Here is a 144,179-nt window from a genome sequence, read left to right on the forward strand (position 1 = left end):
GTTAAGTTCAGGTTTACTCCATTCTGTGTACCCTATTCACCCAAAGGGGAAAACCTCTCCCGTAATGGCGAAAATTTATTTTGAAGGTTACAGGGACTGTGATTTACCACTTCAACTGCATTTTTTCTGAAGCTTCTCTCTCCAACAAATCCATTCCAGTCAAAACAGCCATCATCAGTTATGCAGTAAATGAGGGCAGAGGCAAGACCTGAACCCAGGACTTCTGAACCCAGGACTTCCGTCTCTAGAGCCTATGTGCTGATTCCCTAGAACATTTCAATTCTTTTTTCCTTTTGGAGACGTACTGAGGACTAAATCCTGGGGTGCTTTACCATTAAGCCACATCTCCAATCCTTTTTACTTTTATATTTTTGAGACAGGGGCTCACCAAGTTGCTGAGGCTAGTCTCGAACTTGCGATCCTCCTGCCTCAGCCTCCTGAGTGGCTGGGATTACAGGCGTGTGCCACATCAGACTAGAGAACTTCTAATAGTGAGAAGATGTGCTTCCTGCCATGGAGAGGCCCATCTGTGCCCCATCTCACTCCTGATTAGTCAATGACATAACCTTCTGCTGGACAGCTATGTATAACCAAGGACGGATTGGCGCTGCCGTCCAGGCTCCCGCTGCCTCACGCCAGCCCTTCGATCCTTCATTTTTCACAGAACCAGCAGCCAAGACCAGGCCCGGCCCAGCCCCAGGCACTGCCCAGTGTGTCTGTTCCCAAGCAGGTCCCCAACAGAACGAACGGGCAGATGTTCACTACTGGGAAACACGAAAACAGCAGACAGATGTAGTTCCACTCGCAAGACCCTGGGGTCATTCCAGCCCCCCCCAGTTTAAAAATAAATAAAAGCAGAAGAGAGCAAATGCCAAGGAGCTTGCATTGTTCAGCCTGGAAATGGAAACTAGGACCAGGGGTGTGGCCTAGGGGCAGAGTTCCCACCCAGCAGGTGTGAGGCCTTGGATCTGAGCCCCAGCCCTTCAAAAGGAAACCGACATTGACACAGACAAATTAGAATAGAACCAGCAAATAGCAGAGGAGGGCTCTGGGCTGCAGGTGTAGCTCAGGTCCAGACCTGCCTAGCATGCAGGAGGGCGGGATCCATCTCCAGCACCTCCCGCTGCTGGCCCACAAGGTGGTGCAGGTCGAGTCTGAGTATTTCTAACCATTGGAAGTGAGTGGGGGAGGGAGGGACTGGCCTCCAATGATCAGCAATGAGCTTGCGTTCTGTAAGAGCACCCTTAGCCTTGGGTGGCAAGGCAGCAGGGTCCCTGGGCCCAGAGTTAGAAGTCCTCCTGGACTGGGGGCAGAGTCCTGGACTCTGCACTCGGGTCACCCAGATTGCTTTGAACCCTGGGCTTCTTCAGAGAAATTGACTACAGATGTGTCCTGGGGTGTTCCCAGCCTTGGAGAGGATGGAGAGTCAGGCTCCTGATGACCCGGTGACCCAGTGAGCTCCTAGCACGTGCCAAGTACTTTCCATACAGTTTTCAAGTCTCCATGCCAGACTGGACCGACTGGTCATTCTTTGCTCAGAGACACTGGTGTTCACAAGAGAAGCCATGTGCCCAGTGAGAGCCAGACTAAGAGCTCTGGGTGGGACGGGCAGGAAGATTTTCAGCGGTCCCCTGGTATCCACAGGATATTAATTTTTTTCTTTTTTGGTACTGGGGATTGAACCCAGGGAGTCTCTACCACTGAGCCACATCCCTAGCCCTTTTGCTTTTATTGGGAGACTGGATCTGACTAATTGCTGAGGCTGTCCTTGAACTTGAGATACTCCTGTGTCGGCCTCCTGGGTCTGGGATTACAGGCGTGTGCCACCACACTCAGCCCTCATTTTATCTTTTAATTTTGAGCCTGATATAAGAGGTTGAGCCTGGTATAAGGGACTGAGCCAGGCACTTTACCACTGAGCTACAGCCCTGCTCCGAGGAATAGAATACGCAGGAGGATGTCAACCTGGGCCCTGGGGAGGAGCCTAACACACCTGGCAGGCTGGGCTTCCTGCCCCTTGGGAGACACTGTCATGTAGGAAGCTCAGCCCTCCTGAGACCACCAGGCTGAGAAGGAGGCCCTGGTGGGCATCAGGCCACATACAGAAGAGGACCAGAGGGCGCTGAGGTACATACCAGCCACTCAGGAGGCTGAGGCAGGAGGAACACAGGTTGGAGGTCAGCCTTAGCAACTTAGCAAAACCCTGTCTCAAAAAATAAATAAATAAATAAATAAGGACTGGGGATGCAGCTCAGTCATAAAGCACCCCTGGGTTCACCTCATACCAAAAAGAGACCTCCTGAGGGGAGGTCCTACTCGTGGGAGCAGAGACATTGTTCCTGATGTGCCTCTCAAATTCCCGAGCCAGGAACACCGAGCAACAGTTCCAGATCTACACAGCCCAGCTCAGGTGTGTCCTACGGCCCTGGACAGCTGGAACATCCCAAGTCCTAATCTAAGCCAAAGTCCCATCTTGGCCTCAAAGAACTGGTGGGGCTGGGCCGGTGTCTAGGAGGTACAGATGCAGAGTGCTCACCCAGCCCTGCGAGGTCCTGGGCTTTGGTCCCAGTTCTACAAAAATCCATAAAACAAAACCAGGCGCCAGGTGGATCTTAACAACTGGATCCCACACTTCCTACTGAGAAGCCTCTAATCCCTCTAGGTGTTTCCGTTACTCTTGGAACAAATTCGAGCCCTTTCCCATGGTCTCAGAGGCCATGCACCGCCCAGGGACAAAAGTAGCTCCAGAATATGCCAGGCCTTTCTTGCCTGGGGCTCCTCTTCTTCCCGCCAGCCTTGCCTGGAGAGGGTGGGTCACTTACCAGGTTGAGATGACTTCCTAGGTCCACTAGGGCCTCCTGCCTGACCCTGGGCTTTTCTTTTTTCTGTCCTAGTTCATGAGCCGGTTTTGACCACCTCTGGCCCCAGCTCTGGGAACACGGCAGGTGCCGAAATCCAGGTGCCTGGGCCTCAGCAGATGCTCACTGAGTGAATGCAGCTGCGCTGATAGGGACTCTCAGTGTGCTCCTGAGAGGCAGGGGCTGGTGTGGGTGGAGAGGAGACAAGGTAAAGGGTATTTCCAGGGGATCTGCTCAGCAAACTTGCTTAAGAAGATTGTTAACAAATATGAGCTGGGGCCTGAAGCCAGAGAGCAGCTTTGACCACCAGCCCTCGGAAGGCCGATTTTTCATGTCTGAAGCCGCAGAGGGTGAAAGGAGATTTGGGAGCAAGAAATGGGGGTCAAAGCATGGATTCCTATCATCATGGCTGCCACCACCTAGAGTCTTTCAGTGTCAGGGTTCTTCCTACAGGGGCATTTCCTAGGCAACACTGAGCCCCAGACAGCACTAGGGCCCTTTATCCTAAAAAAAGCATCGTCTAAGGAACAATGACATTTTAAAGAATGTTAGATAACAGTCAGGCATGGTGGTACATGCCTGTAATCCTAGAAACTGGGGAGGGTGAAGCAGGAGGATTGCAAGTTGGAGGCCAGCCTCAACACTTGAATTAAGCAAGACCACAGCAACATGTTAAGACCTTGTTTAAAAATAAAAAATAAAAAGGACTGGGGATAAAGCTCAGTGGTAAAGGGCCTCTGAGCTAAATCCTCCATACAAATAAAAATGGGTCAGATAACAGTTTTAAGTGGTGGCTCTTTTGGACTAATTTATACTCTAGGCCCTAACACACTAGACTGAAAATCAAAATGTAGTAACCCATACTATACTCAAACAAAAATTAAGCTGATATAGGATCTTTGTAGGAATCAGGATAGAAAGAAGACAAAACTTGAATTCCCAAAGAGTCCATTTCAATGGCATGACAAGTTTTTTTTTTTTTTTTTTAAGATGGACACAACACAATGCCTTTATTTATTTATTTATTTATTTATTTATTTTATGTGGTGCTGAGAATCGAACCCGGGTCCTGCCGGTGCAAAGTGGGCGCTCTACCTCTGAGACACAATCCTAGCCCCACATGACAAATTTTAATCCTTATCTTTTTTGTGCAATCAAAAATTTAATAAGAGGGATGTAGATGTTGCTTTGTTGGACAGTGCTTTCCTGGCATGCATGAAACCGTGGGGTCAATCCCTGCTTAAAAAAGAAAAATTACTAGCAAAAATACTATTTTTTTTAAATGTGTACTGTAGATGGATCCTAGCGATGCTTTACTAATGAGCCACATCCTCAGCTCTTTTTATTTATAATTTATTTATTTATTTATTAAAATAAATGACACAGGCTTTGTGCCACCTGAGTTTTTTTTTTTAATATTTATTTTTTAGTTTTTCGGCAGACACAACATCTTTGTTTGTATGTGGTGCTGAGGATTGAACCCGGGCTGCACCCATGCCAGGGGAGCGTGCTACTGCTTGAGCCACATCCCCAGCCCTCTTTTTATTTTTTATTTTGAGACAGGGTCTCACTAACTTCCCCAGGCTGGCCTTGAACCTGCTATCCTCCTGGCTCAGCCTCCCAAATTGCTGGGATTATAGGCTTGTGCCATTGTGCCAGACCAGCAAACTACTCTTTTTACTATTTTTTACTATTTACTTATTTTAACTAGATTAACTTCTTGCTTCATGAAGCCCTATAGGATGAAAGAAAACTAAGTCCAGTATTTAAAATATGTTTCACTTGATTCTAAATGTAAAGATAATTTAAAATTAAAAAGAATTTCTGAAAAATCAGTCTGTTTAGAATCATAAAAAATTGAACACATGTATATGGAACACATTTAAATGAGCATGTAAATAATTAAATTATTATTAAGTTTAATTTTTTTTCTTTTGGGTACTAGGGATTGAACTCAGGGGCACTCGACCACTGAGCCACATCCCCAGTCCTGTTTTGTATTTTATTAGAGACAGGGTCTTACTGAGTTGTTTAGTGCTAAATTGCTGAGGCTGGCTTTGAACTTGCGTTCTTCCAGAATGCTAGGCAAGCATTCTAGAACTGAGCCACACCCTGGGTCCACCTCCCTGTCTGTACCTGTGTTTTGGAGACTGTAATTGGCCCTCTCCCAGCCCATTTCTTGAGAAGAATTCCCATTTTAAGCTGCCCTCCTTTGTGAATGGTGGTCAGAGGATAGGGGAAAATTTTTTATTTCTCATTTATTTCTGGATTTCTCTTTCTCTTTCTTTTTTTGGTGATTCTGGGGGTTGAATCCAGCACCTTCAGCATGCTAGGCAGGCGCTCTACCACTGAGCTGCACCCGTTCCCCATGGTACCTTGGTTTATAAAAGAACGAAATTTTGGTATTGCCAAATGTGTTTATCTTCTTTATGTTTTTCTTTTTTTTTTCTTTTTTTGGTTTTTAAAAGGTGGCTTTGCTGGTATGAGGTTGTGGCTCAGTGGTACAGCGCTTGCCTAGCTCATGTGAGGCTCTGGGTTCCATCCTCAGCACCACATGAAAGAAATAAAGGGGAACTGGGGTTGTGGCTCAGGGGTGGAGCACTCGCCTAGCATGTGCAAGGCCCGGGTTCAATTCTCAGCACCATATAAAAATAAAAAAAATTAAAAATAAAGGTATTTTAATTAAAAAAGAAAAAGAAATACAGGTATTGTGTGTCCAATTACAGTAACAATAAATGCTAAAAAAGGTGGTTTTGCTAATCCAAAGTTATAAACAGATTGTTATATTTTATCTAATACATTTATAATTTTAGTCTGTTTAGGTTTCTAATGCATAGAGAACTTACTGATGTACACAGTAGGAAGAAATTCCATCTAAATTCAGTTTTTCTCAAATGGATCCCCCAACACCATTTATTAAATGGTTCATTTCTCCACTCACGAAGTGCTTCCTCTATCTTACACTAATTGCTATATATGTGCAGGGTTGTCTCTGGCTTCTGGTCTATTCCAGTTTGGTACCTGTTCCTAACCTACAGCAGCTCTCATTTACCATTGCTTTATAAATATTTACATATGGAATATAGCTCCTTCGTTGTTTCAATTTTTTTTCAGAATTGTCCTGATTGTGCTTTTTCCCTTTCATGTGAAGCAGCTCGTTAAATTCTATGCAAAATGATCTTGGGGTTTTGGCTGAGAGTACGCTGAAATCACACATTAATTTTGGGAGAGCTGGCATTGAATATTACATTGGAATTTTCCGCCCACCGGCAGGTGCTCAAGGGCATTCTCTGACGGTCTTTGGTAAAGTTTCTCAGTTTTCTCTTCTGAGGTTTTCCAAGTTCTGGTTGGGCTCTTCAGTGGACCAAACTCTTTACAAGTTTAAAGTCTGTCCTAACCCCTTGCTCCCACACCCTTTCAGAGGCCTCTGCAGGCCCTTCTGCTTACACGATTGTTACAGATTGCTTACTTTTTCCAGCTGTTCCCAAGTTACATCCTGTGTGTTTCCACATGTGTCAGGAGAAGTCTGAAGGGCCAGGCTGGGGTTTCAAGTCCTGCTTGGGGGGGGGGAGAACAAGGTTGGGCGAGGATCTAGGAAGATGGGAAGAGCAAGGGGTGCTTGGACCCCAGCCCGGGGAGGAAGGAGCCTGTCCTTAGTCCCTGGGAGGTGGCCTGTCTGGAGGGAGGGCATCTGCAGGCCCAGGGCTGGGGGAAGGGTGGCTAAAAGCTCCCTTCTTGGGAAAAGGATGGGCAGCAGCCAGCTCCTCCATCCTGTGCCTTCATGTGTGTGTGTGTGTGTGTGTGTGTGTGTGTGTGTGTGTGTGTGTACGCGCATGCATGTTCTGCACACGTGGCATCCCTGGGGCATTCTGTTTCTAGCGGCTTCTCATGTTTTCCAAGCGAGTGGCCTGGGTTCAGAACCCAACTCAGCCACTTCCTGCCCTGCAACCCAGTGTCCCCGAATGACACCTCCTCTGAGCATCAGGGCTGAGAAATTCTCTGTCCCACAGACTGTGAGCTCCAGGGGAGGTGGGTGAGAACTCTTGCACATGGCTGCACTCCAATAGGCACGTGACTCATGGAAGGTCTAAACAGAATTCATACATCCATCCTGCTGGGGAGGGGTGTGCCCTCTGTGCAGAGAACATTCCAGCCTGAAGGACAAAAGGGACCCAGAGCCTCAGTGGGAAAGGGCTTGGCCTGTTTGGGCTCCAGAAAGAAGCTGGAGGCCTGGGGTGTTGCTCAGTGGGGCGCTTGCAGCCTGAGGCCTGGTTAATCCCGGCACTGCCCCAGACAAAACAAACAGGACACAACAGGGTCAAACACAAGAGGTAGGAGCCAGTGACAGAGAGGGACCTGCTCTTTTAACAGGCTGCTCTCCTGAGGACAAGAGGTGGAGGGGAGGAGGCTCTCCCAGCTGCCCTGGAGAGAGACACTGGGGCCTATGGGCCTCCCAGGCCCCTTCGCACCTCATGGGGACAATCTGAGCTCAAAGCATATCACTCTCTCTGGCATCCTCACTGTCGCCCATACCTGATGGTTACCAAGACAGAAGAAGAGAGTACATTGTAGGTATTATAGCCAGAGAAACAGAGAAATGACCTACTCCTTTTAAAGACAGGTAGAGTCAGGCCGGGCTTGGTGACCCACACCCGTAACCCCAGAGACTTGGGTGGCCAACACCTCAATTGTCGTGTAGGCCACCGTGTTTGTGGTACCTAGTTACAACAGTCCTAGTAAACTAATACCCTCTGGAAGGAGAGGAAAGCCTGTGTGAGCCCCCCCCCCCATGCAGACCTGAAGCTTCCTAGAGGAGGTGATGGTGAATGGGGCACTGAAGGATGGTAGGAGTTCACCAGGTGGGGAAGTCAGAACATTCCAGGCAGCAGGAAGAACACATGTAAAAGCCAGCAGAGGCTGTTTTTTGGACCTCTTTGAATTTCCTGCCTGCCCTGCCCAAGCATCTGAGATCCAGAAACTCTTTTGCTCTGAGATAATGGAAAGATGACATTGACCAGGGAGCCCCTTGGGCCCAGGCCATGAGATGCATCATTCTCACGGGTAGGGGGTGCACACAAGCCTGCCCATGAAGCCCAGCTGGCTGTGGGGGTGCTGGCTAGGTGGGTGCAGGCAGGAGGAAGCTCCAGCTGTTCCTCAGGGTCCAAAGCCTCTTCCTAGTGAGGCTAGGGTGGGCTGCTCTGGGCTGGCTGGGGCTTTCTTGTGGTTCCAAAGGATGCACAGCACCCTGGAAGGACACTCAGACACAAGTGGCTCTCGATACAAGTACTTTATTTTAATTACAATAATGCCACACAAAACTACAGTAGCACGAAACATAATACAAAAAATAGATTCCCACCTCCAAACCCCACACCCATGTGCCCACAGAGAAGCAAGCCCGAGGCTCCCCTGGTCTTGGGAGTGCAGCTGCCCATCTCCCCTTGGCCTTGACACTGTGGAGGGGCAATGGGAGTGGGGACACTGCCTCTGCGTGGGCCTGGACTTCTCCCCCTGCCCCGCACATCCTGACGGGGAGTGCCATCTCCATTCCCTCTGGCTAGACTCCAGCCCAAGATACTTCTGTCTGGCTGGTGGTGCTGACAGTTTCCTGGACCACCCTTCCCTGGGGAAGGCAGGAGGGTGGGGCAGCGGAGGCACAGGGAGGCGCAGGGACGGAAAAGGCTTACCTCCCAGGTGGCTGGCTCTAGCTCCTTCCCTGGTTCCTTCTTTTTTTTCTTCCAAAGAGCTCTCAGGCCTTGAACTTGTTTGTGAGGAACAGGGGCCTCACCTGGAGTCCACTCACAAGCCTCCTGCTGACCCGAGCTGTCTGTGCCTCTTGGACAAGGCTTCCTCGGTAAGGGGCATGCCATGGGGCAGGGCCTGGTCTCTCCACAGGAGCTGCTGTGCGGCTGCAGTTGGGTCCACCTACCTGGTGGAGCCTGAGCATCTGCTGTTGGGAGGAGCTGTGGCCTCTAGGAAGGGGTGACCTTCTTGGTCTCTTGACTTCATGGGCCAGACTGCGCTGAGGAACCCTTCCCTTAGCCTCCTGTCTAAGGAGGGGAGCCTGTCCAGCTGCAGGGGCCGTCCTGATCTAAACCAGGGGGCCTTGATGGCTGGAGCGCAGGGTGAGGGCAGCAGCATCTACCTTCTACTACCCAGGGCCACAGTCCTGCAGGCCAGAGCTCCTGGGGGCTGACGGGTGGCCCTGTGAGCATCAGGAGTGGGAGTATGGCCTTGGGTTCCAATCAGGACACTTGGGGGCTCCACTGAGGAGGCCAGGAGCCGCTGGGGCAGGGGTCATCTCCTCAGCACTGCCCAGGCCGCAGCCTCAGATAAGGCACTAGAGAACTGGTCTGGAAGCTGACCAGGATGGGGGCTGAGGACGGAGCTCAGGGGAGGATCTGGACCCTTCTGGAGACAAGAACGGCAGTCTCTTTCCTCCTTCCCTTGGGGGAGAGGGATCCTGCAAGGCAGAGCCCAGAATGGCTGGGGTGGGGGGTTGCTACAGAGAAGCAACACGTCCCACGGGGTGACCCGAAGAGGAAGGGCCAAAAGAGAAGGTCTATGGGCAGCTGTGTGCATCTGGTGCTGGAGGGCCCTGTGCTCCAGATTCAGGGCGCTTGGGTGCCCTCAGACTATGCTGGGGACCCTGACCTGGCTTCATCTGCCATAGCCATGAGTCCCTGCTGTGAATGTGGGGCTGAGATCTTCCTTGTTGGGGTTTCCATGGTTGAACTCTGGGGGCAGGGGCAGCAAGCTGAGAGCAGCTGGCCATGAACTGGACCTCTGCCTGGCTCCCACATTTCCTGTCTGTGGGTGGCCATGCAGTAGTCACCACAGTCAGAGGATTTGTTTAGTGGCCTGGGGCAGGTGTGTATGTGTCCCTGCCTCAGCCCAGCCTTGCAGTGAGGGGGTAAATCAGTGGGGCTTCCTTGTCCACAGGTTATTTAGGAAAAAAAAAGAAAACATAATAAATATAACAATCCTTCATGCAAAAAAAAAGTGTTTTAAATGCATTTTTCCCTGAAGATTTCCAGTGTATTCCACAATGTTTAAAATATAGTTCCCCCAAAAAATTTATCTTAAAGCATTTGACACAGTGGTAATTGTGGTCTATGTGGTGCTGGATGTGGGCGAGGGGGCTGTGTCCCCTGGCCCTTGTCGCTGTGGGGACCAGGCCTGGTGAGCCACCAGCCCGATACCCAAATGCCCGCTGGAGCTGGTGCACGCTGGGATGCCGGTCTGCACAGGGGAGCAACTCGGGTATGTGAAGGACCCCCACCTGGCCCAGTGCTGGCTGCAAACCCTGCAGTTCGGGAAGGGTCCCTGGGCGGCCAAGGGGCTGGAAGGAGGGGTGGACTCGGCAGCCTCCCCTCGGGGCTCGTCCTCAGCCCCTTCCTCTCCTCCGTCTTGGCTCTCTGTGCTCTGCCCTTTACCAGACTTCACATTTGTGACGAGGGTTCATGGGTGACCCAAGGGGGCAGTGGAAGTGTTCTGAGAACTCTTTGGAATTGGAGAGGGAGCCGATGACCCTGAAGCGGGAGGGGATGTGGGGGTTGGTGATGAGGCCTTCGTGGGAGCTCTCGGGCGTACAGACAGAGCACCAGACCTTTGAGGGAACAAGGGGGAGAAGCTGGGGTCACTGTGCAGGGGTGGAATGAGCCCTCGCCTGGTGCTCACACCCCAAGGAGTCAGGAAGGCCCGTGGGTGGGTCGGAGGGGAGGCTGGTGTGCGCCCGTGCCCCTCTCTGACGCAGGTGTCACCGAGCTGTGTCTCTTCAGCCAGAGCTGGGTCTCTGTCTGATGCCAACGTACCAGGCTGGGATTCTGCCCAAACTCTACTTTACAAATCTTGGATTTAGTCCAGATCTCATCTTTCCTGGGCAGGGCACTCTCTCGAGAAGCAGCTCTGGGAATCAACTGAAGGCCAACTCAAGTGCCGACCTGGTGGGTCTTGATTTCTTTCTCCCCTGGTTATGGGGACCGAACCCAGGATTGCTCTCTCACTGAGCTACATCCCAACCCTTTTCATTTTCTATTTTGAGATAGGGTCTTGCCAAGTTGCTGAGGCTGACCTCGAACTTGTGATCCTCCTGTCTCAGCTTCCCAAGGAGCTGGGATTATAGGCATGCATTACCGTGTCTGGCTATGTTAAGAAGTTTCTAGAACCCCAGAACCAGGAGGGGCCTACTCCACCACATACAGGATACTAGTATTTTTTCTTGGCCCTTCCTTGAATCTCTCTAATGACAGGAAGCTCACCTCCTCACAGGGTAATGACCTGAAGATGGTCTGATGAGTCAGGGAGCTGGTGATCGGAGGGGACCTGTACCTGTTCCCCTAATGAACTCACCTGTGCAAACCCCAGGAAGAAGAGCTGGTCATTGGTGAGACCCAGCATGGGCAAGGTCTGCTCCTCCCCATTCTTCTTTACCCAATTCTGGTAAGCCTGGGAGGAGAGAAGGCCAAAGGTTGAGGGCAGCCAAGACACAGGGGCGAGGGGCTAGTGTGCAGGCCCGGGCTGGTTTCTGGGGTCTGGGCCTCGGCTCAGCCTGGAGGATCCCTCCTCTTTCTCTGCTCCCTCCCTAAAGGGGAGTAAAATTGACCCCAAGGCCTAAAACGCCATACAATGCCGATGGCTCTCCAATGTGCACTTTGGCACCAGCCTCTTCCCTGATCTGGATATTCAACTGCCTTAGCAGGACACCCAAGGTCACATCCAACTCAGCATGGCAAAGAAGGAATAAGTCACACACACACGTACCCTCACCAAACCTGCCACCATACGATGGCAGCACCACCCTCCTAGTTACTCAGGCTCAAAACCCAGAGTGCCCCCCAACTCTTCCAGCCAAGTCAAACACCCCAAATCTGACCCTCCTCACCCTTCCCCCTGTTCCACAGGGCCTCTTGCCTGGTTAACCACACAACAGCTTCCAACGGGTCGCCCTGACTCAGAGGAACCAAGGACACAAGCCTGGTCCCCTCCTCATGTGGCAAACCATCTAGGGTGGGTGTTGGCAGACCTCCTCTGTGAGGGCCGGAGTAGATGTTCCAGCTTTGGGGCTACCAGTCCCTGTTGAACTATCCTCCTCTGCGTTCAGAGTGCAAAAGTAGCCACAGGCAACCTGTGGACACAGTGTGGCCAGGTCCCCCAAACCTACAGGGACAGGCTGGGGCTGGATTTGCCCACGGGTTGCGGGCTTGCAGACCTGCCTTAAAGAAGGATTTATATCATTTCTCCTGTTTGACCCTGTAGTGGCTCCCATTGTCACCAGAATAGAACCAAGCTCCTTTCTCAGTGACAGAGGCCCTTGCTTTCTATTCCTTCCACCACCCCCTGCCCCTGGCCCTTTTTCCTTGGTGAGTTGCCAGGCTGCCTCTCGGGCTGGGACCTGTATGAGAGTCACTTGCTTTCACCTCTGGCCACCTGAGGGTGCAGGTCAGGGGCTCAGAGCCAAGCCAATGAGCTCAGATGGTGGCCACTTACTCTAGACTAGGATCAGAACCCAGAACTGGCTCTGTGCTCAGTGTCCAACTGGACTCTGCTGCCCTACCTGGCAGTGGGTTCCCCCTCAAAGGTAAGAAGGGGCCAGTTCTGCAGGTGGACCCCACCCTGGCTCTCTCCCGGGTCTCTCAGGCAGGTGGTCTCCGAGCAGAAGGCCTTGGGCACCCGCGTCAGGCTCTGCATGCACAGTCATTGCTCTCGTCCTCCCCACCCCCACCGACAGATGAGGAAACTGAGGCACATCACTCCTGCAGTTTGCCAGGCATCTCTACGCTGACCTACTGATGAGGCATCTGGACAGATGTGGACCTGGACAGGTGCACAGGGGGAGCAGACCCACCCGATAGGCCGCCTTGAGGCCCCCGTTGTCTGCGATGTTCTCCCCAAGGGTGTGGCGGCCGTTCACAGGTTCCCCGTTCACGCTGTAGCTGCTATACTGCTCCACCATGCACTCCGTCTACTGCTTGAAGGCCTCCACCGAGGAGTTCTTCCACCAGGGCCGGAGGTTCCCGTCCTTGTCATACTCCCGCCCTGTGGTCAGAGCGCAGGAGTGGCACCGTGGGACCTGTCCCTGCTATTGCTCTTCTTCCCTCCCAGTGACAAGTGGGTTCCTCTGTCTGACCCCCACCCTCCAGCCTGCACAGGGACAGGATGCCCATCAGAGGGCCAGAGGACGGGCCAGACCGAGTGGGAGAGGGTGGGGGAAAGTGGCCAGGCAGGTGGCCGAGTGGCTGTGCAAAGGCTTGAGGCGCGGGGTGGATCTCCACTGGCCAAGAGCCTCAGATCCCAAGGAATGGAGGCCAGCAAGGGGCCAGTGGAGTTGACAGAATCAGAAGCACATGACAGGCCTGGTCTCCAGGGTCTCTGCCACTTCCTTCTTGTCCCCAAGAGGGGGCAGTTGAGGAAGACCCTGGACATTAGCTGCTGAGGAGGGTGTGACTTCCACATCTCTGATTCCCACTTTGCACCGAGCACCCAGCACCCTGCAGAAGGTGCTCGCGATAGTCTTCACACGATCCTCTCCACCCCCACCTGGATCTGTTGCACCCATTTTGCAGATAAGGAGGCTTGGAGAATGACGTAACTTGCCGAGTTGAGAGCATTTGGCAAGCGGCTGAGCCAGGGTTTAGACTCTGGTCCTTCTCTCCAAAGCTAAGTCCCAGGGAGCAGAGGCAGCGGGGCTAAGAAGCTGATGGGCTCTATCTGGAGGGACCCCAAGGAACCTGTATGTTGATCATCAAAAGCGTGAGTCATCTCATGGCCCACAACGACACCAATGCCACCAAAGTTTAAGGCCCTGGAGGGAGAAACGCAAAGTGAGAACAAGGCCTCTGGCTCCTGCCCTGTCATGTGGCCCTCACTTCTTGGGCCTGAGATGTAGCAGAGTCTCTCGGGGCTCTGTGGGACACAGCCCTGGAGACAGTGAGAGGCTGGGCAGTCTAAGGGAGCCAGCTGTGCCCTGTGGGTGATATGCACGTGCTGGACACTCTAGAGGATCACTGTCCCCTCTCACAGACTAGCAGTTAAGCTTTAAAGCAAATGGAGCCTGGGAATGGGCCAGCACCTCTTCCCAAGCTCCACACGGTCATCCCAGGAGTCCAGCTTCTAAGACAGCGCCCTCACCCGCCAACTCCCTGGCTGTGACTGCTCTAAGCCACTGTCACAGCAGTATTTCCCACATGGGGCTCTTGACTGCACAACTGTGCCATGTTTCCTGGTTGCAGGAGCTTTCGGCCCCAGAGACCCCTGGAGGGAAGGCAGGGGACGGGGGATGCTGCGCTCTGCACCCACGACGCTGCAATTCTAGGCCACCTGTCCACCGGGGCGCAGATGGCTCAGTAAGATGGCTGTCAGGGTCAGCTGCAGACACAGGGCTGGCTAAGGGGCGGGGAACCCATCGGGGCACCAGTACCAGAGATGGCCTACTTGGGCGAGGAGCGGGTGTAGAAGGGCGCCTGCAGGATCCCAGCTGGAAACACGATCTCATTCTTGGTAGGCAAGTAGTAAGCATTCACCATGGGCGGGGTCATGCTCCACCTGCAAGCAACAGGTGCGAGAGAGCCCAGGCGGTGGGCGGAGTGGAACTCCAGTGGGTTCTCCTTGACCCCGGGCCCAAGTCAGCACAAGGACATCGGGCAGCACTGTTTCTGAGGGGGAAACTAGAAAACACCTGAATGTCTATAATCAGAGATGTCACCTCAGAGGATGCCACATCGAGGCGCTCACAGACAGCAAGAGGGACCATCAGATATTGAACTGAGGTTATTTTTGAGGCTTGAAATGTGTCTAGAAACTGTTCTAAGGTGTGGTCTGTGGACAGTCCCCAAGATCCTCTGGTTTATGATGTCAAAACTATCTTCATTATAACATTGAGACACTTTGCCTCTGCCACGTGTTGAGATGTGCATCATGGTACAAAAGCAACTGTGGATGACACTGCTGCCACCTAGGCAGGGAGCCAGGCAAGTCCTAGCGGCCACCTCTCCTTCCCCAGAAGGTGCTCCAACCAAAACAAACCAGCCAGTCATTTTCATTGACAACACCCAGGAAAAAGTAGCCTAACTATTAATTCCATTAAATCTCGGCCCCCAAGTACCAGTCTTTAATATCCCGTGTGACCAATGGGGATATACCCACGTGGTGCTTCAGGCCTCTCTCATCCTCTTCGGATGACTGACCAGCCATGGAATTTTGGACTTGGGCAACTAGGCAGACATGTTCTTGAAAATGAAAAGGGAAGCTTAGCACCTCAGGGGAAAAATTCACATTTTGTCATTTATTACCAATGATAAAAATCTGAGGTTTCAAAAAAACTAAAGTTTTAAAGAAAAATTAAAATTTTGGAAAACTTGTATTGACCATCATGAATTTGATAGTACTTTAAGACTTTTCTCAGGAGGTCAACTATGATGTTAACTAATGTGAAAAAAAAATTTTGGCTGCAGCATATGAGAGTGAAAAATCTGTAAATCTTAGTGGAACCACAATTTTTTTTTCTTTTCTGTTTTTTTTTCATACTGGGGACTGAACCCAGGGTGTGTAACCACTGAGCCACATCCTCAGCCCTTTTTAATATAGTATTTAGAGACAGGATCTTGCTGAGTTGCTTAGGGCCTTGCTAAGTTGCTGAGGCTGGCTTTGAACTCATGATCCCTCTGACTCAGCCTCCTTAGCTGCTATGATTGCAGGCGTGTGCTACCATGCCTGGCAAAACGCTATTTTCCAAAGGACCAATGCATGAGGCCATGATTATGTAAAAAATCCAAAAAGTGCAAGACAGATCAATGATTTTAGTGTACAGGGTATGAAAAGTTCATGGATAAGTTTTCAGATTTTTTATATTGTATTTTTTTTGTGGGGGGGCAAGGAGGCTAATGGGGATTGAACTCAGGGCACATGACCACTGAGCCTCAGCCCACCTCTATATTGTATTGTATTTAGAGACAGGGTCTCACTGAGTTGCTTAGTACCTCACTTTTGCTGAGGCTGGCTTTGAACTTCTGCCCATGCCTCCTGAGCCACTGGGATTACAGGTGTGCACCACCACGACTGGTTCAGATTTTCCACACTGCATTAATCTTTCCTTCCTTGGGGACTGAACCCAGGGGTGCTCTATCACTGGGCTTCATCCCTTGCCCTTATTTTTTACTTTGCTAAATTGCCTAGGCTGGCAATTCAGGCCTTCTGCCTCAGCCACCTGCGTAGCTTGGGTTGTAGATGAATACTGCTGTGTCTGGCTAGAAGACAAGTTTAAGTGAAAAATTTTAATCTAAAATTTAAAAAGCCAGGTAAATTGGCAGTAGTGTCTGTGCCATATTCTGAAGGTGAAGGCCCACCTACCTTCTTGTTTGTTAGGGGGACCCTGGTTGACAATGGAAAACTTGGAGGAAAAGGATGTTTGAACCTCCATTGCCCACAAGAGGGCGCCAGAGGCAAAGAGGACTCATTCTGACTTTTGGTAAGATTTATCCTGTTTCAGGAGTGGAGGGACTAGTACCCGGCTGACTACATCTAACTTTCCTGGGGAGACCATTTTAAAAAGAAGGGTCTTTCTCCAGATTATTCTGACTTAAGATCTGGGGTAGAAGTTAGGCTATGGCCAGGTGCAGTGGTGCCTAAGTGTAATCCAGCAATTTGGGAGGTAGAGGCAGGAGGATCACATGTTCAAGGCCAACTTCAGCAACCTAGTGAGGCTCTCAGCAACTTAGTCAAACCCTGTCTCAAGATAAAAAATAAAACAGGGCTGGGAATTTAGCCCAGTGATGAAGCCCTTCTGGGTTCAATCCCTAGGAACTCCCTACCCCCGCTGCAAAAGCCCCCACAACCAAACACCACCATAACAACAACAACAACAACAACAAAAAAAAAACATCAGGAGGCAACCCCCACACCCACACCCACACTTTTGGCAGTGCTGGGGAGGGAACCCAGGGTCTCAAGTACTAGGCTGTACTCTACCACTGAGCTACACCCTCATCCTAGGAGACTATTTTTGAAACTGCTCCCTAAGGGACACTGATGCACAGTGGGATTTGCAGTGTGCTCATGTGCTTGGTTATCAGCGCCCATCTAGAACCTTCCCCAGCTCTCAGGGAGACAGTGGGAGAAACCACCGCTCCTGTTTGTGAGGAGTTATGGGACATTCACCCATGCGGAGGGCCTCCTCTCAGGGCCTGGCTCTCCCCAGTTCCCACACTGGATTGCTTCAATGACCCCAGAACCAGTTCCCTTCCCTTCTACTTCGAAGATAATGAAATGAAGGCCCTGAATGCGGAGGCCATGAAGCTGGGATGTGGTGCCAGGCCTTCACTCTGCCAACAGGCTGGGCGCTGCGGCACAGACTGGGGCCAGGATGGGCTCTACTCTGGCTTTTTTTGCAGAGGGTTCTGGGGATTGAACTCAGAGGCACTCGACCACTGGGCCACATCCCCAGTCCTCTTTTGTATTTTATTTAGAAACAGGGTCTCACTGAGTTGCTTAGTGCCTCTCCGTTGCTGAGGCTGGCTTTGAACTTGCGATCCTCTTGCCTCAGCCTCTTGAGCTGCTGGGATTACAGACATGGGCCACCGCACCCAGCGGCTTTTGGTTTCTTAATTTGAAAAGAGGGCCTCTGTGACAGTCACACCTGGCACCTGACAGTGGGTGGGGAAGGCAAGCTCAGCGGGGTGCATCCCTATGGTGGGGAACCAAGGCCTTCCTGGCCGGGCCTGAGGGACTCACTGGTCTCTGTTGGGGGCTTTCCTGAGCTGGTCAGCGGTGACCCTCCATGAGAAGTTGAAAAATCGCATGGCGTTCTCGAAGTAGAGGTCTGGAACTGCCGTGTACTGAAAAAAGAAGCAGAGACACAGGATGGGAGCACGCCCAGAGGAAACTCAGAAACTCAGACCCCTCGAGGTGAAGGGATGGGTCGGCAGGCCCAGGGCCAGAGTGTGGGCTCGGAGCTGCAGGCTCCGCCCCTCTGGAGGCCTCTAACCTGCTGGGCCCAGCAACAACTGTCTCCTTCAGGCGCCTGACAGTGTCACAGTGCTGCAGGATGCCCCGGCAGTGGTTCCCTTGGGCAAAAAGTATCTCCATCACTGTCCTGCAGGACTGTGACGATGGGTGTGTTCTCTGTGTGTTCTATACCCACCCTGGCCAATATGGTAGACTCTGGTGACAGGTGGCTACCGAGCATCTCAAATGTGCTAGTGTAATTAAATTTTAATTAACTTAAGTTTTGATGAATTAAATAGACCCCATGGCTGGTAGCTAACAAATTGGACAGCACAGATTTAATGAACCACGCTGGAATCTAGCTCTGAAATGTCAGGGGACAGGTGTTATCACACCCCTATCCCTGGGCAAGGCCTCTCAGCTCCTGACAGGTGCAAAGCCCTCCCCCAGGTCCACTCTGGATCTTTACGGTGTACCCAAGGGCTTCGATAAAACACTGGGCCCTCAGGGGCAGGCCCCTTCCTGTGGGCCCTGCCTGAGCTATCTCCAGGAGACTCTGGGTCTCGCACCATGATGACCGTGGGGTGTCTGAAATTATTCTCAAGAAACATGGCTGTGGAATGAGTCTCCTATTCTCAGAAGTAATTTTAATAGTCTTAGGTTTTAAATAGAACCATGATGAGAGGTTATTATAATTTCAAAAATGCCTGAATTTCAGAAATTTCACTCATGAGAAGATAGGAAACTATCATTTGGGGCAAAATCACAACCCACTTAAAGGGGTGATGTGCCGAAGGTTCTGGCAGCAGGGAGGCAGCAATCCCCCTCTGCCTCAGTGGAGTGTCACCGTGCATTTGGGATGGCTGCCTCCTCGTTCCCATCCCCATCTCAAGGTCAAAATTTGAGGTCCAAGTTTTCTCTGAGGAGGTTGGGGTACAACCCTGAAGACAGATGGCCGCTCTGGAGCAGGAATGGGGGTGTGAGGGGCTTCACATTTCTACCCACCTCGTGGTGTTTTAGGGCCATGATGCTGGCCAGCTGACCCCAGCCCTATGGGCTCTGGGCTCAGTCAGGGTCAGGTGGTGCTGCACCTTTTAGGATCTGCTTCCCCAAGACCTTTTTTTTAAAAAAAAATTTTTTAGTTGTAGATGGACATAATATCTTTATTTATTTATTTATTTATTTAATGTGGTTCTGAGGATTGAACCCAGGGCCTCACGTGTGTGAGGCAAGCACTCTGCCACTGAGCCAACCCCAGCCCCCCTGCCCCCCATTTTATGTAGTGCTTGGGTTGAACCAGTTGGAGTCATGATGCGAGGCCAGCGTTCTCCCACTGAGCTAATCCCCTGATGGCTGTCATGATGCCAGGTCAGCCTCCCTGCCTCCAGAAGCCCTGGGCGTCCCGCCCACCTTGGCCCCTCCCCAAGTGGGCACTTGGGATGGCAGGGCGTAAGCCACTCACGTCGTTGAACACTTTGTCCAGTTCCTTGGGGTCCATAATGAAGTTGGGGTAGCCTATCATGTTGTAGATGGCGTCCGCCTAGATGGGAGGGACACAGAACTGAGCACCTGCGATGCTGGCCAGCTGGCCCCAGCTCTGTGGGCTCTGGGCTCAGGGTCAGGTCAAGGGGTGGGGGATCAGGCACCTCCCCACTTAGGACTTTCACATCTCTTTTTGGAAACATTCCCTCCTTGCCTAACTTATCTTTTAAAAAAATATTTATTTATTTTTTTTAGGTGGACACAATATCTTTTTTTTTTTTACTTTTATGTGGTGCTGAGGATCGAACCCAGTGCCTCACACAGGCGAGGCGAGTGCTCTACCGCTGAGCCACCACCCCAGCCCCCAGTTAATCTTTTGGGTTTCTGATTAAATGTTGCTTCCCCAAGAGAAGCTGCTATGGTCCAAATGTGTCCCCAAAGTTCAATGGTTGGAACCTTTGGCAGGTGATGAGGTTCTGAGGCTCCATCCCCTACCGCTGGGGAACTGGGAGCTGTGGAGGGAGCGGGCACCACAGTGGCTTGGTCCACCTCTCTTGCGCGTGCTCTCCTGCCTGTCCACCCTCAGCCAAGAGATGTGTGACACTAGGATTCAGGCTTTGCCCCCAGCCTACTACAATGGTCACAAGGCAGGACAGCATCCATGCGTGCCCAGGGGACAGGCTGGTCTCTCCTAGCCCTGCTCTCTCTCTCTGCTGCTCTCGCCAGGTGCAGGAAGCCTGGGTGCCCGAGCCCCTGGGCGGCCTTACCTTCTCCTTGGCTGACTTCTGGGTGTCCTCATCCATTCACTTCAGCGTGCTCAGGCTCTCCTCAAAGGCCTTCTTGATCTCCAGGATTATCTCGCTGGCCTGAGGAGACAGATGTTGCACCCTCAGCTCTGGAGACTGTCCCCCTGGATGCAACCAGTGCCCCAGGCAGGATGACACTGGACCCGAGGTCAAACTGAGCCCACGCTCAAGGCCTCGGGTTCTGCAGAGCGGGCTAAGAGGGTGGCCACGGCTGTGCTTCCAGACCATGTTCCTAACATGGACATCCCGTGAGACAAGACGGGCTTTCCGCGCACTGGTCTCTGTGGTTGAATGAGCTTGGATGTGCCGTGGGGAAGCAGAAAGGTTCACAGCAGGACTTTTCGGAGCCTTTAGCATGGTGGAATGCTCGTTTGGAGCCATCCAGAAGACATGGCCTCTCCCAGGCTGATGGGATCCTTTTTGATGGAATAGAGCTTTAACACCCAGAGAACTTGATCTGAGGAGCACTCAGAAAGGCCACACTCATGCGCAAATGGCAGCTGTTGAGGGTGACGATGCACGGGCAGACCCAGGGGCCAAAGATAGAAGATGGAAGGATTCTGGGGAAGGGGAAGGCAAGAGCTGTGGGGTTGGGGCCAGACAGACCTGGATTCAGATTCTGCCTCAGCAGATGTGATAAACAATTGCTGCCATTGACTGTAGCTTATTTTGGGCCAGGTGTTCTTTACGTGTCGCATCTCATTTTGTTATGGCCAGGCTTTGTGGGCAATGACCACACAGACTTCATTTTGCCCTGAGACTCCACATCATGTAAGAAACGCTTCTCCCATGGAAAAGCTCCGCCTCTGCACCCATCAGCGAGCGGTTGCCTAGCATAGCATGTTAGGCGACACAGATGGCAATTCTTATACAACGTAAAAGTGTCCTCTCTTCAGTTCCCATTTTTCTTGGACAATCTACCCTGTCAGAGGTGGACTGTCTAGATGTTAGTAGCCATTCTTTAACTTGTCCTTGACTAGGGACGTTTTGGCCCACCCTCTTTACTGCTTATGATTTTAGATCTTATGATGTTTGTTTATGGTTTTGAGTCATAGCAACAGCCACTTATGCGTTAATATGGTTTTGGACTACAAAAGGTGTGCTCGAACCCTGGGAGGGGGGGTGGAAGGGTGTGGACTAGCAGCCTGGCCCTTGGCCTGTCTCTTGCTTTAAGATCCACTTGGTGATTTATTGCAATCTCACCTTAACAATTTAACACCCCTCTGCAGAAGGGACAGCCCTACTTTCATGTCCCAGGTGAGGGGAGAACACCGCTCAAGTCACCCAGCCAAGTGACAGAGCCAGAATCTGAGCTGGGGGCTGGCTGTCTCCCCAGCACTCAGACATGATGATCCTGTACCTGCCCGAATAATTCTGTCACCCTCAGAGTAAGAAAAATGTCACTTCCAGGTCAACATTACCTGGTGGGGTCCTTCACAGCCCCAGGAGGTGGAGATGGCTGTGGTAGCCTGTGGGGTCACTGGGAAGATCAAATTAAATAACACAAACTGGCCTGGCCCTCAACCACGGAAGTCATTTAGTAAGTCATTCCCTGCAGCCTGAGAAGACGGCCTCTGAGTTAAAGAAGGCCCCAGGATCCTGTGGCCTGGAACAGGAAAGGCCCAGGGCAGAGCAGAGTGTGGGCTGTCAGGCTGGCGGCGGGGTGGGGGGTGGTCCAGCAGATGTGATGCCCACTCTGTCCACAGGGGAGGTACTTACTATGTTCTTGCTGTCCTCGGCGAAGGTCGCTTTGACAAATGTGGGGCCCAGGGCAAAGCCCAGGTTGTTTTCCGTGTCACTCATGCAAAACTTCCAGCGAGGAAGGCAGGTCTGGAAAACACGAGCACAGAGGGTCACTGGGCCCAGTCCTCCTTCTCCCAAGGCCTGGCTGGGAGGTGGCGCCATAGGAGGCCTGTGCTTTCCCCCAGAACTCCAGGGAGACAGACCTCTTCTGGCTGCAGAAGTTATTTTAGTCCACAGACACCCCTCATGGCCACCATCTACTGTCTCCTGAGTACCAGCCTCTGTGCTTGGCAGTTCACGAAGGTCTGCCACTGAGCACCCCTAGCAGGCAGGGATGGGCCACTGGACAGACAGGAAGCAGAAATTCAGTAAGGGCAGTCACTGGTCCAGTAGGTGACAGTGGGTAGGGGTGCCACAGGGATGGGAACTCTGACATGCCTGGTCCTCCATCCGGGTCTCCCGCCAACTCCACCTGGTCCTGCCTCCTGGAGGACACAAGGAATCTTGGAGGCGCAGAACCTCGGGAAGCTGCCCGTCCACCTGAGCAATGGCAACCTTCCCAGAAGGCCAGGGGCCCAGCCCCATTTACAGCCTCCTAGAGAGAGAAGGCCACAGTGACATCACAAAACTTCAATGTCGGCTTTTTTTGTTAATGTGCTAAGGATGCCAGGCAAGCGCCTCACCACTGAGCCGCATGCCCACCCAAACCCCAGCTCTTTCCTTATATTTTATTTTGAGATAGGGTCTCTCAATGCTCATTGCCCAGAATGGCCTTGAACTTGCAATCCTCCTGCCTCAGCCTCCCCAGCAGCTTGGATCACAGGTGTGTCACTGCGCCGGGCTTAAGTTGGTTCTTCCTCAGTCTCACCCACAAGCAGTGCTAGCCCACAGGACACCTCAGTATGAACCAGAAATGGTCCTTGAGCTGCAGCTCCCCAGAGCATGGGCTGATAAAGAGCACCGGGAGGGTTTCAGCCTCGCTGTCCCCCTGCCCGGCCATCCCTCCATGGACAGTGTGTATGACCAGGTGTGATGACCCTGCTTATGGAAACCAGTCCGGCTGCAGGGTCCTCTTAACCCTGAGGAACAGGCGTGACAACCAGCTCGGGGCAGCCTGCTTCACACCAGCCCTACTGTGAACAACCCAAATGCCCATCGGCAGACAGATGGATAAACAAAATGTGGTGTTTTTCTACAGCGACATACCACTTGGCAGCACGGAGCACCAGCTACTCAGAGATGCCACAACATGACGAATTCCACAGACTCACTGAGACAGGCGGCCAGGCAGACAGTGTAGGACTCGGCTGCCCATCTGTAGCACCTCGAGGAGACGCAGGAAGGGGCCCGAGGGCATGCTGGGTAACTGGGTCCACGGAAACCTTGTTTGTCCTGACCAGGCTGGTGGTCACACACACGACTTCATTGTCACAAATCAACCAACTGTATCCTTCACCCACACTCTATGCACATGTGTGTGCATATTGTTTTTAAGTGCTGGGGGTTGAACCCAGGGCATCACACATGCTAGGCGGGCTTGCTTTCTTTTTTTCTTAGTGGGGTGCTATGGATGGAACCCAGGGCCACCCTAACACCACACTAAACTAGTCTATGTCTCAAATTTTTATTTTGAGACAGGGTCTCCCTGGAATTACCAGAGTGTGCCACCATGGCCAGGAATACTGAATACTCTATTGTATGTAAATTATGACTTAAAACATTTTTTTTCTAGTCAAGAAGGAAGGGAAGGCCATTCGAGTCTAAGTGTAGCCCCTGGATTCTGCTTAGCTGTCCCAACCTGTGTCCGTTTCAATGGCTGCTTTCTGCTCCCCTCTCCCTCCTGCCCGCCGCCCTGCCAGCCACTGGGCAGCCCACAGCTGGACACAGACTTGGCCTGGATATGCTGAGGCCAAGCACATACTGGGTCACAGCTAGGGAGTCTCCAACTTTGAGGCTGGGCAGAGGCTCTGACGGCTGGATCACGGGCAGATTCTTATTGTCTTCTGCCCGGTGTCTCTGGAGAAGCCCATTCACTTTACACACACGCATTTGTGTCCTGAGTGACTCCCCTGCTCGGGGACTGTGCCAGGTCTCAGGAATTTAGAGCTGAATCAACAGCGGGCCTGCCCTTGAGGACTCTGTGGAAATGCCCAGAATATCCAGCAGGAGACAGAGGTGCAGTAATGATGTCAACAGCCGTGACAGCACTGAGCGCCTGAGAGCCCAGGGTGTGCAGCCCGCATGCCTAGAATGCTCGAGGGAGACTAAGGGAGAGGAACGAGGCACAGAGAGGTTAAGACACTGGCCCAAAGGGAGCACCCAGGGAGTAAGTGCTGCGGTGGGCTTGAGCCCAGAGAGTCTGGCTCCAGTGATTTCCCGCAAAAAGGCCACTCTGACTGCCTACGACAAAGGTTTTGGAATGAGGAGAAAACTCTTTGAAACAAGAAAGGGTCAGGCAGGTTCATCTGACGTGGGGGCCACCTCCGGGCAGAAAAGGAGGGCCAATAGGCCCCTGAGGAGGCTGTGCGACGTGTAGCCTCTTCACCATAACCCGAGGAGCACCAGCAGGGAGTGGAGAGGGGTCCCTCCTCCCCACCAAGATCTGCGGATTGTAGGCAGGTAGCACGAGGACAGCCGGCCAGGCGTGCAGCAGAAGCTTCCGCCTTTGGAACCGACTTTACGGCCCGAAGAAACGGAGCCCAGGGATCACCTTTTCACAGACGGGAAGACCAAGTCCCTGCCCCATTTAAGTGACCCGCCCAAGGCTGTGTGGTAAGAAGCAGAACCTCCCATTCAAATCTCTGCCCAGCCTCCCCTGCTCTGCAGCCAGGGCACTCCCAGCCATTCTCTGAGCCTTAGGTACATGAGGGCAGGTCAGCCCTGGCACCTCCCAGGCAGGCAGGGCTCCTGGGCACAGATCCATCCCACCCATCTTGGTATTCCCACACTGGGCTTGAGGCCTGGCCCACGGTGACAGTGCAGGAGTAACTGTTTGTTGGATGCGTAAATGAGATGGGAGGCCTCATTCTTGGCATCAGAATTCTTGGCATCAGCTTCCCAGGCGAGAGGGAGGGAGGGAGAGAGGCCTGGAAGCCTCTTACAAAAGGAGCCGCAGAGGTTTGGGGGCACTTAAGATGGGTGGAGCCTACTGGATCTGGGGCCTGGGACTCCTGCTCCCTGAGAGAACCTGGATCTGGACTGGGTTCCCCTGACTACAAACAGGGAGGATAAGAATCAGGGAACCCTCGTGAGCAGGTGTTTGATGTGTTTGATGCTTCTGGGGAAGAAGTCCCCACCTTTAGAGTCACAGTTACATAAGGAGAGCGCTGACATCTCCACGGGGAAGCAGCTGGAGGCATAGAATAGAAACTACCTTCTCTGCAAACCAGCTGAGTTGCTAAGACTCCTCTTTGTGCTTTGGCTTGGCATAACCACCTCCTTCCAGAGCCTCTGCCCACCCTGGGGGCCTAAGTCCCCATCAGTGTTCCCATGACCCCAGATGGACCCTCAGTGGCCTCTTCATTCTCCTCCTAGACTCAACCCTCGTAAGTGCCTGAGGGTACAGTGGTCTTACCAGCCCCAGGGCAGAGCACACAGTAGGTGCTCAGCATGAACCCAGGAATCACTGTCGCAGCTCACCTTCTTGGTCCCATACATGACTTCCATAAATTCTCGTCAGCGTCCTGAAAGCGCTGGTCGAGGAAGGAGCTCATTTTCCGCACCAGATTCCAGATCATGTAGTTGTTCACCAGGCTGGGGAAGAGGATGCTGGCTCAGAAATGCCTGGGGCTCCCAAACAGCCTCACCCCGGCCTCCTTCCTAGCCTACCTGGGGCTCGGTTGGTGGCTGCCTTCCAAGCACATGGAATGTAACTCTCCGAGGAATGCCTGGTGCTCCGCCTAGAACCCCCCAGTGTCTGGTGCAATCACTTGCATACCAGCAGTGCTCAATACATGCTGCTGCTTAGCTGCTTTGTGTCTGAAGCTGTGAAGCCACTGCCTAGAGACTTGCCTGGTGGTGTATGCAACAGTGGGGAGGAGGCTGCCATTCCCTGCTGAAGGCCAGACAGGAAGTAGAGGCCTTAGAGCAGCAGGGGCAGGAAAGGAAGCTCTGGCCAGCCAGGTTTCATGAAGACAATTCCCATGTTCCACCCACAGGGCACAGGGAACCTATCTGTGGCTGACCAACTGACCATGCTGAGTCAAGTTTGCAAAGATGTTACCTTAGTACAAAGATGTTCGCTATATTCAACATCTAGCCTCAACCGGAATCACCCTGAAAGTCTGACTACGGGGGAGGGTATGGCAAAGATTGCATGTACAGTTGATGGAATACAATGCAAGTATAAAAATGATCCTCACAGAGGGTTTGGGATGGCACTGGGAAATATTCATAATGAAAGTCAAGGCAAGGCTTGGAGCGGTGGTGCATGTCAGTAATCCCAGTGGCTCGGGAGGCTAAGGCAGGAGGACAGTGAGTTCAAAGCCAGCCTCAGCAACAGCAAGGCCCTAAGCAACTCAGTGAGACCCTGTCTCTAAATAAAATACAAAAAGTTTGGGGATATGGCTCGGTGGTTAAGTGCCCCTGGGTTTAATCCTCAGTACTCCTACTACTAAAATAAAAATGAAAAGTCAAGGGAAAAGTAGATTATCCATCTAGTCACATTAAGGAGAAAGAAGAACTATGGATTGGAATCCTCTCTTCCCTCACACCTTCTCTCCCTGATATGCACACACACAAACACCCCCCAAAATGATCAAGAGTAGTATTTTGAATAATTTTACATTTTTCCTATTTTCTGTATTTTTCAACATTTCTATAAGCCTTTGAAATAAAAAAATAAAATAAAATAAAAAACCCTTAAGTATTAACCAAAAAATTATGGGTGGTATTGGCAGCGTCCCATTCCATGCCAGGAACGTGTTAAAACATGAATCAATTTGTGTGATTCTCATGAATCACCTGCTTGGCAGGTGCTATCTGCATCTCCACTTTATGGGTGACAGTATGACCCCAACAAAGGACAAGGGACATGCCCACAGCTACACAGCTGGCTGAGGGCAGCAGGATTTGAAGCTGCCCAGGGGACCAGCAACCTCTGCTGCCTCTCGGGGAAGCCCACCAGGGTGCGGCGCCCTGTGTCCGGCCGCCCTGCCCCTCCTGCCCCTCCTGCCCAGCAGGGCTGCCGGCCTCACCATCTGTCCATGGAGTTGATGAGGGCGGAGACCTGCTCCAGGTAGTCCTTGTCATAGACCACGATGGGCTCCGATGCGTTGATCTCCACGGGGTGGAAGATGGCGTTGAGGAAGGGCATCCAGTTGATGGCCGGTGCCAAGGTCTGCAAGGGAAGGGGACAGCGTGAGGCTGGAGGGTGGCTTCTCCTCAGCCCCGTCTTTGGGTGTCCCTCGGAAGGTGTCATTGTGCCTCTGCCCTGGGACCATGGTGCAGATGGAGCTCCAGGCAGAGGCTGGCTGGCTAGTGAGCGCTGCTGTGGACAGCGTCCCCAGGAGCCAGAGGCAAACCACATCTGAAGCGGAACCAGGGTGGAATGAGAGGCTGCAGCAGCAGCAGGCACATCAGCCACCACCATCACTATGCCCTTCCCATGCGGCATGTGCCACTGCCCAACTGACCAAGCAGTGGCCACAATTATCCCCATTTATAGAGGAAGACATGGAGCCTCAGACCCCTAACAATTAAGAATCAGGAGATAGGCTAGGTAGCTTTCCTGGTGTAGCTTTCTTGCTTATGAGCTGTGCAACCTTTGATAAGTTAATGTGCCCATCTGTGCCTCAGCACCTCATGTGAAAAACAGGGATCATCATGACAATGAGTCCCGTATATCTGGTAACTGGGAGGGTCACACACAGAAGCCAGCACTGTCCCACTCAACAAGGGTGTCAGCAGCAGCAGTCTGCTGCAGAGGATCCAACATTCAGGAGGGCCAGTGTTGTGGGGTAAACTGTAGTCCACTGGTTAGGCTGCCGAGGGGGGAGCTGGGACAGCAAAGTCGGTGATGACTGCAGCAAGAAGGGAGAAGCCTGCAGCTCAGCCCTGCACACACCAGGCCCACGGCTCTTTGTGCTTGTTTGTTTTGGGGAGTTATTGGGGTCTGAACTCAGGGCCACTTTACCACTGAGCCACACCCCCAGCCCTTTTTATTTTGAGGCAGCTAAGTTGCTTGGGGCCTCACTAAGTTGCTGAGGCTGGCCTTGAACTCTTGTTCCTCCTGCCTCAGCCTCCCAAGCCTCTGGGATTATAGTAGGCATGCACCATCATGCCCAGCGGCAGCTCTGTTTTTTTTTTAAGTATTTTTTTAGGTGGACATGATGCCTTTATTTTTATTTATTTATCTTTATGTGGTGCTGAGGATTGAATCCAGTGCCTAACCTGCATTAGGAGAGCGCTCCACCACTGAACCACAACCTCAGCCCCAGCAGCTCTGTTTTAAGGACCTAAAATGAGAACCTGTACCCAGGGCTTTCCAAAGAGACACTTGGCTTTTCATAACTATCAGCTCCCAACAGATCTCACTTTCCCTTTGGCACCCCAAGGTGCCCTGCTCAGAGGTGTCTCCCCCAACATCTCCACATCACGGCCAGCATCTCCTGCAGCAGCAGCCTCCAGCCATGCGAGCTATCCCTCTTGAGGTTGCAGATTTTTGTTATGAAGTCCTACAACATTTTAAAAATAAATTGTGGTAAAATATGCTGCACATTTGTAATCCCAGAAACCCAGGAGGCTGAGGCAGGAGGATCTCAAATCAAGGCCAGCCTCAGCAACCTAGCAGGACCCTGTCTCAAAATGAAAAATAAAAAGGGCTGGGGATTTGGCTCACCCAGCTGCAGATGACTTTTGCAAGACTGTGCTTTCCACTTCCGACCCCTACCTGTCTCTGAGTCCGACGCTGGCCCGAGCGGCCCGGCTTAAGTGCAAACACATAGAGATTCGGGCTTCAATGCTGGCGTGTGTCCCTTGGTGTCACTTCCTCAAGCAGAGCTGCGCAATGTGTCTGCTCTGGCCCTGTATTCCCCACACGTTCAGTTATTTTTAGTGTGTAGTTTTACAGAACACGAGGCTTTGGGCTGCATATCTAGTCTTTTAGCAAAGATACCTCTACATGTCAATCACTTGGATGGGCACCTGAATTAGCCAGCAAATCCAGAAATTACGATCATCGCTTAAGACCTTCCAAAAGTGGCCCTGGGCCTGTCAGATTTCAAACTCCATTCTCTATTCTCTTGAAAGGGCAAAATGTAAGACAAATACGGGAAGTGAGAAATGCATTCCCTTCATACAGAAAAACCGTACCCACAAAGCCACCTAAGATCCATCCCCGCCTGCTGGGAGAGGCAGTCAGTCACAAGACCCCCAATTCACAGAGGCTGAGTTTGCTGATCAGGGAAGGTGACTTTCCTGAGGTTATATGGTTTACTGTGGGGGTTAAATAAAACTCAAGGCACTCGTCTCTGGGTGTATTTGGCGGGGTGCTGGGGATTGAACTCAGGGCCTTGAGCAGGCTAAGCACAGGCTTTACCACTGGGCTCCACCACAAGGCCATTGTTCCTGGGTTTATTTTTTTATTTTTTATTTTTTTGGGGGGTTGTAGATGGACATAATACCTTCCTCTATTTATATGTGGTGCTGAGACTTGAACCCAGTGCCTCACACATGCAAGGCAAGCGCTCTACCACTGAGCCACAACCCCAGCCCCTGCTCCTGGGTTTAAGTGGACATCTAATCCATTGGGGAACAAACATCTCAAAGGACAGATGAGGCTGGGGACAGGGCGGGGGCAGCTCCCAAAGGCGGTATGGTGCTGGTACAAGTCATCGACCAGTTCTCATTAGGGGGCTGACTGGCGTCATCCCTGGGTGAATGTTCCCACCAACACCGATGGCAAACCCCCATGAGGCTGGGAAGAGAAGCGCACAGTGGGCCCCGAGCCGGCAGGTGACAGCACAGCCCCTTGACATGAGCTGGGTGACATGAGCTGGTGACATTGAGCTGGGCGTGAGGAGGCCTATATCAGAGTCCCCAGCAGGAACCAGCTCTGGGCACTGTCTATCCTTTCCCTAAGATGGGGTCAGTGACCCTGCCCCCAGAGCTGACTGCCACAGGCCTCTCAGCCTGGCCTCCCCCGTGGCCCGGAGCCTCCCCTCTCCCTGGCAGGAGACCCTCAGGCCAATCTCTACATTTCTGTGGCCACAGAATTCAGAGGTGTGTGATGAGACCTTCAAACTGGGTCCCACAATCAGGGTCACCTGAATGCATGGCCTGGTGGCAAAGACCCTGGGAAAGTGGGTTAGTTTACCGAATGTCACCAGTTACAGGGCTCACGAGAGCTTTATGAACTGAGGTGGCGGATCCCTGGTGCAGGGTGAGGCATCAGGTGTGGAAAACCCTACTACTCATCACAAACCTGCTCGTTCTGGGAGAGCAGAGTACTGACAGGGCAATTCTCACAACTCGGAGATAAAGAGGCTTGTGCTGACAGCAGGACGTCCACATTTCAGTGTCTTGCTTTAGTGAACTCCTGAGACGCAGGTGCCGAGATCCATCTCCATGGATGTGGAAGTTTTGTTTGTTTGTTTGTTTGGTTGGTGCTGGCGAATTAAACTCAGGGTGCTCGACCACTGAGCCACACCCCCAGCCCTATTTTGTATTTTCTTTAGAGACAGGGTCTCACTGAGTTGCTTAGCACCTTGCTTTTTGCTGAGGCTGGCTTTGAACTCACTATCCTCCTGCCTCAGCCTCCCGAGCCACTGGGATTACAGGTGCGCCTGGCTAATGCAGCAGTTTTAATGGACTAGGACACGTGGTACTCAGAGAATGGACATCAATCTGGCGTGGCCAGCAGGTTCTGCCCCGGGGCAGCATCTCCCCATTGCTTTCGCTCTCTTGTTTCATGGAAGAAAGGAAAGGTCATAACTTCAGCAGGGGCTGAAGACCACACAGTGCCTGCTGGGGGCCTGGAGTCAGAAGGCCCCCTAGAGGCAGGCCCAAGAGCTGCTTCCCATGCCCACAGCCTAGGAGGACCGCTGCGCACCAACCAACTCAGGCCTGAGGAGTGGGAAAGATGAGGGTGCTTTTGGGCTTCATTTTTATAGGAGAAATGGCAGAGGATGGGGCCGAGGCCCAAACAGCCTGTGGGACGGGAGGTCCTAGAAAAGAATGAGAAGGCCCCCCTCCACCCCTAGAGCAGCAGAAGGTGGTCTGACTCATGGCTCTGGATCCGAACTCCACTTGGGGCTAGCCTGGAACACCATTCTGTTCCAGCAGGTCTAGCCTTGAACCATATGTAAGCCTGGAGTCCCTCTCCTCGATTCATCTTGAGTAGGAGAAGAAAACAAATCTCCAGCTACCAGAGAAGAAGACACTCTGTCCCAGGGTGAAATGATTCAAGTTAATTTAGTGATAGGGACCTGAGAAATATCACTGATCACAAAAGCACAGCACTACTGATATTGACTTCTGGGATGCTACTTTTCGATGGCGCATGCCAGTTTACAAAACAAAATCTCATCTTCTGCGTCACGTTATGTCCTCATAACCCGCGAGCAGGCCAGGCAGGTTTCGGGGGCGTCCAGGACTTCTCTAAATGTTAGCCTGTGTGTTTTTTTCATGCACACATGTCCATTTTTCCTGGGTGACAGTCCGTAGTTTTTGAGCTGTTCTCAAAAGACTCCATGACTTAAGAGTTAAGAGCCCCTGTCCCTGGTGAAGGCAGGGGCAGTGTCTCATTTGTCTCTGTTCCGGCACAGAACAGGTGTGAGCAGATGAGCAAGGGCTTTTTACCTGGAAGGAAACCAAGGCTCAGGGTGGGCTCCTCATCTGCCAAGGCCACATGGCTCAAGGTGTGACCTTCTGACTCCAGGCCCCCAGCAGGCACTGTGTGGTCTTCAGCCCCTGCTGAAGTTATGACCTTTCCTTTCTTCCATGAAACAAGAGAGCGAAAGCAATGGGGAGATGCTGCCCCGGGGCAGAACCTGCTGGCCACGCCAGATTGATGTCCATTCTCTGAGTACCACGTCAGAGCCGTGAGGCGAGCGCTCAGGCCGGGCCCCCTGCACCTGGGGGGCGAACTGCATCTCCTTCCACCTCCCGGCCTTAGAGCGGAAAAACAGTGCCAGATGGTGCCCCACACAGGCTGCCGATCTCCATAACAACCCGTGCAAACCACTCACCCTGCCACCAACCTCCCTGGGAACCCGAGGGGCAGCTGTGCCACCAGAAGGCTGGGGTTTCTTGCCTCAGCCCAGGTCTTTGCATGGGCTGCACCTGTGCCTGAGAGACCCCATCCCCCGCAGCCCTCAGGATAAAGTGCGTCTCAAAGTCCAAGATCTGCTGCATCGGGGGCCAGGTGGTGCCCTAACCCCCGGGCCCAGCAGCCTCCCAGCTGGACCATGTAGTGCAGGTATCTAGTCAGCCAGGGACTCAACACTCCCAAACTGCTGCCCATTAGGCCAGGGTGGAGCAGGGCTGGCTGTAGCCCTGTGCCTGGGGCCAGAGGGACACACACTTCACCCAGGAAACCCAATGGAAGCACGACTTCCAGAATGAAGCCCACGAGGCCATGCACACACCAACGTCCCTGCAGGGCAGGTGTACACTCAGCTTCCCCAGCCCTTCCCCACCGGGCCTCAGCGCCCTGCTTCTCTCGCCCACAGCACTAGGAAGGGAGACTGGGATTGTTTCTTAGTGTCCCCACCAGACCAGAAGCACAGGAAAGCGGGGCCCAAGTGGCCCCTGATACATCTGTCAGATGGAGGAGGAAAAAAGGGCAGGAACTTCCTCTTCGAAGGAAGAGGGAAAGGATGGGAGAGAAGCCAGGAGAAGACTGACCGGCAGTGGAACCCACCGCAGGTGCAGGGTCCGCCCCAGCAGAACAGCAAGGGCCACCAGGCGCTCCTGCCTGAGGGCAAGGAACAGGGAGATCTGTGGGACCACTCTGCTCATTCCTCGGAGACCTCCAGGGCCCAGGACAAGCGGGTCAGCAACAGCACACGGGACAGAAAGAAGGAAGCAGTAGGAAGTCCACCCCAGGCCCTGGAGGCCTGAGCAGCCACCAGGGGGCAGCCTCGGCAAGGCTGACCTACGGAGGGGACAGCAGGTCTCCGGTGAGTCACACCAGTTTCACAGAAAGTACAGGTCTGACTCTCAGTTACGCCTCTGGATATTGCCTAGGGACATGGTCAAAAGCTGAGCCAAGCCTGAGTCCCAGGGCCAGCACCCCTGCCCTCAGGAGCCTCCGGGCCCTGACCATGTCTCTTCATCTCCTGTTCAGCAAAGGGAGAAGCAACATTGGAATCCACACCCCACCTTTACTCAGTGCTCGGTGCTGGATGACTGGGAGCTGCTAGGGAAATGCTGTCACACGAAGCAGCCCGGCGAGGGAAGAAGCCTGGCTCTGGAGTCCCTTTGCACTCTGTGGCCACCAGCATGTAATCTTACTTGTCTGAGCCCCAGTCTATCTGTAACCTGGGCATAAACACCTCCTTCCAAGGGTGGCTTTAAGGTCATGATGAAGTGGGTATGACCCCTCCCCTGAAGAGCCCTGTCCGACTCTGTGTACTCCAGTGGCCCTGCCCCTGCAGTAGCTGGCACACAGGGTACCTGCAGCTCGGCGGCTGTCACTTTGTGGTAAATGAGCTCCTCATCCCGATGCTTCTCCTGGGGGATGGTGATATTGGCCAGCGCTGTCTCAAAGTCCAGGATCTGCTGCATCTGGGGCCATATGGCGTCCTCATCTCCCCGGCCCAACAGCTTCCCCAGCTGGACCATGTAGTTCAGGTATCCCAGCAGCACCTGTGGGACCCAGCACCCCAAAACTGTCTGTCAGTGGTTGCCACCTGCCGCCCAGTGGGCCAGGTGAGGCCGGCCCAGCTGCGGCCCTGTGCACGGGGCCCAGGAAACATGCTGGAAAACAGCTCTGGAGAGGATTCTGGCGCTGTGTGTATTCACTGGTGTCCGTGGCGCTCCTGGTAAAGCCCACCGCCTCTGGGCACACATAGGTCCCTGAGGCTGGCCCCTGCTGCTCTGGCCCTGCCTTCACGGGTCGTCCTCAGCCATCTTCCTGTTCTGGAAATGCACCTTTTCTGAACCACCCTCTGCCACCACATCCCTAGAGCTGAATCAAGTCCTTTCTCGGCTCCCTCTGCCCTGATCACAATGTATACAGTTGGCATCTAGTTGGGTGGTCAGTTAAGTAATGTCTCTCTCTCCTACTGGACCTCGAGCCCCGTGGATAGGCGAGTGAACCTCAGGTGGGCCAGGCAGGGGAAGGGAGAGCTGTGAGGGGTTGGAGGTGATCTGGTTGTGGCTCTGGATCTCCCCACTTACTGGCTGTGTGACTTTGAACAGGTCACTTCTGTCTCTGAGACTTATTTCTTCCTCTGTATAGGGCAAGGTAAAACGAATATCCATTTGACAGATAAAGCAAATGATGTTCAGAGAGGCTGAGTGAATTTGGGGTGACTGGGAGCGTTAGAGGTGAGGTATATAAAAGGTCTGAGACCCTCAAATGGTGGGGGCTGCTACTGCACCTCTCTACAATGGGGACAAATGACACCTAACCCCTGCTGTTTGTGCCCACAGTGCCTGCATATGAACTAGCGAGCCTGGGGGCATCCCTCCCCTGACTGGGCTGCCTGTTGCCCATCAGGAAAGTGATACCCCTGTGTTCCCCCAGCTTCTAAGACCTGCCCAGGTATGCTGTGGGGGACACGGTGGGAGAACCCCTGCAAAGTCCCACTCACCTTCTCGTTTTCAGTCTTGTTCAGGTAGTAATCTCTGGAGGGCAAGCCCAGGCCAGACTGGTCCACCTAAAGAGGGAGGCAGAGTGAGAGGAAGGCCCTGCTGCAGGCTTGTGTGTCTACTGCGGCCTCTGCCTGCCCCAGGACTTCTCACACCAGGCACTGAGGACCAGCTCAGGTCCGAGCAGGAGCACAAGCCGGTAGCCGAAGTCACAGATGGGATCACTCAGTGATAAGACAGACACGTTCCTGTCCACCTGTGGGGTCAGCTGCAGAGACCTGGGCCCTTCTGAGGGCTGGACAGAGCCTCCTTCCTCTTCAAACACCCCTTGGTCTCAGCAATGCACTCTACTTCTCTAAACCCTTCCCAAGTGACGAGAAGCCAACACAGGTGACTTAACCTTAACCCAAGTTACTTAACCTTTCTGATCCCCAGGTTCCTCGCCCAGAAAGTTAGGGATAACACCTAACCTTCGGAGCTAGAATGAGGATTCAAGAGGACAGTGTCAGTACAGGGTTTTTGAGAGTGGGGCAGGCAGAGGAGGGTCACTTCCTGATGGCTACCATTGGAACCTTCTGGCCACACCTTGACTCAACCTGGGTAGCTGCTATTATAGTTCATTAGGATGAAAAGGAAAGTGTAGCTCAGTGAGGGTGACGCTTGTAAAGGTCACACAGTGAGTGAGTGGCGCAGTTGGGCTGAGAACTAAGCCTTTATGACCCCTAATCGGCTCTCCTGGGTGTGCTGATCCTCAGCCTTGGGCAGGCTCTGGTGGGAGAGATGGACCAAAAGCATTCCAAGCAGCACCACAGAGCCAGAGGCTAAGTGAGGGGACAAAGAGGTGGCTACAGCTGTGCCCAGGAGTTGATATCACTTGTCATTTCTGTGGCCCATGATGAGCTACCCACCGAGATGGCTAGTTTGCCCTCTCATAGTCTCTTGCCTGTAAAAATCTCACTGCTTGGGGCTGCCAGAAATAACCCCGGCTTAGAAACCAGAGCCTGCTGCCACGGCCCAGGGCAGGTCTCCCTCCACCCGAGGAGGCCACACCCTTTGCTTCCCTGGCCCAGGCCTGCTCACCTGGATCACATTGCTATTGGAGTTCTTAGAGTCTGCACTGACATAGACGGAGAAGAAGGGTGAGGTTCGGTAGTGGGCAGTGACCACCTGCAGGTTGTCCTGGAAGTTGTCCTTGGCCCAGGGACTTGTGATATTCCAGCCTCCAAGCTGGGAGAAGGCAGAGCAGATAGGGAGGGGAAGGTGGTAAGGAGCCTGTGTGCAAATTCTGGTTCTGCAGCTGACTTGCTCTGTGACCCTGGAGCAGTCATCTGACCTCTGGGAGCGTCCAGAGCAAATGAAAGGGCTTCTGACCTGTGACCTGGAGACCCACGGAGGGAGCAAAGACTCATCCTTAACAAATGAGCTGTGAATCCCAGAGACTTTGCCCCCTGTGCTGTTCATTTGTTGGACAATCAATCACACGAACGTGATTACTATTAAGACATAAATCCAATTGTGACTACGGGAAATAAGGCTCTGTATTTTGAAAAAGGCTGATAAGCTAGGGTCTACCTTGGTCTCTCTCCAAGTTGGGACTTAAAAGAAATTCTCTTTGGTCCTCCAGGATTGGCACACACTGGCACATGGGGCCTGTGCCAGAGAGGAGGGACTGGGAGAGTCCCCATGCCTGCAGCAATACCTTCCCCGAACTGAGATAGGATGGCGAGCCCTTGAGCAAGCAAAGGGTGGCCAGAAAAGCCGCAGCCATCTCTGTCTGTGCCAGGCAGCCTGGCCGGAGGGAAGATTTCTCCTGGGCTCAGGAGCAAGGCGAGGCCTCCAGCCAGCAGGTCTGGCTCTGTTGCTGGCCTAAGACTCCCTGTTGGTTTCTCTGGAATAACACACACCTCTCGCACACTCAACCCACCTCCTGAGGAAAGGGAAGTGGCAATCCAGAGGAAGAGATTCCCAGTGAATATCGTCCCCAAGGCCCACGCAGATGCACTGAGACACTTAGATGTCCTCAACAGATGCTGACACACAACCCCACACATTACAACAGACAGTCCCCCCACGCACAGACGTGCATGCACACGCAGTGGCAGACAGACAGGCTGCGTGTTCCAGCTGGGTGCGGAGGCTGGAGGTGTGGGCTGGCTGAGCACCAGTGGGCCTGAGAGCTGCAGCCAGAGGGGCAGGCAGGAGGCGCGGCAGGAGGGAGGCCAGAGTGTGTCCCAGGGACTCACCTTCTCAATTAGCTCCATCAAGGGCTTGGCCCTGAGCTCCTCGATCCTGTTTTCATTCATACATGTGCGGTAGTATACTTGGGCCTTCCTTTCTGCCTCACTCGAGCTGGCTGTGGAATTTTCTAGAAGGATAAGAGATAGCAGATATTGAATAAGCCCCCATTTACCTGCTGGGGATCCCCAGGCAAGTTCCTTTTGGAGCCTCGGTGCTCCCCACTGTGAAGCCGTCAGGGCAGCTGCTGTCAGGGAGCAGCCAGCCCCAGTGGGTATGAGTGCCCCCATCCTAGTTGGGTGCAGATCAGGAGGGCATGCCCTGTCTCTGCCCATCTGCTGATCAGGCCTGAGGACCTGTCCCTGGCATGGCAGCCCGGGCCCACCCAGCAAGACAGTCTGCATCCCTGCCAGCCAACATGTGGCAGGAACTCCCCTGCCTGGTGCTGGGACAGAGCCATGTCTCGGCTTCAGATCACAGCTCACCTTCCTTGTGAGAAACACTGGGGTTGAGTGAAGCCTGAAAGGCCTCATTCACTGTGAATTGACTTTCTGCTTCCTCCTCGGGGGGCCAGGCATAGTCAACAGACCTGCAGACGCCTCCAAGGGCTGTTTTCCCCGTCCCTCCCCAACTCAGGCCAGCAGCACCTCATCCTCTTTGGTTCCCAGACCCCCACCCACCCACCCACCCACCCGGAGACTCCCTTCCCATCCCCCCTGTCCTTAGCCCCTGGTCCAGAGCCGCCTGCTGAAGGCCACCCTCCTGTGTGAACACAGCACGGAAGGTCCCCATCTGTACCTGACGAGTTTGAGTACTCAGGTCCCCAGGACCTACTATGTGCTGGGGCTTCTGGGTCTGCATGTTTGTCTCAGAGCTCCACTCCAGACCACGTAAGATTCCTGGCCCCTGTGTCCATCTGTCCAGCTTGCTTCCACCCTGGGCTGGCCACTTGTCCTTCTCTCAGATTAGTTGCTCTCTGACTTAAAACCTCTTCCTTTGCTTTCTCCCAAGATCTCTCCAAACCCACATCCTCCATAGGCACCTTTCTCATGGGCCTCTATCAACCCATCCATCCATCCATCCATGGGACGCAGAGCAAAGGGTTGCTCTGTGCCAGGTACTGCGGGTACTCTGGGGCCAGACAACAATGTCCTCAACCCCAGGAGGCTTCGGCGTGGGACCCTGCTAAAACCCCACTTGCTTCCATACTTTCTCAGTCTATTTTTTTTACCCAGAACCTCTCCTATGTTGCTCCTTCCAGAACATTCTCAGCACTCTGGGCACAAAATTAAGACCTGCTCTCTATCCCCAAAGAGCTTATAGTCTAGCGGGGACATAGATGTGCCAAGGAAGGAACACAGCACACAAAAGTGCTTTAACACTGCAGAGGCTCTGGAACACAGAGAAGCACCCCCCTCTGCCTGGGGGTGGGGGGGCCTCCAGAGGAGGTTCTATTGGAGCTGGGTCTCAAAGAGAAACAAAGGCGGTCTCCAGGTAGAAACAGGGCAAAGGGCAATGGGTGGAGGGAGTGGACAGCGTGGGGCCAAGGAAGGAAGCAGGAAGGGCTTGCTGCTAGAAGGAAAGTGTGTGGCATTCGCTGGGTGCCAAGGGCACGAGTCACTTCCTGGCCAGTCTTTAATCAGCTTCTCCAGTTCTCAACCCAGAAGGCTCCCCATCCCTCCATTCTGGCATAAATAGCACCATGGTTATCACTGGTCAGAGGGCATCAAGCCCAGTCTAGCTGAGATCTGGGAGGTAGCCCCGGAAAGGGCACTCAGAGGGCTGGACTGAAGACAGGTCAGAGCCAAGAGAAGGCCCTGAATGAGAGATGGAGGTTAGGGGCTTGAACAATGAGGGGCAGCCCTGCCCAGGAGACCAAGGGCTGCTGCTGGGCTCTGGAGACACCTGTGTGAGGCTTTCTGGGGACAAAGGAGGGAAAGGGGGCCAAGCTAGGGTTGCTGCCACACCTCTGACTCAGGAAGCAGAGCATGGGGCGGCAGAGGGGAGTCCCTCACCCCAGTGGCCTCAGCTCTGTGGCAATGCTTTTCCCTTCCCAGCAGCTAGGCTCTTGGAAGGACAAGCAGGAGAACTGTCATCATTTGCCAGGCCCAGAAGCTGCACCTCACCATCCACATCTGGCTCCAGTCATGACCCTGAATGCCAGGGCCACTGTTAGGGGAGGTGCTCTGTGCACAGCTAGAGGGCCTGGCATCTCCCTCCTCCAGAGCCCAAGGCCACCCAGATAAGAGGCCCATGGAAGGCTCACCAGGAACAGCCTGGCTGTGCTAATCACAGCACATTATGAGTTCCAGCTTGAGGCTGCCTGTCCCTTCCTTCCCTAGCACTTGGAGGTCAACGACACTGCCTTCAAGCATGGCCTCCCTCTCTTTTTTGTTGAGAGGTTCCCCAACCAAGCTCAAAGTTCCTCCAGCAACCTGGGATCCTACTCACTGGCTTTCCCACAGCTGTGGGTTTTTGGTGGCCACCAGGCTGGGTGTGGAGATGCACAGATCTGTCCGAGGAAGCTGGCAGCCCAGTGGTGAACAGATGGCAACTAAAGTCACAAGAGTGTTTGATTCCACACAGCGGAGTATGAAGAGAAGGTGCCGGAAGCCATGAGAGGATGGTGGGAGAGGCCTGGGAAAGTGGCCAGAGGAAGCCCTGCTTGGGCAGGAGGAGGCTGACATGGAGCGGGAGTGGGGCTGTCTCGCCCCACATTGTGTCTTAGTCATCCCTGTGTCCCCAGAACCTGAACAGGCACAAAGTAGGCCTTCAGCAACATGTGCTCAAAGAAGGGAGCTCGGCGTCTGTGTTTAACAAGGCAGGATGTCACCTCAGGGGAGGAGGGTGATGGGGCTGGTGCCTCCCAGGATTTGCATGGAGAGGAAATGCAGGTGTGTGCTGTGCTGCGCCCTCTCCAGGGACACCATGCCTGGACCCCGCTTCAGCTCTGGCTGGGGCAGGAGCCCTGGTGGATCCTCTTCCCACCTCTGCTTCCTGGGGCCCCCGGATTCTCCCACCCCTCTCCTTCCTCACTCAAGAGCTCCAGGGACAAGTGCTGAAGCAAGATGGCTAGATGAAGGCCACTGGAGTAGATCAGGTGGGCCAAGATGGGGGCGTGGGCCAGCAGAGGAGGGGTGAGAGTGTCAGGAACGGTGCCAGGCTTCCTCAGCCTGGGCAAGCAACTGCCTTTACCAGAATGTGGAGCCCGGGAACCAGTGGTAAGTGAAGAGCGTCGGTCTGAAGTTCAGGTTCAGACACCTGGGGATCTCTACCACACCCCGAGTGGACCTCTGCCCTGGGCCTCAGCCACTGACTCGTGCGACCTCCAGTAAGTTACCCAACCTCTCACCTATTAATTGGGTGTGGTACTAGTAAGAGCCGCAGTGGGAACTGTTAGGATGAGATGTACACACACGGCCACACCCACACAGGGGTGGCTGGTCCCCAGAGAGGCTTAAGTGGCCTGGGTTCAAATTCCAGGAAGCCCAAGCCGCTGTGGGCTCTGCCCTCCCAGGCAGGCAACTCCCCTCCCCTCCCTGGGCCTAACCTTCTCCCTGTCTCCGAAATGTGAGGATGATGCTGAATCCCCATGGGCTGTCCACGAGATCTCAGTGCAGGGCCTGGCCTGCAGCAGGCACCAGGAATGGCAACAACACATGGTATCCTTATGTTTTTTTTCCCTGCAGAACAAGGCGCCTTCTTTATCAGCTCCCGCTTTCCCTGAGACTTTGGGGAAGTTTCTGGAACTCAGGGCCCCAAGAAGAAAGTATCCAGGCAGTTGGAAACTCTGTGGTCTGGTCTCAGGCTGCCAAACAATTTCTATGCCCTTGGGACCCCAGAGTAGCCCTGTCCCCAGAATGTGCCCCACACGGAGCCAGCATTTCAGAGACACAGCCTGTCACAGAGGGCAGGAGGATGAAACAGCAAATGCGGGAAACCTAAAAACAAAACCATGAGTGATGACACAGGGTGACCTGATTCGTTGCCAGATCAGTGACGTGGACACATCTCATGCTGCTGGAATAGCGTACATGTGTAGATTGGTGTTTGGGATAGAAGGAAGGAGGCTGAGAACTTTCCTTATGATCCCGGTATTGCTTGAATTGTTACAAGCTTGCATTACGTTTTTTTGTTATGCAAAATATATATATATATATATATATATGATATTGTAGATATTGTAGAGTAAACCTGGCAGTACCAGTTCAGGCCCTAAGAAGCCCTTGGAAGACTCAACAGAGGCAGTGGGTTGAAGGAGTCTTGAAGGGCCGGGTGGGGGCACTCTAGAGACTGGATCCAAGCACAGTGGGAAAGCCTCAGGCAAGGGCCAGGCTAAGGAGTGAGGGGCCTGTCTGTTGGCTTCCCCGATGATGTGAGGTCACACTTTTTTTTTGGGGGGGTACCTGGGACTGAACCCAGGGTTGCTTAACCACTGAGCCTCATCCCCAGCCCTTTTTATTTTTCATTTTGAGACAGGATCTCACTAAGTGGCTTAGGGCCTCGCTAAAGTGCTGAGGCTGGCCTCGAACTTGTGATCCTCCTGCTTTGGCTTCCCAAGTGGCTGGGATTACAGGCCTGCGCCCCTGTAACTGGTGAGGCCACACTCTTGTCTCCCCTAAGTCCACAAGGTAGTGCTTGTATGTCTCTTGGGGGAGAGGCAAGAGTGCAGTGAGGCGCCTGTGTTCTGAACAGCTGAGGTCGCACCCTCCAGCCAGCAGGCTGCAAGGAGGACACACCACAGTGGCCCCGGGCCTAGTTCAGCCCACCTGCTCCAGGTCTCTGGATTTCCTGAGGGGCCTGGGGTGAATTCACCCATGAAAGAAACACACGGCTTGCCCAAGCTCACTTGGCACATGGATGGTAGTTGCTGTCCTCTGGACCAGTGGACGCTATCCTTGCCGGCAATGCAAATATCTTTTCCTCTGTCCATCTAGAAAGAAGTCTGCTCCGGGTGACCTCAGAGGAGCCTGAGCACTCTCTTTTGTTCCAGTGTCCACTCAGGTAACAAGGCCCCAGGTATCGAGGCCCACAGGTGAGGGGCTGTTCTAGACTAATCCCCAGGAGTAACCCTGATGGGGACGGGACCCCAGGATGTGCCTTCCAAGCCTCTGGTCAGTGTGATGCGAAGGTGATCCCAGTACTGAGTCAGGCCTAGGCCAGGGCTTGGCTGGCCTGCAAAGCTTGGTCAAGCAGCCACTGCAGATGGGAACCGTGAGGCCGGAGGCTCTGCTCAGCCAAACTCTTGAGCAGCATCACTCAGGGCTTGTCGGTGGGGAATCTGACTTCAGGAGAGCCAGGAGACAAAGGACAGAAATTTTGAGGCCCCATAGCTGATCCCAGCTCTACCTTTTCCTGGGAAATACACTTCTTTTGTCTTTGTGAGTCTCGTCTGTAAAATGGGAATATACTGGTGCCTACTTGAATGTACCATGGGAATAAAATGAAGTAACCCAAGGCCTTGGTGGCGGGGACGTGCCTGTACTGTCTGCTGTGGAGCCAGGTCCGCATCAGTGCTTCCCTGAGAAATAAAATAAGCAGAGATTCTTTCCCTTACAGCATCCTGATTAATCACATGAGCTAGACGCCACTTCACAGGTGGAGAGCTGAGGCCTGAGAGGCTGGTAGCCCTCTGCAGTCACACAGCTTGTCAGGATGAAGTCCGGTTGTAACCCACCCCACCAAGAAGGGCGCCTATGCCCTGCTGAGCCCCCGGTGGGTGCCAGGCCCTGTGCGTGGCCCTCTGAACCACACGTGCCAGTCAGTGTCACAGCAGCCTCACTCCCGGTGGCACTGGCTCCTCCATTTCACAGAGACTGGAGCTACAGTGGAGAGAAGCAGGTCACTTGGCAACGGCCAAGATCGCAGGCCAAGGCCACCAGACTTGGCAGCTCTCTGGTCTGCCTCCTGATACCATCAGCCCCTGGCCCTGGGGTCAAGGGTTTGATGGCCTGGTGCCGGCTGTTCTGTGCCCGGCTCAGAGCAGCTTTCCATGTACAACGGGACTCTCAGGGACACGGTGATGTAAGGCTACGGCCCAGGCCTGGAGGCCACTCCTCATGAGCCCTGCCACCGTACAGGGAACAGGACAGGATGGATCCAATCTTGGCACAGGTCTAAGGTCCTCCCAGTAAGAATCAGCTCCAGGCCAGTGGGAGGCCAGTGCCCTTGACCACAAAGCAAAAGGAGTGGTTCTAGGCCTAATTGCCCATCTTTCTTCCTCCCCCCCTCGATGCTATCTGCCCCCCAGAGCACCAGCCCCACTCCATTCTGGAATGAAGGTATGTTCTTGGCAAAATTATTTCACATTTCTGAGCCTCAGTTTCCTCATCTGTAAAATGGGAACGATAATCCCTAAGTTCCAGGATGTTAATGAGAATTAAAGGGGCAGTAGATATAAACAGCCTAAAACATAACAGACACTCAAAAACTGCCAGTGTCCTTCCCACTCTCCTTCAGCCCTCAGTGTTCTGTGCTCCCTTCAACACAGTGACAAGGGAGCTATGTCTGTCCCTTATACCTGAGGAGAGGGCATGGGACAGGGGAAAGGGCACAGGACCAGGAATCAGGCCAACTATGAGCCTATCTTGAGGACCTCTCTGAACCTCAGTTTTTTCATCTATCAAATGAGGTGAACGATACCTCCCCAGCTTCCACCCTACAGGATAAAATGGGATGACAGTTCAAAAGCGTTCTGTGAACTGTACAGTCCTGTATGGGGATTAACGTGAGGAATGAGAGTACTACCACCGCAAAGAGCAACCACCACATGCAGACTGAGGAGAGCTCTTTACTCATATTTTCCCATTAAATTTTATAACCTGGAGGAGCGCAGTTGCCAGTGTGTCAATGAAAAATCAGGCTCCGGGACTGGCCCAGACCCCGCAGTGAGAGTCGGCACTGAACCCAGCCCACCTCGATACGTGTCTGGACCACCCACTGCTTCGTTATGGTCCTGCCAAGGCCCCGGCTGTGTCACTGGGCTCTGGGGAAGGGACTGTCCTGAGTTGTAGCCTTGAAACCACAGACATATTTGCCACTTGAGCTTCCAGTTCTGAAACAAAAGGCGGCATCCCCTTTGGAAGACACCTTTGGTGGCCTCAGATGGCCCGGGGCCATCTCAGGCTGGGACTTGGCCATATTGGCCTGCAGGTTCCTTCACTCCACGTTCAAGTACCACCCTGCTCCATCCCTGGGGGGCCAGCAGGAGGCTGTCGCTGCACTGGGTGCTGAGGGGCATCCCACCCAGGAAATGCCCGGGTCAAGGAGAAAGGACAGGCAGGTTTTACCTGGTGGCAGCTGTGCCCCAGCACGAGGCACGAGTGAGTCAAGGACTCCTTCACCTGTGTACATGTTCCCACCTTCACCAAGAGCCCCAGCTGCCTTGATTTCATAATTGTCAAATTAGAATCATTTCCTGTCTTGTAAGGAGATGACTGTCCTTTTGAGAAGACTTGTCCCCTCTCAGGTAGCTTCTTCATTTTACCTACCTTGGGTGTCTTGAGTGGTTTTCAAAAAGTTAATGAGTATTTGTCAAAGCCAATGTCTGTCCAGCATGGCTGCATGGATTGTTTTTTTCATAATCTGGCCCTTCCCAGCATTTAGGGTCCCAGGACAGGGGATAGCAGGGGGCAGCAGTAAAAGGTCCCTACTGCCAAGGGGTTTGAGTCAGGAGTGGGGTACAGCCTGGCGCTGCAACTCCCTCTGGGTTCCATGGGGCTGATGGGAATTCAACAACATGAACCAGAAATCCAGCTGCACACAAGGCAGGCGGGGAATTGGAATCTGAGGATGAAACCATCAACCCCAAAGTCAAAAGTACTTTGGAGAGTCTGTGAGGCCACGGAAGACCCTGCCTACATGGACAACTTAACTCTCCGATAAGCTGTTAGAACTTCCGTTGGGCCTTAAAGTCTGATGTGGTATGTCCAGCCTTGACTCCATTTGCTCACAGCTTTCAAAACTCAGTCAATGCTAGCCAAGGACGATGCTGCATCCTGAAGCCACAAAATAAAATGACCACAGCTATCAGCTCCTGTGTGCCTGGTATATGTCACAGATGAGCTGACGCATCACAGTGTGTTCTGTAGTGCTCAAAGCCCTGCATGATTGTAATCTCAACTACTTTGGAGGCTGAGGCAGGAGGATTGCAAATTTGAAGCCACCCTGGCCAATTTTGCAAGTACCCTGTTTCAAAACTTTGACAAAGCACCTGCCTAACATATGCAAGGCCCTGAGTTTTATTCCCAGCACCTCAAACAAAACAACTCTACAGTTTGGATGTTATTAATGCTGTTACACAAAGAAACTGAGACTAGAGACGAATAACTCACACAGCAGGGCCCCACAGCGAGTGACAGGGCAAAGCCCCTCCTGTGACCAGGCCTGGCTGGCAGGTGCAGTAGGTGGCGTCCCCTGCAGCCCATTCCTTAGTGTCCCCATTGGTGCTTACCCAGCAGGTACTTGATGATGGCTTTACTGTGTTCCCAGAGGTTGCTGAAGGTCCCCCAGTGTGAGTGGCCATCAGGCACGGTGTTGGCCTTGATCCAGCCCCCACAGAAATAGATGAAGAAGTCCTGGCAGGGGTCCACCGTGGGGTCCATGGAGTTCAAGATGGAGCTGGTCACTGAGACGCAGGCCTCGCTCAGGCACACTGGGGGTGTTCCTGGAGGGGTAAGGGAAAAAAGTCAGTGATGGGCAGGGAGGAGGGTTGGGGAGCCTAGGGCCCCAGCACACAAGCTCCACCCTTGCCCTGACTGAACAGACTAGGAACTGGATGGTCACTAGACCCCGAACAAGAAAGGGTTCAGCAGCTTCATTATCTTCTGGTTTGTGAAATAAGACTTCTGCCCATTGCCTAAAGTCCCTTCTGTGGCTTAAAAGAACCCAGAGCCCAGGTGCTTTTTTCTCTTTCTAGGGATTGAATCCAGGGTCTCTTCACCACTTTGAGACAGTTTTGCTAAACTGAGGGTGACTTCAAATGTCCTATTCTTTTACCTCAGCCTCCGACGTAATCTGGGATTACAGGAGGGCACCAGCACACCCAGGGGTGCTTTTCCCTTAATCAACCCTTCCTCCACAAAGATTCTCTAACTTCTTATTATTCCCTGATGCTTAACACACTTATCCACTCATTCACGCACTCAGCTACTCCACAAAATCAATACTGAGGCCCTTTGCTGAGTACAGAGTGTGTGCGAGGCAGAGAGACAGGAGGTAGTCCTTCCCTTTTCTGTTGGGGACACACATGTTACATAAGCAAAGTCAAAACACACCAGGAGAAACTGCCACTTATTTACAAAACTAAACTGAACGTTGACTAGGAGCCAACTGGGTGATGTGGATATATGGTACCAGGACTCAGGGACAGGGAAAGGACAGGGAGAAGCCATTCCCTCACCAGGCAGGAGAGCTGCTTGTCCCAATTGAGGGGGGGTTGGTGGCTGAACAACCCTAAACCAAAACAATAAATAAATAAACAGAAACAACCTGAGAGGCTGGTTTGCCAAAGGTGTGAGCAAGGGCCAGACCCTGCCTCAAGGCTGTCTGATGAGCTCTTGCAAAGGACCAATCTGGCAGGTACCCAGAGGCTCATGGCCTGCCCACAGGAGCCACCCAGGCCACAGGGGGGACTGCTTCCTGAACAGGCTGGGCACCAGGACCACCACCCACGTTCGCGGTCTTTCAACCCTTGCTCAGCGTCAGATGCGGGTGGGATATCCCTGAGGAAACTGAGGCTCTGAGAGAGCGACCAGATCAAGGTCATCCAGCCTCACAGGAGAGCTGAGAGCAGATGCTGGCCTGTTCTGGCCCAGCAGCCCCAAGGCCGTGTTTTCCTGCTGTCTGTCTCCTCTTTGGTGGCCATAGCAGAGGCTGAAGTGGCCTGATTGGCAGGATTGGTTCCTTCAACACACAGGGAGGCAGTGAGGCTGGGTAGCTTTGGAGACTGGTAGATCTGGGTTCAAAACTGGTGCAGAGACCTCCTGTACAACCCTGGGTTGGGGGCGCAGCTTGGCAGTATGCATCTGCCACCGAAGGCCCTGGGTCAACCCCCAGCACTGCCAACGAAAACCAAAAACAAAACCTCTGAGCCTCAGTTTTTCCAGGGTCCATTTCACAGTGATGACAGGAAGACCTCACATGATCCCATCACACAGGGTACATCAGACAGGTCTGAGCTTCCAGGCTGATCTTTAGAGAGGAGGAAAGACTGCAGCCTTCAGCTCACTCAGAAACAATACCAGCAGGGCTGAGGGTCTTGAGCAGGTCCCCCGGGGGCTTATCCACCTCAGCTGACAAACCCCAAGTCCTTCAGGTGGATGAAGGGCTCAGAGGAGTCACACCACAGCAAGAAAATCAGGGTGACTTAATTTTGAGATTAGGCAGTAATTAAAAATTACTGAGCTACTGTGCGTGAACCCAGAGCTCTTCTACGGCAGGACCGAAGCTGCCATTTTCAATATTTCCAGATGAGCTCATCAGGAGTTTCAGAGTTGCATGTCCCAGTCCCCAGCCACAGTGACGACAGGATTATTTATGGGGGAAGGCAGAAGAGAACTTGTGTGTGGCTTGACAAGGCCTATTCACTATTATGATAAAACTTCATATTTGGGAAAGAAAAAGAATACGTATTGTTGTTACAACCAAACCACAGGAAGTAAAGCTTGGCACGATCCTGGCTGGTGGAAAGACCCAGAAGGCAGACTGCTGAGGGGCTCAGGGTTGAAGACAAAAGCAGAAACCAGCACCTAGAGTCGGACCTGCAGGTGGTATCCTCAGCGGGCGCCTCCTCTGCAGACACTGCCCTGGGTTCCTGGCTGGGCCCGGGCAGTGACCTTTAGGTTATCTAACTATTCTAGGGTTTGACGATCTTTAAACAAATAGTCTTGGCCAAGCAGGTCTTAATGTATATTTGGTTAGTTAATTAATGGTTTCCCACCCTGTTCATCCAAGGCTTCCGTTCCTTAGGGAAACCTTTCCAGACCCTCTTCCCCTCTGGATCCCTAACTGCCTGGGTGTTTGCCATCTCAGCGTGGGCTGCGCTGGGTCACGACCATATCTCCCTGTCCACCTCCTGCACTAGAAATGAGCTTGAGGGTGGGTTAGGTATCTCCCTTGCTCCTCTATGTCCCCTTCTTGTCACTGTGCTTGGCATCCGGCAGCTCTTCAATACACATATGTGGAATGAACAAGTGACTGAATGAAAGTGCCTTGCCCAGCGCCTGTCACCACCTGCAGCAGGGCTCATATTTCTTCCCTTTAGGATGTGTGGTCAGCTGAGAAGCAGGAACCAGACCCACGTTGAAAGCGTTCATCTGGATAGTGCTATCAAAGATGGTTTGAAATATTTCCTGGGAGAACATAATTGTTTGTTTGGTGGCTGCTGTTTGCAAAGCACCTGAGAGTTTCTGGGAGGGAGGGCCTAGCAGGAGGGTGGACAGGAATGCACTTCACTGGCCAGACATCACTCACCGGTGGGTCTTGTAGAATCACCAGAGGATCTGCTTTGACTGGCCTGATGTTTGTGCATCCGTGGCCAATGTCAGCACCTACTGCTGTGTAAGGAGGTTACTGTCAACATCCGAGGTGGCCACTGCTTTCTCAGGTGGCCCAGGGTCACTGATCCTCTGACCGGCTCATTCCTCTCCCGGGTCTAGGCCAGGGAAAATCTGTCTGAGGCCCTGAGAGCCAGGAACACAAGGCAGAAGCAGGATTCTTCAGTGTGGGCCCCACTTGGCAGAATTGTTTTGGGTTTGATCACTAGGAGCTGACCCTGGGGGTTCCCTTTTGGTTCCTGGTGAAGAAACTTTCTGTACAGAAACTCCTAAGGATGGTCGCAGGCAACACTGGCTGGTGAATCTGCCCCACTCCCCGTGTCCTGGGCCATGAGCTGAGCAACGGGGCTGGCCAGGCTCCACACTGACTGGCCAGTTGTTCTGGACTGACTTCGGTGAGGACAAGGTAAGGTGGCAGCTTCAGGGTGAGGAAGATCTGCATGTGCCCTGTTGACAGAGAGGTGCATGCACACACTCGCAACTCACACCTGCACAGTCAGGTACACACACTCAGCAGAGAAAGGCTTAATCCTCCTACTCTGTGGTTCACTCCAACTCCAAGTTCCTAGGCCAACATGATGAAGATTTGGGCCTACTTTTTCTTCCAGTAGGTGCAGGATCTCTAAGAAAATTTCTTCTATTTGATTTACTGTTTGCATAGTTAAGTTATGCAGGCACGATTCCAGGCACATATGGTTAGAAGTCTGGAGATTAGTAATTAATGAATCAAACAGGCATTAAGCACCTGTTGGGCCAGGCACATTTGGTAAAAAGCCAATAAACCATTAAATAGTTAAATAATCAAGTGATTATTTCTTAAGTATTACACAGGCCCTTAGCTCAGTGCCTGACACAGAGTAAGCACCTGTCACGTTTGTGGAATGAATGAATGATATGGGTCCCATACAAGAGGGATGCAGGGGTGACTCAGATGAAGTCTCTGCCCTCTCCTCAGGCCCCCAAGGGCCCTCCTCACCCCAGCCCAATACGGCTACCTTCACAGGTCAGCAACTTCACAGTGGCAAAGGCTCAATACAGCCATGAACTCTCTGATGGGGTGAGTGACCAAGTTGGTGGATGGAACCCCTGGGGCTGCTCACCAGGTGGACCAGCAGAAAGCAGGATGTGGGGGTACAGGAGAGTGGGCCCTTGGCCTTGGTTGTAAACTGAATCCACCCTGTTGGGTTGTGTAAGGGCTGAGCAATGAGGCACTGACTGGATCTACGCAGCTGGACATGAGATCCAGCCTCGAACTCCTGACCGCAGGACCTGAGAGGCCCCATGGCATCACCATGTGGGATGGAACAGACATACCCACTTACAGAGCGGTGCAAAGGCCTTGGGTCACAGAGCTGAGCTCCTCTGGGGTCCTGGTGTGCTCCGGAGTGCATCCTGATTACAAAGCCGGTGGGCAGGACCTGGGCCCCAGAGCCCTCAGGAGCCAGCAGCCTGTGCACACTTCTCCACTCCACCTGACACTAGACCCCCACTGTCTGTGTAAGCTTGGCCAAGTTACTTGGTCTATGCCCATTTCCTCATACGGAAAAGGACCCAAAGCAACCACACCTTGCAGGGGTGCTCTGAGGGGGACAGGAGGTGACAGACTTAAATGACAGACGTTTGGCCCACAGGTGGTGTATAGTAAACAGAAGCCTTTGTTACTAGTCTGTTGGGACTGAGGATAGCAGGCAGTGGCAGCCTGTCTAACTGTCCCACGTCCTAACAACAGCAGTGCCCAGAACCAAGCTGAGAAAGTCCTCTCAGGCACCAGGTACTTCCTCAGAGCCATCTCCAAATTGGGCACTGCTTACCCATTTAAAGTAGAGAAGACGAAGGCTCTGGGAAGTGACGTGGCTTGTCCAACTGAGAACTTGCTGGTCCTTCTGGTTCCAAGACTTTCATACCATCCATGCCGCCCACCTCCCTGGGCTGAGATATGAGATACAGGACACATGAAGAGGTGTGATGGAGACTCAGACCCAACTGAAGTCCCACCTCTACACGTGAGGACATTGAGAGACCCACATATATCTATGCACATACAGATACTTTTTGAAAATGATATGAATTAATACTTACATGAAAGTTTAGGAAAGATTTTAACCATCATGGAACTTATTTGGTTTGTAGTTTTCATGGCAGGGGGTAGGAACCATCCGATCAGGCACATTTAAAGCTTCAACTCAGACACCACATCCATTCACATTCCAAAACACAGGACATGGGCTCTGCCCATTCAGAGAAACAGAAAGCCACATGTCTAAGGGCTGGATGCACAATAATCCCACAGGGGAGACAGTGGATAGTTGGGAATAGGAATACAACTTACCAGAGTTGGCTACCCATGACACTCTGTCTGTTTACCTTCAAGACCACAGCTGTGGGCCATGCCTGTGGACTTCCAAGCTAAGGAGATTACCACGGTACCTCGACCAGGAAGGATAACTCTTGACCTCTGGAGTCTTTACTGGTGAGATTCGGGCAGGTTTATTTCCATCTAATGTGTTTTGGTCCTTCACAATATCCTGAAAATTCAAATTTGTTTATATATATATATATACACACACACACACACACAAATATAGACAATATATAAAAGGTGGTCTCATTTAGTGTTCACCACAGTGCTAAAGGACAGCTCACACTGTCCTCACTATGAATCACCATGCATCAGGGGCCTTTCAGATGCACTCAGGTTGTTCAGGTCTCTGATGTTGAAGATTGTTTTACATGCCATTTTTGAGCATTTGGGCTTAACGTTGCAACTGTACCTCAGCAACACAGATACATGTGCAACAGGTATGTTCATTTTCACACCTAAGACCCAGGCTTTGTGAAGTTAGGATATGAGATGGCTTTGGGTTCTTACCAACCCAGTGGAAGAGGAAGTCAGAGAGAGTTCTTAGGGTTTCAGTATAGGCTGAATCATGAGAATATTTTGGCTTCATGTAATTATATTATTGGTAACTGGCTGCTTATGTAGAAATTTGTCAGAAAAGTTCAGCACTAGTAAACTCAAAAGCTTCAGGGGCTGGCTAAGTGGATCACATAAAACCTTTCCTGCTGGACAGAGAACCAAAAGTGAAATCATTGTGACTAATTTGAAAACATATTCAATTAGAGAGGAAAATGAAAGCTGGGTATGAAGGCACATGCTCGTTATCATAGCTATTCAGGAGGGTAATGGAAGAGGATTGTGAGTTTGAGGCCAGTACTGGCAACTTAAAATAAAATAAAATTAAAATAAAAGGGATGGGGATGTGGCTTATTAGGAAGAGTGCTTGCCTAACATGCCCAAGACCTTGGGTTCAATCCCAGTACTGCAGACAAACAAAAAATGAAAACAAGAACTGTTCTGTCAAATAAGACACACAGGCAAGTTTCAGTGCAGAGCTATCTACATCTCTGACCTGTGTCCTCAAAGATTTATTTGAGAATATTTCAGTGTGTGCCCTTCAGTATAGAAAAGGAGCATCGATTCTCAGAGGTCACTGTGCCAGGGTGCTGTAAAGTACTTCTAGTTTTACTTAAATGTACACTCTTCTTAGTATATCATTTAAGGCTCTTGGGCTCTCTGGGTTTTACAATCATTATATAAATTTGATGCCTAAGATATATAATTACATCAAAGTCAAATGTGGTGTTTCCTTTTTTGGGAGAAAGAAAATCCAAATTTCTTTCAACTCAGTGGAGGGCACTGACCTAATTCTAACCTTAGCCCAAAGGTCCAAGTTCATGTATGCAAGAAGAGTTCTGTACACATTTTCCCTATGGCCACATCTTTTACTCAAGCTCCATATCTGACTCACCAGATGCTGCCAGCTGGTATCCTATTGTAACACAGTAAACGCAGTATAACATAGTGGACAGCAAAGGTAACCTCTTCACAAACCTGTGCTTGTTTGGGTTGGGGTTGAAGATGCTAAGATCTACCAAACATGATTTGGTCACTTATTGTTATTGTGTTGCTGTTGTCTGAGGACATTTCTCTCTCTATGTGGAGAAATGAAACAATTAATATAAGCATCATTATTGTATGACCAGAGCAATGAATGAAAAAGGGATTGAGCTAGATTTCGTTCGGACAGTTAATACTGACTCACTAGAAAACATTGAACAGGTTTCCTAAACTTTCTGTGTCTTCGTTTGCCTACGTTTTAAATGTCCTCTCTTGATCTCAGGTTATATCAATCAGGTCCTAATTTTTCAATTCCTCCACAGACCCCTCACTGGGACATCTAACAGTATGTTTTGAGTGCTTCCTCAGGCCAGAAACTGTTCCAGGAACAATCAAATACATCCTGAAGGTGACTTTATGGTCTTCCCTCCCTCACACCAGCTTCTCTCTCTTAGAAATCCTCAGTGGTGGAATAAACATCCATATCCCAGGGCAGAAGCCTGTGGGAGCCCACCTCGGCCTCTCTCTCTCTCCCTCAGCCCTCTGGTCAATGATGACCAAACCCTTTCAAGTGCATTGTCACTATCTTTTTTTCTCTCAGCACTAGAGAGTAACATCATGCTTTTATCAATAAAAAAACCTGAATGATACTTCTGGAAAATTAATGGCTGATATCCATAGCATACTGTTCATATCTGGGAGGTAGATTATATTGTCAACTATACTGGCACTTGTTTTGAATGGCTGAATTTTTATATATCAATAGTAAGCTAAAACAGATCTAATACAAATTGATATAAGGTCTGATAAAATAAAATACAAATCAGTTAAAGTTAACACCATGAAATTAAAGAATTCTTGTTTATATGAGAATAATAGGCTGAAAGCTTTGGCAAGACTCAATAAAAATCAATCATTAAATAGTAAATGCTGTTTTATTTGGTGTTACAGATTCAGGGAAATCATAAAAAGACAGTGATCCCTGACAAGGGATAACACAAGGTAAGCCTTAAAATTGGACCAGTTCTATACACGCCAGGCAGCATAGTAAACAGGGAAACCTAAGCAGAGCTGGGACATAATAGAGTGGAGAAGGAGCTGGGACTTCAGCAAGGCCAATGTGATTATATGATATAAGGTGCAGGATCAAAAGGGACAGCTAAACAGAAAGAGAAGGTTCTAAAAATCAGCAAAAGAACCCTATGGTCTCTTTAGCTGAGTAGTAGAGAGTACATACATATGTGAAGAAACCACCCTAGGATGGAGAAAGAAGGACCAGAAAAAATGAGCATGGGGGCAAAAACACATGGGTAGAAAGTTTGTGTTCTGATAGGCCAGGGTGGGAACATCTTATAATTCACAGGAGACAGAATAGAGTACAAAATTTATTATCTAAATGCTGGAGAGAAAATTAGCTTTAGACTAAATGCTCTTCCAGTCCACTTAACAAACCTTAAAAGTAGGTATGAAAAGATTAAACATAACTGTGTCCAAGAAAAAAAGTACAAGTAATATTTGTAATAATATAAAACTATCTGAAACAGAAAGAAAAACCCAACATGTCAGGCATTCAATAAAAAATACAAGTCCTGAAAGGAAAGAGAAAAATGAAAAAAAGTACCTACATGTTCAAGAAGCTACAGAAAACCATAATATGTTAAGGAAAGACAATAAGAAAGAAAAGGAAGATCACAAACATAACAAAGAATACCATAACAGAACAGTGTAAAAGCAACCAGTAGTAGAAACATCTAAAAGTAACCAAAGTAAAAAGAAATTAACTACAAAGGATGCAAGAAAAGAATGACAGGAGACTTCCTTTTAAAGGTGGCATTAAGGCAATATAGAAACAGTGAATCTTTTACTTTAAAGAATAAAAACACAAAAAAGAACTTCAAAATTTAACCTAGATTTCCATACCAAGAGGCAAAATATTCATACATGAAGGTAGTGTAACAGAAGAATGAAAATTCTTCTTCACTCCTTGCAGGGGGCATATACAAGGTGGAGGTTGTTGCCAGGTGTGGTGGCACACTCCTGTAATCCAAGTGATTCTGAAGACTGAGGCCAGAGGATCAAAAGTTCAAAGCCAGCTTTAGCAACTAAGCAAGACCCTTTTTCAAAATAAATATCAAAAAGAGCTCAGGGTCAGGGATGATGGGGTTGTGGCAAAGTGGATGAACGCTTGCCTTGCATGTGTGAGGCACTGGGTTCGATCCTTAGCACCACATAAAAATAAATAAAAATATTGTGTCCAACTACAAGTAAATATATATATATATATATATATATATATATATATATATATTTTAAAAACAACAACAACAACAACAACAACAACAAAACCCAATACCAACCCCACTCCCAACTTTGGTCCTCTGGAAATCAGTTAAGAAAAAAAGGGCAAAAACATTTACTTATAAAAAGTTAGTGAACTTAGGATAAGAAGAATGGATGCCTATGGCATTCTGGCATGAAACTGATTTCTTTAAAAATCCTAAGATAGAATAGATTGCCAAGGTTGAGCATGCCTATGAACACCATCAGCTTTGATGCTCAGGGAGCTGATTTGTTGGAATCCAAGTACTAAATACTCATAAGCACAGAAGAAGGCAACTTAAAAGAATACATTCTATAAGAAAATAAGTGGGAGGAAAAGCTAAAGCTCTGTGCTCCCCCCCACCAGTAGAAAAACAAAAAACAAAGCAGCAAAGTATGGCCCATACTCGGGATCTGAAACACTGTAGGACTCTGTGGGCCCACATGTCAAATACCAAGAATCTTCTCTTTTGATCATAATAAGGATTGATGAGACATAGGTCTCAAGAAAGCTAGGCAAACTGGGTGTGGTGGCACATGCCTGTAATCCTAAAAGCTCAGGAGACCGAGACCCTAAGTAATATAGTGAGACCCTGTCTCACAATTAAAAAAAATAAGAAAAAAGGGCTGGGGATAGAACTAAGTAGTAAAGTGAACCCTATGTTCAATCCCCAGTACCAAAAGCAGAATGCTAGGTAAGCACTCTACCACTAAGCTAATATGCCCAGCTTTACTAAAGACAATTTAAAGTGGCTCTAACAAATATAACCAAAGAATTAAAGGAAAGTTATCTGAAGAATTAAATGAAACATTATTAAAATAAATTAACAATAAATCATGAAAAAAGAAATGCATCAAGAATAAACAACTGCAAAGGAGAAGGATGCCCATTCTTTCATCACATTTGCAACATAGTACTAGAAATCCTAGCCAGAGCAATTAGGTAAGAAAAAGAAATAAAGGGCATACAAAGTGGAAAGCCATCATCAAATTGTCACTGTTTGCAAATGACCTGATTTTATATATTTAAAAAACAAAAACAAAAAACATCCAGACTCTCTGCTAGAAAACAATTACAAGTAGTAAATTAACTCATCAAGTTGAAGGAGACAAAATCAACCTTAAACACACACACACACACACACACACACACACACACACACACACACACCCTTCAGCAGCACTGTTATACATCAACAGTATCAAAATTACCTGAAATAAGAGTCAAGACAGCAATCCATACACCAAAGTACAAATGACATTTTTCACAGAACTTAAAAAAAAAAATACTAAAATTTATATGGGTTCACAAAATACCCCCAATAGCCAAAGCAACCTTGGGAAAAAACAAAAATACAGGAGGCATTTTAATACCTCACTTCAAAATATACTACAAAACTGCTGGGCATGGTGACAGATGCCTATAATCCCAGTGACTTGGGAGGTGAAGGCAGGAGGACTGCAAGTTCAAGGCCAGCCTCAGCAATATAGCAAGATCCTATCTCAAACTTTAAATAAACAAACAAACAAACAATAAAAGGGGATGGAGATGTGGCTCAGTGGTTACCTATTTCACTTGGGATCAATCCCCAGTACCCCTCTTCCCCCAAATACTACAAAGTAATGAAAACATCCTGGGATTGGCAAAAAAGAGACATATAGACCAATGGAACAAAACATATTAGAAGTAAGCACAAGCATATATAGCCAACTGACTTTAGAGAAAGATTTGAAAAACACACATGGGAGAATGAATCGTGTTTTAAATAAATGATGCTGGGGAAATTGGGTATCCACATGCAGAAGAATAAAATGAGACCTCATTTCAAAAATCAACTGTACATAGACTAAAGATTTATGTAAGATCTGAAATTCTGAAACCACTAAAAGAAAACAGGAAAAATCCTTCAGGATACTGCTATGGCCAAGGATATTTTTAAGAAGCACACACACACACACAAACAAAGCAAAACAAAACAAAAAACAACAGAAATAGTATAGGAAACAAAAGCAAAAAAAAATGGTATCATATTAAACTACTAAATGTCTGTACAGCAAAAGAAGCAATAAAGAGTGAAGGTCTTAAAGAATGGAAACTTATACCTCTGAATAAGTTTAACACTGACCATGTTTTTTTACCTGGTTTATTCCACTTAAAATGCCCTTGAGCCAAAACCCAATGAAATTCAAATCCAGAAGGCCTAATAAGAAATCTCTCCATCTCAATTAGTTTAGTAAGAAATAATTTAAAAATAGTTTTTTATTTCACAGATATTATTTTTATATTGATTTGCTAGGTTTCTCCCTATTATTTAATATTGTATTCATTAACACAATTATATATATAAATATATATATATATATATATATATTTAATGAATTAAATGGATTTACTCATTCCTCTTTCTCCCTTGTTCACTTTATATTCTCTCCCTCTTTTTCTTTTTGTGTTTTCTACTCCTGTCTCTCCACTGCCATTTCCTTTCCCTCTTTTCTCATCATGACCCCACAGTTTAATAGCAATGTACTTTCTTTAATACCTAATTTCTTAACTTATGCTAGAGAATTACTCCACTTTCCACTTTTAGATAAAAGAGATTGAGAAGAACATGTTCAGAATATTTTTTGAAGGTTTATTAGTATATGGCTTTGTTCTGAATTGATTACAGCTGATTGTATCTCCTCTCAAAACAGTGTGAGGGACTGAATATAAAATCAATGTTGGGTGTGAGTTTTGACATAGACATATTCCCAACTCAGGGCACACAATTAAGAGAAACAGCTCACTAAAAAGTTCCTTACATAACACTGGAAGAGATAATCATCCTAGCAGATGTGAAAATATCAACCCAGAAATACAAAAAATGTGAGGAAACAAGGTAATAAGATAGTTTTCAAAATTCACACCTCTCCAATAACTGATTTCATAGACACTGAAGTCAAGAAAATGTCAGATGAAGAATTCAACAAGTTTTTGGACAGGGGTTGTAGCTCAGTGGTAGAGCGCTCCTCTAGCAAGTGTCAGGCACTGGATTTGATTCTGAGCACTGCATAAAAATAAGCAAATAAAATAAAGGTATTGTCCATCAACAACTACAAATATTTTTTAAAAATTCAAAAATTGGTTAAAATGATCACTGAAGTAAAAGAACATCTATCAAATAAACTAAAGGAAGAAAGGTAGGCTATAAAAGAGCATTTGAATTTAAAGATACAGATTCATAAAAAGCACCAAACAGAAATCTTGGAAATAAAAATCTCAATCAAATAAAAAAGTCATTTGAAATTCTTACTAATAGATTAGGTGATGTAGAAAACAAAGTTTTAGGCCTTGAAGAGAAAATATTAATGAGAATACTTTACATGAGCAGAGTATCTAAGAAATATGGGACATTAAAAGACCTAACAAGGCTCATAGAACAAGAGAGATACATGACACTGATATACCAAAAATACAGACTAAGAAAAGAATTTTTAAATGCTACAAGACAGAAATGCCAAGGTCATGTATAAAGGAAAACCAGTCACAATGACAGCAAATCTCTCAGCAAAAACTCTAAAGGCCAGGAAGGCTTGGAACAAATTGTTTCAAGCCCTGAAAGAATGTAATTATAAACCTAGATTGCTATTTCCAGTAATTATGTGACAGAACCTAAGAAGAAATAAAAAAAATTATGTGATAAGAATAAACTAAAGGAAATCATGACCACTAAGCAAATACTATAGAAAAATAGAAAATTCTACACACAGAAGATGATAGAAGTTTTAATAAGGAGATCTCGGAAAGGAATAAATCTCATTAGAAGAGTATATTAGTCATTCACAGACTGAAAATGAAAAGATGGAAAATTATATTTAATGCAGATGGAGCCTGAAAGAAGCAGGGGTGGTAACTCTCACATCAGAAAGAAACAAATTTTAATCCAAAAAAAAAAGTGGCTAAAAAGATCACTGGTAGAGAAAAAAGTCCAACAAGAAAAAATAAAGATTGAAAATATTATCCCCCAAATACCTATGCACTGAATGAGACAAAATAAACAATATTTGACAGTAAGACTCAGATAAATTCCAATACAACAATCATGGTAACTTCAATATAATTCTCCAATAGATACATCATAAAGACACTACACAAATAAAACCTACTATAGATCAAATGGACTTAGGGACATCTACAGAATATTTCATCCAACAACAGCTGAATATGCTATCTTTTCAGATGCTCATGAAATGTTCTCCAAGGTAAACCCTATTTTAGGACACAAAACAAGTCTTTGAAAACATTTTTCAAAAACTAAAATAATTCTTTGCATCATATCAGATTATAACAAAATAAATTCATTGGCCAAGAAAACTACAGAAAATATATAAATACATGGAGACTGAATAATGCAATACTGAATGATGAGCACAGGACAGGCATGTTAGGTCACAAAATAAGTCTCAACAAATTTGAAAAAAATGAAGCCAAAGCATGTATCTTCCTCTGAAAACAATGAAATATAACTAGAAAAACAGTAAGAATTTTAGACATTGACTATAGAAATACATGCATATTAGAAAATATTCTCTTCATTAACCAATAGGGAAATTTAAAAATTTCTTGCAAACATATAAAAATAATGTTCTAAAACTTATGACAATATGGTAAAAGCAGAACAAATAGGTAATTTTTATAGTAGCAAGTACTTACATTAGAAAAATAAGATTTCACAAAAACAAATTAAGGATGTAAATTAAAGAACTAGAAAAGAATTAACCAAACCCCAAGTTAGTAGAAGAAAAAAAATAACAAAGATTGAGCAAAAATAAATAAAATAGAGCCTTAAAAAATACAAAAGATTAATAAAAAAGGGATTTTTTAAAAGATAAACAAAACTGACTAATCTTTACTATATAGACTAACTAAACAACAATAGGAACAACAAAAAAGAAACAGAAGACCCAAGTAAATAACATCAGGAAATACAAATGCAAAGAATCATTAAGGATTATGATGTATAACTATACAGGAATAAATTGAAAAACCTAGAAGAAAAGTATAAATTTCTGGATACATATGACCTAACAAAGTTGAATCACAATGACAAAAATCAGAAGTGATCAATAACCAGTAATATAAAAATTTACCAAAGAAGAAATACCTAGGATGAGATGGCTTCATGCCTGAATTCTGCCAAATATTTAAAGAAGGAATAATGCCGGTTCTCCTCTAAATACTTTAAAGAAATGAAAAGGAGGAAACCCCTGAAAACTTACTCTGTTAAGATAGCATTACCCTGATAAATAAACCAGGCAAAAACAAACAATAGCAAAAACAGACTATAGCCAGGCGCGGTGGTGTATATCTGTAATCCGAGTGGCCCAGGAGGCTGAGGCATTAAGCAACTCAGTGAGACCCTGTGTCTAAATAAAATACGAAATAGGGCTGGGGATGTGGCTCTGTGATCAACTGCTGCGAGTTCTCTCTCTGATCCCTGCCCCCCCTGCTCTCCCCCCAAAACCCAGATCATTACAGATCAATATCCCTGATGAACAAATATGCAATAATTCTCAAAACTATGTTAGCAAATCAAACACAAAAGTACATTAAAAAGATCCTGTGCCATGATCAAATTAAATTTATCCCAGGGATACAAGGAGGTTCAAAATAATAAACTTAGCACAGTAATACATTAATAGAAGAAAGGACAAAATCATCTAATTATGTCAGTGGATAGAAAAACTGTATTCAATAAAATTCAATGTCCCTTTGTGATAAAAACTCTCAAAAAATTAGATAAAGAAGAAATGTACTTTGAGATAATGAAGCCCACATGTGACAAAATTGTAACCAATACTCTGAATAGGTAAAAGCTGACATCATTACCTCTAAGATGAAGGAAAAGATAATGATGTCTATTGTCACTGTTCTCATTCAACATATTATTGGAAATCTTAGGCAGAGGAATAAAGCAAGAGAAAGAAATAAAGGGCACCCAAATAGGAAAGAAGAAAGTAAATTATTTTTGTTTATAGAGGACATGATTTGATATATAGAAAAAACTGAAGATTCTTCTGAACTGTTAAAAAGAATACATTTCATTAAGGTTGTAGGATATAACAATTAGCAAAAATCAGTAGCTTTTTTATTTAAATATGCCAAAAACAAAATTGCTAAAAAACTAATCAATAAAATAGTCCCATTTGCAATACCTACAAACTTAAGTGAAAAGAAGTAAAAATAAAATACCTAGGAATAAGTTTAAACAAATGACTAATCTCTACAACAAACATAACAAAATGCTGATGAAATAAATTGAAGAGGACAAAAGTAAATAGAAAGACACTTCCTGTTCATGGAGTAAAAAAATCTTTATTATTAAAATATCCACAGTACTCAAATCAATCTACAAATTCAATATTATTCCTAACAAAGCAAATATGTTTTCTCAGAACATAACTAAAAGTTTTATGCAATCACAAAAGGTGCCAAATAGCCAAAGCAGTCCTGAGCAAAAAAAGCTGAAGGTATTATAATACCTGACTTCAAAAGATACTACAAAGATATAGTAACCAAAACAACATGGTGTTAACATAGAGTACAAAAGAATTGAGTTCCTAGAGATAAATCCACAAATAACAGTGGACAGTTTGGGATAAGGTACCCATAGTGTACATTGAGGAATGGAAAGTTTCTTCCTTGAACTGTTCCAGAAAAACTGGATATATACTGAATATCCACAAGATGAAAACTAGATCCCCATCTTTCACCATATATAAAAAATAAACTACAAAAAAATGATAAAAAAATTAAATGTAAGACCCGTATCTATACAACTACTAGATGAAAATATAGAGAAATGTTTCAGTACATTGGTCTGGGAAAAGATATTTTTTGCTATCAATTCACAAACACAGGAAACAAAATATGTGATAAATTGGATTATCATAAACTAAAACTTCTTTATGATACTGAAACCCATCAAAATAATGAAGACATAACTGACAGAATAGAGAAAATATCTGCAAGCCATGTATCTGACAAGGGACTAATATTTAGAATATACCAGTTAATCAAAAACTCAAGACAAAAACAATTCAGTTTTCAAAAGACTGAAAGACACAGACTTTTTCACAAAGACAGTAAAAAAATGGCCAATAAAGGATCAACCTAGGCACCTACTGACAAAAGAATAGATAATGAAAATGTGATATGTAGATACAATGAAATATTATTCAGTCATCAAAAGGATGAAAGCTTGTCCATTGTGAGACGAGAGATGAAGTAGAAGACATTATGTTAAGTGAAGCAAGTCAGGCTCAGAAAGAATATGTTCTTCGACATATATAGAACAAAATTTGGATCTCAAAGAACTGGAGAAGAAAATGGTGGTTACCAGAGCCTGAGTAGGACATGGGGAAAAGAAGACAGAGAGTGAATTATTAACAGGTAGAAGGGTACAGCTGGACAGGAAAAATAACTCCTAATGTTTTACAACACAACAGCCTAACTATAGTTCACAACAATTAACTGAAAATATTTCAAAATAGGTAGTAGAGAAAATTTCAAATATTCCTACCACAAAGAAATAATAAATGCCTTAAGTGACAGAGAAGCTAATTACCCTGACATTATCTACATTTGTGCACATGTATTAAGTGTCAGATTATACTCCATAAGTTTGTATAATTACGATGCATCAATTAGAAGTAAAGATACTTTTAAAGAAAAGAATGAAGAGATAACAGGAGCAAAAAGTAAAACTCTCTTTATTCAAAAATGACCGTATCTCACATGTAGAAAAGTTCTAAACAACCTAAAAAAAAAAAACAGAATAAAACAAAACTCACCACACCCTGACCAAAACTGCTAGGATAAAATTACTTTGTACAAATTTTAAAAACTGTATTTTTGTGTAATAGCAGGGAACAATCTAACACAAAATAATAAAATCGCAGTTACAAGATAAAATATGAAAACGATTAGAAAAGAATTGATTCATTACAATTCATATGAAAACTTCAGAAGCTATTGTGTAAAATAGGACAAGTTTATCCCCAAATTTGTATTCTGCAAAGGACCTATAATACTCAAAACAACTTTGAAAAGGAAGAACAAAGTACAAATACTATATTACCTAATTTAAAAATATTACTCAAGGGCTGTGGCTGTGGTTCAGTGGTAGAGTATTTGCCTAGCACATGTGAGGCCCTGGGTTCTATCCTTAACATCACATAAAAAATAAATGAATAAAATAAAGCTATAGAAAAAAAAGTTACTTCATTTAAAAAAAAAATCTTACTCAAATGCTACTCAAAGAAGGTAGCATGGGGGTAAGGACAAATAGCTCAGAATGCAAACCAATCTACAAGTTCAGTGTTGTTATCTTTATACCTAAAGTAGTCAGATACATCCATTAAAATAAAGAGAGATTAATATATTTTGAAGATGCAAAACTTCTTGGGAAAATTCTAGCAAATCACATTCAATAATATTAAAAAATAAAAAGAAAAAACTACAACATGACTGTGGGTTTTGACCCATGAATAAATGTAAACATATGAAAGTCAAACAACTCAGTTCATCACATTAACAATGTTCAAAAAGAATATTACACAATGATCTCCAGATGCAGAAAAGCAACTCATAAAATCCAATGTACATTCTGAATTAAAACTTTCTGAAGAACAGAAACAAACAAACTTCGTCAGTCTAATAGATGGCATCTATGAAAACCTTACAGTAAACAATACATTTAATGGTGAAAGACTAATTTTTTTAGACAAAAAGCCAGACTAATGAGAAATATATATTGCATAATTCTATTTCTGCAAAAGTCTAAAAGAGAACCATGAATCAAATAGCAGAACAGGATGATGCAAGGGTAAAGTGCTGAGAAAGTAGATAGGGAGGAACTACAAAGTGCCAAGAAAAATCTTCTAAGGTTGATGGACTTATTATTTATCTTGTGGCTTTTCAGGTACATAATATGTCAAAACTCATTCAATTATACAATTAAATGTGCAGTTTTACCTCAATTATACATTCACAAAGAACAAAAGACTACATGACTGCATGCCACATACATGTAAGCTCTTTTTTTGTTGTTTCAAATAAATGGGTCAGTATTGGATTATATGCAAGGTTTATGCAAAAAAGAGGATATAAAGATCTAACCAGAGAATCCATACTAAAACTAAGGCCTTGGTCCTGTTTCAAAAGGTATTTATATACTTTTGAGTTAAAATGTTTAAATTCTGCTAAAATCTCAAAGTTATATATAAACACACACCTACACACAAAATTTCTTATGTTAAACTACTGCTTTATATGAATTTATCAACTACAGTTTCAAATCCATCTGAAAACAGTGCTTCTATTGGAGTGTATCTACCTATACATATACTGCATCTAAGTAACAGAAATATAGGTACACATACAATCTATTAATTTATGTCAAATATGCTTATATAATGTAGTATTTTCAAAGTTTTATGACTTCACAGAAAGACAAAATAAACTCATTCGTAATGTAGTATGACAAAAAATATTTCACTAACAATTCCTTTCTTATTCTTGTCCTTTTTCTTCTTAACAGACATGTTTAAAAAAGATTAGTCATTAATTTGATCATTAAACAAGAAAGTAAGTAACACAGATCAAGAAGTAAAGCATTTAATTTTTTTCAAATGTGAAAAACATATCTTATTAAGGCTACATTAATTTAATAATCACATAAATATTCTATTAGTACAAATGCCAAGTCCATAGGCTGCCTCCAACAGTAGACAGTCTGAGTTTGGAAGAATGTGGCAGTAATAAGTGCATATTCTCCACATGTCATTTACATAGCATTTACAGCCACAGTTGTTTTCCAGAAAACAAAAGTAATAATTAGTAGAGTATTATGGCTTCACAGTTAGTCTGTTACAAATAAGCAATAATTATCTAAGGTAAAAACTTTCTAAATGACTTTAAAAATCCCTTACCGGTATCTATGAACAAATATGCCCTTAAAAATAGAGTTCATCATATTTTCGATTTCGTCCTGGTTTTCTTGTAGCTGGTGGGAGGAGAAAAGACAGTAAAAAACATAAATTGAAAAACTGGCTATTTTATTTGGAATGAACATTTCCAACTGTTTTAAAATCCTGGTTATTATCTATCCTTTCTCTCATTATGCAATAGATGTTTGAAATAACCAGTATACTTGCATTATTTCTACAGCTTTATCACCTTAAATCTCTTGCTGTCTCTATCTAGACACGGATTAGCTAGGAATGGTAGTGAATATCTGTAATTTAAAGGACTCAGAAGCCTGAGGCAGGAGGAATTCAAGTTTGAAGCCAGTTACAGCAACTTAGCAAGATCCTCCGCAACTTGGTGAGACCCTGTCTAAAAATAAAAAAAATAAGAACTGGGGATTGAAAAAGAACTCAGTAGTGCCTCTAGGTTCAATCCCCATTTATTAAAGAGAAAAGAAACAAGAAGAAAAAATAGATATATACTACATAGTGACTAACAAGGTAAAGTGATCAGGCTCCTATCTCCAAAGTATCATCTGCTAAAAGATGGGAGCCATTACAGCATGTTAGCATAATGATAAGACTTATCTAATCCCAGGGGACAAATTGAAGTCAGAAAAGAGAGAGAGAACAATCTGAAAAACAATGTTCTAAAGTGAACGGGGATTAGATTCATTGTACAAATATAAGGACTGGCCTTAGAGGGCATTGTAGTAAGAGAAAAGACAGAACATATAGATATTACAACTATTGTAGCCAGACAGGTAGGTTTAATCCTTGAATAATCCTATTCTGATTGTTTCCATTAAAGAACAAGATAATCAACTAAGTGTGAAGACAAGACAGGAGGTTTTATAGTTTTGAGGTAAGGCATAACCTTGTAAGGAAGTGCAAATAACTCTAGAATGAAATATCATAGGGTTTACTAGGCAGCATTAAAAAGGTTCCATTGACAGATTAACAGAAAATCCAGCCATTATAGTTAGGTTTCCTCCCCAGTCATTTTCAGGTACTCTGATGCAAGTGTGGTGCATATGGTGATACAGGGTTTTCTAGGGAGTATGACAAAGGGAGACAGAGGCAAGAAATTGAGGGTATAAAGAAGGATGTGATTATAATAAATAATGAAAGGAAAAAAGAGATAGATATTGTGTGAAGAATAATAAAAATACTGGGATGGAACTGCAAATTGGTGCAACCACTATGGAAAGTGGTATGGAGAGTCCTCAGAAAACTTGGAAAGGAGCCACCATTTGACCCAGCTATCCCACTCCTCGGTTTATACCCAAAGGACTTAAAATCAACATATTATAGTAATGCAGCCACTCTATGTATAAAGAAGCTCAATTCTCAATAGCTAAACTATGGAACCAACCTAGGTGTCCTTCAATAGATGAATGGATTAAAAAAGGGGTATATATACCCAATGGGATATTACTCAGCTTTAAAGAAGAATGAAATTATGACATTTGCTAGTAAATAGATGGAGTTGGAGAATATCATGCTAAGTGAAATAAGCCAATCCGAAAAAACCACAGGCCAAATGTTTTCTCTAATATAAAGATGCTAATTCACAATAAAAGAAGAATGTTACCTTAGACTAGGTAGAGGGAATCGAAAAAAGGGGAGGAAAGGGGATTTAGGGATAGGAAAGATAATGGAATGAAACAGTCATTATTACTTTATGTATGTATGTGACTGCATGATCAATATGATTCTATAACATGAACACTCAGAAAAATGAAAAAATTATATCCCATCTATAGATATCAAAGTGCATAAATGCATTCTACTATCATGTATAACTAATTAAAACAAATAAAAAATTTAAAAAAATACTGTGTAAAAGTATTTCAGGACCAAACAGAAGAAAAACAGTAGATGAGTAGGAAAACAGAAAAAAAAACACTACACTGCCCTGGCTGGTCTAAAACTCATAGGTTCAAGTGATCTTCCAAAGTGGGGAGGGGACTATAGGCACATGTTACTATATCTAGTGTCTAAAAATGTTTGATAATGGGACACATTAGATTATTAAGAGAGGGTTGATAATACTTAATTTTGCATAAGCCTTACTATAAAAAGCTTAGGTTAAAAGGGGGCTATGATAAACTTCATCATTTTCAAATGATAAAGATTTAACTAATTGGGACTGGGGTTGTGGCTCAGGGTAGAGCACTTGCCTAGCATCCATGAGGCACTGAGATGCACCCACATAAAAACAAACAAAAAAACCAAAGAAATAAGCAAGCAAATAAAAGTATCCTATCCATCTACAACTAAAAAACTATTTAAAAAAAAGATTTAACTAATCCCTTTATCCCTTTAAATTTGAAGCAAAATAGGAAGGAGAAAAGATTTTTCATCTTCAAAGAATCCAGAAAATACCTGCAGTCTCAAATCACAAATATATGAATAGCAAGGAGACGAGGAGGGAACATTCAAATCAAAGAAAGAGGTAGAAAAATCATGACAGCTATTATCTGTGAAACAAAAAGCCATTTTGCTCTGTAAAATGCAGAAACAGACTGCATCTGTTCCACAGAAGATGGAAAGTGATATAGTCTGTAAAATATGCAATTAAATTCCCATGTCCTCACCAAACCTAGGCAGCCTGGCAATTTTTCTACCACATACTTATTTTGGAAGTCCAGACATTTATTTCTTGAGGAAAATAAACCAGAGATTTGGAATCATCGTATATATACATATGCATACATACACACACACACACATATGTGATTCACATTAACAATTATATGTGATGTGCAGAATGTCAAGCACTTCCTCACCCTACCCAACTCCAAAATGTCAAGACAGCCATTATACATGCTTCTGCAAAGAAGCTGATCTTTTACAGGAGAAAAAAAAATTACCAAAGCCAACATCTGAGGACCTATAATGAAAACATTAGTTTACCACTAGACAACCCCACAATGATACCCACCAATCTGGAAAAAACATACACCAGAGTATAGCACCGTAAAATTTCAGAATACTAGGAACAAGTAGCAAAATGTAAAAGTTTCTAAAGACAAGAAACAGGGTCATTACTTGGCAGAGCAGCTCAAGACTGTTATCCCAGTGACTGGAAGACTGAGACAGGAGGATTCCAAGTTTGAGTCCAGCCTCAGCAACTTAGTGAGATGCTGTCTCAAAATAAAAAAATTAAAAGGGTTAAGGATGTGGCTTAGTGGTTAAGTGCCCCCCCCCACCGAGTTCAATAGGGAGGGAGGGAGGGAGGGAAGGAAGGGAGGAAGGAAGGAAGGGAGGAAGGAAGGAAGGGAGGAATGGAGGGAGGGAGGGAAGGAGAGAGGCTTGAAATATTTTAATTAATTATTTATTTGTAAAGTTGTTGATGAACCTTTATCTTATTTATTTATATGTGGTGCTGAGAACCGAACCTAGTGCCTCACACATGCTAGGCAAGCATTCTCTCACTTAGCCACAATCCTAGCCCTTGAAATCTTAATAGCGAAGAACTTCTCAGGAGCAATACTGGAAGATAGAGACAAATTCTGAAGAAAATAATTTGTAATATTTAAATCTAAATTGCAGTCAACTATTAAATAAGAGGCCAAATCCATATTTTGTAAACATGCAAAATCTCAAATATTTACTTCCCTGATATCCTTTTATTCATAAATGTATCAGATAATATCCTATACCAGAAAAGGAGACTAAATTAAGGGGAAAAAATATAATAGGGGATCTAAAAGATAAAGGATCCAAACAACAGGAAAAACAGAAAATTTATATAAATTGAGGGACAGTACAATTGTAGCAAATAAGGTTATGATTTAAAAAAATTAAAAGCACATTAAAATTCTTGTTAAATAAATTTAACACTTATTTTATTTCCTTGATTCTATTTAACTTAAGTCACTAAGTTAATAAATACAAGATACAAAATGTTTGTAAAGTGATTTTTAAAAACAAGGTTTATTTTAAGAAACTGGTTTCTAAAATAAAGCCGATTTTCAGAACTGTTAAAAAAAACAAAAGGAATGTAAAAACCAACAAAAAGAAAAAATTTTAAATTACTCTAGACTCAAAAAAGATATTAAAATTTTAAAGTCATACTTTTCTTTTACAGATATAATTATATGATGTGGAGGTATTTGTGGTTTTGGCCAACTGTATATTAACCCCAAAATACTACAAGGTAATGATTAACAAATATTAGAAACTTGAATTAAAGTTTTATACCTGTAGTATGGGTGAGAAAGATGAATGATAAAGTAAAATAACAGAAGGGATAAAAGTACAAGGCAATGAAAACTTGTACTTTTTAAGAAACACTTAAAAATGAGTAGGAAAATTTAAATATAAAGACAAAAATTAAAAGAGAAATTATTTATACTCTATGGTCTCTTTTTTTGATGATGACAGATTGTACTAAACTTTTCAAATCCTAACCATAAAAAACAGAAATAATCTGTCTGTTTAAGAATTATAAAATACTTAGTGAATTTAATAAATAGAATATGGGTTCTGAGAATCAATAGGTAAGTAAAATGAAAATGCATCATATTAATATTCCTTAACAGCAATTTTTCTAAATTCACTAACTTGTCTTTTTTCCCTGATTTCCCCATTAGCCATGTCTATTATTACTATAAGTAGGTATTCAAACATTCTGTATGAACACAGACAAATACTATTAGCCCTCTTGTCATTATAGAGTAAGAGCTGCAACTTACTAAATTCCAGACACCATTCCAAACTCTCTTAATCTCTTTTAGAAAGAAGTAACTGTCATTATCTTTCCCACTTTGCATTTGAAGAAAATGAGACCAGGTAGGTTAAGATTATCCAACTAGTAAAAGGCACAGAGAAATGGGAATCCAGAAAGTTTGGCTCCAAAACCCATTCTATCAATCACTAATATATGGTTTCAGCAACTAAAAGCCAAAGAAAAGAAATGTCAATATTCTAAAGCAAAATGATTTTCACCCTACTATTAATAAATAAAGCAATTTCACATACATAATGTCTTTCTTCACAGAAAAAGTTTAGAGATGCTAAGAAATGTTAATAAATAATAAACCATATGCAAATATAAAATCAACCACAAGTTAACATAATAGTGTCAAACAATAAAGTATAAAGAAATATTTAATCCTTCAAGAGTTTTATCTTGAAATTTATCTTGAAACCATTTATCAAGACTGCCCTTATATAATGATCTTGACCACATTTTAAAATTTTTCCCAAACTCAATTTGGAAAAAATTAAAACAGAATCAATTACTTCATTATTAATACAGATACTTAATTCTTTATTCTCCTTTGTTCAAATAAGCATCTTCACCTTAAAAGTGAGAGGTAGCTAGCCAGTATTAGATTAATACTATCTGCAACATCATTAGAAAATTACATAGGTGAGAAAATAATGAAAAATAAAGTTAAACCAATGTTGCTCATTCTGAAAACTGCCATCTAACAAAAATTTGAAGTGAACAAGTTCTGAAGTATTGACATACAGTTTAAAAGCAGTTGCTTAAAAATGAGATAACTATAATTCTGAAAAAGATTCTTGGAAGAAACCATTATTTTCATAATTCCAAACAAAGTGCTAAATCAAAGAAAGTCCTATTTATTCATGACCATGTTTAAAAAAAAAAAAAACTTTCTCCTAAAGTATAAAAACTTCATCAAATTGGGGGAAAATGTTCCCAGTCTCAGACTATAAATCCACCAGAATTAGTGTAAGAAAATGTTTCTTAGGTAAGTTAAATCCACAAACTGTTCTAATATGTCCAACTGAGAGCTATTATAAGGGTACTTAGTTCTGAGGATTAAGAGTTAATAAAAACTGTACTGCAATGTGAGCCTTCTTTATGTAACAGGTCAAGCAAATAAAACACTATACTTTAAATTTTCAATTAATAGAAAAGAAAAATAAGGAAAGTAGGAAATAAAATGTAACTGTTATCAGCCTGTTTCAATTTAATAATAAAAGTACTCCAAAAAGACTTTACCTCCAATGAAAAGTTAGAATACTTATAAACTGGGATAACAGACCTGAAGAACTACAGAATGTTGAAAACTTTTAACAAAAATGTAGTATACAGTTTAACTCAATGCATAAACACTGATAATAGGGACACATTAGTTAATTCATAATAAGAAAGTGGGATATTTGGAAAACAGATTAAAAGTACTACTGATAAGATCACTCTAGTAACTTATGAAGCTATGGAACTCATCACATCTGTACCCTACAAAATAACTAACCTGATTCTCTCTCTTCTCAGCTAAGATATAAGCAATGTCAAGGAGCATTTTATTCCAAAGCCGATAATCATATCTGGCCATAACTGCTTTGTAACTGTCCATGCACATAGTCTTTGAAGCAGAGGATTAAATGTTCCTGCCCATTTTATCTAGTCCCTAAGACTTGTCCTGCAAAGTGAATAAAAATGATTATCTTTTAATCTATGCCTCAATACATACCATAAAAAAAAGAGGACAAAGATGAGAAAAAAAAATCCTTGACAATATGGATAATTATTGTCCAACCTAGAATTAAGTTCTCAGCAAGCCCTCTGTGCTTTGTTGAAAGAAAGGTGATTGATATGTCTCACACATTTTATTCAACTGAGCTTCAGAAGATATGATGATTAATATAGACATATGGGAATTAAAGTACTATTTTGAAACAAATTTAGAGAATGACTGAAAAATAGGTTCTAAGTTTTAAAAAAATCAGTATAAACAATGTTGATAACTTCCACTTTTCAATATTTGATTTTGAAAAACAATTTCAAATGCAAATAATCTACATGATGAAATTTTTAAGAGTTTGGGTGAAAACAAAAAGGCATTCATAAAGCAATTTTAAGAGCTATCATGAACACAAGTAAATAATGGGAAAAGAGACAACAAAGAACTCGAAGGAAGCTACTCAACTTAAACAGAAGAAAAGCCATAATGAAAATATACAAAATTAGCAGATATAAGCAACCAAAGGGATAGTGAAAATGAGTCAACAGAAAGAAGAACTAAAATGAATCATCATAATAAATGTAGTTAAAATACAGAAATACATCATTTACATGGCATCGAAGGACAAATGCAAATGAATTAAAGTGTGTTGTTCAAAGAATTAAGACAACATGCTATTTTTGGTTCCGGAACTGAAGACAGGGAATTGTGCCTAATCATGCCCTCTACCACTGAAATATATATCCCTAGTCCCAAGTCAATATTTTAAAAGTGAAAATATCCTGCATATTTCTATAATACAATACTCTTTCTCTTTTCCCTTTTTTACCCCTCAGTACTAGGGACTAGAACCCAAGGGTTCTTTATCACTGAGCTACATACTCATCCTTTTTATTTTGAGACAGGGTCTTATTTAAGTGTCTGGGCTGTCCGTGAAATTTCCATCCTCCTGCTTCAGGCCGGCCAAGTCACTGGGATTAGAGGCATGCACCAAGGTGCCCAAATTCTGTTCTTAAATAGTTGTGTGGCACAAAGTTTTCTGGATTCAAGAGAGGTAGTCTACTGCTAAAGAAGAGCCCCAGATTGCTCTGAAACATAAGATCTATAAACTAACCTTTCTGTCTTTTTTGTGAATTGTCATTTCAAAACACTACCAGCAGAACAGTATCTAAGGTTAATCTTCAATTTGTTGCTTCTCCTTCTCTCCTGACTTTAAGAAAATAGATAATAACTTCTTTTTGAAGGCAAGTGCATTAATTTTTTATGACAGCAACTTTGGCTTTTTAGAAGCAATTTCTACCTTATGTTTAAGTTGTGTATATTTCAAATCAATGAAGTCTTTATGCATCTGACAACCAGGTAATTGGGCATTACTGTACACAGAGAGAAGTAAGATAAAAAGAAAATAGAAAACAAAAAAAAAAAAAGAAAAAGCAGACATATGCAGAAGATATTAAAGGCCATGAAATTAGAGAGCAATGTGTAGTATCACACAACTTACTGAATAAACATTTTAATTATATTTTAAAAAATATATAACTACGTAAAAAACATTTCTCTTCCTAATAATGAAGAGGAGGATATTCTCAAAACAGAATAAACTGTGTTTGCTTTATGTTCAGTACAGAAATATTTAACAATAAATGATATTTCTATTTTACCTTTTATATAAAGATAAAACTAGGTAAAACATCTCCCTCTCCTCTTAACAATGAGAAAAAAGACAATGGTAAAAGAAAATAAATCGTTTCATATTTGTTTGGCATAAAACTGTAGAACACTAATCATAGCTGTATAGAACAAAAAATAAATAAATAAAAAGAAAATTGGAAAAAATGAATGGATTATCTCAAATAACTCCAGATAATATTATCATACTGGAATTGGGTAATAGGTCAAGCCAGAAAACAACACAATATTTAATCAGGCATTTGTAGCATATTGTTCCCAAACCACCAGGATCAACATCATTTAGAAACTTGTTAAATCCTGAGGGTGAGGCCCAATAATCTGTTTCTACATGTCTTTAGATGATTCTTATGCATGCTGAGGTTTGAGAAACAATGTTTTAAATAAATGAAATACTAAAATTTAAATGCAAGATGAAATGTATGTAGTTAACCTAAATCTGGTTTGTCATGGTAAAAATTAAGATGGAAGATACACAAAGTTACTGCTACAAAAAGATGTAAGTTGGGAATATTGAAATATGTTTATATATACACATGTGCTCTCACATGCACATTCCATACATGAATGAAAAGGAACAGTCATTTTAGGTAAGCACAGTTAAAGTAGTAGAGGCAAAACAGACAATTACTCAATTAATAAAATTATCTTTTGGGAAAACAAAAGAATGAATATACTTGGCTGACAAGTTAATAATAATTCTAAATGAAGAAAGCAAAGGTAAAAACTTATCAGTTTTTCATATTATCTGAATGAACTGATATTAGTACCTGAATGAACTGATATTAGAGACATTAGGTCTAGATATGTTTAAGTTAGCAAAGCATTAGTTACAGAAAGAATATCTGTTTTATACTAGATAGAATTGTTTAAAATATTTGCAATAAAACAATAAGCCATAAAGCAATGTAATTAAGTAGAGGAAAAAACAATGCCAATTTGGAATTTCCACTATCATTAATTGGGTTTACCAAAGAATATGGCATAGTTACCTCTTAAAATATTTTGGTTGTAAAATATAAAGATGTAGGAAAACACATTCAGAAAGAAATTTACTGACACATTTTTATTTTTAAGGTTATCAGATGCCAGATAAGCAAATAGGCTTAAACTTTACCCTAACAGATAACACAAATCACTGAGATGAATTTGGCAGAATGTTATTTTCCAGAACACTGGTATTAAATTAATATTTGCTCTAAAGAAGGCTTAACTGAAATAAAATATACTTAACAAACCAAATGGAAAAGAAAGAACATGTTGGTAACTTACCAGCAAGGGTACTTGTATGCCTAAAAGCTCTGACTTGGGAGTCTGACAAACCAGTCAAAAGGGATATTACTGTATCCATCATATACTCATCATAAATAATGCTATATTGACACTGTCGAATCAGGACTCCAATAAATTCACAAAAATTTGATCGAAACTTTTTCCACTGTGGTCCAGGCATGGGAAGGGGACAATCACCACTGTCCTAAAAAGTATAAAAAGAATAGTAAGTATGACATGATAGTATATTGATCAAAGGTCCCCACCCCTCCTTTTTTTGGTACCAGGAATTGAATCCAGTGGTTAAGCCACTGGGTTAAGCCCCACTGGATTTTATATTTTATTATTTTATATTTTATTTAGAAACAGAGCTAAGTTGCTTAGGGCCTCACTAAGTGGGCAAGAGGAACAAGCATTGTAAGCAATATAATTAGCAAAGTCATACTAATGGGACCATAGAGCTACATTGTTTCATAAACTAAAATAGAATTTCTAGTATTAAAATAACAAAATAAGGGCAGGGGCATAGTGACTCATAAAGGAAACTAAGGAAGTTACACTTCATTCTCGAGGCAGTGGGTGGCTGATGAATGATTTTGACCAAGTGAGTAACTAGCTTTATAAAGAAATAACTGATTGCAATGTAGAGAATAGTCAGTCATTAGGCAAAGGAACAGAAAAAGAGCTAAGGAGACTTACCATTCTAACATATTCATAAACAAAGTGAGAGATGGAGCAGGAAATTTAAGACAGTAGCAATGGTGAGGAAGATAATGGAAAGAATGTGATAAACATTGAAATAGTGCAAAAATAAAATTACCAGTTTAAATGACACACAAAAATAACTTTTATGTTTTTGGTTTGGTTGACTGGTGGATTTTACACAACAGAAAATAAAAATTCATTGTTCCTGACAACTGATAGGTGTTGGGAAAAAGTATAATGGCAGCTGCACCCCAGGAAAAAAAAAAAAGCCAACATGGCGCCTAAGGACCTTCTCTTCCTATTTTCCCCTTTTTTCACTGGTGCGAAAAGTTCCCACCAGTGTGAACTCTCACGCTGGCGTCAATTTCAAATCTCTCTGGCAGGAAACCTTAGCCCCAATAAGAACTAATTTCGTGGGCTCCGGAACTGACATCTGGAGGAACTTACCAATAAACGAGTGAGCCGTCATTTACCTAAGCCCTGCCATCTCTCCTTAGATCTATATAAGCCCACAGCCTTTTGTAATAAAGTGGAACTCTCCTCAGCGAAGTGTCTTGCGTGGAGGAATTCTTTCAATAGGGGGACTAAGTTTTGTTTAGGAATGCCCAATTACTCTGTCCCATAAGAATAGATGGGACACACTTTAATTCAAAACATTTTATGTAGAATATCCAATTTCCAGACTTCAGGCCACACTGATTTAAAGATTTAAAATAAACCCAAAGTTTTAGGAACAGATTATTAATGAACACTGAAAGCATTATTTGGCCAATTTTCAATGGTTGTCAAACCATTATTTGGCAATTGCAAAAAAAAAAAGAAAATGTAATTTTACAAAGAGATGCAATTCACCTTAAACAAGGCTCAGTTTTAGCTCTGCTAATCAATACCCTGGTATATATTGCACACAAAATTTCACCAATGAATTTCCTTGAAAAAAAATCTAATCTAAGGAGGTCCTTAGACCTGACGTTCAATGAAAGAACAAAAAGGACATAGGAACATGTTAAATAATACAGAAAGAAAAAAAAATCTGGGAAACAAAAAATGTGGGATGTTTTACAAGACAACTAGTTTAATGCTGTAAAAAAGTTAATGTCAGGCTAGGATTATAGTTCAGTGGAAGAGTGCTTGCTGCACATGTGTGAGGCACTGGGTTCAATTCTCAGTACCACATAAATAAAGATCCATCGACAATGAAAAAATATATACTAAAAAAAGTTAATACCACCTAAAGAAAAAAAAAGTTGAGAAATTGTTTAATAGTTTCAAAATGTCCTAAAGACATAACAATTAAATACAGAAATGTCAATTAGTATGTTTTAGTCACACTAGCTTCTTTATGATCCTTTAAATACACTAGGTATGTTTCCATTTCAGGGTCTTTGCCCTTGTTTTCTCTTCCTTCAGATATGAGTTTAATGAGAGGCATCATCTTCTTCAAGTCTTTGCTCAGTGTCACACTCTTGAGAGGTGTTCTTGAATGTACTATGTTAAATCATCCCTTTTGGGCCAATCTCTTACTGATTTTATTTTTCTGCACAGTATTTATTGCCATCTATCATACTACAGTATTTTGCCTAGGTGTTTATTCTTTGGCTTTCTCCTCTTAACTAAAATAAAAATTTTGCGAGGGCAGGGGTTTGTGTCTAGTGCATTTAAGTGTTATATCCTCAACGCTTTGAATGTAAAAGACATTCAAATATTTATTGATCAAATGAATAAGTCACCACAAGAATACTATTTTCAATATGATTCTAAAAATGATGATAGGGATATCTAAGAATATTTTATTCATGTTCATTCTTTAATCATCAACTTTGGTGATTTGTTTCCTTAGCCGCAGACTAAGGAACTAGTAAATGAATTCAGCAAATTAACAGGATACAAAATCAACACTCATAAATCAAAGGCATTTCTGTAAATCAGTGACAAATCCTCTCACAGTACACTAAAGAAATAAATTAAAGAAGACCTTAGAAGATGGAAAGATCTCCCTTGTTCTTGGATAGGCAGAATTAATATTGTTAAAATGACCATACTAACAAAAGCATTATATTTAAAATCCCAATGATATTCCTTATAGAAATAGAAAAAGCAGTCATGAAATTCATCTGGAAAAATAAGAGTCCCAGAATAGCTAAAGCAATCCTTAGAAAAAAGAGTGAAGCAAGTGGCATCACTATACCAGAACTTCTGTATTACAGAGCAACAGTAACAAAAACAGCATGGTATTGGCACCAAAATAGACTGGTAGACCAATAGTACAGAATAGAGGACACACAGACTAACCCACATAATTACAGTTATCTTATATTAGACAAAGGTGTCAAAAACATATACTGGAGAAAAGATAGCCTCTTCAACAAATGGTATGTTTGCTAGGAAAACTGGAAATCCATACACAACAAAATTAAACCCCTCTCTCTCACCATGCAAAAAACTCAATTCAAAGTGGATCAAGGAACTAGTAATCAGATACCCTGCATCTAAATGAAGAAAAAGTAGGCCCCAATCTCCATCATATTGGATTAGGCCCCTACTTCCTTAAATAAAACTCCCTATAGCACAAGAATTAAAATCAAGAATTAATAAATGGGATGGATTCAAACAAAAATGCAAAAGAAGCAATCAGTGAGGTGAACAGAGAGCCTACAGCTTGGGAGCAAATTTTTATCACTTGCATATCAGATAGAGCACTAACCTCTAGAGTATATAAAGAACTCAAAAAGCTAAACAACAACAACTAATAATAATAATAATCCTCCAATCAATAAACGGGCTGAGGAACTGAACAGACACTTCTCAGAAGGTAATATACAATCAATCAACAAATATATAAAAAAGTTCAACATCACTAGCAATTAGAGAAATGAAATCAAAACTAAACTTTAGATTTCATCTTACTCCAGTCAGAATGGCAACTGTTAAGAATACAAACAATAGTAAGTGTTGGCAAGGATGTGGGGGAAAAGGCACATTCATACATTGCTGGTGGGGCTGCAAAATGGTGCAGCCAATATGGAAAGCAGTATGGAGATTCCTTGGAAAAGTGGGAATGGTACCACCTTTAGAGCCAGCTATCCTATTGCTTGGTCTATACCAAAAGGACTTCAAAACAGCATACTACTGGAACACAACCACATCAATATTATTGCAGCACAATTCACAATAACTAAACTCTGGAACCAACCTAGACGCCCCCCTTCAGTAGTTGAATGGATAATGAAAATGTAGTATATATACACAATGGAATATTACTCAACAATAAAAGAGAATAAAATCATGGTATTTGCAGGTAAATGGATGGAGTTGGAGAATATAATGCTAAGTGAAGCTTGCCAAAAAAAAAAAAAAAAGCTAAATGCTTTCTCTGATATAAGGAGGCTGATTCATTGTGAGATTGAAAGGGGCAGCATGGTAAGATTAGACGAACCCTAGATAGAGGAAAGAGAAAGAAGGGAACAAGGGGGTAAAAAAGATGGTGGAATGAGATGGACATCATTACCCTAAGTACATGCATGAAGACACGAATGGTGTGAATATACTTTGTATAGAACCAGAGATATGAAAAATTGTGCTCTATATGTGTAATATGAACTGTAATACATAACAAATTAAAATAAAAAATTAAAAAGAAATGAATATATAAAATCAAAGCAACAATGAATGCCAATATCATACCTTTTAAATGTCTTGCCCAAAACTGTTATCAATTAGTTAAATGAGATACTGCCAAATGTTTTTCTTTTACTCTTATTCATGAATCTTGACAAACCTTTCATTTAGAGTGGGAAACAATCTATCATTAGATTTATTGGGTGGGGGGAGCCAACAACAATAAAAATTGGGATACTGATACCTTTGGGATAAACTAGAGGAGTCCAGTGATCATTTTGGTAGTATTGGCAATAAATGAGTTCTTCAATTTGTCAAGGGCATACTCACATATCCTACACAAATACTGAAAAGTCAAACGCCACAAGATTTTTATTATGTTCAAATCACATAGCTTTCCCATCTTTGACTCTTTAGCACTTACCTACAACACTGTCTAGTATACTTAGGAGAACAACAATGTTTACAGTATGGCTAATTTATTAACATCAAGGCCAATCTCCTGAGTGTGGTACACAAGACTATTAATGATTTGATTCAGCTTCATTTTTATTTCCCCTCAAGCACTCTAAACTCTCCTCATTAAACTCCCTCCAGGTTTTTCAGGTGAATTTTTATTCATCTTTAAATATCTATATTCAGGGTTGGGGATATAGCTCAGTGGTAGAGTGCTTGTCAGGCATGTGTGAGGCCCTGGGTCCAATTCCTGATTCTACAAAATAATAATAATAATAATAATAATAATAATAATAATAATAATAATAATAATAATAATAATAGAAAGAAAGCAAAATCTAGTTTGTAAAGACCTCACACCCTACATAGTTAAATCATCCTTTCATGTCTCACTGGATTTTGCATGTTTCATAACTATTAAACATGTTAAGGTATTATTGCTGAGTATTCCCTCATTGGGTCTAAGTTTCAGATCATTGTGGTAGACACAAATTATATTTCAAGTATCCCAAGGGAAAGAGTAATGAGTTCAATACTGAAGACGGTAGACAGTAGAAATGGCACTCCTTACTAATATATTCACTTACTGTAAATTATGTATGTAAGTTCAATGATTTTTATAGTCTATACTCTGTATCTCCCCACAAAATACAAAAGTACTAAACACAGAGAAAAAAACAGAAACTAAACCTTAAATATTTGTAATCAACAAATGAATAATACGGCATGTGGTTGCACTGATACGACTGTAATATTTTGAAACACATGTAATTATGGCATTTAAATAAAATATTTAATTTTAAAAGTATGTAAAATATCCCTTTTGTCTTCACTGACCTTCAAAGATTACTTTTATGTGAATAATATTAATACAATAATAGATACACTTAATTCTATGAATAACAATATATGCTGCAAACTATACCTTATTACAATACATGAGGATTACACACTCAGTCTTCTATGTACCAAGAGTGGAAAGAAAATAAATCCTTTCATCTATTTATTTCAAATTACCAGATACTTTAAAATTAGACATAGACCACAACTAAAAGGGAAAAATGTGAAATAATTACCAATTACTTAAGCATACTTCCCATAAGAAATCTAGCTACTCTTTGAGAAGAATATAGGCAACAGGGCAAAGAGGGGAGAGAAACTTTATATGTCAAATTAACTTTATCCCAAATTTTCACTATTAGATGGTTCGAAGGCTGAAAAATGCTTTCTTGATAGAATGTATAAATAAAAAAATTTAAGAGACTGTATTTGAGAATGCAAATAATTTGACCTTTCTTCTACACTCTACATCATTTCTTTTACATTTTTGAGGTTGTGTGCTATTTAACCACTTTTATACTTATTAACATTTTAACCCTTTGATTAAATAACTGTTCATATAAATAAAAATATGGAAGTTCCATACTTTAAATTAAAAAAAATTTAGGAAAGTACATATGATAACAAATGAGAAGAGAAAAAAGCTGCAGGGTAACTTGTAATCATTATAGAAAATCACCACATAATCTTACAATTTATAAAAAGAATTAAAGGGACTAAGTGAATATATTAAATGTGTTACAAATATTTCCTTATATACAAGGCATACTTAAATATATGAAAACTATATTAGCTGATCTTGGTAAAACATACCTAAAAGTTTATATATATAAATATAGTGCTAATAATCTGGAAAACAAATATTATATTTTGCCTTAGCTTCCAACGGCTGATTCCAAGAAGAACCAAATATACTTAGCTATAAACTGAAGAGCCATAGAATGCTCTGGGAATTAATTTATTTCTAAATTAGGTTGATAGCACTTTGGCTATGTGCAAGTTTGTAGGGCTTAAAAAAGTTTATTAACAAACTATTTGTAATAAAGAATAGGAACATTAGTGTACTTCTCAGGCAATAACATAGATTTTTAGACCACTTCCTGTAAAATCTATCTGTATTTGATTAGGTGATCATCTTCACCTGACTTTGCTATAATATATTTATTTCAATAATATTTTAATAATGACTACTCTTTTGAGAACCACTGTTTGAATTTAACAGTTCAGATCTTTTAAAAAACATTACTCTAAAACTTGATGTACCAAAAATAACCTCCCATATCCCCTGGGGAATAAATAACCAAAAAAGTATTTTGAAGGGAAAAAAATCAAATATGGTATATCTAGTAATATAGAAGTATTTAAACCCAAGTTCTTGGGAATATACAGAGTAAAAAAAAGAATAATATTTTCCTAAAATTACTGAAGATAAAATAGATGGCCTTAGAAGATAATCTAATAAATAATTCTGCTCTAAATGAACACATTCCTAGTATAACCAAACAGTTGTACAACCAAAAAGGAAAAAGATTTAAATGATTAAAAAAAAAAAGCAATCTTTGATTAGATCACTATCTCAAATGTTGGAAAAAATATTTAGAGAAATGAAATAAATCCTTTTAAAATAATTTTATTTGCTACATATTGATTATCACTTTTGGTAACAGTTAACTACCTTTTAATATATTCTGAATATATGACCGTATTGGCATATCATGACCTTTATTTCCATGAATTTCTCATCTTCTTCTAGTTGTTTAATCTTAGTACAAAAGTAATGATTTTTTCCTTGAGCTGGATGTGGTGCAGGTCTGTAATTCCAGAAATTTATGGGAGGCTGAAGTAGGAGAATCAGAAGTTTGAGGACAGCCTTGGCAATGTAGTAAGACAGTCCCTGTCTCAAAATTAAGAAATAAAATGGGCTGGGGATATAGCTCAGTGCTAGAGTGCCCCCACGTTCAATACCAACTACCAAAAATAAATAAACAAAAGTAACAATTTCTTGTTATCACATTCATTTTTACAATATATTCATTTGTTTCCCCCTCTAACTGTTCTCACACGTGAAGGGTTTTAATAATTTAATTCTTGGCTTTCTTCTTTTTATTTACCTTAAACCAGTAATTTCAAACTTTGATGTCTTGTTAGAATCCTGATGAACTTTTAAAAATTCTCATGCCCAGATCACGCACTTTACAAATTAATCAGAATATCTGGGGATGTGGCAGAGACAGATACCAGTACTTTTTAAAGATACCCAGATAACACCAATATGCAACAAAGGTTGGGAACTATTATCTCAAAAACTTGTAATAATCTTTTCATCAAGTGTTAATATTCTTAAGGTCCAAGATACACAATACATTTCAATTTGAGATCTGAATCACCTTTGATACAAGTCTAGTGTAGTACAATCATTCTGGCAGCTGATGAAGCAACTTCCCAATTACATGTTAACTTGATTTTGTTACCTACTGTTTGGCACATACAAGCTCTTGAAATAACCAGTTTATTTTTTTGACGAAAAGAAGCCCAACAGTAATATATTAAAATCCAGGTTTGTTAGTTTTAGAAAGTTAACTTCATGTAAGTTCAAATGCCTTACAGTCCAACACAATCCAAACAGAATCTGTGGCATGCCCTTCTAATTAAATATTTCCAGGAATATTTGCTGCAGTTTGTATTTGCAATGTCTCCTAAATGTTCCTGTTTTAAAGGCTTGTTTCCCAGACTGGTATTGTTGGGAGAATGTAGAATCTTTTAAGAGGTGGGGCCAAGACAGAGCTCTTAGGTCCCTGGAGGCATGCCCCTAAAGGGAAAGTGAGCCTCTTCCTCTTTATTTTGCTCCCAACATGAGATAAATGCTTTTGCCATGCACTGCTGCCATACCACAGCCCCAAACATAACAGGGTCAGCAGATCATGGACTGAAACTTCCAAAACTTTCCTTTTCGTAGGTTTATCTCAGGAATTTGTAAGAAAGAAATCTGACTAGTACCAAGTCAAGAATTAAGTAAAACATATACTCACACTGGCTGAAAGAAATCAAAACTGTAAATAACCTTACCTAAGTGGGAAAAAAAACAAAAAACTTTACAATGTCAAAGGCTTTTGGGATTACAAAATCGAGAACAAGGAATTATGGATATACATATGAATGAAGCATAATGTAAAGTTCCTAACATGGTACTAATATAGTTGAAAAGACACTAGCAGAATGTTTCTGTAAAAAATCACATGTAAAATATTTTGGTCTGGGGCTGGGGATGTGGCTCAAGTGGTAGCGCGCTCGCCTGGCCCGGGTTCAATCCTCAGCACCACATACAAACAACGATGTTGTGTCCACCGATAACTAAAAAATAAATATTAAAGTTCTCTCTCTCTCTCTATCCCCCTCACTCTCTCTTTAAAAAAAATATTTTTGGTCTGAGCTTGCTTTAGAGAAGGTGAACAACTGATGAGAAAGACATTCAAGATGTTATGTATGTTTGAGTGTATTTGTTTTATGGTGAGTTTGTACTACTTTATTCAACTGAAAATTAGTAACAATAACAATAAAAAAAACAGCTAAGCTTACACTCAAGAGGGGGGAAAAAGCAATCTTTGAAAGTCAAGAAAAAGGAACATCTGCCAGAAAATAGAAATCATATTTAAATCAAAAGGAATAATATTAAAACTGCAATTAGCAGTGCCCCAAAGCATAAATATAAAAGTAAAACTGAAAATGTTTCAGCATTTACAATCCATGTAAAAACTGTTTGAGACAATATTTCACTGAAAATAGGAAAGGGGATTATGAAGAAAAAAACAAAACATGTATTCTAAATGAAAATTAGAATACCCTGAAGTAGAATGTCCAAAACAGAAGTTTTAAGTTTCACATATTCACACAAGTAGACATAGGATGGCAGAGAACGTTCTGTTTCAAATAACTGGAAAATTCTGAGTCAAATAAAGTTAAGCCAATTTTTCTTCACTAGGAATCTTAAAAACTAAAATGTGCTTTGATACTAAGAAAGGTATAATATGGAACCCTGTTCAGATTTCTTTGACCTCTGAACCTTTTTTCCTCTAAAGCATTTAATGGGACTAGCATTCCACAGAAGAAAAGTGTTGGAGATGCATTTGTAAATTTGGGAATTTGAGAAAGTTTTCAAGAATAAAAGTCAAGAATGAACTTCTACTTCATAATATTAATTTTCTTATCCTTATCAATCATCAGACATTATTTAATGCTACCTCCACACTATATAATCAAATCCCCAAAGCTATTAATTTTGTAATTAGTAGCATGGATTGATATTTAATATAAATAAGTAATATATATCTTCTCTTACAGTAAACACCAAATCAAAACAAAACTTGAAATAATCAACATGTTAACAATTTAAAAGTATAAGTAGGCAATCTGCATAAATATTGGAATGCTATACCTCATCAAATTCTTCAGTCATTTTTCTGATGATTTCTGCATTCTGCATATTTCGAAACATCTCTATTCTCACAATACCTGTGAAACAACAGATTTTACAGTTATTCTTTATCTATCTCATGCTAAACATAAAATTTAATTTAATCATTGTTTGAAAAATTAAAAAAATTATAGTTTTTCTCTTTCCTCCTCAAATTCTTATACCATATATTCTAAAGAAACCTCTTACATAGGAACTTCAAACTTTTTCAGACATTTTTAAAAATCTGAATATCTAATGAACTAGATGATAAGTACAGAGAAAGAGTGTTGGGGAAGGAGAAGACAAAGACAAAAAACATTAAGTTTGTACTAGAAGAGACTAATTAAACATACACTAGTGATATCTAGACATATAGCTACCTACTTTGTCTTAAAAATCTCCAACTATAGAGATCATATTTCTCTTGTGGCTATTTCTGATATTCTTTATCATCAGAATGTTCTTCAGTAAATTAAAATATCCCTTGATATAATCCATACCTGTTTTCTCTGAACATAAGAAACTCCTAAGTTCTACATAATTATCAAGAAATAAAAATTTACTTTTTCATCTTATTCCTTCATAATACTTCTCTCTTTGTTAGTTGATTTTACCTGAAATATGGTCATGTAAATTTTACCACTGGTACTGATAAGGAAAAACAAATGTAGTTTAGCTGAAAACTTGCATTAAAATCAACATAATTTAAAGAAACTGAAATGTAATTCAAAAATCAATCTGGAACACAGAGAATAATTAAACATGACTTTTTTAATTCAAGTTTTTAAAAATTGCAAAATTAAGACTCTAAGAATAAATCCAAAAATAATTATAATCTGAAAAACTTCTTGTCAGTAATTATCAACTCCAATTCAAATCACATTTAAGAAAAGAGTGGAGCAACTCCTATAGGGTCCCTCTCACCTTACAAGTGATCTGTCTCTTTTCTCTCCACTTGAATAAATCCTATTGTCTTATGCTTTTAAAAAATGAAAAAATAAAAAGAGGGAAGAGTCTTTAAAATATACTATATATTTTTAAATATTTATTTATTTATTTTAGTTGTAGTTGGACACAATACCTTTGTTGTATTTATTTATTTTTATGTGGTGCTGAGGATCGAACCCAGAGCCTCACACACGCTAGGCAAGAGCTCTACTGCTTAGCCACAACCCCAGCCCCAAAAATGTACTATATATTTTTTTAAAGAAAGAGCACATAACAATAGAATAGTTTCTAGAAGTCAAAAAAGTGTGCCCTTCATTTAGAGTAATAGGTCAGTAAAAGTTCCAGCTACTCAAGTTAAGGAAAGAGAGTGACAAGTTTAAGGCCAGTTTGGTAAGCTTAGTAAGACCCTGTCTCAAAGTATTAAAAAAAAAAAGGTGGGGGGAGGGCGGTGCTGGGCTTAGTAGCACATGCCTGCAATCCTAGTTAATGGGAAGTTTGAGACAGGAGGACAGCAAGTTCAAGGTAAGACTGGGCAACTTAGAGAGAGCCTGTCTTAAACTAAAAGTCTAAAAATAAAAAGGGTCAGGGATATAGCTACATGGTATACTGCCCCTGGGTTCAACCCCTTGTACCATCCATAAATAAATAAGCAAGTAAATAAATAAATAAATAAAATGAGATTGATACATTTTTCAAAGGTCTAGAGATGTAGTTCAGGTGTGGATTAACCAAGGGTTGAATTCCCAGTACCTCAAAACAAAACAAAACAAAACAAAACACAAATGAAATAACTATATTGGCACATTAAATTTAATTTACTAATTGGAAAATTGATACTGTAAAACTGAAATCTGCCTTATCTTTTTAAATAGAATCATATTCAAGCACATTTTAGTTACTTAGTTACTTGGTGCATACTTGGTACTTCATTTACAGGATGCTGAATTTATCAATATCAATTTATCAAGTATAAATAATAAATTCCCTATATCCAAGAGGAAGAAGAAAAAAATATTTTAAAAGATTTTGTTCCAAACACACAATTCTTAAAAAAGATGGGAGGGCTGGGGCTGGAGCTCAGTGGTAGAGCACTCGCCTAGCATGTGTGAAGCAATGGGTTTGATCCTCAGCACCACATTAAAATAAAAGATATTATGTCCACCTATCACTAAAAAATAAATATTAAAAAAAAAAGATGGGAAAGTTTTGTATTGTAACTGTATTTACTTTGTATTATGACTATCTTTTTAATGATAAAAATAATCTTGAAGACAGTTTACTCACTAAAATATAAGCTTAATTTTGCAAAGATTTTTAAAAGTTAAAGAGGAAATCTGAATTAAATTTCTAATTATCACAAATAAAATCTGTCTCTGGCAGGCATTCCTAAAATCAGCCAAATTAAAACAAACAAACAAACAAAAAACAAAACAAAAAAAACCCTAATTTAACATCAGTCCATCAAAGTTAAACTTCTTTGGGTTATGAATAATCTTATCAATTTGAAATAGTTCTCACAGATAAATATGTAATACACTTATTGTATTTATTTTACCAACCCCTATTTTGTTAGTTATTGTTTCATAGCACCCTGGATAAGTAAACTGATATTCAAAAAATTAAACAATTAAAAGAATTAAAATTAGATTTTTAAATGATTAACCATTCATATTTGTATACACATAAATTGTATTGACTACAGTGTTACAAAAGCCAATAAGTTATGCATAACATCATTCATGTTCATAGATTTATATGTTTTGTCATATAAATCTATAACAAAACTGCTAAAAGCAAGAAGGGTTTGTGGAGGCTCCAACATACACCACACACCTGGTTGCACATACAAAAAAAATTGTGGAGAGAATACAATGCTGGCACAGACAACATTCCCTGACCCTGCCTGGTAAGAAACACAAAGCACAGCTTGAATACCACTCAATTTGTTTAATGTGAGCTGACAGGAAACAACAGGTTTTAGATGGGACACACATAAGCTGTGGAAAGAATCTTCAACTCAAGTACCAGGCTAGAAGGAACTTTTGGCTTCTTCTCCCCCATGTATTTTAACTTCTATTATTAATTTTATTTCTCATTTTTGTTTACAGCTGTTTTCTTCTACGCCTTAATTGGATTTATGTATTTTTCTCCTTTGTTTGAAATTTTTCTTTGTTCTTTCCTCCCTGTCTCTCCTTCTTCACTATTATTGTTTTATTAATTTTACCTTTATCAACTTTTAACATTTTAATCAATTCTATATTATTTTTTACACTTCCCTATTGTTTCTTTTACTTGGTTTTTACTGTGTTTTATGTTGTTGTTACTGTTATTTGTTTTCTTCTAAGTTATTCTGAGAATTCATGTTTGGCAACTCAAGTACCTGGCAGGTATTTTGCCACTAAGCTACACCACCACGCCTGTTGAGAGAAACCACAACCTACTCTAGGAAAAACTTAGTCTCATTCAAACCATGGCAAATGAATGTATGAGAAAAATATCCTGTCACTTCTTATAGCTCTAAAATAGGTGGCCCAGGAGGCCCTGGTCTGGTTCAGTCATGGGAACAGGGAAGTCTCAGTTTACACTTCTAAAATGGTGTTTCAGGACACCTGGCCTGGTTTGATCATGGAACCATGTTTGTTTCATTTTACAGCACTAAAACAGCTGGTACAGAAGATTCTAGTCTGGTTTGGTGATGGGACCAGGCGCTTTCTCATCATGCAGCTCTAAAACAGGTGGTACAGCAGGCCCTGGCCTGGTTTGGTCATGGGACCAGGCTTGTCCAAATTTACAGCTCTAAAACAGGTGGCCCAAAAGCCGCTGCTTTTGTTTTTTTTTTTTTTTTTTTTGACATTTGACCAGGCTTGTTCCATCTTACAGCTCTAAACAGGTTGCACAGGAGGACCTGGCCTTGTTCAGTCATGGAATTAGGGTTGTCACAACTTACAGCTCTAAATCAGGTGGCACAGGAGGACCTGGCCTTGTTCAGTCATGGAATCAGGGTTGTCACAACTTACAGCTCTAAATCAGGTGGCACAGAAGACCCTAGTCTGGTTTGGTTATGGAACCAGGTTTTCTCAATCATGAAGCTCTAAAACAGATGGCACAAAAGGTCCAGGCCTGGTTCAATCATGGGATTAGGATTGTTCTATATGACAGCTCTAAAATGGTACAGGAGGCACTCGCCTGGTTCAGTTATGGGACCAGGCATTCCCTATATTACAGCTCTGAAACAAATGGCATAGGTGGTCCTAAACTGATTTGGTCATGGGACAAGTTTTGTCCCATCTGATAGCTCTAAAACAGATGGCACAAGAGGCCCTGACCTGGTTCTGTCATGAGACCAAGCTTGTCCTATCTTCAAGGTATAAAACAGGTGTCACCGAAGGCCCTAGTCTGGTTTGATCATGGGACCAAACTTGTCCCATCTTACCACTCTAAAATAGGTAGCACAGATGCACCTGCTCTTGTTTGTCATAGGAACAGACATATTCCATCTTGAATGTGTTCCTAGTCCCTTCTTGATTCATGGTCACTAGGCTACCTTGTTGCTGGGAGTAGAGACGTGGAATCAACACAGACTCCGGGTGAGAGAACTGGCTGGAGACCTGCCTCAGGTCGTCATCCAGTAGCTCAGTTTATTTTTGGAGTTCACACAACAGTTATAGGGTTTGAGTGGGGCATGCCTGTCAATCATACATAAGCATGGCAATATCCATAAGCCAATCATCTTGTGCCTAATGTTACCACATTGTGAGGAACCTCTAAATATTTCTGCTGTAGCAAAAAGCAGTCTGGAAGGGTCTTTAGCCCTTACTGAGTCAGGGGTTTTATACTCTGAAGCCCCTGACTCAGTTTTTTGGCTGATCAGTTTGGCAATGCTAACCATAAGTGCTGAGGATGTGGTTTCACCCCATCCTGCAGGCGCTCCTGTCAGGCCTGAAGGAAGGTGGCTATTTCAGGCACTTCCAAGCTGCTAGTAGCTGCTAGCTGAGACTGAAACTTATTCCAACATTTCCTCTCTTTTTATTAAATTTGTTGCCTGCCGAAGTCTGGACTTGGCACAAGATCACGAGCCACCACACAGCTTTGTAGGTTCAAACAGCAATTCTTTATTCCCGATCTCACACCGCCTCCACACAGGTTCGGGGGCAATCCAAATCCCCCGCACAATTCACATCCTAAATACTTTCTCTCCAGGAGAACTCAGCGGGAACTCAGGCAGCAGGCACGTCCTACTCCCAGCAGCAATAATCTTCAACCTCCAACTTCCCTAAAACTCCTATTGTCACTCCCTAAACCCAAGGACGGGGATACTTCCTGCAGGGTACACCCTAATCCTGGATCCACCCTGGTCATTGAGCAGGGTCACCTTACTCAAACACACAAGCAAGGTGGCAGCAAATTTCCAAGGCAAGTCCATTTAACATGGGGCATGCTTGCAAGGATTACAATGCGTCATTCCTACTTGGTAATGGCTCTCAGCAGTTGCCAAAGGAAAACCATGATGAGAGAAGAAAGGAAAAGGGAAAAGAATAGAAAAAGAGGGGAGAAACAAGAAAGAGAAAAGAGAAAACATCCAGACATGGCCCTTTCCTGTAGCTGCAGTTGTTTCCTGCTGTGCTGAGCAGACAGCCACTGTTGACTAGATCTCTGTCTGTCATTTGGGTCCTAATCTTAGCTGGGCATGGGGAGCAAAGCAGACATGAGGGACAGGAGACCTCTCTCAGAAGGGGTGAAGATTTAGGCCTTTGCACAGGTGGGAGGGTTGATGTTCTTTGCCTCACTTCTGTTGGTGCCCAAGCTTTCTCCTGATGGCCCCTCTGCAAGTGTGCCTGTCTTAGGTTGTTCCTCCCTTGAGGAATCTTACCTGTCATTGACTAACCAGTCATCCTCTGGGGCCAAACAGGGTGATGTGGAGTGTACAAGGCATTACTACTGAGAGGACTGCTGCAAAAAAGGCCCTGGTTTGCTTAGGTCATAAGACCAGTCTTATTCCATCTTACAGCACTAAAACATGAGGCCCTGGTCTGATTCAGTCATGGGACCAGGCTTGTCCCATATTACAGATCTTTAATCCTTAAGATGTAAGAGAACTATCACTCTGAGGTAAGCTGCAATTCAAATGGTTTTCTGATAAGATTCATAAGCATCCATCACATACAACAGATGCACTTGTCTTATGTACAGTCCAAAGAGATAATGCATCTGGGAGGTAAAGCATCTGTCAAGTCTTTCATGGAAGCATTACTCTCTGAAATTCTCCCCAGAGTGAAGAACCTTTAAGAGTGCAGATTTGTGGCTGTCAGTCGATGCATGGAGTTTTTGTTTGTGTATATTCTGTGTGGTGCTAGTGTGACCACTATTCTAGGCTGTGACTCTTGCCCTATTCATGACTCTCTCATTTCCCTTTGAAGAGCATTATACTGCATGTAGGATCTAAGCTGATTGGACAGGTGGACCACCAGCCAAAGAAGCTGTCCTCTCTCAAAGCACTTGTGTGTCCTTGAGGTCTTTCCACTGAGATACAGTTGTCTATACTGGGGTCCATCCTCTGTTGAAGCCATGAACTCTGAACCATAATAAGAATGTTAAATATCCTGCTATAGTTTTCAGAGGCTTTGGGGATAGTGTTTAGCTTTTCTTCTCTACTTTATTTAAAGGTTCATTGAATACCAGGCAGAAAACTGCCTTGTGTATAGACTTCAACTTAATTTTGTCAGTTGTGTTCTACTAAATAACACATTTCTGTTTTTTTAAAATTTTTCTTTTTCTTTCTTTACTTTATTTGTCACTAGTAGTTTTTTAACAGCTGCTGACAAGAATAATCAGTTTTCATTTTACATGCATATTCGGAAAATTCCTCAGGGATAAAGCAACTGAAGTTCTCAACATCCAAGTAGAAGAAAACTACATGTCCACAATAGGGGTAAGGCAAGATGACCACAGCATCCCTCTAAGTAGCCACCCACATAGGGAGAAATTATAATATACACCAGAGAGTCCCTGGAAAGTCCATATCAGAGCATTGATACAGTATTGATAGTGGAATACCACATGGTAATAAAGGGAAAAATACCAGATCACCCAATAATATGGAAGAATTTCAACAGCATTATGAAAGTGCGGGTGAAAAGTTACATACTATCTGATTTCACATGTAAGTATTTTCAAGGCAATGGAAAAGTATGCATGGCTTCCATCAAGTACCTGGAATGTATGATGGTTTCAAGGCTCCAGTGAGGTGACCTGCATGGTAGGGAGATTGACTACAAGAGAATTGGAGAAATTAGTATTGGTGAGCTAGTTTTCTTCCATTTTGAAAAAAATACATAAATAAGCAAAGGCAGAACCTGTAAAAACCCTATGGATTGGGCTAGAAGTGAAGGTATCATTTAGATTTACTATACAGGGATCTATTTAGTATATATAGATGTGATAATTAGTTGTCTATTACTGAAAGAAAAGACCTGATAAAAACAACATCAAGGGGGAAGGACTTAAACTGGCTCAGTCTCTAAGGATTCAGTCCACAGTTATTTGGCCTCTGGGCCTGTGGTGAGGCAAAACAGCTTGATGGGAGGGCAAGGCAGACCTGAGCTGCCCACCTCATGAGGAGGGGAGAGGAGAGGGAGAGAGAGAGAGAGAGAGAGAGAGAGAGAGAGAGAGAGAGAGAGAGAGAGAGAGAGAGAGAGATATTGAAAGGGCAAGGGCAAGGGCTAGGGACAAGATGCTCTCTCAGGGCCCTTACCCTGGGACAAACTTTCTCCAACTAGTCACACCTACAGATTTCTCAAAAACCTAGCAATTCCTTTACTTATGACCCCATCAAGTTGTTAAGCCACTGATGTGGTCAGAACCTTACACCCATTCCTAAAGCCCACCACTAGCTATGGCTGCACATGGCACCAGCCTGCAACACCTGAGCTTTGGGAAGCATCCAAGATCCAATGACAACCATTGGTAAATGGGCAAAATGAGAAAGTGTATACATGTGAGTGTGGGGACAAGCACCCAGTGTCCCTAGAACTCTGTACATGGGTAGGGGAAGGAGACTAGCATGAATCCTCCCTGATCACATGCATGTGGGAAGGGGATGAGCACACATTATACCTAGATTACAGATTCTAATTTTTATTCTCCAATAAAAGAAGCCAGTGTTCTTTGGAGAAGTAGCCATTTAAGGCACATATAACTGTGCTGAGATTGAGGAAACATTTATAGAACAAATGGGAGAAGTTAAAAAGTTATAGGAGCCAGCTTGAAGAGATTTGTTGGCAAGTGAGGAAATCTGTAGTTTCAGAAACAAAGACAGTAATCTCTTATACGCAACTGAAGGAAATGGGGATCCATGATTCCATACTACTTTAAATTTGTGAACACGTAAGTTGGCTTTTGCCTTTGGGTTAAATGCCAAATACAGAGAACGGCAACATTAACAAACAAACAAACAAAACAAAAACATTAGTTCAAAGCCATCATTGTAGTGTTATAGTTAAAGCTTCTTCCTGGATTTCATAAACTGACTTGCAGACCACTCACATATAATCAAATCAAGCCTTTATTGAAGCTCACTAGTAGCGACTGACCAGAACATAAAGCAGTTCCCCTGATCATCTCAGAACAATTGAAAGGGCTCTCCTTATAAGCCTGAAAACTGCAAAAGTGATGTTCGGGGGTCTAGCCAATGCAAGCAAGCCAGGGTACAGAAGTGGGAGAGTGCAGTCAAGTGGAAGGAAGCCTAACCAATCACAGTCCAATCACCCCAGTTACAGAAACAGAGCCCCGTTACCCTAGTTACAGAAACAATGCCCCATTAGGTAGTTCCCTGTTCTTTAAGGTTTCTATAGCAAAAGGAAAAGAACATCTTGCCCCAATCATGACCCTTCTACTTGGCATGGATGTTTTACAGGATGAAGTCATAAAACAAAATGGAGTCACATTTGCTTCTACTATTGCAGTAGTAATGGACCCAGATAAGAGAAAACAGAGGCTGCAACTAGGGGTGGAATTTGAACAAGATAAAGAGTGTCTACATAATTTCAAAGGAACTCTACAGATTCTTCTTAGTTAATAAATGAAAAATGCTTATGAGTTAATTTAAGACTGATAAAACTTATCAGACTCTTTATAAACCAATTATAAAAGACAAAAATCTCTAAAAATGAGACACACTTACATCAATTGCTTCTACATATAAATATTAGATTATTACAGAATTTGTGAGGCATTCCTGCCTTTATTAGTTGGGGTTCTCTAGAGAATCAGTTCCAACAGGAAGTATAATTATACAAAGGGGATTTTTTAGGTTGTCTTATAGGAACAGAAGTAGGATACTCCACAATATCCATCTTCATGCTGGAGAGTTGCAGGAGCCAGTAGCTGCAAAGACCAAGATGCTGAAGCCTCAGAACAAAAGGGATCAGTGATGCTACCCAAGTCTGACTCCAAGGGCTTCTGGAAACTTCCTGGAGAATACTTGGCAGAGTCTGCTTTGGAAGAGTGAGGATGTGATATACTCAAGTGATTGCAGCAGCAATCAAGAACACATTCAAGAAGAATTGCATCTGCACCTGCTGCTTTTTTATTATTCCAATTTTTATTCCATTCAAGCTACCATCCTATTGGATACTAATGCCCACGTTTAGGAACACATGTCAATCATTTCTAGACACACCCTTACTGACACACCCAGAAGCTTCTAAATATTTGGCATCTCTTAATCAAATAATTTGACAATTCAAATTAATTGTTATGCAGCCTGAAATAAATAATGATTTAAAAATGTCCCAAAGTCCCATATTGAGAGACCATGTGCTAAATGAGTGGCCTGTGTCTTAAAGAAGGCTGAATCATGGAAGATATGAAAAACTGAAGTGCTGCTCAGACACAGACAGATGAGAGACACTTGACCAGTGCAGGCAGCACAGCTCTGGGCTGGACTTGATGGAAAGGGTAATTGAAAAGGGCATTATCAGGGACACTTGACAGAATTTGTAATGGTTTTGATGTGAGGTATCCCACAAAAGCTCAAGTGTGAGATAATGAAAAAAGGTTCAGGGGAGAACAGAGTGGGTTGAGAGTCCTAACCCAATTAGTGAGTTTATCCCCTAATATGGATTAACAAAATGCTACCTGAAGTGGTAAGTTGTGGCTGGAGGTTGTGGGCATTAGGGTCATGTATTGGAGTATTTATTTTTATCTGGTAAATGGAGACCTCTCACTATGTTTCCTGATCATCATGTGAGCTGGTCCCTCCCCCCCCACCACTCTGCAATGATGTTCTGCCTCACCTGGAGCCCCAAGGAATAGAGCTGGCCTTCTATGGACTGAGGCATCTAAAACCATTAGCCCTCTAATAATCTATTTCTCCCCTACAATTGTTCAATTTGAGTCCTTTTGGTCACAACAGGAAAAAAATGGATTAAAACAAAATTCAAAACCATTGTATAGCTGGGAGGTATTTTGGCATCAAGGTTACTTTTCAACAGACAAGGTTACAGTGAAAACATTCTTGTCATTTGAAGAAGATTGCTTGGATTGGGCATCATGTCCACATTTACAGATGCTTTAAAACTCCACAGATGCTCATGTTTGTGTAGTCATGTGTGCACACAAACACTGGACATGGACAACACAGTATGTGGGGCACTGTAGTGAAGGCTTTGTATGTTTGCTTTTGTTTGTTTGTTGTGGGATTCAGTGAGAAAATCAGTTTATATTGCCCTTTTATTTGGAGCCAATGCCTAACTTTCTTGGACATTTGGGACACTCCCTCTCCCCTGTACTAGTGCTAAGAGTTCATTGTGCTAAGAGTTAGTCAGACTTGGGAATGTTCTTCATCACCTCTACCTCTGACAAAAGAAGCTGTGTCTCCAACTTCTCAAGCTATGAGAAGTTTCTTACAGAAAACACTGCTCTCTGTTGACATTGCTATCACAAAATTTGGTTCTAGAAGTCAATACAAGTTTCTATTAAAAAATAAGATGCTCAGAAAATATCATTCAACATAGGATGGAGTGCCTCTCTGCCCTGGGTGCACTGGGGAGACACCCAGGTTAGAGGGGACTCCACTCTGGAGGGAGGAGTGCCCCTCTTCCCTGGGTGTGCTGTGCAGATCCTCAGGACACCCAGGTTAGAGGGGCCTCCCTACCTACCTAGAGTTCCTTTCACACTTGCAGTCCCCATTGGACCCCAGCAGGATGCTCGCAAAAGTCTGGTGTGCCCTAGGCCTAGCCCTACCTGGAACTAGTCTCTAAGCTCCCTTCCCCACCCTAAGCCCCCAACCACCATGGCTAACACTGCCCTCTGCCTGCAGTGTGGAAAGGTACACCTTCATGGAATCCATGATGAAACCCCTGTGGATCATGGGGACATACCACCCAGCCAAACTCCTGCCTCTACCCTGGGGGTGCTTCCTTCTCTGCAGGTACACACCAACCCCAGAGTACCCTGTTGGGCAGTGCAAACAGGAGGTCCATGGCAGTTGTAGGAGGCAGGCCCAGGCAGGGGCATTAGTTAGAGGATCTGGGCACACACATAACCTGACCAGGGGCAGACACTCAGGGGCAGGTGCTGGCTGGATGCAGAACCCCTGCTGGTTTGGGGCTGGGGGAGGCTGGGAGGAATTTATCTATGTCCTCCTCCTCTGCAGATTTCAAAGCTACTGAGAACACACCTACAGCATTCTGAGGCACCATGGGCTCCTCTTCCTCCAACTCTTTGCTCTGATGTGGGCAGCAGGCCTGCCTGAACTCAGCTCCTCCAAAGACATCCAGTATGTGAAGGTATGCCAGCACAGGGCCACACCATACTGGAGGCCAGGGTCCACCACATACTTCCCAAGGCCTGCCTGAACCTCGACAGGGGCAGAGGAGCATGCCTGACCTGGGTATAGTATAAAAAATGAGCTTGGCAGAGCTCATCCTGGTCAGAGTGCATCTTGCCCGAACAGCTCAGGGACATAGGAGATTCACCTCACAGATGGGGGCCCTCATACCCTCCCAGGCCCAGCAGTGCAGTATGATTGGAAGTGGACAGAGTGGTGTGCTCTCTGGGGCTAGTCCTGCCCAGTTGCAGGTGAACTGTTATCTTGTTTGGCCATCCCATGTGTCCTCAGTGTCTTTCAAGCTGAGATAAAGTCCCTTGTAGGTGTGCAAGACACTTTCCATTCCTTTCTTTTCAGTTGGTGAGAGGCAGAGTGGGAGGGGGTATATTCCATAAAGCTTCTCCTGCCCTTCTCTCAGCTAAGGTGAGGCTGCCTGACCATCTGCTTGCAGTTCTTTTAGGAAAGAATTTCAACAACCCAAGGGGGCAGGAGTATAGGGAGGCAGAAAGGATTGCAGATGCAGCAGGGTCAGGATCCCTGAATGTTGATGCAGTTGTGATGATTCTGTCCCAGGACACCCTGGGGAAGACAGAGGAGGAGGGGCTGAAGTACTTCCGGGTGAAGTTCAATGAAGCCCTGAGGGAGAGCTGGAAGACCAATGTGAACTGGCTGGCACACAACCTGACCAAAGACAACCGGCAAAAGTGGCCACCTCTGAACCGCCACAGGCTGGCAAACCTGTTCTGGGGACAGCTACCCTGGGTTGTCCTAGATGGGGCCTCACACCTGAACTGCACCTCATGGGAAAGAACAACACAATTGCCTTTTGTTTACACTAGTTATTTAGACAGACATGCAAGGTTTAAAGATGATGGGGGAATGTGATGGACATTATTAACCCAAGTAGATGTACGAAGACACAAATTGGTGTAAATATACTTTGTATACAACAATAGATATGAAAAATTGTGCTCTATTTGTGTAATAAGAATTTTAATATATTCCGCTGTCAAATAAAAAAAAAAAAAAACAACTGTAATCAAGAACCAAACAGGCAGGCCTGGGGTTGTAAGCTCAGTGCTTGCCTTGAGGCGTGGTTTCAATCTTCAGCACCACATAAAAATAAATTAAAATAAAGGTATTTGTCCATCTACAAGTAAAAAATAGCAAAATAACCAAACACCATGAATGCAAATGCATCCTCGTGCAGAGGAGAGGTGCTACACTGTGTCCAAGCACTGTGAGTTGGGCACCTTGAGGTTGTACCTTGCTCTTGTCTTAGGATGGGCATTCCAGGTCTTCCAGCTGGTGGATCTTGCCCAGAAAAGACTCACCTCCTCTTGGGGAAGCCTTGTTCCCAAGCTCCTCACCTAGCAGTTACTTGGCCTCCTGTCCATTTAGGACACCTCAATCCCCAGATCACCTTCTGCCACCTGTGTGGCCCACCCTGTATGTTCTCCATTGACCAAGTCCTGGGCAGCTCCCAAAGAAACCAGGGTACCCTCTAGACACAGGGATGCTTATTCTTCACTGCTAAAGTGACTCTCAGGTAGAGGATGCCCTCATCTCTTTCTCTTTCAGGTAAGAAATTAATAACACTCTATTTACTGAACCTCTACAGCTTCAGAGGAGCCTGCCTCCCCTATGTATAGTATAAAAAATGAGCTTGGCAGAGCTCCTCCTGGTCAGGGTGAAAGGTCATAGGGGTTCTTTGTGGTGATGTGTAAATAGGCTGCCTGCTCTGGCAGGTTTAAGGGAGGGACGGGGGCTTAATGTCCCCCCAGGGCTCACCTTTGAAGAACCATCTGGGAATAATCTTGGGCCATGTGAGGCAGGGTCTTTCTCTCTGAAGGCACTTACTCTGAGATAGTCCAAGCTTAGCCTCAGTAATCCCAAAGGGCTAGACAAGAGAAACTGCCCCTACTGCAGGTTCCTGTGCCTCTTTCAACTTTCTGAAGCCCGCTGTAGTGAAGCATCCAGGACTTGGGCTTTTAGAAACCCACAGTGGGCTGGGGCCAGAGCCCAGTCATAGAGCATGTGCTGAGTATGCATGAAGCCCTGGGTTTGATCTCTAGCAGTGTAAACAAAAAGTATGAAAAAGCCCCTGGTAAACCTGATGCACAGTTAGCTCACTCAAGACATGCTGGGCTCACTACTGATCTCTCAGGTGTCTCCCAAGACTCAGCAGAGCCATCAGACTCTGGCCCTTAGCAGCAGAGGTGCACAGCTTAAGAGGAATTCTAGATGCCAGATTGCTCCAATTTCAATAGCTGTTGTGCCACCAGAGCACCTGTCTCATCTGCAGTAGCCAGAGATGACACTTTTGTTCCCAAATAAATGCTGAATTTAATCAGGCCACCTGCCTCCTTTACAGTAGGAAAAACCACACACATGTCTATGTATTATGCTTCAAGGTGTGGTCACAGACCTTGCACAACCTCAGCAATTTCTGGGTGTATGGTCTGTTGCCCAGTGAGAATAGCTTCTATTTGTTTTCAATAATTTCATGTTGCATGTTAAATATCACTGTTGTGGGTTCAGTCTGCTGTCTTTTGTCACAAGACGGAGAGGCAAGTGGAAAGAAATTAAAGCCTTTCTATGGTCTTATGTTCTTGGTTCAAAAAGAAATCAAGGGAAAATAAAGTTTAAACAATGCAGTAAACAGGCATCACTCCAGCTGGATTTAGAACCAGAACTTTACTGTAGTGTACACACTTTCCCACCTAGCATCAATACATGCATCTGGGCAGGAATACCAAGACACTACAGACCATATGAGGACATCCCTCTCTGTTAGCTTCAAGCACTGTTTAGAAGGCATCTACACAGACTGCATGTGGATGGGCAGCCACACAACAGCACAGCCATCCTTAAGACTGGCAGTGAGGACACAGGGGCAGTGTGAAGGATGACCCCCAGGTTTACAGTCTAGCATCTGACATGTACATGAAGAGCAAAGTTCTTTGTGGCTCTAGCCCCAACTTCTTTCTCTCCTGACCTTCCCATGGATCAGAGCAGTAGGACTCTTGGCTACTGAAGTGAGGATCTGACCCCAATGCAGGGGCATTCTGCAGGAGCAACCCACAAGGGCTGGGGTGGTGTAGATGCAGACTGTTTTGGAACATTGTAGCACTCTTCCTTCCTTTATTATGAGTGCAGATCCCTCAGGAAACCACTGCTGTCTCCAAAACCAAGTGGTCAAGTGATCTGCACCACAGCTTTCAGTTTCACTCAACCACAGAGAACTTCACCAGCAGAAAAATGTACATTTATTAAGCCTCAGTACAGGAACACAAAGCCTGGGTGACAGAAAAGGAAGCTTCTGTTCCTGAGAGGAGTGTGTGAGAATCCAGGGACCCCACAGCTCCCATCCCAAACATGTCGCTAGAAGTGTGCAGAACCCCAAAGATGAAGACCCATTTCCAGACTTCCAACAAACCACTACTCTGGTCCCAAACAGCACACCAAATCCTGCATAGCCTCATGCCTAGACCAGAGTGAGTAGGCCTCCCCTCCTAGTTTCTCGAGGGAGAGGGAACAGAAGCAGAGTCACTGCACTTTGCATCCTAGTCCTGAGTACACTAGCACAAAGGACACAGAGAATTACAATGTATTTACAAAGCATTACAAAGTCAGTTGATCATCTACATATTAACCCCCTTCTACCACTTATAAAAGCACTAGTTTGGAAAAATAAATAAAGACCTTCAAAAAGAAAATAAAAAAAATGATTACCAATTTTTACTCTTTGTCAGCTAGTTAAGTCACTGCAACTTTTCTGGAGGTGCAAGAGGTGGGCAACTCACTGGATGGTAGGATCCTGGATTGCTGCAGCTCCTGAGCTGGCAGGACATGGCAGGGAGGAAGAGTCAGCTCCTGGCTTTTGGGAAAAAGAGATCCAGAAGGGGTGGGCAGATGGTGGGAGTTAGATTTTCACACAGTGGGCGGATAATCAGCAATGGGGGTCTTCAGACCTGCTGACTGAAGATATTTTGTACATGGAGTACCAGCTGGCTGGGAGCTGGGTAGCAGACATTCTGAGGTGGGGATGCAAGTGTCCAGATTGCACTCAGTAGCTGAGTGTGGAGCTTTCCCAATCCAGCTGCTGATGCTGGTTGAAGTTCTAGATGTCCCCAGGGCCACCCTTCTTCTCCTCACAGACCTCCCACTGGTCAATAGTGATGTCTTCCTTCTCCTCCTCTCCAGCCTCACACTGCTCTTTCTCTTCCTCCTCCTCCTCCTTACCACTGTGCTGGTCCCGGTAGGTCTGCAAAGAGAAGGATGTGCGAGTCCAGCTCATGGCCAAGTCATCCAGTGTCCACCTTCCAGGAGCAGCAGCAGAAGGGAGATGTCCCCCAGTGAGGGAGACTGTCCAAGGAAAGGGGCCTAGGCCTCACTGGAAGTGGCCTCTCCATGGAGTCCAGGCATGCAGAGAGCTCCTGGATAGGGATGCTCAGTTCCCTCCTTGGAGCACTGTCTCTGCATAGAGTGGGAGGAGCACCATCCTGAAGCCAGCTCATCTCTGCACTTACACTTACTGGGTTGTATGAACTTCAGTAAGGCCTCACTGAGCCTCAGATTCCCCCTCTGGATTTGAGGATTCTAGCTCACCAAGTTGTGTGGTTATAAGGTGGAGGCACATGGACATGGAGGAGCCTGGCCTACAGTACTCTGCAGCCTGGGAACTTGTCTGCTCCTACCTCCTTTTGGAGTTCATGGTGATGGTCAAGGCAGAGTCATTGCCATCCACCTCATTCTCCTTCCCTGTGTCCTAGTCCCATGAGGTTCACTTATGTGCAGCCCAGATCTGAAACACTCCCACGATGATTATAAACACCAGGAAGTAAATGCAAACAACAATCACCATGGTGGCAGGATTCAGGATGACTGTCAAGGGAGAAAAAAGGACACACAGGGCTACAGGGAGGTCACCAAGATTGAGGCTTCCCACCTGTCACTGGCTATCCTAGGTTGGCACACTCCACATGACCCTCAGAGACTAGAAAGTACCATGAACAGCTTTGCATGGTCTCAAACTTGCTGGGTCACTGTGGCTGTGGGCAGGCAATCATTTCCTCATGTGTGATGGGGAGTGGGAATGGTGTTCCCGTGCTCCCAGACAGGTGGGACAGGGATATCTGCCTAAGCTCTGTGTGATGCTTAGTGTTTGCACCTAGGTGCCTCCCACGTCCTTCCTGTAAATGATTGAGGACTGAGCAGGTTGTGGCCTGACAGGTAAACAAAAAAGCATTGCTTAGGGTGAACAAACTGTGGTTGGGCTGCCATGTGGCTGGCATGTTCCACAGGATTGGCAGCATGGATCATGTTCACCTGCAATGGACAGGAAGAAAGGATCACTAGGGTTGAGAATCCTGACTGCTTCCAAGAGGATAAATGGGGCAGAAGCAGCTGTGAACAATGCTAGTCTTAGTACCCCTGGGCCCTGTTGTAAGAAAATGGTGCATGTGTCTGTGACCAGAAAAAAAAAAGGAAACAAAAAAATACTTGTAAGCACTTAGAAACCACTGTAAATCTGATGTTGTTCCATGTCCAAGAAACAGCACCTTTCTAATAAATCCTTTATAGTTAACTTTATCAAATAATCCATCCATGAGAGCAGTGTGGCAAAGCAACCTCAGGTCCTAGTCATTTGGGAAGTAGATGGTGTAGACATTTCCCCTGCTTTACCCCAAAACCTAGAAACTGGAAAGATGACACAATTCAAAATCTTTTATTTCCTTTCATGGTAAAGATGGTCAGTTGCTAATAACAACCCTGGATCCAATTCCCTAGACCATGGAGCCCTTGAGCAACAGGAAAGCCACAGAAGATGCTGATGAAGGCTTCAGAGCAGGGTGCTGCTCTCCCTGCTGTGGTATGACAGTGACCACTGCCAGCTAAGACAGTGTTATCCCTGTGTGCAGTAGGTCCCTTCATCAGTCCAAGGACCCAACTTCACTGCCAACAGAGCCAGTGACCTGACACCACTACAAGGATTCTTTAGTTAACAAGCTGCTGTTCTTTATAGAAGAGCATCCTTGTGTCTCATGTGTGAAAACTTCAGCAACAACCTTGTCCCTTCCTGTGGTATTCCCTGACACTTGCCCTCTATCACCTCCCTCCAGGATTCCTCAGGCTCTCACTCAGAATGCAGCAGATGGTAGAATGGAGCAGCAGCCCAATCTGTCAGTACAGACTGCACAGGTCTATCCACATCAGGCCAGGGTGAAGAAGGCCACCACTCCTGGGGGAAGCCTCATTTGCCATGATGAGTGTGCTAAAGTGTGTCTACAAACATCAGGGCCAAGAAACAGGGCCCTCTGTCACCACCACAGGTGGCTCTTCTGGGTACCAGCCCTGTACACACCTCCTCCTTAAGTTCATTGCTGAGGTAGCAGCCATTTAGCTCAGAGCAGATGAGAATGAACTACCAGATGGTCAGTTGAACTACCAGTTGGTCATTGAACTACCAGGTATGCCAGTTCCCATAGCACAGGAGTTACAAAACCTTTTGGTAGCTGTCCATGGTGCCACACCTGCAGGGTTAAGAAGATACCAGGTGGCTCAAGTTAGGAAGCTGGGTGGGGCCAGAGCCAAGGCCCCAGTGGCTAAAGGTAGGCACCTGGGTTGCTGAGCCAGCAGGACAAATGCATGTGGTTTTCCAATTGGGGAAATAAACAGCATGCTTGCCATTTTAGGGGCATATGCTAGTCTTTTGTATGTTAGTGCCACATGTCCTCATTTTGTTCAGAAGGGGGACACTGTGCAACAATGCTGTCTCTCCACAAGTTTGAAGATATTGGGAGCCATGTGGCCTCCAGCTGGCTCTGGCCTCTCACCTGTGAAAACAGTGCCCAGGTCAGAGGGGTTCACTTCAATGACCTTCTGCTACAGGTGGGCTGTGTCCACCTCCAGGCTCTCCTGCTCGGGGTTTGGTTCCTCTCACTCCTCAATATGCAACCACCTCAGATAGCAGGGACTCTTCAACTGCAGAAATGGCCCAACCAGATGTCACTGAGCCTGTCGGGCCCACCAAAGCTGATCATACCTAATGGACACCCAACTCAGGCTCAAGCTCAGAAACCCATTTTCAGGACAAGCAAGAGAGGTAAGGGAGAGTCAAATTCAAGAATTGGGGCCTACTGAGGGTGTGACTCAGTGGTAGAGCATGTCCTTAGCACACACATGGCCCTGGGTTTGATCCCCGTGTGAAATAAACAAAGCAAACAAACAAATGAGAGCACTGCACAAATCCTGGGCAACAACAGCAGGAACACTGTCCTCTTATGGAGTGAGCCAAAAGATATATCTCAGAGCCACAGATCAGTCAGGGAAAGGTGGAAAGACCCTGAATTGGTTTCCAAAGAGCATGATGACACCAGGCAAGGAAGAAGCCCTCTCAGGAAAAGGATCTCCCAAAACCTCAGAGGGAAAGAAGGTGGGTACATCAGCAGCAGTAAGGAGTATCCAAGCAAAGCAGCTATTACCCTGGGGTCTTCAGATTCATCCCCCAGGAGCTACACTTCTCATGTGATTGTGCTGATGATTCCAAGCTCAGGGAACAGGAAAACCCCTAAGAGCTCTGAAATTTAGAAGCAGTTCAGGCAAAGCAGTGGACTCCACTGTGGTTGATCCTGGGCTTTTCCAGCTACAATATCATGATGTAGCTTTGGACTCGGGGGGGGGGACTGCAATGCAGGGCACCTTATTAAAACACCTGCCACCAAGAATGAGGCTATCAGGGCTCTGAAAACCACCTGGGAACCCACAGGTGCAAATGATGGTGGAGGGAGACCACACAGGTTCTCTTTACCTTGGGACAGAAGATTGTGGCCTCTCTAGGAACCACAGCCATCAGCACAGCTCCCACCCACACCATGTGGAGTGTGGTGCTGGCCAACTTGGAAAAATATCATAATTATCATGCGAAGTTACAGAAGTTACACACAATGTCTGCATGCTGTAGGCTTTCATTTAGGTAAAGCACTAGAAAATACAAAATAATGTATGGCAACAGAGAAGAGACCAGTGGTTGCTTTGGGGTGGGTGGCTGGGGAGTGGGGGGTTAGCAAGGCATTAGGAAAGGGCTAGAGAAATGTTTGGGACAATAAGAGAGGAGTTCACTATGATTGTGGCAAAATAAATCATGGGTATATACATATATCAAATTTACCAAACTGCACACTCCTAAATATGTGAAGACTATTACAGGACAATGATATTTCAACAAACACATCTTTAGAAAATACACGGGGAAGAAAAGTTTCCTTCCCTCTGGAACCTGTGTCTGTCCAGCAGAGTGAATTCCTCACATCCATGGACTCCCCAGCCCACATAGGGCCAAAAGCCTCACCTGTAGAGGTCCCCTTAGGGGCCACTGCCAACCATGGGGAGGAGCTCGAGATCTACCCCAGAGTCTGCCTCAGGACTTCAGAAAAAGGCTGAGGAGGGGCCTCCCTCTCAGATCTGGGCCGGTCCCACCTGCCCAGCCTGAGTCGCCCTGACTCCTGCTACCAAGCATGAAGGGTGCCACTTCCCAGCAAGGAGCCTCAGCCTGAAGCTCTGCCTGCAGGAGGAACAAGGGAAAGCCCGGTGGGCCTCGCAGGCTCCAACCAGCAACAACCCAGCACCTTCCGTCCCTCCCGTGGGAGCTGAGGAACATGGGCCAGGAAGGCTCCCAGCGCCCTGCAGCCTCTTTTGTGCTGTGGCTACTATGGCTACCCTGACACTTGCTGTTGCCACGCCCAGCCTGCCATCCTCAGGCCCAGGGACAGCAGAGTACCTGAGAGGACGGCCCATCTTGGTTGACTGCCTTCCAGGCCTTATTTCCTCTGCAGCACCCTTAGATCTGGGTGTCTGGGTGAAGGGGGGAGCTCCCCCCTGCACCCAAGGGAGAGGGCACTCTCCCCTCCAGGGGAGGCCCTTGGGACTTGGGTGTCTGGGTGGCGGCGAGACCTCCACCACCTATCGCACCCAGGGGAGAGGGCACTCCCTCCTCCGGAGGGAGGCCCCTCGGACCTGGATGTTGGGGTGGGGGGGAGCTCTACCACCCCCGCAATCAAGGGAGAGGGCACTACCACCTCCCAGGGGGAGGCAACTCAGACCTGGGGAGCTCCACCCCCCACCCTATACCCAATGGAGAGGGCACTCCTGCTTCCAGGTGGGAGGCCCCTGAGACCTGGATTTTGGGGTGAGGGGAGCACCCTCCTCATCCTCCCTGCACCCAGGGGAGAGGGCACTACCCCCTCCACAGGAGAGGCCCCTCTTAACTGGGTTTGTGGAGGGAGCTCACCCTTGCACCCAGGGGAGAGGGCACTCTCAACTCCAGGGGGGAGGCCCCTCTAACCTGGGCAACAGGGGGGAGGAGATCTCTGGCTCTGCACCCAGGGGAGAGGGTACTCTCCTTCCAGGGGAGAGACCCTTCTAACCTGGGTGTGGTTGGAGAGCTCGCCCCCTCGACACCCAGGGGAGAGGGCACTCCGCCGTCCAGGAGGTAGGCCCCTCTAACCTGGCTGTCAGGGATAGCTCCCCTGTGCACCCAGGGCAGAGGGGCACTCCCCCCTCTAACCATAACTCTAACCCTCCTGGGGGAGGCCCCAGGAAACTGGATGTCAGAGTGAGGAGGTGAGCCAACCCCACCGCACACCCAGGGCAGAGGGCACTCACCCCTCCCTCTGCAGGGGAGTTCCCACCAACCTGGGTGTCAGGGAGGGGGTGAGCTCCCGCCCCCCCCCACCCTGCACTCCACCCTCCAGGGGCTAGGCCCCTCTAACCTGGGTGTCCAGGGGAGCTCCCCAGTGCATCTAGCATAGAGAGCACTGCTCCCTCCAGGGATGCAGCCTCTCTAACTTGGGTGTCAGGAAGAGCTCTCCCTATACCCAGGGTGAGGGGCACACCCACCTCCAGTGGAGAGGCCTCTCTAACCTGGGTGTCTGGGGGAGCTCCCTTGCGCACCCAGGGCACAGGGGCACTCCCCACTCTAATCCTAACCTTTACCCTGCGGGGGGGTAGCTGGAAGCTCCGAGTTGGAGTTGGCGGGTGAGCTCCCCCCACCCCGCACCCAGGGGAGAAGGCTCTCCCCACTCCGGAGGGGAGGCCCCTCCAACCCGGTTGTCCAGTGCGGGGGAGCTCTCCCTCCACCCCTCACCCAGGGCAGAGGGCACTCCCGTCTCCACTGGGGAGGCTTCACCAACTTGGGTTTTGGGGTGGGGGAGGGAGCTTCCGTCCCCACTCCTCACCTAGGGGAGAGGGCACTCCCCCCTGCGGGGGAGGCCCCTCCAACCCGGGTGTGAGGGGGGTGGGAGCTCTACCTCAGCACCCAGGAGAGAGGGCATTCCCTCCTGGGGGGGAGGCCCCTCTAACCTGGGTTTGGGGGGGAAGCTCTCCCCACACCCAGGAGAGAGGGCACTCCCCCCTCCGGGGGCGATTCCCCACTAACCTGGGTGTGTGTGGGGTGAGCTCCCCTCTACACCCAGGGAAGAGGGCTCTCCGGACTCAAGGGGGTAGGCTCCTCTAACCTGGGTGTGGGGGTTAAGCTCCCCCCTCCGCACCCAGTGGAGAGGGCATTCCCCCCTCCAGATTCGAGGCCCCTCTAACCTGGGTGTTTGGGGGAATATCCCAACCTCTACACCCAGGGGAGGGGGCACTCCCCCCTGTGGGGGAGGCCCCTCCAAGATGGGTGTCCAGGTGGGGGGTAGCTCCCGCCACCCACCCCACACCTAGGGGAGAGGGCACTTCCCCTTCCGGGAGGGAGGCTCCTCTGACCTGGGTGTCCTGGGAATTGGAGCTCCACCTCTGCACCCAAGTAGAGGGCATTCCCTTCTCCGGAGGGGATGCCCCACTAACCTGGGTGTGTGGGGGGGAGCTCCCCTTCTGCACCCACTGGAGAGAGCTGTCCGGACTCCAAGGGGAAGGCCCCCCTAACCTGGGCGTTGGGGGGGGGAGCTCATCCCCCCTCTGCACCCAGGGTACATGGCTCTCCCCCCTCCAGACACCTTAAATAAATCAATTTTAGGCAAGGAAATAGAATATGCCATCAAAAGCCTATCAACCAAGAAAAGCCCCAAAGCAGATAGATTCTCAGTTGAGTTCCACCAGACCTTGCAAGAAGAACTAATACCAATATTCCTCAAATTATTCTATGAAATAGAAGAGGAGGGAACCCTTCTGAACTCATTCTATGAGGCTGTTATCACTTTGACACCAATTGCATACAAAGACACATCAAGGAAAAAACTTAAGACCAATACCCCTGATGAACATACACACAAAAATTCTCAATAAATTCCTGACAAATTGTATACATAAAACACACTAAAATACAGTGCACCATGACCACGTGGGGTTCATCCAAGGGATGAAAGTTTGGTTCAACATATGGAAATCAATAAATCTTATACATCACATCAATAGACTTAAAGAAAAGAATCATACAATTTTCTCTATAGATGCTGAAAAATATAGAATCATTTCATGTTCAAAACAATAGAAAATCTAGGAATACTAGGATCATACTTCAACATTGTAAAAGCTGTCTACACTAAGCCCAATGCCAGCATCACACTAAATGGAGAGAAATTGGAAGCATTCCTCTAAAAACTGGAACTAGTCAGGGATGCCCTCTTTCACCACTTCTATTCAACATAATCATTGAAATTGTAGCCAGAGAAATCAGGTAAGCAAAAGAAATTAAATGGACACACATAGGAAAAGAAGAATTCAAACTATCACTATTTGCTGATGACATTTATAAGACCCCAAAAAATTCCTCCAGAAAACTTCTAGAACTAATAAATGAATTCAGCAAAGTATCAGGATACAAAATCAACACCCAAAAATCAAATGCATTCCTATATATCATCAATGAATCCACTGAAAAAGAAATTATGTAAACGATTCCATTCACAATAGCCTCAAAAATTAAATATCTGGAAAAAATCGAATAAAAAGGTAAAAAAGTTCTACAATAAAAAGTACAGAACCTAAATAAAGATATTGAAGAAAACCTCTGAAGATGGAAAGATGCTCCTCAATAGGCAGAATTAATATTGTTTAAATGGCCATACTACCAAAAACATCATACAGAAATAATGCAATTTCTATTAAAATCCTTATGACAGTCTTCATAGATATACAAACGGCAATTATTATATTTTTTTGGTAAAATAAGAGACCCAGAATAGTAAAAGCAATCTTTAGTGAAAAAACTGAAATAGGAGGCATCATAATACCAGAACTTAAACCATACTACAGAGCTATAGTAACAAAAATGGCATGGTATTGGCACCAAAATAGACATGTAGATCAATGGTATAAAATAGAGGACACAGAGATAAACCCACATAATTTAAATATGGTTATCTCATACTAGACAAAACATTCACTGGAAAAAAATAGCCTATTCTTTCAACGGATGGTGCTGGCAAAACTGGAAATCCACATGTAGCCAAATGAAATTAAACCTCCATCTTTCACCCTGCACAAAAATCAAATCAAAGAGGATCAAAGTTTTAGGCACTAGAACAGAGACTCTGCACCTAATAGAAAAAAATATAAGCCCAAATCTTCACCACTTCGGCCTAGGATCTGACTTCCTTAACAAGACTCATAAAGTGCAAGAAGTAAAATCAAGAATAAATAAATAGGATGGGTTCCAATTAAAAAGCTTCTTCTCAGCAAAGAAAACAGTAAAGGTGAGGAGAGCACCTGCAGACTGGGAGAAAATCTTTACCACATGCACCTCTGATAAAGTCCTCATCTCTAAGATATATTAAGAACTAAATAGACTTAGGACCATAAAAGCAAATAAACCAACGAATAAATGGGCTAAGGAACTGAACAGATACTTTATAGAAAAAGAAATACAATTGATCAATAAATACATGAAAAAGTGTTCCAACACTTCTAGCAATTAGAGAAATACAAATAAAAACTACTCTAAGATTTCCTCTCACTCGTGTCAGAATTGCAATCATCAAGAATACAGGCAACAATTAATATTTGTGAGGATGTGGTGAAAAAGCCACACTCATATATTGCTGGTGAAACTGAAAATTGGTGAAACCACTATGTAAAGCAGTATGGAGAGTCCTTGGAAAACTGGGAATGGAACCAGCGTTTGACCCAGCCATCCCACTCCTTAGTTTATATCCAAAGAACTTAAAATCAGCATACTATAGTTCCTGAATAGATGAATGGATAAATAAAATGTAATATATATATATATATATATATATGTGTGTGTGTGTGTGTGTGTGTGTGTGTGTGTTTCAATGGAATATTACTTAGCTTTAAAGAAGAGTGAGATTATGGCATTTAGTAGTAATGACTGGAGTTGGAGAATATCATGCTAAGCGAAATAAGACAAACCCACATAACAAAAGGCTGAATGTTTTCTCTAATATTGGATGTTATTTCAAAATAAGATGGTGGCACTAGGGAAGAATTGTATTACCTTAGATTAGATAGAGGGAAGTGATGGAAGGGGAGGGGAGGGGAGGGCATGTGAGCCTAGGAAAGAGAGTAGAATGAAACAGACATTATTACTGTAGGTATATATGTGATTACATGACCAATATAACTCTGCAACATGTACACTCAGAAAAATGAGAAATTATATCACATCTCTGTATGACATAGCAAAGTACATAACTGCATTCTAATGTCATATATAATTAAAATAAATAAAAAACTCATTAAAATTGAAATAGATAAATGTAAGTCAATAGTAAAAATACTCAACTAAAAATGATAATACATCAAAAATCACATGAATGGACTCATAAGAGTTTACAGTAACAAAAGACAGAATAGCTTGAATGATAAAATGTATATAAATAGTGAATTATAATTCACAGAATGGAAAAAATGAGTACAAACTGATATGTAAACTGCTATAGGAGAGTTCTTTCTTACAGAATTCACATTAATGAATGAAATAAGGTAATTTTTTAAAAAATCACCATTACAATACTATAATAATTGTTGCAGGAAATGACCACAATGGGTGCTAAAAATAGTGGACAAAAGATTAAGGAAAATTAATATATTTGCATGGACTAAAATGAACATCAACCACAACAATTATTAATTAAAAAAGAAAATTATTAATTTTAAAGTGGAGAATCAGAGGGATAACCAATAAACCAGGCATGGTGGTGCATACTTATAACTTGAGAGTTTGAAGCAGGAGGATCACAAGTATGAGAGCAGTTTCATTAAATTAGTGAGAATCTCAGCAAGTAAGCAAGACCCAGCCTCAAATAATAAACAGGACTAAAGATGTAGCTTAGTGGTAAAGTGCTCCTGATTTCAATCTCAGTACCCAAAAGAAAGAAATCACCAGTATATGACTTATCAACATTATATATCCTCTAATATAATTCATTGAGAAGGGCACCATAATCACTATTATGTTATTTTCAGCAGAAACAAATATACTCAAAGTAGTCACAAAAATACCATAGAAATAAAAAATGAGTGACACAGTCCAAAATATCTGAGCAGGACTTTTTAACATAGCAAGGTCATAAGAGAAAAAGAAAGGAGCCGTGGTTGTGGCTCAGTTGTAGAATGCTTGACTAGTATGCATGAGGCATACTGGCACCACATAAAAAATATAAACAAACAAAATAAGAATATTGTGTCCATCTACAACTAAAAAATCTTTAAAAAAGGAAAGACTTTTAGTCCTTCAACTAAAAGACTTTCATTGTTTCAAATTTTCACAGATTGGAGGAGGCTACAGACACATGGCTATTAAATGTAATGTGGAATTTTGAAACATAAATTGGACATTAGATAAAAAAACAAGAGCAATAAAACAAATTATTAAGTTAAAATAATTGTAACAATATTAATTTCTTGATTTTTACCATTATTTGTTAATATTAGGACAAGCTCAGTGCAGGATATATGAGAACCTTCTACTGGTTTTACAGTTTTGCTGTAAATCTAAAGTTCACTCAAAATGAAAATTAAATTAAAGATATTAGTGATATATTAGAATTCCTTTTGAAATGATTACAAATGCATGGGGTATAATTTGCTCCAGTTCTGTACTAAATTTTTACCCTCATCCTCTCCTCTTCCTGCTCCTTTTCCTTTAATGATTTTTCTGCTAGTTACTTACATTTATTTTTCTTAATTACTGTCTTGTGGATACACATATGGATATACACTGTATTATTGTGGATATACTCTGTACTATATTAATATTAGACTTTTGAATGAAAATGTAAGAACTTTCAAAATAAAAAATATATATTTTCCTATGGCATTACTGTTTCGCAAAGCTCTAATATGACAACCTTTAGTGATACACTAAGTAGAAAGTGATATGAATTTAAGGTCTTCAGATAAAAAAAAAGAAAGTCAGAAAATGGGCAAGTAGAGCCATAATATATCTGATATATAATATATATTATATATCATTATATAATATATATTTATATAATGGTAAATAGTTAGATGCTTTAAAAACAAATGACAACTTAAAATTAGTCAAACATTTTCAAATTCATTTTCTCCAATGAAAATCAGAGCAGATTCAGTTTGTAATAAATGTCTAATTACATCTACTTTCTATCTAATTTTTAAGCCTATAAAATAATCTCAAGTAATGTAGCATTAAGTAAATCACAGAGAAAATAGAACTGATAAAAAAGTATAAAGAATTTTTGTTTAAGATTTTTTCCACCATAACTTTAATTAATTAATTTATTTATATATGGCACTGAGTATTGAACCCAGGGCCTCATGTATACTAGGCAAGCATTCTATCACTGAGCCATAACCCCAACCCATATTAGGAATTTTCTGATATGGAAAAGCACTCAAAATTTATTAATTATAACACATACTAAAATCAAAAGAAATCATTCAAATCCTCTTACCAATTTCAGCAGGTCTGATTTTGTTCCCTCAAATGCCACGTTTTCTGAGTCTTGACAGGTTTCTTATGTCCTTTTCTACATTAGTTATATGATTAAAGCGAAGGTAGAGAGTGGTGAGAGAATCTAACCTACACACCACTGAAGGAATTTCTCTCAGTTTATTATGCTGTAAATCAAGCAACTGCAGCTTCTTCATGTCATCAAGAGAGTCAGGCAGACTGGTAAGTTAATTTTTACTTAGAGACAGTATCATGAGATTTACTAGACAGCCCACCGCTGCTGGGAGAGACTGCAGTTTGTTACTGTATATGTAAAGTTCTGTTAATTGAGTCAAGTGTTTGATTGATGCTAGCCATATGTGCATAGACCTCTTGGATAAGTCCAAACACACTGAATTCTCTTCCAGGCATATATTGCTCTTTAGTCACTTCTGCATTACTGGATTTTTTTCCTAGTCCCACATGCAGGACTTAACCACTTGATTGTATTGTCAACTGAAAAAGCCATCCCTAGTTGGGCAACATTGGAGACTTTTTTCCATCTTTGTCATCTTTCCCTTTGGTTTTAGATTTTTTTTCATGGCTTTCTGTCCCCAAATCTCCAAAGGCCTTTGACACCTTTTCTCTTTCCTTGACTGATGGTACTTTGGGCTCTTTCTTTTTAGGGTGTTTTTATTTTCCTAAACTACTAACTCATGGTGACTTAAACTTGGAAAAAAAACCCACAAACTTTTACATTGTTTGCTAGCAATCAAATTCAAAGATAAACAGACACCTTACACAACACCTGTCTGTCACATGTTAGATCTAAAAGCACTATTACCATTTCTGACAACTCATTCCAACTGGTAAAATGGTGCTGGTCAATCAATGATTTATTAGAATTTCTGAAATATAATAGAGAATATTAAATTACCTTCTGTTAAAATTTACATTAAGCAAATAACCTCAGGAAAACAATCTTAAAGTTAAGGTTGCTGTGGAGAGCAGTGACAGAGAATGGGAGAGCTGTGTTTGAGATTGAGGTCTCTGATAACCTCATGGCTGTGGCCTACCTGTTACATGGGAATGTTTCTGTGCAAAGGTGCCAGAGTCCCAGTGGCTATACACTGCATGAGGAGACTCTGTCCTAGAGACTTACCAGCCTCAATCTTGATCTCAGACACACAGCTACTGGGAACAGAGGAACTCTCTTGATAGAAAACCACAATTGTTCACTAGTCTGCTGCAACTGAACCTGTGCACCTAACAGTAACTTCAGCCAATGGACTTTATTGAGAGCTACACAAAGCTCCTAATATTGCACACTGCAATTGTGGAATGCAACTGGGAATAGTTGCATGATGTTGCTAGCCATATAAATATATGAGTACAAAGAAAGATGCTGATGAGGCATATATAAATAAAGATTGCTGAAAGATTTCTTTAGACCTGCTTCTCCATCAGAGAGCAGCATTCCACCTGACCCCAGCTTTATCTTCAAAAACATTTGTCTGTGTGTGAGTTTTTATTTTTCTTATCCTCCTTTGCCCCTTGCCGAAACCTGCTACTTTGAACACAATGGTCACAGAATTTTGCCAGCATCCTATTACTTGATACACTATTTACTGAACACTTTATTATGTAAAATCCATTAAAAATTAATAGATCAGGCACGCCCTTCAAGAAATTTGTAATCTAATAGAGGATTTGTAAATTAATATGCATATTAATTTTATATGTACATATATAAAAACAGCACTATGAGATATATATATATATATATATATATAACATTACTATGACAATGAAGCACAGAAGTATTTTTAGATAGCTAGTTTTTTTATCTTGTAAAAGAAAAAAAACTTTAAAAATTTTAAAAATGAACAGCATATATCTACAGCCTATATTCCTAACCAGCACCCGAAAATTGCTCTATCTGCAACTAACTATAGCTTTAGAAAACAGGGAGGAGAGGGTCATTATAATACAAAATACTTGTATGAAGATGTGAATTTGGTGTTAACATACTCTATATACAAGCAGAGATATGATAAATGGTGGTATAAAGATGAATTAAGAATTGTATGCAAAAATTAAGAGAAAATAGGAAAGGTTTCAAAGTTGGTAAAAGAATGGACCAGCAGTGTGACAAAAGAACAAATGGAACAAAATGATATGAATGGAAAAAAGTAAATAATTCAGGTAAAAGAGTATTAAAGTATGCCATTTAATAAACACTCTAATTGATTCTCATACAGGTATATTGGAGGGCTCACTCCTGACCAACTATGACAGAGCAATCTCCAATGATGTCTGTATTCTAGGAAACAGGAGAAAGATCAATAACAGGAAAATTACAAAAAGTTCACTGGTGAAGAAAAGTTAAGTAAAACCTTTGTGAAGGGCATCAGTCCCCCCTAAGCATTTTTAAATTTAAAATAAATTATTCTTATTTTTAACTCTTGTTAACTCTAACTGATAAAACCGCTTGGTTGGCATACATCATTCCTGTTTGATCACAGGAATGGGAAAAAATATTGTAGGCTATGGCCTGTCTCCCACACAAGACTGCAGGTTAGACTGTCAGAAGAATTATGACAACTAACTAGGTAACATAGTATATTAATTCCTCTTAGAGTGAAACAAGCTATAGAATTTTTAATACAATCATTATCAGTGAAAACAGCTGAGAGGATCTTAGGTGAACTGGTGCTTTATTAACTGGGTAGAGTTCAAACAAGGAGAGGTAGGTGGTACACCATGAAGGGGAACACTAAGGGACTACAGATCATATGAGGTTTGGGAAGGAACACCAAGGCACTACAGACCATATGAGGAAATCTGTGGATATATGCTGTTCATTTTAAATTTTTTAAATGTATTTTTCTTTTACAAGATAAAAAAACTAGTTATCTAAAAATACTTCTGTGCTTCATTGTCATAGTACTGTTATATATATGTATATATATATATATGTGTGTGTGTGTGTGTGTGTGTGTATCATAGTGCTGTTTATATATATTCATATAAAATTAATATGCATATTAATTTATAAATCCTCTATTAGATTACAAATTTCTTGAAGGGAAAGCCTGCTCTATTAATTTTAATGGATTTTACATAATAAAGGGTTTAGTAAATAGTGTAACCCTCTCTGTGTTACCTTCCCCACTGTCTAGACAGCATCTACACAGACTGCATGTGGATGGGCAGCCACACAACATACAGCCATCCTTAATACTAGCAGTGGGGTCACAGGGGCAGTGTGCAGGATGACTCCCAGGTTTACAGTCTAGCATCTGACATGTACATTAAGAGAAAAGTTCTGTGTGGCTTTAGCCCCAACTTCTTTCTCTCTTTCACCTTCCCATGGATCAGAGCAGCAGGACTCCTGGCTACTGGAGTGAGGATCTGACCTCAATGCTGGAGCATTATGCAGGAGCAACCCAAAGGGGCTGGGGTGGGGTAGATGAAGACTGTTTTGGAACATTGTAGCACTTTGTCTTTCTCCATTATGAGTGCATATCCTTTAGGAAACCACTGTTATCTCCAAAGCAAAGTGGTCAAGTGATTTGCACCACAGCTGTCAGTTTCCATGATCCACAGAGAATGTCCCCAGCAGAATCATGTACATTTATGAAGCCTCAGTACAGGAACACAAGACCTGGGTGATATCAAAGGAAGCTGCTGGTCCTGAGAGGCCAGGGACCCCATGGCTCCCATCCCAAACACAACACTAGAAGTGGGAAGAATCCCAAAGACAAGACCCATTTCCAGACTTCAAACACATACACTGTTCTGGTCCCAAAAAGAACACCAAATGCTACATGGCCTCATGCCTGGACCAGAGTGGGAAGGCCTCCCCTCCTGGTTTCCCAAGGGGAAGGTAACAGGAGCATTGTCCCTAAATTCACATCCTAGTCCTGAGTACACTAGCACAAAGGACACGAAAAATTCCAATGTATTTAACAAGTAGTAAAAAGTCAGTTGAATATCTACATATTAACCCCCTTCTACCACTTGTAAAAACACTAGTTTGGAAAAAAATGAAGACTTTCTAGAAAGAAAAATTGATTACCAAGTTTTACTCCTTGTCACCTAGTCTAGTCATTCCAACTTTTCTGGAGGTGCAAGAGGTGGGCAACTCACTGGATGGCAGGAGTCTGGGGTGCTGCAGCCCCTGTGCTGGCAGGAGGTGGCAGGTAGGAAGAGCCAGCTCCTGGCTTTGGGGAAAAGTTATCCAGCAGGTGTGGGCAAATGGTGGGAGCCTACAGTCCCACACATTGGGCATGGGAGGATAATTAGCAATGGGAGTCCACAGACCTGCTGGCTGAAGATATTTTCTACATGGAGGACCTACTGGCTGGGAGATGGGTAGCAGACATTCTGAGGTGGGGATACAAGAGTCCAGATTGCACTCAGTAGCTGAGTGTGGAGTTTTCCCACTTCAGCTGCTCATGCTGGTTGGAGTTCTGACTGTCCCCAGGGCCAACCTCCTTCTCCTTGGAGCTTTCCCACTTGTCAGTAGTGATGTCTTCTTCCTCCTCCTCTCAAAACTCATGCTGCTCTTCCTCTTCCTCCTCCTCACCACTGTGCTGGTCCTGGTAGGTCTGCAAAGAGAAGGATGTGCGAGTCCAGCTCATGGCCAAGTCATCCAGTGTCCACATTCCTGGAGCATCAGCAGAAGGGAGATATCCCCCAGTGAAGGAGACTGTCCAGGGAAAGGGGCCTAGGCCTCACTGGAAGTGGCCTCTCCATGGAGTCCAGGCATGCAGAGAGCTCCTGGATAGGGATGCTCAGTTCCCTCCTTGGAGCACTGTCTCTGCATAGAGTGGGAGGAGCACCATCCTGAAGCCAGCTCATCTCTGCACTTACACTTACTGGGTTGTATGAACTTCAGTAAGGCCTCACTGAGCCTCAGTTTACCCCCCGCTGGATTTGAGGATCCTGGCTCTCTGAGTTTTGTGCTTATAAGGCACAGGCACATGAACATGGAGGAGCCTGGCCTGAAGTGTTCTGCAGCCTGGGGCCATGTCTGCTCCTACCTCCCTGGAGCTCATGGTGATGGTCAAGGCAGAGTCATTGCCATCCATATCATTCTCCTTCCCTGTGTCCTGGTCCCACATGATTCACTGATGTGCAGCCCAGATCTGAAACACCCCCAGGATGATCATAAACATCATGAAGTAGATGCAAACAACAATCACCATGGTGGCAGTAATCAGGAAGACTGTTAAGGGAGCAAAAGGACAAAGAGGACTGCAGAGACGTCACCCAGATAGACGCTTCCCACTGGTCCTTGGCTATCCTAGGTTTGCATACTCCACCTGACCTACCGAGAGTAGAAAGCACCAGGAACAGCTTTGCATGGTCTCAAACTTGCTGGGTCATTGTGGCTGTGGGCAGGCAATCATTTCCTTGTGTGTGATCGGGAGTGGGAACTGTGCTGCAGTGCTCCTAGCCAGGTGGGACAGGGACATCTGCCTAAGACCTATAGTGTTTCCACTTAGATGCCTCCCGTGACATTCGTGCAAATGGTTGAGGACTGAGCAGGTTGTGGCCTGACAGGTAAACAAAAAGCAGTGCTTAGGGTGAACAAACTGTGGCTAGGCAGCCATGTGGCTGGCATGTTCCAGAAGATTGGTGGCAAGGATCTTGTTCACCTGCAATGGACAGGATGAAAGGACTACTAGGGATGAGCTCTTCTCTGCATGGTCATTGGCAGAGTGGCGACCCCTGAGCTGTTGGGCTGGCTGCGACCCTGGTGCTGACTCACGGGGCCCTGTGTTGCAGCCAAGACCCTCGTTGGTGGCTGCAGATGCTGGGCAAGGCTGGTGCTCCAGCACCACCTATTCCAGGGCAAGGTAGGTGGCAATGGAGATGGCGCTGCTGGCCGGGTGCGGGCCTGCTCTCGGCCCAGATAGGGCAGTCTCAGCTGGGCACAGGCATGGGGCGCCTCCTTATTGGGCTTGGATGGGCACAGAAGGGATGCTGCCAGGGTGGCCTAGGGTGGGCACAGGTTGGGGTGCTGCTGGCCTGGCCTAGGGTGATCGCAGTTCCAGGTGCTGCCAGGATGGCCTAGGGTGGGTGCAGGCTAGGATACTCTGTGGAGCAGGGAGGGGCCACATGGTGAGCTTTAATTGAGTGAGATTCTGGTCCCCAGGCATTAGCAGGTAGAGTTCTCTTGCCCTTTCTGCAGTGCCTCATTCTGTGGGTGATAAGTTGTTCACAGTATTGTGCTGTTCCACTTGTCTTTGAACAGTTGTACATAGGGATAGTTTCGTGTTTGTCCACCTTTCTGGAAGTACGATTGTTGTAGCAAAGGTCTGCAGTCTTTTCAATATGAAATCCCTGAGACAAAATAATTTATCCTTGGTTTTTCTTTTACCAATACAATTTACCTTTATTCTTCTTGTAAGAATTGCTGTAGAGTGCAGACTTAATTCTCACCCAGAACATTTACTGACCTTGATAACTGACACTTGAATATTTTATAGTGTTTAGCACTGTAGTTAACAATTAAATTCCATAATGGGAAACTCTAAATACAAGAGGTATGTGCCCATTCCAAATGATCTTTTATCTTCAACTGAAAATCTTAACATTGATGTGAGTACTCAATGTGTTTAGATTTTCACATAAGGGAAAACAGGTCCTCAGCCGCTTAAGGAAGAGTGCCTTCCTGCCTTCCACAACCACTTGCTGGTCTGCATGCCTGCACATGGCCTTCTAAATTATCCCTTTCCTTACTTTTTTTTTTTAATGAGAGTAGTTGCAAGGATTGGCTTAAATAATGTAAAAACCCAACCACACTGTTAATGGTTATTGTTTACTCTTATTCTGTTATCATCTTTCCTTTGCTTGCAACTTTTCTCCCTTTGAAGGATCAAGAAGATGCTTTCTCCTTCACAGGTTTTCACTATTTCACCCAGCTAGAATAAACTCTAATGTCTTATAGCATTTTTTCTAAATCTTTTATGTAGTACTTGGAAGCTTCTGTCTAGTGTTAAACATAAATAAACTCCTTCAGACCACAGATTGTCTTTCTTAGAGACTTCAGGACATTGCATGCTCAACCAGTTAGAGCTGAGCTTTTTGAATGAATTAATGTGTAAGATGACATTAACTAGCCAAGTTTGATTTTTCCTTTTTTTTTTCTGCCACACATGTGTAGATGTTCTCCAGGTTTCCACCTGTGACCTTTTCTACCTTATAATTTCATCAGTTCTTTGGTGCTATCTTTACTAAACAAATGGATTCACCAGTATTCCCATATTTAACCTTGGGTCTGATTCAACCTACCATAACTCAAATGCAATATTCCACAACTAAAGTCATCATTACATTATCTAGAGCTGCACCTGACCTAGGGAAATGCTTTTTTGACTGTTTTTATTTGTTTTGTTTTGTTTTGTTTTTTGGTGCTAGGGATTGAACCCAGAGTTGATTATACACTGAGCCACCTCACCAGCCCTTTTTACAGTTTTTTCTTTAGAGACAGGGTCTCCCTAGGTTGCTGAGGCTCATTTTGAGCTTGTAATCTGCCTGACTCAGCTTCCTAGGCTACTGGAATTACAGGTGTGTGCTATTGTGCCTAGCCTGGGGCTAGTAGTTTTTGGTTTTGGAGTAAGTACATAAATGTTTGAAGAGTTTTTTATCTATATTTTTATCTTACTTTTAAGGTGATGTTACTCAGACCCTTTTGAAAGCACTTGTCTGATCCATTGTTTTTACATGGGAAAAAATCTTCCTTTGTGAAAATAATCTCTTCAGTATAGGCTGTGTCCTATAGAGGGAAGGCTGTCTACTAGAGAGGGGAGACACAGGGCAAAACACCTGACATGCAGAGGGGTGTTTTGAGTATTAAATTGACAATGCCCTTTCCAAACATGTAAGGAGGACTTTCAAATGACAATCAGTATAAGAGTGAATCTTTATGGAAGATAAGAATGAGGTTTAACGTTTAAGATACAGAGGAAGAGGTATAGCATCAGTACAGGGAAAAATAAAGTCTGAACTAGAAGGCAAGATAAATAATTATGTCATTTCTGCATTTAGGGGAAAAGGAGATTTTAAAAGCACCTGTTGTAACTAGTTATGTGTGTGAGTAATAGAGTGCCTACCTAGTATGTGCAAAATCCTGTATTAAATCCCCAGTACTGCAAAAACAAAATGTTGGTTCACACTATTAAGTACTGCATAGAGGTCAAGGAGTGTAAGGCCCAGAAGGCAGTCAAAATCACTTTTTAGTCTTAGAAGTTGAAATTTATTTACCTTTGGAGTGAAAAGCAATCAGTTTAAGTTTAATTATAAGAAATTGGAAACTTTCTTAAAATGCTTTACTTCTTATAAAATTTTTAATTGAATTAGTTGTAAAATTTGAAGCCTGGACTTATCCTTTGACTTTTCTTCCCATTTACAATTCATATGTTTTGCTAATTGAAAATTCTAATATTGAGTAATATGTGACATTTGTTAGCTCAGAGATCCTGTTGCAAACCTCGGATGTGTTATGTATCTGTGATTCTTCTCAGTGGAACTTAAATGCAATAGACATGTTGCCATGAAGTGAAAAATGTGCTAATGTTCACCTGGAAAAGCTGTGTTTTAATGCAGTACATTCTCTTATTCACACTGATTCTTCTCATTTTTATTGCATACTTTATATCTTTATATGCCGACATTGCAGCTGCTCCTTCTCATCCATGTTTTGTATATTCTAGCACATATTCTCATTCCTGAGATTCTACACAATGGAATGTCATTTGGCTATGTTTAAATATATGCAAATATTTCTGTTCTTGGAGTGGTCACTCTCAAATATTTAGCACACATAATTGACTTTACAGAGCCTAACATTAACCAACGTATACTGAACTGAACCTACATCCTTTTTGTGGTGCCGTACATCTGTAATCCCAGTGACTGAGAAGGCTGAGCTAGGTTCAGAGCCAACATGAACAGCATAGTGAGGCCATATCACAAAATAAAAATTATAATGTAACAATAAGGCACAAGGGGGATTCATCTGTTATCTCCTTCACATGGTAGACTTTTGTTTTGTTTTTGTACCAGGGATTCAACACGTTGGAGCCTATCCACAGAGCGAGTACCCAGACCAAGCGGGCTGCAGTATCCGTCGCAGGTCCACAGGGGTCGCACCCAGCGTGGAAGACCGCGAAATTGCAGGCGGGCGGGCCTGGTGAGTTTGAAAAGAGCCTTGCACCAGGGGGCGGGTCCAGCGCTAAACCACTTCTCTCTGCTAATCCTCCTCAGGCAGGCGAGGAGGCTTCACCAGACGGCAGGTGTGTGGGCAGGCGAGAGGTCTCAGTCCATGGACAGCCAACTCCATTCCGCGGGGCCTGTGGTGAGGCAGTGCATCGTGGGGGAAGTGTGCTGGGGAGAGAAGCAGCTGGGAACAAGGCCCCCAGAAGCAGAGAGGGAGCTCTCACAACAGGGACATACCCCAAGACAGTCCCCCGTGACCTATTCTCCAGCCACCCCACCTCCTTCAGTCACCACTCAGTTGATCCCATCAGGTGATGAATTCACTGATTGGGTGAAGGTTCTTATAACTCCACATCTAAACCATAACAAGGCCCGCGGTGTCTTAGAAAGTCCTCCCTTAAAATGTGCTGGGAAAAGCAAGGTGTCACTTGGAGAATTAGTGGCAAAGGGTCTAAAATCAAGTTACTATAATGAAGATTAATGAAAATAGGGTCATGTGAAAGATCACAAGAAGGCAGACTTTCAATAGGTGCCTTAAATGGAAGTAATTTGTACCAAGGGACAAATAAGCCACTTGAACACCTCAGCACAGAATTGTTAGAATCATCTAATTTGATTAAAGGAAAAATCCCTGCTTGTTGTCATAAGCAGGAAATATAATTCTTCACTCATCGAAAGGCACTGTAGGATGAAAACAGCAAAGATCAAGACTTGAGACTAGCAGAGATTTTTAAAAAAAATACTTAAAGCAAAGGGAAAGAAAGGGAACACCCACAGTAAAAAACTGAAATTTGTAACAATCATTTAAATACACAATCACCAAGTAGAAATGCAATTTTAAAAATACATTTTTAAATAGAAATTGGCAAACATCAAAATATTTGAAAGTGGAGCTGAGAAAAAAAAATCCAGAAAGAAATTCGTGAAAGAGAAAAAAAGTCATCTCAGCTATGAATAATTAAATGTAAACTTGTAAATAAGGAAATAAAATATGCAGCTTAAAATTCATGAAGCAACATAGAGAATGGGAAAGGAAAACAAAATGAAATAAAGTAATAGATGAAGAGAGTGAGAGAGAGCAAAGATATAATGCATGTGGAAGGCCAACAGAGACAAGTGTGTGGGTGGTGTGTACCGATGTCTTGCAGGATGATGTACATCACATGTATCCATGGACACAGCAACTGAAATCTCTGAGAGAAAATGAGACAAATTAACAGAACTAATATTTCAAAATATGCTTCAACTTTATTTCTGAAATATAAGATTTTCATTTGATAACTTACCGGTTTTTCTTGTTGAAGGCATTCTACACTATTATGGAATTTCAGATAACTTCATTTTCTGGGTCCATTCATTGAATCCAACAAGAACTTATTCATATTTCCTACTTTTTCCCGGTAACACATACATTATATAAATGCATGATGTAAATTTCCTTGGTATCAACTTTATTTAGTTTAATATAATAGTTGAACATTTGTTTCGCTTGCCCTGGTGCCAAGGCTTGCTGTGGTGAAACATTTGTACACACAGGCCGAGAGCCTGAGACCCAGCATTGCATAGCAAACCCTGTGTGGATGAGCAGGAGGAGGGTGAATGGCACCCTGTTTACTAAGTTGCCTTGGTGTTGACTGCTTGGGGACAATCCGAGAAGAGCTAAAGTTCCAGTCCATGTGTGCATATTTATTTATTTATTTGTGGTGCTGGGGATGGAACCCAGGGCCTTGTGCATGCAAGGCAAGCACCCTACCCAGTCCCTGTGTGCATATTTAGCAACACAGTTTCTCTAAGGTTTTGCTTAGAATAGTTTAATTCTAGAACAGTAGGCACTTAGGTGAAGTAAAAGTATAATATTGGCACTAGATCTGACACATCCTCTTCCTTGAATGCCCAGTTCTCAGTGCCATGTGACTTGCCCTGTCTGATCTGCCTACCCATAAGCTTAGGGTCTCACTGCATCACCAGTTGTCTAGTTTTGAAGAATCTTAGCACCCCCATTATTCCAAGGTAGGGATTCCTCTTCCTGGGATCTGCATTTTGCCCCAATTTTTATTGTCATGCTTACCTCCTGCTATCTGTGTTGTGCCTTTGAGGCTCTGGACAAATACCCCTCCATCTCCTGCCCTGTCTGGTTTGATCGGGTCTATTACGAATGTCTCCTCTCTTCCCTTGAATGACCTCTCCTTCCCCTGCAGAAGGCCTCACCTCCTGTGAAGCTTCCGTGACCCTCTGTGGTCAGTCACCTTCTCTTCTGCTGCAGAGGGTACCATTCAATGCAGTGTGATCTTCATCATTTTCTGGAGTGTAAAATGATAGTGGTGTTCACCTTGATCCTGATGCTCTAAACATATGTTCCTCTACGTCAGCAGTAGTAAAAATTATGTACTAAAAATAAAATGAAATAAAAAATAAAATATAAACTAACCTCAATACTTGGCTCAAAATGATAAATACTTATTTTATATTTCTTTTTATAGTAATGATTTTCAAAAATCTTAAGCATTGAGAAGCAAAGTATTAATACGTAGTGACTTATTTAATGGCACACGATTATAGAACAGATTACAAGTGGCCTGGTCAGTGGAAAATTAAGTTGATAAGAGGCAAGTATTGGTAGGAAGTGTCAAAGACCACTGTGAGCAACACATCTCTATTTTACAGCATAGAGTGGCTAGAAATAACCACTAAAATGGAATGGAAATGACACAGGATTGAACACACAGGTGGTTGTGACGCAGTGTAGGATCAGCTAGGCTGAGAAGAGGGAAAGTGGATGACATCTCAGGAAGCCAAACCCTCACCTTCCCTAGGACCTCAGCAGGTAGGTACTGGGGAAGCTCAGCAGGTAGGTACTGGGGAAGCTCAGCAGGTAGGTACTGGGGAAGCTCAGCAGGTAGGTACTGGGGAAGCTGACTAGCAGGCAGAGCCGTAGGCTGTGCCCAGCCACAGCACCGTTCTCCCCAGCCACCACCCAAACCAAGGCACCCCTGAGCTCCCTGGACAGACTTAGGGGCAGAGCAAGTGGCTGGGCTGCCCACTCTAGACCCTTTCATTTTATTTTCATTGTGCTTTAATGAAGAAATAGGATGTTCCATTCCCAGCTTTCCCAGGAATCCCCAAACTGCTTTCCAAATTGGCTGCACCAATTTGCAGTCCCACCAGCAATGTACAAGAGTACCCTTTTCTCCACATCCTCGCCAGCACTTGTTGTTGTTTGACTTCATAGTGGCTGCCAATCTTACTGGAGTGAGATGGTATCTTAGGGTGGTTTTGATTTGCATTTCTCTGACTGCTAGAGATGGTGAGCATTTTTTCATGTACTTGTTGATTGATTGTATGTCCTCCTCTGAGAAGTGTCTGTTCAGATCCTTGGCCCATTTGTTGATTGGGTTATTTGTTATTGTCTAATTTTTTGAGTTCTTTGTATACTCTGGATATTAGGGCTCTATCTGAAGTGTGAGGAGTAAAAATTTGTTCCCAGGATGTAGGATCCCTATTCACCTCTCTTATTGTTTCTCTTGCTGAGAAAAAAACTTTTTAGTTTAAGTAAGTCCCATTTGTTGATTCTTGTTATTAACTCTTGTGCTATGGGTGTCCTATTAAGGAATTTGGAGCCCGACCCCACAATATGTAGATCGGAGCCAACTTTTTCTTCTTTGACCCTGCTATTGCCCTTCTCGGACTATTCCCTGAAGACCTTAAAAGAGCATGCTACAGGAATGCTGCCATATCGATGTTCATAGCAGCACAATTCACAATAGCTAGACTGTGGAACCAACCCAGATGCCCTTCAATAGATGAATGGATAAAAAAAATGTGGCATCTATACACAATGGAGTACTATGCAGCAATAAAAAATGACAAAATCATAGAATTTGCAGGGAAATGGATGGCACTAGAGCAGATTATGCTTAGTGAAGCTAGTCAATTCCTAAAAAACAAATACCAAATGTCTTCTTTGATATAATGAGAGCAACTATGAACAGAGCAAGGAGGAAGAGCAGGAAGAAAAGACTAACATTTAACAGAGTCATGAGATGGGAGGGAAAGGGAGAGAAAAGGGAAATTGCATGGAAATGAAGGGAGACCCTCATTGCTATACAAAATTACATATAAGAGGTTGTGAGGGGAATGGGAAAATAAACAAGGAGAGTAATGAATTACAGTAGATGGGGTAGAGAGAGAAGATGGGAGGGGAGGGGAGGGGGGATAGTAAGGGATAGGAAAGGTAGCAGAATACAACAATTACTAATTGGGCATTATGTAAAATTGTGGATGTATAACCGATGTGATTCTGCAATCTGCATTTGGGGTAAAATTGGGAGTTCATAACCCACTTTAATCTAATGTATGAAATATGATATGTCAAGAGCTTTGTAATGTTGTGAACAACCAATAAAAAAAAATAAAAAATAAAAGAAATAGGATGTACTGTAGCACTTCTTACTATCCAAATGCAACATAAATATCTCTGTTATATTTCTTCCCATTTATTTGGGGTTGAAGAGCACTCAGTCTCCTCTCTTGGAAGATACAAAACCAATGATTATTCTTCGTGTGTTTCTCTCTATGTATTATGGTGCCAGTTCAGGAAACAGAACAAAACAAAACAGAAAACCCTTGTGTGAATTGATTCTGGTAAATTGATTCCTTGCCTCCAGGCAGTGCAGTCCAGTGGAAAGATCTCCTGTGTGAACATAGTCAAATCCTCCGCCCTGGTATCTGCTGGTTACATTGTATCATTACAGGTTATTGGCCTTTCTGATGGTGTTTGCATACATAAAATGAAGTTAACACCTGTGTCACATGATACTAATTATGATAATTTAAATGAAGTTGCTTCACTCACGGGGGTGAGGAGTGAATTGCCCCAGCTTGATAGGATGGTACGGTCAGTAGAAGAAGTGGACTCCATGGGCAGCCAAAGTCATGGGATATTTTATGATTAAGATGATTAATATTTTCTCCTTAATATAATTCCCTCAAAATTGGATGTGGATTTTAACTATGTGACTCTCACAGGTAGTGTCCCTCTTCATGTTTTATCTTTTTTTTTTTCCCATCTCAGCCCGGGGTAGATCCCAGTTAATTCTCCTGCGACTTTCCCTTTTGTGTACTCCTCTAGGGATCCTCATATCAGTCTACCAGACAGCAGGATCGTTTTCTGAAATCATGTATGAACTATGTATTTGGGGAAGACAAGGACACAAGGACCACTCAGCAATTCTGCACACAACGTTTAATTTATTGGCTTTTGCTCATTTACTGACTATACGTTATTCTATGATGCTCGACAGGATACACTTCACGTGGCTCTTCATATTTTTAACTTTAGCAACTCCATCCAGTGTCAGGACTGCACGAACTTCAATTAGAACTGCATGTTTACGAACAGAATAGGTAGTGTCTGTACTACCACAGCGTTGGCCAAGATGCTTCCATCTGAAATAGGAGAAACCTACATGTATCCATATGTTAAGATGTCCCCTAAGCATGCTGGCTTTCTTATCCATTTGCAGAGGTGCACTATGGTTGGTGATGATAGTTAATTGAAGAGAGTAGAGCACCTGTCTATAAACATGCAGGATTCCTGTTTCACTCATAATGTTTCAATGTTGGATTATTAAAGTAAAGCAGAGTCTCACATCTTTGCAGAACAATTTAGGTACTTGATAAAAACTGTATAAAAAAGCAAGAAAATAAATGGCATCATTGACATCAACACAAAATCAAATCTGAGTTTTATGGACTCAGTATAACATCCCTATGCTATATAATAAACTGCATATTTTGGTTTTATTTTTGTTTATACTAATTAACTAAATAATATATTGAGTTTGGAAACTCTGACCTGAATTACAACAAACATTAATGGAGTTTGTAGAACTTCACATCTTGAAGGCGTTTTCACCGTCCTCGCACCCAGTAGTATTTACTGAGTATCTGTTCCAGGCCAAGAACCTCACAGGCTGCGGGAGAAAGTGATGAGCCCAGGAGAAGCCGTCAAGAGTTGTTTTGTGTCATGCTTTCTGTTTGTTTGTTTGTTTGTTTGCCAGATGAACATCAAAAAAATATCCATAGGCTGAATGTGAAAGGGTAGAGTTGAGTGCACTGAAGGGAATAGACAGGGACAACGGAGGAGGCATGAAGAAATGCACCCAGAACTGAGGTCAGGAGCAATTTTTCTGAGGATACAACACTTGGGCTGAGACCAAAGGCGGGGAGAAATATGCTGGGCAGGGAGCATTACCACAGAGACCCCCACCAGGAAAAGCCATGTGCCCTTCCTGTCCTTAATTGTTTTTCCATTTGCTATTAATTGTGTTCCAGAAATTGAAACATAAGAGTGAATGATCGATTACATTCAGTTCTTAGATGAACATTCATTCCAAGACAAAGTTTGGAAAATGTAAAAACATGTTCATGCTTTGCTGGCTATTTAAGAACTTATTATGTGGGGTAGAAGAACGTTCAGTCTCCTCTCTTGGAAGATACAAAACCAGTGATTATTCTTAATGTGTTTCTGTTTATTATGGTGTCAGTTCAGAAAAATAAAAATAAGAACAACACTTGAGTAAATTGATCCAGATAGGATTATTTGCCTCAAGGGCAGAAAACTCAAGATTTCTGCAGGGCCAGGAAGGTCAAGATCCAACTGCAGGAAGCAACAACAGCAGCAGCAACAAAATAGAAATAAAAACAGAGGCTGCACAGTCATTCCCCCATACCCCAGCCCCTGCAATAGGAAATGTGCTCTCTTGATACAGGTTTTACCCCGAGAAACAGCATGAACCTCCAAATGCTCAGGGGCCAGATACCCAAGTGAACTAATTAGTTATTTAACTGTGTTGTTTAGTCAGCTATTTTTAAAACTGGACTTTATTACAGCATTTAAAAAAATTAACAGCTGTATTGGGTCATGATTATTTACAACCAATGTGTGTAAGTGAGGTAAGCCATGTTGGTACATATGCAAACCCACTGAACCACAACTACAATTAAGACAATGAGCACATTTATGCCCCTGTCAAAACAAGAATGACACCAGGCTGAATTACACAGTCCAGGAGGATTGGCCACAGACCTGCAATGGCGGAGAGCTGGGGGCAGGCTGAGCTTAGCTCCACAGGCCTGTGGGCAGGGAACTTGGAGAACAGGACGAGGGGAGACCCTAGCCTTACCCGGGGTGCAGTGCATGGCTGGTCGTTTTATGGCCACTGGAGTTGGGCTTCATCCCTTCCCAGAGTTGGAGATGGGACTCTCTATTCCTTGATGGCTACATTTCAAAGTGATAGCTCCCCTGTCCTTCAGAAAGAGAGTGTTGGGCTGTAAACTAGCGAGGCTTAGCAAAAGACTGCCGTCTCAAAGGAGCAGGGGAAGAGCTTACAACAGCAAGTTTTCTGCAGTAAGGGCTCTAAGAAAAGAGACCTGGGAATCTGGAGGTAGGGAAGAGTCTGGCCACAGTCCTGCCCAGCAGATGGGAGTCTCTGTCTCACCACCTCAAGTATTTTTCACCCCCGTTCATAACCTTTCCTTCTCAACCTCCTTTCCCTCCTGGCAACCAATATGCTTCTCCCCATCATAGATTAAGTTGCATTTCCAAAACGTTATACGCATGGAATTAGGTGGTGCCTATAAATCTGTGTGTTTTCTCTCCCATAGAATACATAAATATCAATTCACATACGATGTTGCCTTTTTGTATTTGGGGAGTATTTTGTGATACAGATAAAACCCTATTTTTAAAGTTTTTTCACCTGTTGATGGAGATTGGAGCTCTTTCTCCTTTTTGTGAGGTTATGAATAGCTGCAGTGGATGATCCAGACTGAGCCTTCCTATGGGCATGTGTCTTTCCGTTCTTTCCGGTCAATGCCCACAGTGGAGTGGCTGAGTTGTGTGGTTGGTATGTGTTTACCCATTATGGAAACTTCCCTTCTAAAACGTGGCTGTCCAAGTGGTTGTGCCACACCAGTCTCATCAGCCATAACAGTTCTAGTTCAGGCCCCATCCTTACCTCCTGGGTAAGGATGGGGCCTGAACATTTTGTATATTCTAAGAGGTGAGTACAGTATCACACTGTGCTGTTACTAACTAACAATGCCAAGGGCATTTGTGAATATGTATTTGCCATAGATATAGTTTCTTTGGTCAAGTGTTTGTTCAAATAATTTGGGCCCAAAGCTATCACTTTGAAATGTAGCCATCAAGGAGTAGAGTGTCTCATCTCCTGAATTTGCGTAAGGATGGAGCCTGACTCCAGTGGCCATAAAACTACCTGAGTGCACTGCTCAGGAAAGTGTGCTCTGCCCCCTGGGTAAGGCTGGGGTCTCCCCTCATCCTGCTCTCCAGTTTTTTTTTTTTTTTGCCTTCTATTTAGTCTCAAATATTTTCAGCTGGCCTGGGTAATGTGGATTAGGATTTAACAAAGATGTGGATTTGTCCCCAGGCAGAATGAAAGGAGATAGAGGAAGGCAGGTGAAGGAATATTCACTACAGTAGTCAAAGAATTGGCCTTAGAATTGAGGCAGGCTAAGGAGGGAGAAATCAATACTTAGAGCTGCCGGAAGATATAAAAGCAATAAATCATCTCATTGTGATCCTCTGTTGGGAATGCAGGATTTGGGGATTCTGGGAGTTAGAGGGAGTGAACTGGAAAAACTGAAGGTGGTTTGGGAAAGAGATACATTTAATTATAGTTTCAGGGTGCTCAGTTCTTACTGATGACAAATTCCTGGTAATGACTCTGGGAGGAGTAACGGAAGAAGAGCAGGTCACTAACTGGGATGTCGGGGCCCTGGAAACACCACAATGTGGATGTTGAAATCACCAAAGGGAGAAAGATTGAGAGAGTGGAATTGAGTCCAGAGCCAAAATATTCAAGAACAGGATTGGTTAAGATGCAGAAAATGAGTGAAATGAGGAGAATCAGTGAGTGGCATAATCTGGGGTCTTGTGAGTATTCCAGGCCATAATGGTGCTGGGAAGGACAGAGTGTCCCTCCTCTGTATGTCTGCCTCCTACTGCAGGAGCAGGGGTCTGGATAATTGAGTGTTACTAAAAATGCTGTTTTGGGGAAAGAAAATTAAATTAGTGGAATCAGCTTCATTGTTAGAGAAATGTTTATCTGGAAAATGGGTTATTCTGCACACTCGCTATTTGGTAAGTTGACTGTCTAACAGATTGACATCCATCCCCACTGGAAGCAGGTGTATAACACTATAATCCAGCCTGTGCTGGTGAGAAAAATCAAGAAGGAACATAAAAAGCAGTTCTTGACTTTCAAAAGCTAGCCTAGTGCCCACAGCTAGACCACAGTATTTTCTTATTGGAAATAAACTCTCACCAATACAGACCTAAAAATAGGTTATTTGAGACCATGAAAAAATCAGCCAAAGGAAGGCCAATTAATAATTTCATCTACAGATGCCCAGAAACACCATTACCATTATCCACAAAATTCCAAACACCTGTTCCTCCTCCACTACCAAAACAGGTAGCCATGATTTTTACCCACTGACTCTCATGCTGGTTCATCTTCCTACAAATAAGGTTTATTACAACATGTGATCATGAAATGCACCACTTCCGACACCATCCAAGCAGAAAGCTCTCCCACACCATCCAGCCAAAGCCCACATCCTGTGGCTAGCTCTTCCCAACACCCTGAGACCCCGGTGCTCCCTGGGTTGGCTCCTTTACTTCAATTACATGCCCGATTGTGATTGGGTTTGTTTAATTAGAGGCGTGTGTTAGTTTTTTGTCACTATGACCAAAATCCCTGACAAGAACAATGTAGAGGGGCAAAAGTTCATTTTGTCTCATGGTTTCAGAGGTGATCGCCGACTCCTATGCTTTGGCCAGCAGAACATCATGGTGGAAGGGCAAGGTGGAGGACGTTGCTCAGCGATGGCTCCCTGGAAGCAGAGAGATCCAGGAACCAGGGATCTTCTTCCAAGACCTACTTCCTCCAGCCACACCCCACCTGATTCCAGGTACCTCTCAGGAGAGTGGTCTTTTCAAATAATTAATCCATCAAATGGATTAACTTGCTGATTAGGGCAGAACCCTCCTGATCTAACTTGGGCCTCTGAGCACTCTGCATTGTGTCACATGAGCTTTTGGGGGGCACTACATATCCAAACCCTAATGAGTTAGGTTCCTTGTGACCACTGAATACTTTGATATTGAATATTTAAATGTATCTTATTTTACTGAACTGCAGTGTCCTATATTTTAGTCATGGTACAACTATTTTCATTGATTAAAATAAAATTTAAAAATTAGTTTTGCTGTCTCCTGGCCACATCCAAATTCTCAGAGCCCCATGATGGGTAGTGTGGACGTGGATTATTCACATCATCACAAAAAGTTCTACTGAGCAGGGCTGCTATAGAGATTTTTGAATAGTTTTTCTCTGAAGCCTTTCTATCTCAATTTCCCTTTACTAGAAAGTTAAAAGAATATTTTAAAATGATCTAATTTAAGGCCATTCTACTGAAACTTTAAAATTATTTTTCCTTTTCAGTTTTCAACACAATAAATGTGGTGTCTCTGAAAATAACTGGTAAATAAGTTTTAAAACAAATAATATATCATTAAAATATGTAAATGTCATTGCAAAAATATGTATCTTTGTAGGATAGATTGATAAATTTTTTTGGAGGGGGTACCAAGGATAGAATCCAAGGGTACTGCTATATGCAGCCAGATGAGCTTATCTCCCAGTGACAACGTAAACCACGCAGGTTTGGCAGCATGCCAATAGGAAGCCTTTATTACGGGCCTGGGCTCACTCCTCAACAAAGGAGAGCGGCGGCCCTACCGGAGTTAAGGTCGGGTTTAAAAAGGAATAAGTCACAAAGCTTGGTGCCTGGGCATCTCTCTCTATCAGCTCTTGCCAATCAAGCAACTCACAGAAGCAGAATTTTGCGTTAGTTAGGAATTTCTGTGGGTGTGCTAAGGGTCCTGATTCCTCCTTTAAGGGTCTTAATTCGTCCTTAGGTGGAAATTCCCATCTGGTGGTGATTATGGAATGAATGCCATCTTGTCTCTTTTTATAAGATGGAGTGAGGTTTGCTGTCACAGTGCTTTACTACTGGGCCACATCCCACTTTTTTTTTTATAAATATATCTTTTATTTTGAGACAGGGTCTTGCTAAGTTGCTTAGTGCCTGGCTAACTTGCTGAGACTGGCTTTGAACTCCTCATCCTCCTGTCTCAGTCTCCTGAGCTGCTGAGATTACAGGATAGGTGTGTTTTTGTTTTCTGGTCCTGGGGATTGAACTCAGGGACACTCGACCACTGAGCCACGTGACCAGCCCTATTTTGTATGTTATTTAGAGACAGGGTCTCGCTGAGTTGCTTAGTGTCTCACTTTTGCTGAGGCTGGCTTTGAAGTGGCAATCCTTCAGCCTCAGCCTCTTGAGCTAAGGATAAATGTTTTCAATAAGTTTTTTTTAATAGATCTGCTAATGTTAATAAATAGAATGTCAAATATTATGCCCTTAACTGGTTTGTTATTTTATTTATTTTGTACACATATATGTTAAAAATTATAAAGTCTCTAAAGTTTTAGGGTCAATTTTCTCTCTGCAAATGTGTATGTGTATTTAATATAAATTTGTGTTATATAATAGATATGGATAGGTATAATAAATAATAGATACTTTCCTATCATATATCTTTTCCAAGACTGTTAATAGCACATTTTCTTCTGTTCTTGCTGAGTAACTATGTGTTTCTTTTTCTTTGTAGGTCACAATTCTTATCCCATGAATTCTGAAGGTGATAAAGTATTTCATGTTTTTCTTTCCTTATGATTCCTGGTCATAATGTTCTACTGAGATGCCAGTTTCATATTTTTACTTTTAATACATTAGATCAGCTGTTAAGAATTAATGTCACTGTCCTTGGGGTTAAGTTCTCTTTTCTCATCTCATATGATTTTGGTGGAATCCAAAATTGTTTTTCTGCTCTTGCCCCGGGCTGCAAAACGCCTAGAGGAAAAATTCACATTCCCATCTGTAACTATATAAATTTTGTTTCTCTTTCTCTTTTTACAAGAGAGAAAACCTTAATCCCTCCTTTGTAGGATGGGAAGGCATCCTCAGGGGCAGGCGTGCTGTGGGGTGGACATTAGCTCTACACCACGTGGAACGCGCCACTTCCTGGTGCTCAGGTCGTGAACTGCCAGGGCTCTGATGGTCTTCCAAATGGGGTGCTGAGGGGCACTCGGATGCAACTAGGGCTCTAAGGTTGTCTAGGGCTCACTTTCCTCAACTCTTGAGGAAATCTAGGTTGAATGCTTCAAGGCTTGGGCAGAATGGCGGCTGCTGGTCCCTGGGAGAGGGAAGGCATGATCCAGGATGTCACCCAGGATCTCAGCAGGTAGGAAGCTCATTGCTTCAGCTCTGGAGGAGCAGGTTAGGAATCCAAACCCTCAGGAAGCTTTCTTCCAGCCACAGGTGGGAAGCTGGCGGCAGGCCATAGTGGCAGGGACTTAGCAGGTGCTGGGACTGGGGAAGGCCGGTCTGCAGTCTTCACTTTGGGCTGAAAACACTGGATCATGCCGTGTGGGGGCTGAGTAGTTAAATACATGAAAATTCTATGTCTTAGTAGTTTCACCATCAAAACCCCTTCCATATCATAGTTTTGAAATTTCCTAAAAGGATTCTTTTTGCAATTTTCTGTAAAACAATATGAGATGAATTAAATGTAAGATTTAAATTTACATAGAACTTGGAAGAAATTCCAAAGTACTATTGTTTTTTAATAATTTTTACCAAATTTATTTTTGCTACATTTGTGACCTGTGACAATAATTCATCGGGTTCGCCCGTGATTTTCAACCTATAATTAAAGCAATTGTTTAATTATCTGCTCTGGTGAAGTGCTAGGTCTCAATATTGTGCCACCTTTGGAAAATGTATCTAGTTTTTGGCATAATTTCTCCTGTCTGTTTTGTAAAAACTAAACAATGTTTCTCTAGTATAGAAAAGAAATTTTTTCTTGGCCTTTATCCTTTTAATAGTCCTAGAAAGATGACGTTTGTTATATGAATTCATCTACTATATTATGTATTTTTATTAGAAAATATTATGGTTATCCTTAAATGTGACTGTCATTACCAATGGCTGTCTTAGTCCATTTTGCTTTGCTATAACAAAATTTCTGGAACATAAGGAAATGTTCATCATGGCTCATGACTTTGGAGACTGAAAAGCAGGGGACCACGTATGGCCATGGCTTCCAGCGGTATCATATCATGGAGAGCAACAGCATGGTGGGAGTGCCCATTGACAGGGGCAGGCAGAGTGTGTAGAAGATGCTGAACGTGGGGTCTTTGTCATACGACAGCCAACACTTGCTGTCATTGGTGGAGTCCCATGAGGTGGAACCCAGCTCCCCGAGATGGGCACCCACTCCTTCTCAGGGAGAAGGGTGCCGGGTCTGATGGCCCAGCAGGCCCCACCGTGCACAGGTTCCCCAGCTCAGCACAACCTGCTGGGACTCAGCTTGCAGAACACGAACCTCTGGGAGACAGAACCTATCCAATGAGAGCAGGCTTCTGTATTTTCATTATATCCTGGCTAGGACTCAGGTGTTGAATAGACTCTTCATGACAAATCAGAATCAGATTTCACCATTTAAAACAATGATTTATTAAGTCAACAGCAAGAAACAAAGTCAAGAGTTAGTATTCTGTGAATGAGGCATAGTTAAAACGGGGAACACCAGCACACTGTGTTCCTCTTGATTTCACAGTCGTGACAAATGAAGGCTAGTTTCTCAAGTGTTGTTGGAGTTTTTTCCATCATTTCACCTTGCTGAACTTTTTCATTTCATAAAGGCTTCCTTTTAAAGGTCAGCTACAAATGGAAATTGGCTGCATGGTGTTTTAAATAAAATGAAGCAACAAACATGTTGGCAATTTTTTCTAAAATGAAAAAAAGTCAGTGTTCAAAGTTAGTAGAGATTTAATAGTAGTAATCCTTTAATTCACTCCTATAGTGCAGCACTCGGAATTCACAACCAACAGGTGAAGGCGAGTGAGCTCACACCCCTTGTCTCAGAGTGTGAGTCCTGAGTTGGGTCCCGCGAGCCATCCTGGGGCTGCACAAATGCTGCTGGGCCCCTTGGGCTCTCCAGCTTTCTCCTTAGCGTTGGTTGACACCGCGGGGGACAGGATGCATGGGGAGGGCTTCCTCTCGGATCTTCTATTGAATCTTAGCCCCGTAATTTTCTTCACATTCTCATGTCTCCAATGTCTCCAAGTGCGATTTAGATGATATTTTCTTCACCTTTTTCAGTTGACTTTATCACACAAATAGTCTGCCATTGCCAGAGTGAGAAGTCTTCCATGAATGTGTGGCCTAAGGAAGTACAGCTAGCAGATCCACAGGTAGCAGGAGCAAGGGTACCAAGAAGAGGGTGACAAAGCATCCTCCACAGTGCTGACCTTTGCAGATAAGGTCACAGAGGACTGTAGCAGTAAAAATAATAATAACAACAAAAACACTCATCAATCACTTACTCTGTGCCAGGCATTCCACTCGGAGTTTGTTTTGAAGTTCCTCAGTACTAAAGGGAGCAGTGAGTCTGGCAGAACTGAGATCTCCAACTGCACACGTGTAGGAGGAAGTAGAGGCTGGCCTCTGCCCGGCTTCAGGGAGGTTGAAAGTGGCTGATTACAGGACTCTATTCAGCTGTTTTGATGCCAGACCCTTGCTTTTAAAAATAACACCAAATTCCCAGAAGGCCGATACAGTGACCAGGGGACAAAAGAGTATGAAAAAGTCCCTTGTGATGATAACAGGTCCATCGTGTGGGAATACAGCCACTGTATGCTGCTTTCATTTTTGCTTTTCAAAATAAGAGTTTGTATCATGATTATAAAGTTCTATCTTGGTATTACATACAGGACCTGTCATGGATAAAATCATGAGATTGCTGGACATAATGAAGAGTTCCAATTATATTCCAGTCACTGGTTCATTGTGTACCTGGTACTTTGTGGGGAGGGCTGATAGGATCCCAGGTAGGGAAAAAACACATTTCTGGGCATTGGAATGTGGGCATTTGTGGATGCAGACTTAGTAGCATGTAATTTTAGCAATTTTGAATATTATATATATTTGTACCACTTTGGTACCCAGGTGCAGAATTAAATGACTCTAATAATCAATTTGCAAAAAGTAAGTCCATAATGGTAAAATCAAATGATTAATAAGCAGTCTCTGTTTTTCAGATAGCCACATATTCATGAAAACTCATGGAATTTTAATATCAACTGGTTTGGATATTATCTGAATTAATCATCATATTGCAGATGGAAATAAAAAAATTGTCATTGTCTCAGCTAGGAAAGTTATGAAAATATATTTAGCTTGCAGGAAATCCTTGATAGTACATTTTAGCTAAAGATTTCAGTCTCAAAAGTTTAAAGAAACATAATTGATAATTTGCCCACTGTTTACTCAGCTTTTTTGCCTCTATGACTAAAAGTCCTGACAAAACAATTTTAGAAGATGAAAAGTTTATTTGGCTAAAACTGATGAGATATAAAGTTCATTTAATGTAAACTTGTAGATTATTAAAAATTCTGCTGATAATGTTCAGCATTATCATATGATTCACAATCCATACTATCACTCTTATATAAACTGTTTTTCTGAGGTGTGTTGCAATGTTTCTTTAAGTTTTTTCTTTATGTCTTACTTCAAAATGGTGAAAAAAAATGTTGGCTATGCAAGTTTTCATGAATGTGATTTATTACTTAAGGTTTCATATGTAATTGATGTATTTCTTATCATGCTTCCAAAGAAACTGGAAATCAAAGAGAGAGTTTTTTTTTTCTCAAAGCTGCCTTATCTGTGAATGTAAATACATTAATCTATGGCAGAGCATAGAAAACTTGTGAATTATAGCATTTCTGAGTACAGTCAGAAGTTAATCAAAAGGCTAATATTTTGTGCTCACAGACCAGCTCACATCTGTGAAGGAGCTTAGTATCCATAGCAACTATCATAACATAGCAGTCTGTCTCTCTCAGACCCCTTTTTTGTTTGTTTTGTTTTAGATTGAGAAGAATTCCCTAGGCTTATTGTTAATATTTTGTGCTAGCGAACCACTGGACCAAGAAGACAATCTTGCTAGCAACTGTGTTTGAGATTAACTTTTGAAAAATTAATTTACTAAAGAGGAAAAGCCAAATTCTTGCCATAAATATAACAATCAAATACATGAAATTTATGGAGTCATTAAATAGGCCAAATTCAGAATTTCCAGCTGTGAATCTAATTGAAAAAAAAACACCTTCATTTCTTTATAATTTATTGATAAATTAGATATGTAAAAACATACATTAGACAGGAAATCCAAGTGGTCCTAATCCATTACAGTTAATCAATACATTTATAAAAATAATATGTATACATAGGAATCATTGATCCTAATTCAATGCCCATGCTTTATTATGTACTTATTTTTTTTCCATTTTAATTTGTTATATATGACAAGAGAATGAATTATAATTCATATTACATATATCAAGCACAATTTTTTTTGTATCTCTGGTTGTACACAAAGTATATTCACACCATTCGTGTCTTCATATATGTACTTAGGGTAATGATGTCCATCTCATTCCACCATCTTTCCTATCCCCATGTCCCCTCCCTTCCCCTCCCTCCCCTTTTCCCCTTTGCCCTATCTAGAGTTCATCTAATCCTCCCATGCCCACCTCCACCACTTTATAAATCAGCATCTTTAAATCAGAGAAAACATTCTGTATTTGTTTTTTTTTTTGCTTCACTTAGCACATATTATCGCATATTCACCAACTTCATCCATTTACCTGCAAATGGATGATTTTATTCTTTTATTGTGGAGTAATATTCCATTGTGTATGTATACCACATTTTCTTTATCCATTCATCTACTAAAGGACATCTAAGTTGGCTCCACAGTTTAGCTATTGTGAATTGTGCTGCTATAAACATTGATGTGGCTGTGTCCCTGTAGTATGCTGTTTTTAAGTCCTTTGGGTATAGACGGAGGAGAGGGAGAGCTGGGACAAATGGTGGTTCTGTTTCCAGTTTTCCAAAGATTCTCCATACTGCTTTGCATATTGGCTGCACCAGTTTGCAGTAGTCCCACCAGCAATGTATGAGTGTGCCTTTTCCCCACATCCTCACCAATACTTATTGTTGTTTGTGTTCTTAATAGCTGCCATTCTGACTGGAATGAGATAAACTTTTTTTATGTTTAAGTTTCCTATGGGGGTGAACACTATGATTAAAAAGTAAACCTTTTTAGGATATACAAAGTAAAGCTCCAACTTGTTTTTTAACCTTGGTGCTATGGTTTGGACATGGTTGGAGTATGTTCCCCAAAGGTTCATTAATTTGAAGCTGGGTTTCCAGGGTGTTGATGTTGAGAAGTGTTGGGACCTTTAAGAGGTGGGGACTCATGGGAGACAGCCAGGTTGTGGGTGCCACCCTCAGAATGAGCTGGTTCTCCTGACAGTGAGTTGCTTTGGAGCCAGACTGGCCACAAGTACCACCTTGGCTTCCTGTCTCCCCATGTGATCTCTGCCATTGTGCTCCAGCCATTGTGACGTCAGCTGCCATGAGGCCCTCACCAGAGCCCTGCAGAACTGGCCCCCTGCTCCTGGATGCCCAGACAAGATAAACAGATATCCCAACCTTGGATATTTTCTTATGGTAATGGAAAAAAAGACTAATATAGTTAGAATTCATGCTTTCAGATGCAAAAGTAAAGAGACCACCACATCTTATCTTTATTTTGAAAAATGCTTTAGGAAAAACTGACCAAAGAAGTTGCAAGCATGCCACATAACTAACTTAAAGAAGAGAAACAGATGCCATTTATTTTCTTTTATGTGTCACATACAATGTGTTAGACCAGTTTTCTGAAGCTTTGTTCTATGTCATAAACACAGAAGGGATCAGTAACTTGCAAAACACTGTCTCTTCTTCCACTCTCAGAAATCCTGCTTCAGGAGGTCTGAGGCCTGAGAACCTGCCTTTCTGACACCTTCCCAGGGGAGCTGGGGCTGCAGCAGTCCCCCTTAGATTGTGAAGCATCTCCAGCCTTCTGCAGGTACTGAAGTTGAATGACTGTCCGCTTTGCTATGATTTGTCTTGTATTACTTCTGAAGCAACTTAACTTTCAATTATTACTTTTTCTTCATGTCAGCCTAAAGTACCTCTCTTTACTGTATTTCCTTTTAGTATTCTATTCCTGAAATTTCAATTATCACATTTTTGTGGATTGTTCTAAAATATCTCTGGATAGACTTTTAAGCTCCCCTCTGTGTTTAAATGCTTTTGCCTGTTGACAGCCTGCTGACTGAACATGGAACTTGGTTTCTCTGAGCCAGGCTTGGTTTAGCTATGGCCACAAATCTGTAATATGTAAACTTCACCTAATACTTTACCTAGACACACAGTAGCTTTGGTTATTCCTGTAAGAAAACTTGACCTTTCTGATTGTAAGATATGTGTTCTGTGACTGCGTTCTGCTTAGTTTTCTTAATTTTTTTCTCATATATCCTAGGTGATCTTGAAATAAGTTGAACATATAATAGGAAAAAATACCATTGGTTCTTTGATAAAACAGTACTTAAGGAATCTAAATTACTTCATAACCTGCTAGTTTAGCCTGCCTTGTCTGTGTGGCTTTAGAACAGGTCCTAATGCTCAGTGTGACCAATGGGTGTTACCACCTGAGCCAGGACTCACTTGCACCAAGGAGGCTCAAGGGCAACTGCCCCAGATGCTAAATACAGAGGCTTGCTCTTCTCTCCTCGGAAGCCCTGTCCTCCTTGCCAACAAGCCAAGCCAGGACCCTCCCCTGCAGGAAATCTCCAGCATTCTACATGTTTCTGTTTCCACATCTAAAGTGACCGTCCGTGCTGTCCTCAAAGGTTGCTCACCAGTACCACATCTGTGTTCAAAGCATGCAGACATTAAAGGGGACAACGAGGGCAAGAACTCACATACTTTTCAAGGACCTAAAATGGAAACTGCACATATTATTTCTGTCATTTTAGTAGTGAAAATTTCATCACATGCCAGTACCCAGGCACGAGGGAGGTACTGTATAAGAACATGTCTGTACCTGTCTCATTGGTGAGTGGGCACTGTGTTCCCTCTCTGTCGGATCATTTATTCCAAAGGTTTGTGTGTAGGAGATAGCCTTGGGAGGTAAAGACAGCACAGTCCTCCACAGCAGAAGTGAGACCACCTCACCAAACATGAGCCCTTAGTTCCTCGAGCTCAGGCTTCCTCTCCTACGATGCTGTCCATGATGTGAGAAGGTGTCATTTGTCCTTCTTCATGCAGATTTGAGGGGTTAGGGGCTAGGGGCCCAGGGCTGTGTCACAGAGGACACTTACAGTAAGGACACTCACCCTTGCTGTGAGTAAGGTACTTGAGACCTGGCAGTCTCATGTCTGCCTCAGTTTGAAATCAGGGTGACATCTCAGTGCCTTCACAGTGTTTGACAGTTGAGGCAGTGATGGTGGGATGGTGTCAAATAACTTGGCTTTATGGAAGAGAAAAGAAGAGAGCCCGTGGCTTGCTGAGAGTCTATGGAATCCCGAGTGAACATGTTGCCCATGGTCTCCCTGAATTCACTTTATCAATTATTAGAAGAAATTTGGGAAATAGTCACAAATTAGCCACAAAGGAGGTTTAAATGGTGCTGCCCACATCTCTGGCTGTTGCTCTCTCCTCTGGTGGGAGGACTTCCTGGTTAGTGGAGAACTACTGTCACGTTCACTGTGCAGCAATCACCGGTACTGAAATCTGTCCCAGGTGGCAGGGTACTCTGAACCCCCTCCAGACAATGGCTTGAGAGACAACTCAGCCTGGGCATTAGGGGAGGGAAATGCATGACTGCGCTGGGCAGAAACTCAGCCGAGCCCCATGTCTGCTAGGTTGTTTGGAGAAGCACGGGCAGTGGCACAACCAGTTTCCAAGGTAGGAGAGCATTAGTTACATGGCTCTGCAGCTCCACAGCTCCTGCTGTCTCTCCAACCAACCCTGGATCCATTCAGAAATGACAGTAAAAGTTCTAGGAGGCATTTTAAAATAGTTCCTATTTGCTTTAAGGAGACTCAGATCCTCTCATGGAGAACATTCCAAGGGATATGTGTGTGTGGGGAGGGGGCAAGTTCCATGAAATATGTAAGAAAAGTTCCACGAAACATATAGCCAACTCCCACGGAAATGCAGGCATCAGGCACTGTCTGGTTTGCATGAAGGCGATCTGGAGGAGAAGACCCTGCCAAAAGAAATCTCCAAGTCCTTCTGCTGCCCATTCCACATCCTAGAAATATCTCCTAGCCTCATGTTAAAATTGCACAAAAAGTCCAGTGTTGTAGGAATGGGCAGCAGATGCCTTGTACTAAGATGGACTTCTTGGCAGTAGGTGAGCATCTCAGTGAGTCAAAGTGGGTTTGGCTAAAAGGTCAAACTCCATGCCTTTGCAGAAACAAGAAGAACTGCACCCGCCAACTGAACACCAGACACTGCATTCTTTTGTGGTCAAGGATGCCTTAGAGCTTGAGTGAATTTCCTTTATTCATAGGGACCCCACGTGTACCTTGGGGACTGAGCTTCTGGTGTGAAACCCAGCATTTACTGCTTCCTTTGTGAAAAGAAGAGGGGGAACTTGCCCCCTATGTGAGACCTTCTGGAGTTTTAAGGAAGTGTGATGAGTGGCATTCAGATGACAATAGTGACAGAGAGTGCTCCTAATGAGACTACTTTGGAGGCTGAGAGAGTATCCTAGAGAGAGGGCAGTCTCATTATTTAAGTGCTCCCAGTAGGCAGTTTGGTTGACAATGGTATCATCTAATTATAAAAGAAGGGTTGAGTTTTTTGAAATGATCAGTGGTACCATCTTAAGCCTGGACGACATTCCAGTCAACCCCAACTCACTGAAAAGAAGGATTTTATAAGACAAACTTATGCTATACCCAACCCATGTAGCCTATAGGATTGTAAAATCTCTATTTTCTGTAATACTCAGTAGAGAAACAAGAAGAAAGCCGCCAGTCTGCTAAAGTAGACCCTGATAATTCCTGGGGTTTTCCCAGATGACTTGATTTGAGGTAGGGAACAATGTGGTCAAGGTCAACTGTCCAGCACAGCCCTGCTGCAACCAGCACGGCCAACCTAACAGGTTCTGGTGAGGGTTGAAGGGCAATAAGAAAAATAAAGACTCACAGACTCAGACTTTGAAGATAACAGCTGGGGTCAGGTGGAGTGCTGCTCTCTGATGGAGAAGCAGGTCGCCAGCAATCTTTATATATGTCTCATTGTCAGATTAAAGACTATGCATGCATGTCTTTGCATTCATGAAAGTTACAGAGTTAGCAACATTATGCAACTTATTCTGCAGTTACATTCTACAGCTGCAGTGTGCAATTTTAGGAGCTTTGTGTAGCTCTCAAGAAAGTCCTTTTTTTAAAGTTGCTGTTTTGTGGGCAGGTTTGGAGCAGCAGAGCTGGTTGTCTAGCAGGGAGTTCCCTTTATTCCCAGAAGCTGTGTGCCTGAGATCAAGACAAGGCTGATAAGACTCTAGCCTCCTCATGGACAGCATTACTGCAGCAGCTAGACTTCCTGTACCTTTGCACAGAAACTTTCCCAGGCACCAAGCATACCACAGCCCTGAAGTCATCAGAGACCCCAATCTCAGATACTGCTCTCCTGTTCTCTGTCACCGCTCTCCACATTTCTCCCTTTTTATTTTTTTAAAAAATATTTATTTTTTAGATGTAGATGGACACAATGCCTTTATTTTATTTATTTATTTTTATGTAGTGCTGAGCATTAAATCTAGGGCCTCGCCTGTGCTAGGTTAGTGTTCCACCGCTGATCTGCAACCCCATCCCCCCTTTTTAATTTTTTAAATGTAAATGATGTATTAAGACTTGGAGTTGTTGGATTTTTCTTCTGAAGGTTCGACATCCTATTGTTACTTTCCACTTCTTTGAGTCCTATTAGTAGTAAGAACTTAAAGAAAATTCCAAATGAGAAAACGTGAAGGGGTTGGTCTTAGCGGCCATCAAGCCAATGGAATGCTGTGCTCATGGGAACCTGAGTCAGAAGCCGAGTTCAGCAACAATAACAGGGGCTTCATGTTGACAGGAGGCTACTCTCCTTGGCTCCTTAAAGGTTCTATGCATCCTGCAAGCAGTATCTACTTTTTTCAGGATTATCTTTTAAAGATGTTTGTTTAAGGAGCAGAGTCAGAAGATACAGATGGTATCTCCGTCAAGGACAAGTATGCTTCCAGCCCCTTAAAAATATCTTCTGTCCCCAAGGTCAGAGTTCCTTTGCTGTAATGTGACCCACTTTGTGAACTGTTGTCATTTTGCTCCCCCTCTATTTTTGAGTTGTTACAGGTGATAAAGTGAAGATAAGGTCATTACAAAGGGTCAGAATGCAGTGTACTGGTTTAAGAATGTTTTGGGACACAGAGAAGGTCCATGTAAAGATACTGGGGGAAGACAACCAACTGCAGACCAAGGTCTGAGAAGAAGTATCTACTTTTTTCATCAGACCTGTTAAGACCTTGATCTCAGACTTCCAGCCTCTGCCTAAGTCCATGGTCTGTGATGACGTGTTCTGGCCACCTTAGAAAAAAACTAGGCTGCAGCTGAATACTGCTATGGTTTGAGTAATAATGTCTATGACCTGAGAATCCTGTGATTTTGTGTTTTATTTTCTAGCCTTCATCCAGACTAACTTTGAACTTGCAAGTAGGGTACAACCTCAGAATATTCAGTTCAAGGAAAGGGAAGCTGGGAAATCTAGTCTCTAGCCTGGTGGCTACATGCAGAGATGACATTCATAGAGATAGGAGGGTTAGTACCACCAAAACCAGGAAGGTTGGGCAAAAAAGGGAAATGGCAGGTGGGGTAATAATAGCGGAAATAAAAAGGGAGTGTCAATGTCCTGAGAGCAATGACAGGGTGTCATTCAGTCATTGAAAGTATCACAGCCATATTCCAAATCAGCATTTCCCAGTGGAAATTTCCTATGGATATTTCCTGATTAAATAGTTGTAAACAGTGACTTTGTTGAGATTTTTCAGAGGTTTTGTGTGCCAGTGACAATACTGACTTGGCCCCAAGAGACATGAAGTGATAATTTTCCTTAATATTTTCATTGCAATTGAC

The 144,179-nt window shown here is 43.8% G+C and overlaps 1 pseudogene; it reads right to left on the reverse strand.

Annotated features, from left to right (window-relative positions):
- Positions 1–8,165: 8,165 nt before the first annotated feature.
- Positions 8,166–74,187, reverse strand: LOC101964374 (endothelin-converting enzyme 1-like; annotated as a pseudogene).
- Positions 74,188–144,179: the final 69,992 nt, after the last annotated feature.

This window comes from Ictidomys tridecemlineatus, unplaced genomic scaffold (genome assembly GCF_052094955.1).
Source record: "Ictidomys tridecemlineatus isolate mIctTri1 unplaced genomic scaffold, mIctTri1.hap1 Scaffold_100, whole genome shotgun sequence".
NCBI classification, from domain to species: domain Eukaryota; kingdom Metazoa; phylum Chordata; class Mammalia; order Rodentia; family Sciuridae; genus Ictidomys; species Ictidomys tridecemlineatus.